This window comes from Pseudorasbora parva, chromosome 11 (assembly GCF_024679245.1).
Source record: "Pseudorasbora parva isolate DD20220531a chromosome 11, ASM2467924v1, whole genome shotgun sequence".
Classification (NCBI taxonomy): domain Eukaryota; kingdom Metazoa; phylum Chordata; class Actinopteri; order Cypriniformes; family Gobionidae; genus Pseudorasbora; species Pseudorasbora parva.
The window spans coordinates 288,205-400,000 of record NC_090182.1 but is presented as its reverse complement, the minus strand read 5'-3'; the positions used below and the strand labels follow the sequence as shown (position 1 = coordinate 400,000).

The following is a 111,796-nucleotide window of genomic DNA, read 5'->3' as shown; positions in this document are numbered from 1 at the left end:
CGAAACGCCCATCTTTTATATTTTCAACATCTCCTTTTATACCATCAACTGGTTGCGCGATGTGTTGGGCGGACTGAAATGTCAACCTTTGATATGAGATATAAACCCAGAGAACGCGTGCATGTGCTCGGCTCCACTTGACTGATATAAATCAGGCCGGTCCTAACCGAAGCCCTATTCGAGCAGCCACCCGTAAAACTGTAGCTATTAGTGATTAAGAGAGCGATAATGGTTTAATTTGGGATTTAATGACCTCTAAAGAGCAGCGTCCGTATGGCTTCACTTAAATAAATCACGGAGGCGCGGGCCTGGGTCCGGGCTGGAAGTGTCCGACAATGGGGCGCTGAGCTCGGCCTCGGAGGAGACGCGCTGCTGCAGGAATGCGGAGCACAAAAGGCCCAACGAAATGCCTTTGTGCGCGGATGGATAAGACGGATCAGTCGCGGGGAAAGAATGGAGAAGAGAGGAGTGAATGAGAGGGGAGGACAGAGGGGTGGGACTGCTGTCAGATCCGACACAACGGCTCACTTAATGTGCAGAAATCCGCGCGTTATCACAGCGCAAATTAATATGAGCGTTCAGGGGTTACGCGGCGCGCGCTCGGGTGCGCGTCACTTTAGCCGTTTCCTCCAGATTTATTTCACTTGCATTTTTTTTTTCTTCGAATATTTTTATAAATCTAGTTTATTCCTGACTCGTCATTTATTTGCATTAATTACGTGTCCATCTTTGCTTTTTAGATTGAAAAGAAAATGCATTTATTTTTTATTTATTTTCAGATTTATTCCAGCATCAAAATGTAAATGATTTGCGCATCTAAGCTTAGAGTTTACATTTATTTACAGTAACTTTTAGATTTTTCAAAAGAAAAAAAAATGCATTTATTTTTATTTTTTCAAATATATTAAAAAATATTAGTTCATACATGCATCGAAATTTAAATTATTTATAGGTTGAGTTTTGCATTGAATTTTATGGAACTTATATATATATATTATTTAATTTTTTTAAAGTAATTTATTTTGATTTCTTTTTATTAATAGATCTCTCCTGGATCAAACACTTTATTTAGTTTAATTAATTACGCATCTAGCCTAAGCTTTGAGTTTAATATTAATTACAGTAGCTTTTAGATTAAAGAAAATGCATTTATTTTGTATTAATAAATCTAGTTTATTCCTGGATTCAACTCTTTATTTATTTATAATTAATTACGCATCTGAGTTTTGTGTTGAATGTGATTGAACTTTTAGATTTAAAAGAAAAAGCATTTATTTTCAGATATATTAATAAATCTAGGTTTATACTTGCATCAAAATCTAAATAATTTAATCTAGGCTAAGATTTCCATTGAATTTTATGGAACTTTTAGATAAAAAATAAAAATAATTTTGCAAAAATGCATTATGTGCTAAATGCATTTATAAATTAATGACGCATTTTGCGTTGAATTCTGTCTAACATTTGGATTAAAAACGTGCATTGATTGTGATTTCTTTACAAATATATTAATACAAATCTTGTTTTATTTCTCAAACGCTGTATTTATTTAAATCAATTACGCACATTGGCCAAACACCTGTGGTTTAAATAAACTGCAACAGGCTACTTTCCAACAGCTTTATTAGGTCGGTAATATTCTAGCGCACCTGTAAACGCGTGGCAGTGTCGTGAAATAGAGAGCATTGCGCCAGGGGTTGACACATTGAATCACGCTTCGCATCGAAGACAGATTAATGGTGAGTTGCCATTCATTTAACCGCAGTGATATACATATCTCCCCAAAACATTTATTTTAAAGATAGTGTATAGACAAGCATGCATACTCGATGACTTGCCTTTTCTGGGGCCGGTTGTGTGTGTTGTGTCTGCGGTCCTTATAGCCCACCCGGGCGGCGTGTGTCCGCGATGGCGATGCCTCTCCCCGTCCCGAGTGACCAGGAGGACGCCAGGCTTCAGAGCAGCGGATTAGCATAGAAATCTTATTCTGCGGGGACAGTATTAGCAAACATATTACCCTCTAACGCGCTCTGGCCCCGCAGAGATCCGGTGCTCGGAATCAATTACGAAATTACTCCAACCTCTAAGTCGACATTAACGGGAGAAGAAATGCCATCGACCGGACCCAAATAAGATTCTGAAAAGATGTGATTATTTAATCTCTTGCCAGTGTTTAAGAATCTGATTCATAAAATCGCCTAAAATGAGATGGAATTAAATTCTTATCGGAGTCCCCTGTCATCGTTTCATCCCGTGCTGTAGGACCGGTTTAACAGCGACCCTCATTAGATGGAGAGCCCGGGACTGAGGCCGTCTGAGCCCGGGACTGAGGCCGTCTGAGCCCGGGACGGCGGTCCTCTGAGCCCGGGACGGCGGTCCTCTGCTCGGCCTCACCTGCGCTCACCTGCCGCCTTATTTCATGAGTCGCTGCTTTATTTGTCAGATTTATCTTAAGTGACTCTACGGCTGTTTATCTTAGCTTGGCTTGAGAAGGCCGGCGGGGTCATTCGTACAAACGAGGCCAAACGAGTGAGAGGGGGCATATTTTATTTAACACACTGGCATTGTTGTCCACATTAAGCAATTGACAATTATTATCCTGGCTGTCATAAATCAGGCGTGCGGGTGAATAGCGTGTCCGCTGGAGCTCGGGTCAGTGTCATTAAGCCAGCCCGTCTCCATGAGGCGTCTCGGGCATGTGTCGGCCCCCTGAAGGCATCTGGGGCTCCGCGGGACCTGCTGGCTTCATATCGCCCGATAAATGCTCAATCACACACGCATTAGCGACAGACAGCGGCCTATTGTGCCGAGCGGAGCTTTACTGGAATTAAGCGATTAATGACCAGCACATCGAGAATGATTGAGTGTTTTTTAATGTTTAAAACATCTCTCTGGGGCTCCTCAAGTTGAACCGCAATTACTGTAGGCCAATCTAGGCCTGTTATCGTTATCAAACGCTAAATGCGCGCTTTCTCTCTCCATCCAAATTATGATGGGTTGTTTTAACCCAAATTTGGGTCAAATATGGACTAACCCAACATTTGGGTTAAAAATGTAATGTAAAAATGTAACCCAACGACTGTGTTTGTCTATATGTGACCCAAAATTGGGATAAAATAATGGACAAACGTGTTACATCTTTGTTTGTTAACGTGCTGGGCAGTTTTATTTTTTTATTTTATTTGACACAACTGTTGTTTAACATTACAATAGTTGTAAACATTACAACATATACAACATTACATGGCTGGCATAAAATTAACCCAAAATTGGAATTAAAAAGTCAGACACATAATAGTAATTAACTCCAAAAAAAAAAAAAAAAAAAAACACTGGGTTAAAACAACCCAACCAGTGGGCTATAACAAACCAACCAGTGGGCTAAAACAACCCAACCAGTGGGCTATAACAAACCAACCAGTGGGCTATAACAACCCAACCAGTGGGCTATAACAACCCAACCAGTGGGCTATAAAAAACCAACCATGGGGCTATAACAACCCAACCAGTGGGCTATAACAAACCAACCACTGGGTTAAAACAACCCAACCAGTGGGCTATAACAACCCAACCAGTGGGCTAAAACAACCCAACCAGTGGGCTATAACAACCCAACCAGTGGGCTAAAACAACCCAACCAGTGGGCTAAAACAAACCAACCAGTGGGCTAAAACAAACCAACCAGTGGGCTAAAACAACCCAACCAGTGGGCTATAACAACCCAACCAGTGGGCTATAACAACCCAACCAGTGGGCTATAACAACCCAACCAGTGGGCTAAAACAACCCAACCAGTGGGCTAAAACAACCCAACCAGTGGGCTAAAACAAACCAACCAGTGGGCTAAAACAACCCAACCAGTGGGCTATAACAACCCAACCAGTGGGCTATAACAACCCAACCAGTGGGCTATAACAACCCAACCAGTGGGCTATAACAACCCAACCAGTGGGCTAAAACAGCCCAACCAGTGGGCTATAACAACCCAACCATGGGGCTATAACAACCCAACCAGTAGGCTATAACAAACCAACCACTGGGTTAAAACAACCCAACCAGTGGGCTATAACAACCCAACCAGTGGGCTAAAACAACCCAACCAGTGGGCTATAACAACCCAACCAGTGGGCTAAAACAACCCAACCAGTGGGCTAAAACAACCCAACCAGTGGGCTATAACAACCCAACCAGTGGGCTATAACAACCCAACCAGTGGGCTATAACAAACCAACCAGTGGGCTAAAACAAACGCAACCGCTGGGCTAAAACAGCCCAACCAGTGGGCTAAAACAAACCCAACCACTGGGTTAAAACAACCCAACCGCTTGGCTAAAACAGCCCAATCACTGGGTTAAAACAGCCCAGTTGTGTCCATTTTTTCCAACTCAAATTGGGTTGTTTTTAACCCAATATTTTGACAAGTGTATATTCTCATGTATTTCTTGACGCAGAATATTCTGAGTGACAATAATATAGCACATTTGTAAATATGTTATACATATAATATATTGCTGTGTGTGTGTGTGTGTGTGTGTGTGTATGTGTGTGTGTGTGTGTGGCTCTGTGTGTGGCTCTATGTCCTCTCGCTAGCCTTGATGCACACTGTCTCTCTCATTGGGACTACAATGGCCGGCATTCTTCCGTCTCCGTACGTGTCTATAAATCATATGTGACCCGCGTCATATTTTTCAGAGTTTTGCATTTGTCTTGTAATGAGCGAAATCGTTTTGATGAATGAAAACGGATATTACGGGTCACAGAAGCAGCGATGGTGAACATTTGAACCCAGCGACGGTCTGGCAGAGCTGCTGTCCTCCTCCTCCTTCTCTCTGTTATTAAATATTTATTGCATTTGACCGTGATCTCCAGACATTACACGGCTCCAGATTCCACAAGTGTTCGGGAACTGCACAGTCCACCTGTTGTAATAATGTCCTGAGGTGCCCTTACTTTGGTAAGTGTGTTAGAGGAACAGGAGCGCTGTGAGGAAGATGATGAGGAGGAGGATTGAAGGAAGACCTCAGATGATGATGGTGATGATGAGGAGGATGGTGATGATGATGATGATGATGATGATGATGATGGTGATGAGGAGGATGGTGATGATGGTGATGATGAGGATGAGGATTGCACGAAGACCTCAGATGATGATGATGATGGTGATGATGGTGATGATGAGGAGGATGGTGATGATGATGATGATGGTGATGATGAGGAGGATGGGGATAATGATGATGGTGATAATGAGGATGAGGATTGCACGAATACCTCAGATGATGATGATGATGATGATGGTGATGATGATGATGAGGAGGATGGTGATGATGATGGTGATGATGAGGATTGCACGAAGACCTCAGATGATGATGATGATGATGGAGATGATGATGGTGATGATGGTGATGATGAGGAGGATGCTGATGATGATGATGGTGATGATGAGGATGAGGATTGCACGAAGACCTCAGATGATGATGATGATGATGATGATGATGGTGATGGTGATGATGAGGATAAGGATTGCACGAAGACCTCAGATGATGATGATGATGATGGTGATGATGATGATGATGGTGATGATGAGGAGGATGGTGATGATGGTGATGATGAGGAGGATGATGATGATGATGATGATGATGTGATGATGATGATGATGAGGAGGAGGAGGAGGAGGAGGAGGAGGAGGAGGAGGATGATGATGAGGATTGCACGAAGACCTCAGATGATGATGATGAAGATAAAGATGATGAAGATAAAGAAGATGATGGTGATGATGAAGTTAAAGAATATGATGATGATGTTTATGAAGATGAGGATGATGATGATGATGAATGATGATGATGAAGACAAAGAATATAATGATAATGATGATGATGATAATGATGATGAAGATGATGATATGGACTACGAAGATAAAGATAGTGATGGTGGTGATGATGAAGATGATGATTGCAGGAAGACCTCAGATGATGATGCTGAAGATAAAGAATATGATGATGATGATGATGATGATGATGATGATGATGATGATGATATGGACTATGAAGATGAAGATAGTGATGGTGGTGATGATGAAGATGAAGATGATGATATGGACTATGAAGATGAAGATAGTGATGGTGGTGATGATGAAGATGAAGATGATGATTGCAGGAAGACCTCAGATGAGGATGATGATTGTGATGAAGGTGATGATGATGAAATGGACTATGAAGATGAAGATAGTGGTGATTATGATGATGATGATGATGATGATGATTATGATGATTGCAGGAAGGAAAAGATGTGGTAGAAAAAAGTGTACAAGCAATAGAGATAACTGCACCCTGGAGAGGAGTGTGAAACAAAACCCATTCAAAAATGTGGAGGAGATTCACAAAGAGTGGACTGCAGCTGGAGTCAGCGCTTTAAGAACCACTGCGCACAGACGTATGCAGGACACGGGTTTCAGCTTCACATTCCTTGAGTCAAGCCACTCTTGATCAACAGGCAGCATCAGAAGCGTCTCGCCTGGACTAAAGACAAAAAGGGCTGCTGAGTGGCCCAAAGTTATGTTCTCTGATGAGAGTAAATTTAGCATTTCCTTTGGAAATCAGGGTCCCAGAGTCTGGAGGAAGAGAGGAGAGGCACACAATCCACGCTTCTTGAGCTCCAGTGTAAAGTTTCCACAGTCAGTGATGGTTTGGGGAGCCATGGCATCTGCTGGTGTTGGTCACTGTGTTTTCTGAGGTCAAAGGAAAAGGCAGCCGTATACCAGGACCTTTTAGAGCACTTCATGCTTCCTGCTGCTGACCAACTTTATGGAGATGCAGATTTCATTTTCCAACAGGACTGGGCACCTGCACACAGTGCCAAAGCAGCCAGTGCCTGGTTTAAGGACCATGGTATCCCTGTTCTTAATTGGCCAGCAAACTCGCCTGACCTTAACCCTATAGATAATCTCTGGGCTATTATGAAGAGGAAGAGGTGATATGCCAAACCCACGAAGAAGAGCTGAAGGCCTATCAGAGCAACCTGGGCTCTCATAACACCTGAGCCGAGCCACAGCCTGATCGACTCCACGCCACGCCGCATCGCTGCAGTAATTCAGGATAAAGGAGACACAACTGAGCACTGAGTGCTGGACATGCTCAGACTGTTCAGTTGGCCGAGATTTCTAAAAATCCTTTCTTTGTGTTTCTTTGTATTGGTCTTAAGTCATATTCAAATTTTAGATTTTCTTTAGTTTTCAGTTATAATCATCAAAATTAAAAGAAATAAACATTTGAAACATATCACTCAGTGCTTCGGATCATTGTCATTTTGGAAGACCCAGCCTCGACCCATCTTCAATGCTCTAACTGAGGAAAGGAGGTTGTCCCCCAAAATCTATACAATACATGGCCCTGGTCATCCTCTCCTTAATACAGTGTAGTCTCCCTGTCCCATGTGCAGAAAAACACCCCCACAGCATGATGCTGCCGCCCCCATGCTTCACAGTAGGGATGCTGTTCTTGGGATGGTACTCATCATTCTTCTTCCACCAAACACGTTTATGACCAAAAAGTTCTATTTTGGTCTCATCTGACCACATGACTTTCTCCCATGACTCCTCTGGATCATCCAAATGGTCATTGCGTCTTTGCACAAACCATGACGTCTTTGTGCATTGCCAAAAGTAACCTTGGAAACGGTGGTCCCAGCTCTTTTCAGGTCATTGGCCAGCTCCTCCGTGTAGTTCTGGGCTGATTTCTCACCTTAGGATCATTGAGACCCACGAGGTGAGATCTGGCACGGAGCCCCAGTCCGAGGGAGACTGACAGTCATGTTTAGCTTCTTCCATTTTCTAATGATTGCTCCATCAGTGGACCTTTCTTCACAGAGCTGCTTGGCCATTTCCCCGTAGCCCTTTCCAGCCTTGTGGAGTTGTTTGGGATGGCAGCTGCATCATACAAATAAATAGTTATAAAAAATCATACATTGTGATTTCTTGATTTTTGTTTATTTTTTAGATTGTTTCACAGTGGACATGCCCCTACGATGACAATTTCAGACCCCTCCATAATTTCCAAGTGGGAGAACTTGCAAAATAGCAGAGTGTTCAAATACTTATTTTCCTCAAGGTATATATATATAGTGCTGCAGTATTGTAATAATCCCCGTTGCATTAGCCCACTGCCTCGAGTTCAGAGACTCATATAGAGTGAGTGTTTAAATGGAGGTTGATCTTCAGGGGTAAAGCACAGCTTTCAGTTTTCAGGTGTTGAGTTCCGGCCAGACTCATATCTTGGAAACAGAAGCTACAGGCCTGAGGTAAGATATTGAGCTGCAGAGTCAGAACAACGCCCGAGAGTGGCAATAACGCTAATGTGATAAAAGAAAGTGGTTTTCTGAATATAGGTGGGTTGGAAGCAATAGCCAGAAATATCTATTTTCAGACCTGGGCTAAAATGAAAGAGTTATGGAAAGCGAAACCCATGCCAGACTTGTTTCTCTCAGAGAAACTTTAGTTCATGTTTTGAATGTATGCTGAGGTTCAGATCAGGCAGATGTCTGTTAATAGATTATATGGCAGCGTATGAATTATGAAAAGCGTGTTTTTTTTTTTTGTGTGTGTGTTTGACACGTCTGTCATTAATCAAGAAATGGCTTTGTTCCTGTTTGGAAAAAATAAAAATGCATCCATTAATAAAACAAATGACTTCAGCTCTCATTTTATTACCCATCGTTTTATATTAAAGTTTTTTTTCTGTGGAATTGGGTGGAAAAGAAGAGAGTTTTTGTAAGCCACGTGCAGGGCAGATTGATGTCATTGTCTCGGCACACTGACCTTTGCTGTAGAACCCACGGCAGACATCACAAACTCTCACATCAATTTAGCCCAATTGGATGTGGCATGTCTTGGCTAACTCGATTTGTGCAGAAATGCACCTGTCTCTGCCTTCTCTCCCTATAGATTTACTCTGGGGGAGGAGGGGTAGCGCTCTCTCTCTCTCTCTCTCTCTCTCTCTCTCTCTCTCTCTCTCTCTCTCTCTCTCTCTCTCTCTCTCTCTCTCTCTCTCTCTCTCTCTCTCTCTCTCTCTCTTTCGCTCTCTCTCTCTCTTTGCAGAAGGCCTGGTGTGCCTTCCAAGGTCTGGGCAGAATGTCTCCAAGCACCAGAAGGAGAGGCCATTAGCCGCACACTAATCATATTACTGCACGTTAAAGGGGGAAGTGAAGGCAAGCGGGGAGGAGGGAGAGGAAGGGAGAAAAGTTTAAGGTGTTATTAAGGTTGTTCATCTCTCATACAGCTTGTGCAATTTTGTGTTGTCTGGGTGTGTGTGTCCTTGTGTGTGCGTGACTGTTGTTTAGTATATCGCTTATGGTAATTTATGATTGTGCCTTGTTTTTTCACGAACTCTAACTGCACATTAAGTATTTTGTATGTGCATGTGAGTGCGATTGTATAAACTAGTTGTGTTGTTAACTGTGTGTGCACATCGCATTTTGTGTTTGCCAGAACACGTGTTAGTTTGTGTGTGTGTGTGCATCAGTGTGTGTGTGTGAGTGCGAAGGATTTGTTTAGGTTATGCAGAGCAGGCTGGCTGTCAGAGATGAATAATATGAGTGGCTTTATGAGCATTAGGTAATGAGAGGCATGCTGGGAACTGAACGATCAGCACCAGCTCTCTGCATCGAGTCTTCCATCTGTGCTGACACAGTGATTACAGCACACACACACACACACACACACACACACACACACACACACACACACACACACACACACACACACACACACACACACGCACGCACGCACATGCACACACACACACACACACACTCACACACACACACACACACATTCACTATGCACATGCACACACACGGATTAATGCTACCTATGGTTACTTATACTAGACAGGTCAAGCTGAAATTCTGTAAATGTATCAATACACACTCAAACACAACATTTTTCACAGTAGATACGCAATTTTATTAAGCCTTTTTCACAAATCAAATGTAATATTCTGGGTTCAATACAAGTTAAATTCAATCAACAGTATTTATAGGACAGTCTGCGCCACAGAAACATTTAGACTCGTCCCTTATCTTAAAAAATGCAAAATTCAAGGTTATGGTGAGAGAAATGTTGGAGTATTATCGTGAAAGCAGGAGTGTGAAGCATGTAATTGTATAAAAGCGTTTGATGTGAACACAATTCTTCTGATGAAACAAGACACACTTCTTCATGGCAACACATTTGTGAAATGTAATATAATTGTATTGGTATGCATGTTTCTCACACTAATATCGATAGATAGATAGATAGATAGATAGATAGATAGATAGATAGATAGATAGATAGATAGATAGATAGATAGATAGGGTTTAATATGGAGTCGGCCCACTCTTTGCAGCTCTATCATCTTTAGCTGGGACAGGAAGGGGCCGTCCCTAAACTTTTCCCACAAAGATGGGAGCATGAAATTGTCCAAAATGTCTTGGTGAAGCATTAAGAGTTAATTTCACTGGAACTAAGACCCCTAAAAAAGGGGCGAGTCCCGTTCTCCAGGCGACGGCCAAACCCAGACTCGTCCATGGGATTGTCAGACTGAAGCGTGATTGGTCGCTCAGAGAACACGTCTCACTGCTCTAGAGTCCAGTGGCGGCTGCTTTACTCCACTGCATCCCACGCTTTGCATTGCTCTTGGTGATGTAAGGCTTGGATGAGCTGCTCGGCCATGGAAACCCATTCCATGAAGCTCTCTCCGCTGTTCTTGAGCTCATCTGAAGGCCACAGAAGTCTGGAGGTCTGGAGATGTTGACTCTGCAGAAAGTTGGAGACTTCTGCGCACTGTGACCCTCAGCATGTGCTGACCCCGCTCTGGGATTGAACACTTCGTGGCTGAGTTGCTGTTGTCCCCAATGGCTTCCTCTTTGTTCTAATCCCACTAACAGTTGAGCGTGGAATATTTAGTAGTGAGGAAATGTCAGGAATGGACTTATTGCACAGGTGTCAGCCTATCACGGCCCCACGCTTGAGTTCACTGAGCTCCTGAGAGCGACCCATTCTTACACTAATGTGTGTAGAAGCGTCTGCAGGCCGAGAGCTCATGAAGAGATAGATAGATAGATAGATAGATAGATAGATAGATAGATAGATAGATAGATAGATAGATAGATAGATAGATAGATAGATAGATAGATAGATAGATAGATAGATAGATAGATAGATAGAATGTGACAGATCATGTTTTAATTCCAGTCTTGTTTGGCTGGTCTGACTGGGGTCAATGTCTTGCCCCATTGTGCCCCAAGGCACACAACCCGTCAGGGCAGAAGACTGACCAGCCCTCTGGGTGGGTTTGTGTGTTCTTACTGCACCCCTTCCTTTGTCTTTTGTGGGGTCACAGTTAGTGACCTGGTGTTACCAGCAGTCCCAAACAATGCCTCTCACTGATAGAAAGAGCAACATGCCCCCCCACCACCACCACCACAAGACCACTAGTGCTGAGGCATCACAACACAAAATGACCAGCTTCCCCCTTCCCCTCGGATACTGACCCCACATTGCCTCCCCATTATAGAGGATTCAGAAAGCTTTTAGGGGTCCGGTAACGCTGAGAGATTGATGGTGTAAAACGCATGGTGGTGGGGGAAGAGCAGGTGGTTAAGAAGAAAATGTCCCCCTTTTAATGGGAGCCGCAGAGCCTAATTTAATAATTATGAAAAGTGAGAGAGTGGGGAGAGGGGAGAGGCAAACATGGCGGGATGGATGGATGACTCCGGGTCTGTCTGGAGCGGAGGAGAGCGGAGGAGACGGATAATCTCTTCAGAACAGGTGAGGACCAGAAGTCTGAGACCACTCGTGAGAAGGACTTTTCTAATCGAACTAACATTTAATCATGTGATGAAAAGAAACGTGAATTTAGCTTGAATTTCAGAATGTCTGATTACCAGCAGCAGGCAAGAAAACTGTGCTCAAATGTGCTCTAAGAAGCATTTGATATATTATTAATTTTATTACGATCACGGAAATCTCTAAGTGTTCATTTCAGGTTGGAATAAATAAATATGAATGTGAAAATATATATTTTTTAAATCCCAGCCAAAGTAAATGTAATGTTGTAGTATATTTGAGTCCTTTCATGGATGTAAACAGGATTTATGCTACTGTAATTATGTGTGACTCCTAGATGCTTTCCAGAGGTGTGTAATGTTTTTTTTATTATTATTATTGGAAAAGAAATTGTCCTTCTCTTTGTGTGTGTTTTGTCCTGCAGCGTTCCGCAAACGTCTCTCCTCAGACACCAGCCGTTCCCATGCCTGTCCCTTTCCATCATCTCTTCATCCTCCTCTCCACAAGCGCTGCTTTATCTATGTGTCTCCTCGAGTTCCCAGGGAAAGATGTATTGATAATTTCCTGCAAAAATATGATTCCAGTTTATTCTACAGAGAAAAATCCAATAGCGCAGCCTCCAATTGGATTGGGTTTTTCAGTGGAGTGGAGAACAATAGAGAGAGAGAAGAGACCTGGCCCCAGACATTCTACATGAGGTTATTGTTAAACAGAGACCTGATAGAATTACAGGGCTACAATAGATGATAATTGCATCACAACATGATTTCTCTTCGCCGTACAACAGCGCATATTCATCTACCTTATCTATCCACTGATGTGGCATGAGGGAGGCAAGGCTGGGCCAGAAGGAAGGTGAAGACAGCGAGGCCATGAGATGAAGTTATAGATAGGCTAGCCGTGAGAAAAGAAGAATATGGCTCAGCTATACTAGTGCAGAGGTGACACGCCATGACAGGGAGCAGTTATTGTTATATAATAACTATAGATTATTCATACTTAAAAAAATCGGCTATCCTCTACACAGAAATCCATTTGAATGTCAATAGACAATATACTGCACGGCAGCAGAGATTAAATTAAATGAGGTCTGAATCAGGGGCTTTCAGATAATGTTGGCACACGTGGTATTGTCAATGGTTGATTCTGAAATTATTAGGTTTGGTAACCTTTAATTTTGAATATGAGGCTGCGTAGATTTTCAGAATAATCCATTACTTTATAACAGATTATACTTGTCGTTGCTTTTTCAGTAGAATAGTTGTGTGTGTATATATAATATATATATTTGCATGTATATGCATATTTATATGTAAAGGGATATTGTTAGCAATGTGCAGACAGACAGATGATGTTCAAGTCAAGTCAACTTTATTAATATCGCGCTTTTACAATGACGATTGTGTTAAAGCAGCTTCACAGTGTTAAACAGGACAATACTGCAGCAGAATTAGATTTGGCTGTACAGTCGTTCTGGAGTAAACAGTGATGTTATCAGATTATTTTAATTTATCATATAGTGTCAGTGTGGGCAGATCAGTGATACAGTCGATGCAGTTAATTTAGTAATTAATTTTCTTTGTATATTTAGTTGAATAACTTGGATCATAATGTTAGTGTCAACAACTGAGCAAGCTAAGCCAAAGGTGACCAAAGGAACCGAAACTCCATCAGGATGTTCAGGAATAAAGTTAAAATGCTGAGTTTAATAAACATATAACAGGTAATACAGACAATCGCTAACACAATACGAGACCAACACTGACTGAACATGGGGAACCCGAGTCGAGGGAAGCTCAAACAAAGGACTAAGGAAAACAAACTAAAAGTCCATGAAAATGAAACGAAGAATAAACACAACTGAATAATTATAACCGAACGCCCCCTCCTAGAAGGCATAGAGAGGAGAAGGAGGATGTTTAGAAGAGAGGGAGGCGGTGGACAAGGAGGCGGCGGAGGAATGGTGTTAGCCCATGGTGCAGTCAAGAGAGGAGCCAAAGTGTTGCTGTAGCTGACGACATTCTGGTGAAAACCAACGGATGCAAAGCTGATGGATCCCAGGGGGAAGATGGAGAGCCAATGGGACTGAGCGATATCACTGGCACGGAAGACTTTGCCAAAACCGATTGGATGAGGGAATCGGGTGGAGCCGTAAGGTCGAGGGAATTGGGTGGAGCCGTAAGGTTGGAGGAGCCAAAGCGAAGCCGACAGGTCGATAGGCCGAGGTGGAGTGAAGGGATCAGAGGCCAGAGGTGGAGCCACAGGATCCTCTCGCTCAGGCCAGGCTGAGGCTCCATGTCACAGCAAGGGAAGGTGAAGGGCTGGAGGAATGGAGGAATGGCTGAGCTCTGCGGTGATGGTGACAGAGGTAAGCTTGATGAGATCAATCATGGTAATTCCAATTCCATACAGGTAACAGAACAGTCTCAGTGCTGTCTTGAAAAAGCATTGATTCAGAAAAAATAATACGGGTTGGGATATGGTGGGAGGAAGTAACTCCTTATCCAAATCTATCAGCCAGTCACCCGTGTCCAAATCCACCAGTGTTCCCTCTGTTACTGTAGTCACTGGCTCAAACTTCTGGTCAGACTCATTCTGGGGCACTGGCTCCTGGAGGATGGTCGGCGCAGACCCTTCCTGTTTAGCTCCGGCTCAGCATCGCGGCGGGTGGTCACTTTCTGTCTTCTAGGGGCTCATGTCAAGTCTCCGCGGTGGAGGGCTGGGCTCTGGGTCTGGCTGTGTCCTGGATCTGGGCAGATGCTCTCCAGAAAGGGAGGTCTACAGGGTGGCGGTAGTTGGCTCCGATCCAGGTGACGGCAAGATGACACCCTTTTGGGCAGTTTCCCCAAACTTTGCTGCATAATCCATACTATAGGTCCAGTCTTCTGTTAACAAGGTGAAGACAGACAGATGTTGATCAAGGAGAAAGTTAAAATACTGAGTTTAATAAACATCCAACAGGTAAGACAGAAAAACGCTAACGCAAAACGGGAACGTGATGAACTAAATGAGGAGCATTTACTCGTCTCAGTTGCACAAAAACAGATTCAGTAATCATCAAAATTCATAAAAACAGTGAAATGCAAACTCAGAATATGACACAAACAGTAAATATGTTAAATAACACAAATGTACTTTATGTATGTAATATCACTTTATTAACCAATTTCTTTGCTGCAGACCTTCTATGATCCAATCAACCATACCAATGTGCAAAAAGGACTTTAGATAAACATTACACTTGTGTTTCTTTTATTTGTTTTCATTGCTGAAGTAAGAGTGCTGGGCGTTCTTCTTCTGTGGTCTGGAATGGCAGCGCAGGTGAAAGTTTGTTTGAGCGGCGCCCTCTAATGTACAGGCGTGGGTTTCCTTCAGCCTGAGACTTATGGTGTAGAAGGGCCTTTACATTTGCCAAAAATATAACTTTTTTATTATAAAAAAAAAAAACCTAAACCAGCAAGCCCAGACCAGGAGAGAAAATGTTTTCCCGCAGAATTGGGCTACTTTAACACTGTTGCTGCTGGCTATTTTTCCTGTCCTCGGGTTGAAGTGACCCCAATAATGTGATATTTAGTCTCACAAAGCATGATTGGGCTTGTCTCGGTCTAGTTTTGAGTAGCAATTTGTTGTGCAAACCTGGCAACCCTAAAAATATAATGCAAAAGTAACAAAATACATTATTTTACATAAAAAAGCCCCAAGTAATAATAATAATAATACATTTTATTTGTAATGTGCCTTTCTCAAACTCAAAGCGGTACAACATATACATAACAAAATAAGAAATCAAACAAGGAAAATACAGAGTAAAAGAAATAAAACAATATAATTTATAAGCTTTTATGTCTTCTTTAGACATGAACACAATTTTAAAACAAGCCAAAGACAGCATTCCTAATCGATGCAGATAATGCATAGATTCGCTTTATTTTTTTTTTTTTATTTTTTTTTTGAGAGTTACATTAAGCTATATTGTAATGCATTTCCTTCAATGGTAACTTTCACCAGCACTGAAAGCAAACTATATTATCGCCCAGCTGTAATCCGCCGATCAGGCATGAAGATATTTTATAAAGATGAGTTATAAACATTAACATCAAGGTTTTCTGAAAAGCTCTACACAATAAACCTGAGTTGATTACTTGATTTGCCCTAGTCTATTGTTATACAGTAAATGACTGAAGACGCATTACACATGTACACACAAACACAGTCCTGACTGAACAGCAGACTAACTGACTGTAGATTGGCCAGCAGTATTTACTCTGGAGTGGGGGGTTCCAGTGGAAGGACCTGGCGGTGAAAGATCGCCTCTTTTACAAGGAGCGACAAAGAGAAAGAAAAATCACAAAAGCGCCCAACTCTGATGCTCTAAAAGTATAGGGGCACTCCGCCTGGCTGGCTGCTCGGCACGGTGTGTGTCGGCCGCTGTGGGTGTGTGTGTAGTGGGGTGGGCCAGAGGGGTTAAGTAGGATGGAAGGCACCCATACTTCAGATTGGCAGCAAGCTGCCGCAAGGCTAATCTAATCAAGGGCCTCGCAATTCAATTAGAGCCATCTCAGGGGCCCCACAGCCAGCTTGCCAAACGCTCAGCTCTCCTCTCTGACGCCCTGTTGCCCCCTCCTCCTCCATCAGCCCTGCCCAGTGCCACCCAGCTGCGCTAGATGAATGTAGATGAAATCTGAAATATGAAATTCTCCAATAATTTATGGGAGCTGTGAGGGATGGGGCAAGGGGGAAGCGTTGGCTGGTGGTGGGTAATTCTCCCCTCAGGAGAGGAAGAGTCATCTCACCGGCAGAGAGACTGAGTGCGGCTGCTTATGTTGCAGAAATATATACGGTCGAGGAGCCCGCACACACACACACACACACACACACATGTTGACTGTATCATCATTCCCGCCAGCAGCACAACTCATACTTCACCAGACAACTCCATCTATTGCTCTCTGTTGCAACATCCACCTGAAATGGATGAGCCTGGGTTTAGAGCACACACACAGAGAGAGCTGGTGCGTACTTCCAGGCGAGTCGAACTCTTGCGGGAGGAAGACGAGAGCGAGTGAATGATGGGCAGTCCGTGAAATGAACTCTGATTCTTAAGTAGAATACGGTGGCTGGGAGGAGGCGAGCGGGGGGGAGGATGCTCTTAGACAAATTACACCTCATTATATCCTGGCTCTCACCGGCACATCATGTCAGGAGGAATCTTTTTTTATTTGCACAAATTTGCCTGGAATTCCTCTTCGTTTTCCCGCCGTCCATTATCAAACAGGGCAATTTGATTACATTGTGATTATTCTCTTGCTTGCGGACACTCCCACATGTAGCCGAGGCTTCTCTCTCTCTCTCTCTCTCTCTCTCTCTCTCTCTCTCTCTCTCTCTCTCTCTCTCTCTCTCTCTCTCTCTCTCTCTCTCTCTCTCTCTCTCTCTCTCTCTCTCTCTCTTTCCCGTCTGTCTTGCGTTTCATATCCCAGAAGTGATATCTCTGGCAAAGATTCTCCACCAGTATATAGCCTTTGCATTCTTTCTGAATGTATTCTGCTATCAAAATATCAAAAATAAGGGGAGTCAGGTTTCTAGCATTAAATTACGTGTTGCTTTTAGGCACGATTGACAAGTTATAAATATGAATATTGTACATCAGTTACATTAGATGCAAGGTGCAATTCTTTCAACGAAGATTGCGTGATAGTCCTATGAGTCCTGATTACGGCATTTCAGCTCGAGTTCTTTACAATCCACACACTCGTAATTGATGGCATTGATGAATCTTTCCCTTCCACTAAAGGTGCTTCAGATTATTATTAAAAAAGGCGTTTGGAACCTTTAGTTTTTGGGCACATGAATTTATTTGCATGTCTGTTTTTAAGGTTGTGTGATTTCTGGAGGTAGCTGAAATAGGGTGGCTTTAAAACACTCCATCGAGCTGGAGATGGATGCCACAGCACTGCATCAACCCTAACCCTCTATAAGTCGAACGGACAGCTTAAGAAACTCTAACCATGACAGAATCAAATCTTGGAGAACAGGTGAAAGGGATTCCTATGGTTAAATTATGACTTCAATTGAGCAATTAAAACCCAAGTTGGAATTGAATTAACAAGATCCTGTGGCTCGAAATATGGCTTCCCACCCTTGCTCTAATCACAGATACACGGAGACGCTCTCAAGCCGCCTCATTTCCACCTGCTAACCGCCCTGCCTTAGGGGTTTGACAGGATTGAGAGGGGGAACAAGTCTTTTTTGAATAATTTTGAATACTTTATTTAAAAATAATTTATTTCAAAAGCTGTCTAAAATTAGATATAGTAAAATAAAAAATATTTTCCCAATACATTTCAACAATCAAACGATGTTCCAAAATCAAAACATATCCGTCTGGCTTACACTGCGTAAAAAACAGTAATGCACGATGACAAACGATCGTGATTTAAACAGTAATAGACTGTAAAAATGCTACGGTTAAAAACAGCTAAGTTTCTGTACTATGTAGGGTGAATGCAGCTAACTGTACATTTACAGTAAAATACAGTTTGTGGAAGTGAAAAGTAATGAAAGTGAAAAACCGTAAACATTACCGTAAACATTCCCAGAATTCCCGGAGTGACACTTCACATCTGATGTACATGTTTCCTCTTAGTTTTTCTGATGTTATGTACGTTAGGGTTTTATGTCATGTCTAATGCTGTTAAATGAATGTTTGTTGGATTTTTCAAATGTCATGTGTGTTATGATGGCGTTTACAAGCTTTGATTCGTCATGTGACTCTCATCTCCACTGTGATTGGTAGTTGTCAGTAAAGGCACATCACAGATATTTCCTACTGTCCTCCCAAAAAATATATTCTAAAGGTCGTTTTTCCAGCACCTTATTACGACCTTAATTTATGTTTTAAAGTCATGCACGTGTTCATTTTAATGTAATGTGTGGACTTTTTACCACCATTTGTCATTTTCCATGTAGTAAAAAAAATATATATATATATATATTTTTATTTTATTTACAACTCCACCCACCCCATCCCTCATACAGACTTTATGAGCATGTGTTCCCCGGGATCGTGTTGTATTGCAATGCTTTACCAACTGAGCTCTGCAAAACCTGAAATATTACGCAGATAAAGGGAAACAATGCTTTAGAATGAAAGTGTCCCGCTGTCGGTTCCAGCACAACTTTAGTAAACGCTCCTATGGGTCGTAGTTAGTGTGTAAATGACCTATAGGTGTACTGGTTGGAGAACATGTTGGATATTAGTATTTCAATAGGTTGGTAATGTAATATTATTTCATTTAATGAAATGTTTTTACTGTAAATTTAACTGAAATCTGTAAAACTGTTGTTGCCGTATTATTCACGTTTAATTTAAGTTCACTGTTTGAGTCTCTGTGCTTTACTGGAGTATTATTCTTTCTGTAATCTTCTGACTTTAACTTCACTCCATCTGAAAGACAAATATCGTCCTCTTTACTCCACTACATTTCTATCAAGGTCCTCGAAGTGGAAAGTCGTTTCTGTCGCAGCTTTGAAAGTCAGTGATGATTTTTTTCTTCTTTAAAAGGTGTTTGGGTTTTTGCAGAAAGCCTTTCAGGAATCACTCTTGTAGAGTCTCGTGAAGTTCAATGATTTCACAGCATTTATTAAACACTGATTTATAGTTTAGAGCAAAATGGAAGAAGACGGATGTCCAAATGCTCATTTAGTGGAGGATTCACATAAACAAAGTTGATTCTGTCTTCAGTGAAGGTGAACAGTGTGAGAATATCAGATGTGTATCAGTGTATTGGATCCGTGCATTCGGCCTTAAAGTGACAGCAGCTTTGTAACTTTTCTACAAGTATTTAAATGAGTTTAAGTTAGTCGTCTGCTAGTGTGTCAGATGGAGCGTCACTGACTGGCTTAAACCATGATGGCATAATGTGCATTTATACAACTATAATACAATAATGCGGCGACATAAAGAAGGACATTTACTTCTGATACTTCTGAAATCAAATACTTCTGTACATTTACTGCAGTAAAAATCTGTTTCTACAGCTTTCACTCGTACCGGAGTAATATTTGACCAGCAGTGCTGTTACTCTTACTCCAGTAATGAGGTTGTGTAGTTTGGCCACCTCTGGAGTCCCTCTCTCCATCCCTCCGCTTCCCTCAGTCTCTCCATCTCTCTCTCCATCCTTCCATCTCTCTCCTCATCTCTCCCTCTCTCTCCTCCTCCCTCCATCTCTCTCCTCCTCCCTCCTCCCTCCATCTCTCTCTCTCCTCATCTCTCCATCCATTTCTCCTCCCTCCATCTCTCTCCTCATCTCTCCCTCTCTCTCCTCCTCCATCTCTCTCCTCCTCCCTCTATCTCTCTCCTCCATCCATCTCTCTCCTCCTCACTCCATCTCTCTATCCTCATCTCTCCATCTCTCCCTCCTCCTCCCTCCATCTCTCTCCCCCCTTCCCTCTCTCTCCTCATCTCTCCCTCTCTCTCCTCCTCCCTCCATCTCTCTCCTCCATCCATCTCTCTCCTCCTCCCTCCATCTCTCTCCTCCTCACTCCATCTCTCTCTCCTCATCTCTCCATCTCTCTCTCCTCCCTCCATCTCTCTCTCTCTCATCTTCCCTCTCTCTCTCTCCTCCATCTCTCTCTCTCCTCCATCTCTCTCCTCCATCCATCTCTCTCCTCCTCCCTCCATCTCTCTCCTCCTCACTCCATCTCTCTCTCCTCATCTCTCCATCTCTCTCTCCTCCCTCCATCTCTCTCCTCCTCCCTCCTCCATCTCTCTCTCTCTCCTCCATCTCTCTCTCTCTCCTCCATCTCTCTCTCCTCATCTCTCCATCTCTCTCTCTCCTCCATCTCTCTCTCTCTCATCTTCCCTCTCTCTCTCTCCTCCATCTCTCTCTCTCTCTCCTCCATCTCTCTCCTCCCTCCATCTCTCTCTCCTCCTCCCTCCTCCATCTCTCTCTCCTCTCTCAATCTCTCCCTCCATCTCTCGCTCCTCTCTCTCTCCTCCATCTCTCTCTCTCTCCTCCATCTCTCTCTCTCTCTCCTCCATCTCTCTCTCTCTCTCCTCCATCTCTCTCTCTCTCTCCTCTTCCCTCCTCATCTCTCCTCCATCTCTCGTGTCCGTTCTGCAGGATATCCCGTCGGTGGCCCTGTCCTGATGAAAGGCCGTCCTGCAGGAGATTGGAGATGGCTAATTGTGTCTTTGACTGCTGCTGTGTGTGTAAATGATGAGGTGGAGGCCATGTTGTGCAGAGCACGTATGACGGATCCGGATGGCTCGTGTATACAGCAAACCAACGCCCAGGACGAGTCCCATCAGACAGCGTTATCATCGGTCCACAGGTTGGGCTGCAGTGTGTGCAGTTATATAACACATGCATCTTCATCCGTGCGTCAGATCCGACCCAATATATTTATAAAAGTCCTTTAGTTCCCCTTCTCTTTGAGTGGGCCGGCTTTCTTTGGCTCTTTCAGGCTCTCTCTCAGCAGGGGCGAGCGGTGGCTCCTCTCCTCACCCCCCAGTTCTCCATCGGCTGCAGACGGACGGCTGGTGGCTCAATGGATAACCAGATTAGGGACAACAGAGCCCGTCTCTCCGCCGCGGCCTCGGCCTGTCCGCCAGCCTCCGCCATTGAGCCGTGTATGGGGCTCTATGGGGCTCTATGGGGCTCTGTGATGAGCGTGCTCGGCCTTGCCCTCACTGCTCATCAATCATCCAGCTCCGGGCTCAGACAGCCTTCAGCAGCTCTATAGGAGAAAGGAGAGACGGGGGAATGTTTACTGGGAGGCCGATCACTCAAATCAATCGCGCGTTTGTTCTCAAACTACAAACATTTAGGAAAATTAAGATAGTTCCGCGATCCTGGTGCATGCTGCAGATTGCGCTATTTTTAGTCTCTAACTTCCCCAGACTTTCGAAAAAGAACCAGAAGTGTTTTCTTTTGTTTAACTGCTGCCTTAAATGCCACTTTTAAACCCCTTTGAGCTCCTTTTATATAATCTATATTTATGGTAGAAGCCCGACTATTTTAATGGCGTTTATTATATAATGTGAACATACTGACCACACTGAGATGGCCACTGTAAAATACGCCGAATCCCCGGATTAGCTCAGTCACTCTCAGAATAAAGGCTCTCTGTCTGTGGTGCAACACTTTCACTTTACAGTGGCAAATGTTCTTCACTCTGGGAGAATGTTTCTGCAGCACCTCGATGGGAAACTCTTGGGTTTATAATAATAATAATAATAATAATAATAATAATAATAATAATAATAATAATAATAATAATAATAATAACAACAACAAAGATGAACCCACACGAAGGCAAAGCATCATCAATATAAAATAATGTCATGAACTAAATATAAACACTCCAGCCTAGCATTAAAAAAATAAACTACTTAACGAAATAAAATGCTATTTATTTTTAAAGAAATCTAATATATATATATATATGTGTGTGTGTGCCGTGCATTTCCCCCCATAAGGCCAGATATTAAAACACTTTATGTTGGTATCACGTTACATGTAATTACTAAATTATACAAAATGTGGTTACACTTTAATTTAAGATGTCTTTGTTACACTGCAATTATACATGTAATACTGGTTATATTAATTATCTTTACTATTAAACTCTTAGCGTTTGGTTTAGGATTATTCTCGAGTAATTCGGCATAATGTATAGTTATTACTACAGTAACTGCATTTAACAACAACACTGCAAAATAAAGTGGATGTACCGAGTGATATTAATGAACGAAATAGGGTTTGGTTTGGGGTTAGCTGCATGTAATTATGCATAATTTATTGCTGTTATTATTATGGTATGTAACGGCAAAATAAAGCGAACCCTAATCCTACAGTTCATTATCATTACTCAGGAAATTACAGAGTAACGAGGACACCTTAACGCAAATATAGGCTGTACCAATAACATGCTTAAATGTAAAATGTTGTACAGTTATAGATGTGCTGCTGCTGTTATGATTTACAGTGAACCCGGGAATAGGTTTTACTGCAGCATTTTTTCTCCGTTAAAATAGCAAACACACTTTGAAGTGTACCGGATGGAGAATGATATCGCGTCAGCTCTGTCGATGACACACACACACACACACACACACACACACACACACACACACACACACACACACACACACACACCATGTGGAACTGAACTTAACTTTTTTAATAGCGATCGCGGCCGCGGGCGCGTCTCCGGCAGGAATGGCGAATGCGATTATGGCTCGACTCTACAGCAATAAGAGCACACACACACTCCGCCATCAATAAGAGCACACACACACACACACACACACACACACACACACACCGCTGCGCCATCAATTAGAGCTCTATTAGCATCACTGCCCACCCGAACACAGCCAGCCGAGATTAAACAATTCTTCAAGTCGACAAGGTCAGTCCAGACCGAAGATGCCTTTCTCTCGCGACTAATGATTCGACTTAACGCGTTATTTCTCCAAAAGAGTTAATGATCAATATAAGGCCTGGGCTACCTCACTCATGACTATTCCAACTACTGTCTGTCTGTCTGTCTAGGCCTATCTATCTATCTATCTATCTATCTATCTATCTATCTATCTATCTATCTATCTATCTATCTATCTATCTATCTATCTATCTATCTATCTATCTATCTATCTATCTATCTATCTATCTATCTATCTATCTATCTGTCTGTCTGTCTGTCTGTCAATGCTGGGTAAAAAACAACACAAGTTGGGTTGAAAATGAACAAACCCAGTGACTGGGTTAAACGTTTGCCCTGCTGGGCGATTTCAACCCAACTATTGTTTAAAAAGTACTATATATCTGGCTTAAAATGAACCCCAAATAGACTGGATATTATTTGACACATAATCACTATAGAGGCAATAATAATAATACAAATGTGAACATTTATTAATAAGCAATTTAATAAATGTTTGCTAATTATAAATTATTGCTAATCATTATTCATTAAACATATTAATAAATGCTAATTTCAAACATACTTTGGGTTCATTTTATGCAAGCAATACAGTCATTTTTAAACAATAGCTAAATAAAATAACCCAGTATTGGGCAAACCATTTAATCCAACTGCTGGGTAAAACAACCCAACCACTGGGTTAAAACAATCAATTTACTGGGCTAAAACAACCCAATCACTGCATGGGCTAAAAAACAATCACTGGGATAAAACAACCCATTCACTAGGCTAAAACAACCCAATCACTGCATGGGCTAAAAAACAATCACTAGGCTAAAACAACCCAATCACTGGGGGGGAAAAATCCAACCTCTGAGCTAAAACAACCCAATCACTGGGCTAAAACAACCCAATCACTGGGCTAAAACAACCCAATCACTGGTCTAAAACAACCCAATCACTGGGCTAAAACAACCCAATCACTGGTCTAAAACAACCCATTCACTAGGCTAAAACAACCCAATCACTGGGATAAAACAACCCATTCACTGGGGAAAAAAAATCCAACCTCTGAGCTAAAACAACCCAATCACTTGTCTAAAACAACCCAACCTCTGGTCTAAAAAACAACCCATTCACTGGCCTAAAACAACCCAATCACTGGTCTAAAACAACCCAATCACTGGTCTAAAACAACCCAATCACTGGTCTAAAAAACAACCCAATCACTGGTCTAAAACAACCCAATCACTGGTCTAAAAAACAACCCAATCACTGGCCTAAAACAACCCAATCATTGGGCTAAAACTACCCAACCATTAGGTTAAAACAACCCAATTACTGTTTTTTTTTTATTTTATTTTTTTTTTTATTTTTTTTTACAATGGATTAAAACAACCCAACCACTGGGTTACACTGTAAAAAATTATATGATCAATAAGTTATAACAACATATGTTTTTACATTGTTTTAACTCATCAAAATAAGTTAAGAAATGTTTAACTTTTTTTTATTTGTTATATAAGATGTAACTCATTTTTTAAAGTCAGTTTAACATAATTTAAGTTGAAATAACTTAAACATCCAAGTCGATTGTACTGCAAAAGTTCAAAATTTGCCTTTTTTACAGTGTAGGCAAGTTTGTCAAGTTTATTTGTATGGCACATTTCATACCCAATGGCAATTCAAAGTGCTTAACATAGAAATGAATTAAAACAGTGGTAACAAAAGCATGAGAAAAAAGAATACCATATATAAAACAACCCAATCACTGTATTATTTTTTTTTTATTTTTTATTTTTTTACATTTTTTTACAATGGGTTAAAACAACACATTTACTGGGTTCGCGGGGTTTGTCCATTTTCAACCCAGCTTGGGTTGTTTTTTAACCCAGTATTCGTTTAGAGTGTGTCTTCATTTTAAAGAATGGCCTTATTTACATCAGAGCTCTGGATTCCTGCAGCCGCCGATCTAACATGAGCAGGTGAATTAAGATAAGATAAGATGATGATGGTCTGATGAGCGCCAGTCCAGCAGCATGTACAGTATTTCCACATGCTCCACATGCTATAGCGCATCATTATAACACCAGAGGCATTCGGCCCTGTTCACTCGGCTGTTTTCGGGACTTCACTTCCTGATTATTATCCACATTTTTCAGCGAGTCTGGGGAAGTGTTATTTTCTCTGGAAATGCATTAAAGCAAATATTAGACTTCGAACTATACCATGAATTTGAAGACTTAAAAAAACAAAAACAAAAATGTAATCCAAACGAGCTCCTATGTCACTGTCAACCCTTTTTATTCATAAAAAAATAAAACCTGCAGGACAAGTGAGTGGAGCACGTCTTTCTCGGAGTCAAAGGATGGCCATTTATCATCGATCGAGACAGCGGCGCATTTTCTACCTAGCTCTCTCAGACCTTGTCCTAAATTCAGCATTTTTATGGAAAACTGCAGTCATTTTGATTGATGAAATCTAAAGATGTCTAAAACAATCCCGGAGCTCCCCAACTGTGGCGCTCCTACGGGGTGCTTCACTGCGGGCATTGTGCTCTGACATTAGGGAGCTTCGGGAGAATACACGAGAAAACATCGCGATTTCAGCGGAGAAAGAGGAAAACAGAAAGGGTTTCTTTACATTCAGCCGGCAGTGGGAAAGAGGCAGAAACTCTCCACTTTATACAAGCAGACAATACCAGCTCAGTGTCTGCTCCAGCAGCCCTAAAGTATAGCGCACATCTCAAGGCCTTTCTCAGGCGAAGCTTTAGAGTCCGCGCTTAAAATTCAGCTCACTATAGAGCCGGCCTATGGCGCATTAATGCGCTCATATCGCGGAGATGATGATCACAGCCAATCGGGACCTAGGCCTGCTTTATCTGGACGAATATATGCTTCAAACAAAACACTGCAGCATTTGGCTTTCAGAGATATATATATAATATTTTTTTTTTCTGTTGCTTTTTAAATAAAAGTTTGTGTAAACATTATATAAGTGTGTGAGAGCTCTGTATAATTATTATGTGTACACACACACACATACACACACACACACACACACACACACACACACACACACACACACACACCTACACACACACACACACACACACACACACACACACACACACACACACACACACACACACACGCATGTATACCAATGTTAGCAACACTATCTCACGACCATTTCATACAAACTCGTACCTGAATTAATTCTTGCGTTTGTGTAAACCACGGCGTGTTGGTTTAGGGCGGAGTTTGAGATTAGGTCATTCATTAGAATTCGGGAACTCGTCAAATACTTTAGATTTAGCAAACATAGGACTGAGGTCGAACAGATTCTAGCCATAAAACACATGCGAAATGCATGAGATAAGAAAGCTTTTTATATATAAAATATTTAATAGCACGTATATCGATGCAGTGTATGCATGCACATGTTTCGTATATATATTCGTGTATAATTATGATGTACACTCTAAAAAATGCTGGGTTAAAAACAACCCAAGTTGGGTTAAAATGGACAAATCCATCGGTTGGGTTAAATCTTTTTTAACTCAACTATTGTTTAAACATGATTAGGCGAAAATTGTTGGAAATTAATATTAATTAATATATTTAATAAATAATAATTAGCAATACACATTTATTAAATTCCTTATTAATAAATATTTTAAATATTATTATTGCCTGTCTGATTTGTAATTTTCAACCTATTTTGGGTTCATTTTAAACCAGCCATAGTCAATGTAAACAATAGTTGCGTTATAAATAAAACCTCCCAGCACATCGTGCAAACATTTAACAACCAAATCGCTGGCTTTGTCTATTTTTAACCCAACTTGGGTTGTTTTGATCCCAGCATTATAATCATCACACACAGGTTAACTCATTTAGCACTCGTTTGTTTTCTTCAGTCATAGTTTCGGGCTTGTTTGGCCATCACAGCAGAAATGTCACCTGCTTAAATTAGCTGCCCTCCGTTATTAGCAAGGCTTGGAAATATCTTACTCCGCGATCGACACCCAAAGGGAGTTTTAATAAATCTTCCTCTATTTAACTGCGCTTTTCCTCAGACTCCTCCGGGCGAATGTAGAGGCCGTGTCAAGATTGCGTTTGTGTGCCAGTGTTTAGGAGCAGCTGCTCTCAAAAACAGACAAGCCCTTGTCAATTAGCCTGACGAGCAGGTCTGGGATCGCCCGGGGCCGTGTGTTTCAGGCCCGCAATTAGGCTCCATTTCTGGCCAGACCTCCTCGGAGCGCACAGGCAAAGACAACTCAATGGAGGCCATGTTTACGCCTGGTTCTGGACGACAAATTAGGCTATGGCGTGCGTCAGCCTGTGCACGTTTAATGGAACTAAAATAGCAAATGCTGTAGGATATTCTAGGTTTCGCTCGCTGCTTTGTCGAGAGTGTCACAGCTGGTAGCCGGTGGCCTTTGGCCTGGGGGGGATGGCCCTTCGGACAGCGGTCCTGGAGCTTTAACAGCCCGCAGTTAGTGTGGGTCAGAGAGGCCAAACCTCCAGCAGACCGGAGCCAGCGGAAGCCAAGCCGAACAAAACGACCCCAGCCCGGCCGGCGCAGGGAATCATTAGCGGCCGCGTTTGTTTAACTAATTAGCAAGCTGGGCAGCCAGAGGGAGACTTGTAGGACAAGCCAATTTACCCAGGAAGATCTGGAGTTCAAAGTAGGCTACGGGAGGCTAGCTGTGTAGAGCACTGAAGTTCAAGAACTGAGCAAACAGAAATAACCCCGAGAAAACACGAGCAGGAGGACCGCGTTAAATATGGGAAAGTTTGGGGAACGGGTCGACGGGTCAAGAAAAGTCAACAAGAGAGCAGTGTTAATGACAGGCGGAATTTAATATCAAAAACACATAAATCTTCAACCACAATGCACACAATAGGGCCGAGTGTTCAAGTCAACAGAGGAATTGATTGATCCGAGCGGGTAACGTTTTAAAAACCAAAACGCGCTTGAAATATAAGGTTTGGTTGGTTATAAACAGGTGAGTCCACCTGTCTCACAGCAGCAGGTTTATGAAGCCTCACCTGAGCCTAAAAGCGTCCAAATGACCACACATTAGGTCAAAGCATCATGAGATGGACCTCTGCGTGACCTTCACTGCCCCTCCCACCCTAACCCTAGTTAGTCCCAGAAACGCCACATTCCATAACTCTTCATAAAAACCATTATTAGGGAAATCCGTTCTTTTTGACAATTTAATAGCGCAAACCCATCATGTGTGTGACACTGAGCATTAATCTGGCTGAGAGACAAAGAGCAGCCTCTTCGCCATGCCGACGCTATTTTCAGAAATACTCCACAATGCCGGCATTGTAGCTCCGACATCGTTATGCTTAGGAAACCAATCGCTTTTTTATTTATAATTCTCGGAATGCCGAGTAAACAGGACTACCAGTCCTGGTTTGATCATTTTAAGGCCACAAAAGGAAAAGTAGCCCAGTTTGAACGCACTTGATTGCTCATTAAAAAAAAAAAAAAAAAAGAAAAAAAACGATGTTTGGTTTTTTCACGCATGCTATATTTTCTGAATCAATTTAGCAGATTCGACGCAATTTCGCGACATTCTCCAGCGGGACTAACTAGACAGGGAAAAAATGTTCCCTCGGAGGATTCACCTTTAGGAGCGCCTCAATAAAAGAGACACGAGCTCCCAGCACCAGCCTATAATTTTTAATATATATGCAATAAATGTTCAATTTGTTTTCTGCAATGACGGGAAATAATTTCGTCATATTTTAAAGCCATTATTACACCCGTACTCCCACTCGAGCTGCTTGTGTTTGATTAAGTCGTGGCGAGATTGTAGCTGATAGTTAATAACGATACAGTTATGGTCCTCTTGACATTAAATCCTCCACGGGCCGGTTATAAAAGCGCCGCTTTGTGCGCAGACCTCGGCCTCAACCTGTCAATAACTCATTTTTAATTTGATGTCTCTATTTCGCCTCGGAAAACGCCTCATAAAATACCAAGTTTATCCAAAATGTGAACACATTAGGTTAAACGGTTCGTGGAGAATCATTACCAATACCTGAATAATTAACATGGCCTACACACACGCACGCACACACACACACACGCATGGTTTGCTAGTTCTCTCGCGTATTTGTCATGTTTTAATATTTGGTGTTTTCTGCGCATTAGTCCACTGGCTTATTTTCGGCTTATTGCAGATCTGGCACTCAGCACATCTCCTGATCTGGAGCAGCTGTTATTTGGTCATTTCTGTGCATTTAGCATGAATGTATTGTGGTGTTGCCATTAGTGGTTTATCAAACGAAATCAGACAATTTATAACGTTATCAGAGACAAAAATATATATTTTTTACTTGACTAAAGAGTATGCATTTTTGTCATATAGCCTACATTGCAAACATTATTAATACGTCGAGAGAACGCGTAGCCTTAGTTTTGCTTTAACTTATCAAAACAAGTTAAGCCATGTTCAGTAGTAATAGCAAGATACATTTTTTAGTCGGTTTAATGTCATTTAAGTTTCAATTACTTATTGTCAGGCCTTTAACATTAAAGTGAATAAAAAAAAATGTATAAAGTGTGGCTAATGCATCTACATGTGTATCTCCCCTTGTTTTACTCTGTCCCTATAGCATTATAATGACGCTTGGGTTAAAAAAGTCGTGTCTAGTTTAAAATAAGCCCATATTTATGAATATAGACCAACTGCAGACAGGGTTATATGGGTGTCGATCTCAGAAAATCATCAGAAATAGAGGCGCAAGTTAAGAGGGTCAACATCAAAAAGATGATTGTAGGATACTTGATAAGATTTAAGGCAGAAACTTTTTTAAAATTATTATTATTATTTTATATATATATATATATATATATATATATATATATATATATATATATATATATATATATATATATATATATATATATATATATCCTTATATATGGGTAAATTAAACAAAAACGAGAGAATGTCTGTGCATAGAAACTCTTCGGCGAAATTAAAGCCATTTTGGTTTTAACTTCAGAACATCCTCTGATGTATTATAGGCTACTTTAGTATTTTGGGATATGTCCTGACTCCCAGCCGCTGGAGATCAGCTCGGGGACAATAGATCAGGTCATCCTTAAATCTGCGAAACGCCTCGCCAATTTGGGCTGCCAGTCGCGATCCTGAGCTCCAGAAAGAGCGCGTCCCCGTTTGCTCCTGCTCCGACACAAACGCTCGGAGACATTTAACCGCCAGTTTTTATTTTATTTTTAATCATGTTTAGGTTGAAAAAGCTCGCGATTAACCCTTATAAATTTCCCAAACAATCGTTAGTTAATGTGCATTGCGAATGATCATGAAGCATGCGTGTGTGGATGTTTTAAAGGCATCCGATCATATTTATGCGATGTTTGATCGATAACTCTAGCGCGTTTGTCCAGAGTCAGCTCGGTCTCGCCGTGTTGGTTTAATCCCTTTATGCCGAGCTCCATCCCGTCGTCTCCTTCCTCTCCTCCTCTGCGATAACAGCGCATTCCTCCTCTAATTTGGGCTCTTTGATTATAGCTCAGGCTTTGACTCGGAGCTGTCAGTCCGGCTCTTTTGTTCAGATCTGGGGCTCAATGCAGCCCATCGGCCGGTGTGATGGATCCGTTTCCAAACAGGGAAAGGTTAAGGGTGGAAAAGTGAAAGGGTTTCCCTGGTAATTTCTCCGCTTTTACGAAAATGCTTTAGTTGTCGCTTTCTTTTTTTCTTCAGCTTTATTTATATTAATCAAAAATGCATGGACTTGAGATAAACTGGAAATATATTGACCATTGAGTTCAAATGGCGATGAAATATGGCTAATTAAAAAACGACATAATAAAAAAGGCGAATAAAGCAAAATATTGTGTGCAATAAATTCAAAGACAAAGTGATGCATTGCACTAAAATCTGCCTGCTAAGTTTGTCTTTTTCTCCTTTTTGCAGATCGCTGCAGCATATCTATATTCGCTCTTTATGAACATGAGCTAAAGGTTCCTCTGAGAATAAGCGCTGTTTGCAGCTGCTCCGACACGTAGGCTGATCTCAGAGGACAAAACACGCCAAAACATTCAGCATTGCACAAAATATCCCACAGATTGCACTATATAAAGCCGAGTATCCCGCCTCGGAGAGCTGAGAAGGATAAAGCCGCTACTTACAGAGCCGCAGTGCTGTCAGATCCTAACAGAAGAGTTTACAAGTCTTGTCTTTTTCTGGGAGATTCACTTTAACAAGTGGAAAGTTTGTGTCCTTCTGCGCCATTTTATACATGATGAGCCGTCAGTAATGGGATTATTAAACAAAAACGGTTTCAGGCGCTGGCGTTAACCTTTTTTAATGCCTAATTAGGTTTTGCAAAGAAATAATTAGATTTTGCATCGCTTACATTGCCTATTTTTTTCAACTGACGTAGAAACAATTTCATCATTATTCGACCCTCTCTTGTCGATCAGCTTAACAATATACATTTAGCCTGACTGTATACAAGATGATTTAAAAATATGCTGTGATCAAATATTGTACATAAATTAATTAGGCTGCACATTTGGCGGTGATGTAATGAAGAGAGCGCCCTCTGTGTGTCAACAGCATTTACGGCACATTTCTCTCTTCATGCTTAACATGGCAAAGCTTACACACACACACACACACAGAGAGAGAGAGAGAGAGAGAGAGAGAGAGAGAGAGAGAGAGAGAGAGAGAGAGAGAGAGAGAGAGAGAGAGAGAGAGATAAAACACACAACATGCGCTTTATTTAACAGTCATGAGAGTCTCAGGAATAAAGACCGGTTTGCTTATCGACGGATCTTTCCCAGATCAAGCCCGAGAAATGTCCATTAAGTGCTTGTTCATGCGGTGTTAACATCGCGTTTTGTTGAATAAGTCCTGCAGAAATCCCCCTCCTCGTCCAGTGTGTGTGTGTGTGTGTGTGTGTGTGTGTCTTCATTTGCAGAAAGCAAGCATGGGCGTGTCGGGAAAACGAGAGGGAAGAGATTTCTCGCAGATCCTCATAACTATCCTTTATTTTGCATGATAAAACAGGTTTCTTCTGAAGAGAGTAATCGGTGAATATAAAGCGTGTGTGTGATAAAACAGGTATCTTCTGAAGAGAGTAATCGGTGAATATAAAGCGTGTGTGTTGTCGTTTGATCGGCAAGTATCGCCATTTTGAGTTGTGATTGTGAAGGCCAGTGCTGCTGCTGAAGTCATGTGTCTGACCGATTGTTCGGCTACTTTATGTGATCGCCTCTTTATGATTGTGCATTAGACTCAGGCTAATCCCAGCAAACATTTGGACGTTTAATGACCGTTGAAAAGACGTCAATCCTACACGTCCCGTCCCGGTTGAAAAATAGTTCCAAAATGAAAGTTGAACCGACGTCTTTGACGTCATCTGGCCGTGAACTGCACGTCTCTTCTGCGCGTCCCTGGACGTCTAAATGCGACGTCTTCTGGCTGTTTAAATGCGTTGCTACATAATTTACGTGTATTTATAAGCCTGCATATATAAAATAATTACACACCCATTGTGTAACATCGTGAAAGGCAATCAGTTATGACGTGAGGTTTAACACATCTTGACAAAGGTTCAAAAAAGGTCCAGTCAGACCTGAACCTCCATACAACGTTTTAATCACGTGCATCACAAACAAGAACACATTGTGGACATAAGCAAAAAAAACAGCATGTTCTGATTTACCACAACATTTTATTGTTTTGAACAGCCACAACTTTTCCTCTTTTTTTATTTTTCATCATTGTTTAACATCTGTTAACCAAACTAAAACACCAAATTCAAAATACTGAATTATTAGCCTTTAAGATAACATTTAACAATAAGGTTCAAAGTTAACATTAACTAATAATGAACTGCACTTATAAAGCATTTCTTTATTTTTGTTAATTTCAACATTTACTAATGCATTATTAAAATCTTGTTAACATTAGTTAATGCACTGTGAACTAACATGAACAGCTGTATTTTTATTAACTAACGTTAACAAAGATGAACAAATACACAGTAACAAATGCATTGCTCGTTTCATGTTAACTAATGCATTAACTAATGTTAACTGATACAACCTTATTGTAAAGTGTTACTGCCTATATAAAGGGATAGTTCACCCAAAAATGAAAATTCTGTCATGTTTCAAATCTGTTTACCTTTCTATGTTCTGCTGAACACAAAGATATTTAGAAGAACGTTTGTAACCGAACAGATCTCAACACATTAACTACTAAAGTTGGCAAATAATATAATGTTAGTTAATGGGAGGTTATATCTGCTTGGTTACAAACTGGCTTCCAAATATAGTTGTGTACAGCAGAACATTGAAAGGGATAACAATGAATTTTCATTTTTGGGAGAACTATCCCTGGCTTAAACACATTAAAGTGTTTTGGCTCATTTTTGTAAGCACCACCCCAGCTCTTCCTGTATAGGCCTTCAGGTGTTCCTCCATCACTGCATCAATCTCAGAGTCTGGAGCATTTGGGTTCCGCCTCTTCACAGCATCTGAGGGAAGAGAATATATATCTTATTTTTAATAAATAAAAGGGAAAATGTGAGGTAAATTACATGCATGTATTTTCTCAAAATAGCTTAATGGAGTACAGCAAAATAAAAAAACAATGGAACAACATGTATAATAAAAATAATAATAATACATTTTATTTATAACGCACTTCATTCCAAAGAATCTCAAAAGTGCTACATGGGAAAATGACAAAAATCAATAAAAATAAGTAAAATGATATAATAATAAAAACAATCAACACATAAAAGCATTACATTTTATTTTATTGTATAAAAGATGTTCTGCTTTAAATGGGTGTTAGATGGATCCATCAGTTGGGGGATCAGCATCTGTCCGCTCCCTCTTCAATACCACTGTGCTGCCCTAAAAAAAAACTTAAGTGTGTGTCTGTGAGAAGGACCCTTAACTAGGTGTGTGTCTGTGAGAAGGACCCTTAACTAGGTTTGTGTCTGTGAGAAAGACCCTTAACTAGGTGTGTGTCTGTGAGAAGGACCCTTAACTAGGTTTGTGTCTGTGAGAAAGTGAAAGACAGGTGGGCTGAGATGTCCCCTAAATAGATAAATGGTACCAATAAAAATTATATTAAGGAAAAAAATATTTTTTTGATTGGCATATGGCCCATCAATATAAGTACATCATATAAAGTACATCATATAAAGGATACATTAATAAGTTACAGTAATAACTTTGACTGTATCATTTAACATACTTATACAACGGTATTCTATGTATACGTTCAATGTAGCATCATTTCTTCCATTTCATTCGTGTAAAAAAAAGTAAAACTCAAGCATGTTAATCAAATAACACAAAATGTACTTACCCAACAGTAGATTTTTAATAATATATCGATACAACTCCTCAATTCCTCTCCTCGTGGTTGTTCAACGGTCCCGTCCGGTTTCCGGGAGAGCATATCTCGCGAGATAATATCCTATCGCGGGATTTTGTAATATCGCAAGATGTATTAATAATAATAGATTTTATTTATAACGCACTATTACTATATATTGTTACTACATCTTGGCAGCACAGTTTTGGCTATCTTCATCCAACTCAGACCTAAATGGTGAATGGAAATGTATCTGTTTTACATAAAAATAAAAACGAATAGCCTAAAACTGATTGGAAAAAAATTACTAAAATGCAGCTTTCCAATCACTTAACCACATGGGCACGTTGTGATTATAATTAATTAAATGAGATAAAGTAAATATATTTATTTTGCATGCAAAGTGTGTATTTCATAAAGATAATTTCTGTTTTTTTCCTGCTATCTCGCTTGACGTCAGTGGACGTCTTATTCACAACCTCTTAAAAACTACTTGGTGCACTTAAATTAATTATTGCAGTATTAACCAATGTGTAAGGTAAGCACAGCTTTTGCATATTTCACAAGGATTTCATAACGGGTCAGGATGGACTATAATTGCACGTGTAAAAGACGTCGCCAGGTGACGTCCTCTCACAACCGAATCACAACAGGGTATATATTGAACTACGCGGAGCTAAAAGTCAAAGTAATAATTATACATACAACTACAGAGAACTGTAGACATGAACAAACGTATCTGAATACATTTTTAAGAAATGTTTCTGTATTACACATTTTTACTGATTCATGCCGTCCTACCGCGACTATTTTTGGCCAGGGACACGACGTTGCCGTCGGACCAATGTTTGCTGGGATATAACAGATAATGTGCTGTAGGCTATCCTAAAGGCTAATAATAATTAAACACTCCAGCAGAACAAGCTCAGGTCAGAGAGGCTGACCAGTTTATAGCTGCACTGAAGAAAAACAAAAAAAAAACAAGTTGGTTTTTGTTGGTTTAACTTAATAAAGTAAGTAACCTGGTTGCCTTAAAATTTTGAGTTTATTGAAATTAAAAATGTGAGTTGATACAATGAAGGAAATTGGTTTAATAAATAGAAACTCAAAATATTATTGTATCTGAACCACATAAAACATTTGATAAATCATGAAAATAGCACAATTTGGCTGCGTCATCACAAATAAAACACACACAATCACCCAATATGCTTACACAATCATTTAATAGTATTTTAATAGAGGATGTCGAATCTCAGAAAATGTTCGTTGTATTAACTTAAAATTTTAATTTCAAGTAACTCAATTTTAAGGCAACCTGGTAACTTTTTTTCTAAATATTGTTTTACAGTGTGTGTGTGTGTGTGTAATGTTGACTTTGCTTTCCTCGCATCATAAATGACCTCTAGTGTCCTCTACTGTTTTTGACGGTGTTCAAACTCAGACATGTTTATTGATGATATGCAATATACGATAAGTACGATAATTAACCGTTTCAGTGGAATGGGTCATGACACAGCACACTGTACAGAACTATAAGCTCCATAAGTCCTGACAACGTGTGTTTTTACAGGGTTTTAACTCTTCAAAATAAGTTAAGAAATGTTAATTTTTTTATAACTTGTACAAGATGCAGCTCATATTTAAAGTCAGTTTAATATAATCAAATATGAAATAACAGAAACAAGTCGACTGTACTTCAAAGGTTCAGGCTGTGACTGTTTGTACATGTACAGTTTGCTTTAATGTTTATTTATTTATTTTGTACAGTGTATCAGTGTGAATATGTTTGTTTTCCCCACAAACCTAAAATGATGATCAATTAAATATATGGCCTAACACAGCCGGGGTTTCAAACTTTATGATTGTACTTTTCTGAGGGACCCTTTCCTAAAATCCATCTAATATATCTACGCTGTTAGATGAATATTAAGTGTGGCATTATAAACACAACGTTGTTTCCCAGCTTAAATCGGCTATAATGATGGCTGGTTGTGTAAACCTGAAGAACATTTCCATTAACAGTTATTTAAGCAACTTTCACATTAAATAAGCAGCTCGCGTACTGCATTAAGATGACTGTCTGAGAGCGAGATAAAGGGACTAAAGTAGACCATTATAGACAGATTAATCATGATTGAGATATGATGTTTCTGTGAGCTAACACTAGGCTATAGTTCGGTTCTGATGAGTGAGGAGAGCAGAGTAAAGCCAACTGAGACACCCATAACCACCTCGAGCACATGGGGATGCGTATCAGTACTCCTGGGTACGGGGATCGTGTGTGTAATAGTTCGTACCATATGCATGTCAAAACTCATGTTGGCGTATGCATTGCTGGAGATTGCGCTTCTGAACTGGTCATAAAGAGCCTGTCAGATGATTCCTTCGCTTTGAGCTGAGCAGGGTTTGCTGAAGGCTTTAACTGCTGATGTAAATTTTTGACCCCACAGACTGAAGGAAATGAAGCATCGCTTGCTCATTGGTCGAGCTAAGCTGGTATTATCAGATTGTGTTCTTCGATCTAACATCTGATTGGCTGATATTTCAAAGCCCATAAATATGCAGTGTTTAGTTCCAGACAGGAATATTTCCAAATAAAATGAAGATTGCAAAAGTAATAGCACCTTATATAATGGAAACATCTTCTCAAACTATAGACCTGTCTCTCTGCTGCCTCAAACTATGTTTTAGAGAAACTATTAGAACCATTTATAGACAAATATGATAAATAAACTGAAAATCAGTATGGGATCGCAGATCAGATTCACACAACGTAAACTATCTTAAAGTCTTTATGTAATTAATAAAGTTAAATATGCATATATATATAATCATTATATCCTTATATATGGGTAAATGAAATAAAAACGAGAGAATGTCTGTGCATAGAAACTCTTCGGCGAAATTAAAGCCATTTTGGTTTTAACTTCAGAACATCATCTGATGTATTATGGGCTACTTTAGTATTTTGGGATATGTCCTGACTCCGAGTCTGGGGCAATAACTATAAAACTTTTCTTCATCCCCTCTTCCTTTACTCCTAAAACGTGCCGTTAGAATTATACACAAGGTGGGATATTTTGAACACACAAATATATTAAATATTCAAATATAATATATAACTTGTATCATTATTTTCCATACTGTGTAGTGAATAAACTGAGATCCCGTGAGGAAGTGTTGGCGGTGTCTGAATAGGGTTAGAAATGTGAGAAGTATTCAGAAATTAAACAAAACATTTTCATCCTCTGGGATCTTCTGGAGGACTCCGGTTTGAGGACCCCTGACCTGACACAACACATATTTAGCCTTCCCTTTCTTCTTTATTCCCTTTCTCCAAAGAGGGTCAGTTATTAAACTCATCATCGTTGAAGATCATAGCAGCTGTCGTATTATCATAACTAAACGTGTTCATGTTTTAAACTGGGGATGGGTTATTAGGTTTGACCTGGTGCTCATCATCTAACTGGGCCTTTATTAAGACTCGTTACATTTCTATGATTTAAGCTGAATATTGCCCTTGATTATTTAGTGTTTGTAAAGTATCTTCATATAATCGAGTCCACAGGAGTGAAAGGACACACCGCAGTGTAATGTATATTAACAGAGAGATGGAGTCATCTGTTATTGGCCATCCCCACGTCAGATCGGTGTAAATAACCCCAAGACTCACGGTAAGAACTCTTTATCCTGGAAACCAGTCCGCCTGAAAGCTGACAGTAACTGCGTTATACAGCAGTGCAAGATCTTACAGTAAAACACCGCCTTTCAAACGCATGCACTCATATCTGCAATGAAGGATGTGTAGGATAAAAGCTTCTGCAGACGTGTGTGTGTGTGTGTGTGTGTGTGTGTGTGTGTGTGTGTGTGTGTGTGTGTGTGTGTGTGTGTGTGTGTGTGTGTGTGTGTGTGTGTGTGTGTGTGTGTGTGTGTGTGTGTGTGTGTGTGTGTGTGTGTGTGTAATGCAGTGCTGGAAACATATGGCTTCCAGTGTACAACGGGCAAAAGCTGGAGAACAATACTGATAAAATAAATCAATAATCAATCTCTTCTGCTCACCACGGCTGCGTTTATTCGTTCCAAAATACAGCAAAAACTGTTTTACTGTGAAAAAATGTTTACAATTTAAAATATTATTTTTTTCTATTTTAATATATTTAAAAATGCTATTTATTCCTGTGATTCGAAGCTGAATTTATCATCTTTACTCCAGTCTCAATAATCACACGATCCTTCACTAATCATTCTCATTTGAGGATCTGATGATCAGAACACATTTATGATTATCATGTTTTTCAGGATTCTTTGATGAATGGAAAGTTCGAAAGAACAGCATTTATCTGAAATATAAAGCGTTTGCAACATTATATGTGTGTATACTGCCATTCTGAGTGTGTAGAGAAGTGTTTTAACGGCAGTAAAACATTCTCAGTCCGGCTGCTGAACTACAGCCCTATCAGCTCAGTGTTAAACTCACACACACACACACACACACACACACACACACACACACACACACACACACACACACACACACACACACACACACACACACACACACACACACACACACACACACACACACACACACCTGTGATGTTCTGATGTGTGTTTAATGTCACACTCATCCTCCATTAGTCTTCATCTTCCCCATCTGAGATCATGTGACCACAGAAACCGCTCTTCTTACTCAGTATTTCTGTCTTGTTTCTGGTCAAAATATCTAACAATTCTCATAATAAGAAACAATTACTAGACATTTAAAAATTATTGTCTTGTTTTGGGGGAAAAATAACTCAAAATGAAGAGAGTTTGTGCTTAAAATAAGATAAATAATCTGCCAATGGAGTGAGATAATAATCTTGTTTTCTGTTTGAATTAAGATTATTTTTCTCACCCCATTGGCAGATTATTTATCTTATTTTAAGCAAAAACTCTCTTCATTTAGAGTTATTTTCCCCAAAACAAGACAAAACCTTTTGCTCGTCTAGTAAATGTTTCTTAATGTGAGAATATTTTGATATTTTGACCAGAAACGACAGAAACACTGAGTAAGAAGAGCGGTTTCTGCGTGTGTAACGCGGACAGGCGCGCCCCCTGCTGGGTAGATGACGTCAATCCCCTGACCTGCTTCATAAAGGTCATCACCATGACTTCACCCGGAAATACTCGTCATCGCTCAAACACTCTCTAAGGTGTAATGATAAAGCATCGCAAGTGGACTAAAGTCATCAAGGCAAGATATTATTAATGAGACTCTTACAGGTTTTCTTATGAGCAATGTAAGCTTAATAAAGTGTTTAAGGGTTCCTGCACATGTGGGAGCTAGCTTTAAAACATTCAGAGATTGAAATACAACTGACACAATGAAATAATTGATGAATAACTAATGGCAATAAATGAGCTGTGATGGTGAGGGCAGACGTGTGTAATATACAGAAGCTAAGCTAGGACATGCGTTAGTGTTTCCAGGAATAAGAGGATACGGTTATTTCTCTGATCAGAGGAGGACACACTAGACTAAACCCCTCTGTGTTTAAAACAGGAGAACACCACTCAGGCTGATGTAGTATTGTGATAAGGCAAACACAATAGAGCTTGTTTTCATAAACTGTAAAAAATATGAAAGAGAAAAGTCAGAATTAATTAAGGAATTAAGAATGGACAGAGATTTATTTAATCTGCAGAGCCTTTTGAAGGTCAAGCAGAGATTGGAAGAGTAAATGTTGCTGGTATAAATATATATTAAAGAAGTAGGAATAGAATAGGAATTTAGAGGGTTGTTGTTTGTGTGTGTGTGTGTGTGTGTGTGTGTGTGTGTGTGTGTGTGTTCTCTGATTATTGGGTGTGGATGTGTTTTTTAACTTTCCCCTAAGTGGGGACAAAATCCGTGTCCCCATAAGGATGAGCATTGGAACTGATAGAAAATAGCATGCTATATAGCCTGTGCAAAGTGTGTGTGTGTGTGTGTGTGTGTTCTCTGATTATTAGTGCTTCACACTCCAGTCCAGTTGGTGGCGGTAATACACCGTGACTTGGTTTGCCAACCGCCATTAGAAGAGGAAGAAGAAGAAGAGGAAGAAGAAGAGGAAGAAGAAGAGGAAGAAGAAGTAATTATTATTTTTTTTTATTAATTTACATGTATTATTTTTTGTCATTTAGCAATAAACGCTTGTAATTGTGTTATCAAAAGTGTTATTTGCTGAATTATGTTGTTAAGCGTGCGTGCGGAGTGTGTGAGGCAGGCAGGTGTTCTGTGTGTGTTTGCCTTTCCTGGCGCTGTGCAGATTTATGTCTTTATCTCTTTTATTGTATATGAGTGTAAACAGCTCAATAGCTCTTATTTAAAGGCTTTATTTATGGCCTTATGGCAGTTTTCCACACCCTGATATTCAGACAAATCAGGTGAAATACACAGCTCCGTTTGGCTTTTGGCAGACCTCAGAGCCCATTCACAGCTAAAGCAGTCAAACCCCACAGCCAATCAGAAGCGCATGTGGGCGGAGCCTCCGCTAGCGTAATGGGACAGGTTTCATCACATCCCCAAATCTTACACCGCTTTACCTTCATTAGGAATACAGCTGAGGGACTGAAGACATGTATCTGATATCACAGAATGCTCTTGTCTGTTCACATTGAGAGGATCGGTTGTGTGAACGTTGTTTGCTTTAATTTATTGTCAGGATCTGAGGTGATTAGCCTGTCCATTGTTACTTTCAGTAAACTATAAATGTCTATAAAGGCCAAAATCATCCGTATTAAAACAATAAAAGACCTGAAATATTTCAGTTGGTGTGCAATGAATCTAAAATATATGAAAGTTAAATTTTTATCATTACATTATGGGAAATAATGATCACAGGTGTGTGTGATGGTTGTGTAGTCTAGCTGAGATTAACTACAGCTCGCCAGGTTTAGCTGCGCCTCACGATTAGCTGCGCCTCACGATTAGCTGCGCCTCACGATTAGCTGCGCCTCACGATTAGCTGCGCCTCACGATTAGCTGCGCCTCACGATTAGCTGCGCCTCACGATTAGCTGCGCCTCACGATTAGCTGCGCCTCACGTTTAGCTGCGCCTCACGATTAGCTGCGCCTCACGATTAGCTGCGCCTCACGATTAGCTGCGCCTCACGTTTAGCTGCGCCTCACGTTTAGCTGCGCCTCACGGTTAGCTGCGCCTCACGTTTAGCTGCGCCTCACGATTAGCTGCGCCTCACGATTAGCTGCGCCTCACGATTAGCTGCGCCTCACGTTTAGCTGCGCCTCACGATTAGCTGCGCCTCACGATTAGCTGCGCCTCACGTTTAGCTGCGCCTCACGATTAGCTGCGCCTCACGTTTAGCTGCGCCTCACGTTTAGCTGCGCCTCACGATTAGCTGCGCCTCACGTTTAGCTGCGCCTCACGTTTAGCTGCGCCTCACGATTAGCTGCGCCTCACGTTTAGCTGCGCCTCACGATTAGCTGCGCCTCACGATTAGCTGCGCCTCACGATTAGCTGCGCCTCACGTTTAGCTGCGCCTCACGATTAGCTGCGCCTCACGTTTAGCTGCGCCTCACGATTAGCTGCGCCTCACGATTAGCTGCGCCTCACGTTTAGCTGCGCCTCACGATTAGCTGCGCCTCACGATTAGCTGCGCCTCACGTTTAGCTGCGCCTCACGATTAGCTGCGCCTCACGTTTAGCTGCGCCTCACGATTAGCTGCGCCTCACGTTTAGCTGCGCCTCACGTTTAGCTGCGCCTCACGATTAGCTGCGCCTCACGTTTAGCTGCGCCTCACGTTTAGCTGCGCCTCACGTTTAGCTGCGCCTCACGATTAGCTGCGCCTCACGTTTAGCTGCGCCTCACGATTAGCTGCGCCTCACGATTAGCTGCGCCTCACGATTAGCTGCGCCTCACGATTAGCTGCGCCTCACGTTTAGCTGCGCCTCACGATTAGCTGCGCCTCACGTTTAGCTGCGCCTCACGTTTAGCTGCGCCTCACGATTAGCTGCGCCTCACGATTAGCTGCGCCTCACGATTAGCTGCGCCTCACGTTTAGCTGCGCCTCACGTTTAGCTGCGCCTCACGATTAGCTGCGCCTCACGATTAGCTGCGCCTCACGATTAGCTGCGCCTCACGATTAGCTGCGCCTCACGATTAGCTGCGCCTCACGATTAGCTGCGCCTCACGATTAGCTGCGCCTCACGATTAGCTGCGCCTCACGATTAGCTGCGCCTCACGATTAGCTGCGCCTCACGATTAGCTGCGCCTCACGTTTAGCTGCGCCTCACGATTAGCTGCGCCTCACGATTAGCTGCGCCTCACGATTAGCTGCGCCTCACGTTTAGCTGCGCCTCACGTTTAGCTGCGCCTCACGGTTAGCTGCGCCTCACGGTTAGCTGCGCCTCACGGTTAGCTGCGCCTCACGGTTAGCTGCGCCTCACGGTTAGCTGCGCCTCACGGTTAGCTGCGCCTCACGGTTAGCTGCGCCTCACGGTTAGCTGCGCCTCACGATTAGCTGCGCCTCATGTTTAGCTGCGCCTCACGATTAGCTGCGCCTCATGTTTAGCTGTGCCTCATGTTTAGCTGTGCCTCATGTTTAGCTGCGCCTCATGTTTAGCTGCGCCTCACGTTTAGCTGCGCCTCACGATTAGCTGCGCCTCACGTTTAGCTGCGCCTCACGATTAGCTGCGCCTCACGTTTAGCTGCGCCTCACGATTAGCTGCGCCTCACGTTTAGCTGCGCCTCACGATTAGCTGCGCCTCATGTTTAGCTGTGCCTCATGATTAGCTGTGCCTCATGATTAGCTGCGCCTCACGATTAGCTGCGCCTCACGTTTAGCTGTGCCTCATGATTAGCTGTGCCTCATGATTAGCTGTGCCTCATGTTTAGCTGCGCCTCATGTTTAGCTGTGCCTTATGTTTAGCATTACCTTTACCTGGTGTCCACAGAGAAGAGATCGCTCCTGCAGTCCCACATCATTTACTGTTACTACTATAATAATTAGACCTACATGTAACAAGGGCAGAATAAAGGGCTACTGACCGGATAGAGATGGCAACCATTTCATGATAAACGTTCTAGAAATCTTCTAGTTAATAAATCATCCAGAAAATAAGAGAAAAGCAACACCAGAGGAAGGTTGTGTTGAAATCCCTTTATTACAATCACAGACAGGAACACTGGACACACAAGCACAGGTACTGTCCTGTAAACTACAGCAGCTAGCAGAGCTACACAGACACCATTTCATTAATTCTGAACTGAAGTAAGTTTACTGTGGCCGTCCATGAGGAACTACAGCTGTGGGAGAAATGTGAACAACACAGAGAGAATATACATCAAACTATACATCAAACTAATATAATCTTTATATTAACCCATTACTATAATACACACACGGGCACGTTATATAAGTGGCCGGCAGTCAGTCCAGCAGTTTTAGAGGAAGCGTCTGCGAGTATCACAGTTACACAGGTCAGGGGTTATTCATAGTTTCAGTCACATGACTGTCCCCTCGGGCAGCTGTTCAGATATTAACCCTAAACATGTCCACACGAGGCCACGCCGCGACCCTAACGCTCAGGATAATGAGGAGAGACAACTCCAATTATACACATGAGTTCAGTCTAATTCACTTCTATTTAGAGCTTACTTTCTTTTGAGTTCTCAACACTGACACTTTTTAAGTTACGCTTTCATTGTTTTAAGGTTTATGAGCTTGGTAATTTAGACAAACTTAAATTTAACTGAAACTGGGTTAACTCAAAAGGAGAGAAAATGCCTGAATTAAGTTGTTATATAATGTTTATATATATATATATATATATATATAGTAGCGTTTAATGTGTAGTTCTGCTAGTTTTAAAAAGTTTTTGATGTGACGAGTGGAGCGTTTATATTGCTGTCCTCATTCAGCGAGTGCTATGCTAACGCTAATGCTACCAAAGCATCACCAATTAGCAAGGGGAACTGAATACCTCTTTTTTTGCCAATTTATTGGGTTTTACAGCGAATCTAAAATGCCTAACGTGAAAAGCACGTGGGGTGGGTTGCACTGGTACAGAATAAATGAAGACTTGAGGATTTGTTGATATGGTTTTGTTTTAGTCGAGTTGAGTTGTGTTGAACCATTTCATTTTCAACAGTTTAACTGCACAGCGGTAAACCGACGTCAGATGCTTCACACCGCCCACCCTTAAAGTGCCGTAATGTACTAATACAGCGATATTAAAATTAATTTCTGCATACACTGCAAAACATGCTCTTCTTACTCAGCCATTCTGTCTCGTTTCCAGTCTAAATATAACAATTCCTAAATCAAGATGCATTTACTAGATCAGTACAACGACATGATATTTGTTCTTGTTTTATTGAAAATCAAATCAAAATGAAGTGTTCTTGCTTAAAATAATCTTATTTCTGATTGAAATCTTGTTTCTTGTTTCCGTCTCAATCAAATCAGATTATTTTTCTCACCCCAATGGCAGATCATTTTGCCTGTTTTAGGCAAAAACTCTCTTCATTTAGATATTTTTCCCCAGAAAACAAGCAAAAATATCTTATGTCGTTTCACTGATCTAGTAAATGCCTCTTGATTTAAGAATATTTAGATATTTGGACTGAAAACAGGAAAAAATACTAAATAAGAAGAGCATGTTTTGCAGTGTGGTATAAACAGGTGAGCAGATGAGGCCTGAATCCACAGAATTCATCATCCATGAGGTGTGTATTGAATTTGGTCTTTTAATATCTAATTAATACTACATTAATAAGAACAAACCTGGCAGACATGACTGGCGGCCAATGGAGGAAAGCCTTTTAGACCAGCAGCTTAGGGATGGTAAAGAGGAAACCAATCTTAGCCTAAAACGTCCTCAGTTCTCGGTTTATGTCAATGGAGGAAAGCCTTCCTATAAGGGTGTGGATTTAGACCAGCAGTTTATGGGATGTAGAGATGAACCCAGTCTTAGCCAATCCTCAGTTCCCGGTTTATGTCAATGGAGGCTTCGCTTTGACCCTTTCCCTCACAGCTTCCAGAATAAAGGACAGGAAAGCCTCCTCCACAGGTCAGTCTCAGGCTCGTCTCCTGAGCTCCCGGGGGTTAGTGGTTTGGGATCTCAGGAGGATCCGCGTTCGGACTCTGCGGCGGTCGGCTTCTGGTCCGGCGGGGGCCATCGCTGGTCAAACTTGCTGAAGAACAGGGGGTCGGTGAAGGGTCCTCCGTACACGATGCTCTGAAGAAGGTAAACCAGGACCACCACCAGGCTGGAGATTAGGAAGAAGGGAATGAAGGGGCGGAGATGCGTCCACACGACCCCCACGCCGTAACTCAGACCTCCGTGGTCTCGGTAGTGCGTCGTCTTACGGGACGTCGAGGAGGGGGACGTGTTGGACGTGAAGTCTTGGTCGTTGTAATTGGAGGACTCTGGATCAGTGGAATCCATGGCAAACTTATATTGATGTTCGTCCCAGAAAATCCAAATGAGCAATGATTAGAGCCTCCAACGACGGACGTGTTGCAAAAAGCTCTGAGTCTCGAGGCGATCAATCGATCTTGACGGATGAACTCGAAGCTCTCCTTTTCGCCCAGATTGGGCAGTTTCCTCATGCGCTCCGGTGTGTGTTTGCTTGTGTTCTGCTGGGACCTCATCGGATCACCCATGCCAGGGAAATATAATACTCTGAGAGAGATACTCGGAGAGAGTGCAAACGAGTCCTGAGCGTAAATATAGCACCGAATGACTGGAACATGTGGAGTCATTTACTTCACTGTGTCAACAGCCGTACATTCATGCCGGTTGAAGAGCGTGCACCAAGCCTAATCGTTTTCCTCTCTTCATTCTGTACCTTCCTCTCGCTCGCTCCAGCCTAAACACACACCAAGGTCTGGGATTGACAGCTTCGCCTCAATGGGTTTCATGTTCCCAAAGCCTTCAAAACAAAAACTGCTGACAAAGTTTGCCGTGGAAGTCAGAGATTAGACGGTCCGTCTGTTCTTTAGGCTTCAGCCTCTCTGAATCAGTTTACATTTGCCATATGCTTGAAGATATTGTTTCTTGTTTTGTTGAAAATAAAATCAAAATTAGGTGAGTTTTTGCTTAAAACAGGCAAAATGATCTGCCAATGGGGTGAGAAAAATAATCTTATTTCTGACTGGGACGGAAACAAGAAACAAGATTATTTTTCTCACCCCATTGGCAGATCATTTTGCCTGTTTTAAGCAAAAACTCACCTAATTTTGATTTTAAAAATATCCTATATAATTTTATTTATATAGTAAATACATCTTGATTTAGGAATTGTTAGATATTTAGACTGGAAACAAGACTAAATTACTGGGTACGAAGAGCATTTTTTGCAGTGTAAGTTAACTTTATATTAAGTGGTAGACCTCTCCAGGGTTGGCACTCTTTTCCAGGACATTTTCAGTTTGACTCCAGCGAGGATTAAAGACTAGAGTAATGTACAGCTCTCTACGTCTTTAACAGGCGTTCGGTTTATTGGCATGACCTAACTGTAAATCAGTGTTTAATACGAGCTCTTCATCACACATTAGGACTGGAAGCTTGTTTACGCCACAGAATAAAGAATAAAAAAGGTCACTTTTTATCTCACTATTCTGCATTTTTTCCTCGCAATTGCGATTTTCTTGCAACATTTTTCCCCCTCAAGTGGACTTTTAACTCACTTTTTTTTGAGAAAAGAAGTAATAATTGCAAGATACAAACTCACAAATGCAAGTTTATATCTCAATTATGTAAACTCACAAAATGTGAGAAATGTTTTTACAATTGAGAGATAAAAAGTTTGGTTACACTTTATTTTGATAGTCCACTTTAGACATTCTACTAACTATAAGTAACTTTGCAACTATATGTCAGCTAATTCTCATTAGAGTATTAGTAGACTGTCAGTAGACTGGTAGGTTATGGTTAGGTGTTAGGGTTTGGGTTAGTAGAATAAGTTGAATTGTAGTAGCCAAGTTGCGGGAGGGACCGAAAAAATAAAGTTTTAGTAAATATTAATCAGACAGTCTACTAATACTCTAATGAGAGTTAGTTGACATGTAGTTGCAAAGTTACTTATAGTTAGTAGAATGTCTAAAGTGGACTATCAAAATAAAGTGTTACCAAAAGTTTCTGCAACCAACGGTTATTGTTTTGAGCCTGTGATAAACTCTTTGTTTTTAACTTTAAATCTTATTACAAATGTTCCAGGACACAACATTTTCTCAAATTTTCCATGTGTTTTCCAGGACTTTAAAATGGATCATCAATTTTCCAGGTTTTAAATGTTTTCTTGGACAAGTGGGAACCCAGCTATCTTATAACTCGCCATAAGTTATGAACACTATGCACACTTATGTTCATAATGATTGTCGATTTGTGAAATTATCAGTATACATCCCTTACTTAAAAGTGTGCTATTGACATTTACATTTACATTGACATTTACAATTATGCATTTAGCAGACGCTTTTGTCCAAAGCAAATTAGAGCTGAGGAGTACAGGAAGCGATCCGTCATGAAGAGGCGAAGAACGCAAAAAGTGCCTTAAACACCGAGTTTCGGTCATTACTCAGAGTAGCATAAGCTAGAATAGAGAGGGAATAGAGTACACTTTGCTATACGTACTAAACTGTTAGTCAACTGTTTATGTACTTCCCAGAAAAGTATATTTGTACTCAATATTTTGATTGAGATCTACTTAAAAGCATAAGTAGGCCTTCTAAGTACACTTGGCTTGTTTGATTGAGTAGCCTATTAAATACTTCTTCAGAGTTTTACATACTGTCTTATAAACTTACATTGCTTGAAAATATTGATTTATAAAGAAAACCGATTCATATGTGAAATGGCACTGGTAATGTACATAGGAATTAATTTCAAATCTACTTAAAGTACAGTATATTACAATCAATACCCAATTAGGAATAGAAGTATACTTATAGTTTACTATTTATATATTATTTTTGCACTTAAAATATGTTATGTTCACCTAAAGATCATACAAGTATGCGTGCGGTATAGTTTACTGAGAGTATACTTCATAAATGAAAAAATGTCATAGAAGTATTTACCTAGTAAACTATTAGTATTCCTATAAGTTCACTTGTAGTACAGATGCAGTACAGACAAAACACTTAGTTGTAAGCTAGTTGTGTAGTCAATATAAAGTCTACTTTTATACACTAAAAAGTGGGCCAATTTAGCAGTGTTAAAACAAAGTGTGCTTTCAGAATATACTTGAAGTTTACTTATTTTTGTAAGGAAATGGAACACACTGCATAGAAGTATTTTATTTTTTACTTTGATGAAAAGTGAAAAGAAAAAATGTCAGTGTATTTTCAGATTGTAAAGAAAAAGCTGCTTAAGATTATAAGTCATCCCGTTGTAGAACAACTTAAGGTTCTTTACAACTATTTTTAAAGAAAATATATATTTTTGTTCATTTGAATAGAGAAGAACGAGCCTATCGACAAACCTTCATGCTCTCAAATAATTAAACCGCAAATAAATTATTATCTGTCCTTTAAAACATTTCACTTTAATAGTTTGCCTATTTAAAAATCCCCCTTATACACTAAACTAGATTAAAATGCTAAATGTATTTTGATGATAACGACAGTAGATGTACAGTTCCTAGTGCAGTTATGAATGCTGTAATTTCAGTCGGGTCTGTAGATGTGTAAGGGTCTTAAGAACATGGACAGCAGGTTTATTATTATTGTGATGTGCTTAAACTGTTTATTACACAAATAAAGTGTTGTTAAAGTCAAACGTGCGCCGCATGCCTTCTGGACTATAGTTGTCAGAAACCGATTGCATGTAGTTTTTAAAGCCCCCGTTGCTTAAAATTAAAGTTAAATCCATCTTATTTAGGAAGTCAAATGGAAGTATTAAACTTACCTTATATTATTATTAGTTGACTGACTTAACTTAGAGTTGCTTATTACTTATTTAACTTCAATCTTTAAGTTTACTTTGCAATCGGTTTCCAAACTCTTAAATAAACTGAACTTGTTATAATTTAAACCGTTTGCTATAAACAAAAACATCAGCAATGAGTCAGAATATGAGGAATCACACCAAACTAAATGCACATTTTAAAACAGGCCAAAAAAGGATAAAACTATAAAGCACAAAACTATTAAACAAAGAATCTGATTCTGATCTCGTCACTATTCCTTCAGTTTCTCCTCCACAACATTTATAACGTTCTCATTCTGGTCTGTCTTCATGCCCTCCGTGTCCTGGTCTTGTGGACTCTCATCCCTCTCTCCCTCTTCTCCTCCGCCCTTCTCCTTCCTCTCCTTCTCTATCTTGGAGAGGTGATGGCAGAGAGCCTGAACATAGGTGAAGACACACAGAGGGTCTGGCCTGTTGCCCATCAGGAGCATATCAGACACCTCCAGAAGAGGGCAGCAGTCAGCCAGAGACCTGCAGCAGATATAAGAGAGAGAGAGAGAGAGAGAGAGAGAGAGAGAGAGAGAGGGGGGGGGGGGGGTAGAGAGGGAGAGAGAGAATTCAGATTTGTCTATTTACAAAACTTCACCTTCAATAATACAATCAAATACAAACACATACTAATACTTCATATATATATTTACACAGATCTTTAAAATTTCAACACAAGCACATCATTGTTCATAATCCTCACACAACACTCCTCCAACAGACACTATTTCAGAAAACATTTGAATATCATTAATCAATTTAAAATATGTATATTCAATTTTCATATTTCTAATTCTTGAAATCACCATTCCTTTACACGCTTCATCTGCATCTACTGTACCTATACCTAATAACTTACTTTTTCAAGTCTTTCATATTGTCATTTTAGGTCTCTGTTGATATTGACGTTATCTTGCCAAGCTTTCAGCATTAGTTGATAAAACAGGGCTAGATTCATTAAGTCCAGTTCATTTAGTCTCAGTAAAATTGCTTATCATAACCGAGACCACATACTGTCCTTAAACGAGCTCAAGCAACACGAACCCATCCCAGATCCTCTTCATATAGTCTTCTCTGTGCCGTTTGCACTCTAAAAGAATCAATCCTGCTTCTCATACCAATCAAAGCTTGTCCTCCTTCATAAAGGCAGATATAATGCAGGTCCAGGAACCCAGAGTTGCCCCGACCAAACTAAATCCACATATTTTCCCTGTATAAGTTTTAGCACTTCCTTTGGTGGATCCAAAACATCAAGTCTATGCCATAGCATGGATGCGGCCAGATTGTTTGTAACCAAGACTCTCCCCCTGTAGGATAGTTCAGGTAATAGCCTTGGCCATTTAGACAGCTTAGCTGACACCTTCTCCAGCATTCCCTCACAGGTTCTTCCCTATAACTTTCTTTGCCAAGAAACACTCCAAGAATTGGTATTCCCACTGTACCTCATTGCAGTCCCCCTGGAAACTAAAGTGGTCCGCCATTTCCCTAGGGACCTACAACCAAACCCTCCCTCTTCACCCATTTCACTTTAGCGGAAGAAGCATTTTCATATAAATCTAAACTACTACACAGTATCTAAATATCCTTCTGTTCAGTAATAAAAACGGTTACGTCATCAGCGTAAGCTGAAACGGAGATATGTGACCCATTAAGATCTCCTGGTATATAGCAAAGGCTCAATCGCCAAACTGTAGAGCTGTGCAGAAAGTGGACAGCCCTGCCTAATGCCCCTGCTAACCGGTACTGGGCAACTCGGTCCCCTCATACCTTAAGCATTACTGAAGCGTCTCTATACTGTAACGCCATCCAGGAAATGAGTTTTTCTTCAAACCCAAATGCTTTCAAATCATTTAAAAGGTAATCATGACCCACACGAGCACATGATTTTTCTTAAACAATCGAAAGGAAACCAATATTAAAATTATTACTCATAGAAAGGTCAATTATACATCTCTTATTAGAAATAAATGATCCATTATGTCCTGGAACACAGTATGTTTGCTGATTTTGCACAAAAATACTCAATATCTTCTTTAATCTATTTGCTAAACACTTAGACAATATTTTGTGATCTTGAACATTAAAGACACTGGACGCCATTTTTGAACAACCCTAAATCGCCAGTTTTAGGCTAAAGCAATAATACTGCTCTTTGACAGCTGCTGGGCATAATACGTTTTTTATATCATATTATGAAAATCCTCTCCTAAAACATGTTATTATTATCGTTTTCTAAATATCCAATATTTCTCTTAACAATCGCAGTGTTATTATAAGAAAATTGTTGACAAAAAAATCTTGATTTGGACTTTTCCTCCCACCATTGAATCATATTTTCAAAATGTTCCTTTTTCAATTTCCAACTTTCCCAAAACCATTGATATTTTTCACAAAATGACTTATCATGTAACACTGTCCCATTAAAATGCCAATAGGATTTGGAGTGAGATATTCTTTTGGTATTGAAATCAATAGTCACTATATGATTATCAGAAAACCCAAAAGGAAATATACGAGCATTCATAACACTGTTGTTGTCTGATTTATTAACATGTTCTCTGTCCAGCCGTGCTCGTTTAATCATATAATCTAGTATGTTAACCCATGTGTATTGTTTCATTAATTGATTCCTATCCCTCCACACATCATACAGTTCTAAATCTTGAGTAATCTTAAGAAGCATATTACTAGACTGTAAATGAGGTTCTTCCCCATTCCTATCCAATACAGAATACCTTAGCAACCACCTAGCATCCACCCAGATCACCCTGGCAACCACCCAAAACACCCAACCCACCACCCAGGTTACCATAGCAGCTGACGAGAAAACACCCTAGCAACCACCTTGGATACCTTGGCAACTACTTTGAAACACCATATCAATTATGCAGAACACCAAACACACTATCAACCACTTAGCAACCACCCAAGATACCCTAGCAACCACCTAGCAACTCCATACCAACAATGTGGAAAACCCTAGCAACCACCCAGAACATCTTAGTATCTGCCTAGCAACACCATAGCAACCACCTAGCAAACCACCCAAAATAGCAACTTAGAAACTGCCAAGCTGAACCATAGCAAACACCTAGCAACCAACCAGAATACCTTAGCAACCACCTAGCATCTGCCCAGAACACCCTAGCAACCACATATTAACCGCTCAAAACACCCTATCAACAGCCTAGCCACCACCCAGGTTATCATAGTAACCAACTAGAAATACCCTAACAAACCATCCAGAATACCTTAGCAGCCACCTAGCAACACCATACCAACCACGCAGAACCCTCTAGCAACCACCCTGAACAGCCTAGCAAAGCCCTAGCAACCACCTGGAACAGCCTAGCAACGCCCTAGCAACCACCCCAGTCCCTCTTTGTTCTTCACACACCCCTGCGCCTTTGTCTGATGCCTCTCCCACTGAAGTGTCACTTACTCTGCGGTGCTGAAGGCCAGGCTGAAGTTCTTCTCTCGTTCGCTGGATTTGAGGGAGGAGAAGTCAAAAGCAGAGGGAAAGAAGCGATGAACGAGTGCACAGAACGCCAGGCCGTCGCTCCAAGAGGAAGAGAAGTTCTCTATGCAGACACCCTTGGAGATAGAAGACACTGTCATTGAAACGGCATGTTCCTCATACCATCTGTGAGAGATAACCATGAGCAGCAGAAGAGAAACACATCTTCATAAGAGTGAGTGTGTCTCGCTATAGAGGAAGTCTGAGCTTCAGCTGACCTCATATCTCTGTGTTTAAGAGTGAACGTGTCGCTATAGAGGAAGCCTGAGCTCCAGCTGACCTCATATCTCTGTGTTTAAGAGTGAGTGTGTCTCGCTATAGAGGAAGTCTGAGCTTCAGCTGACCTCATATCTCTGTGTTTAAGAGTGAGTGTGTCTCGCTATAGAGGAAGTCTGAGCTTCAGCTCACCTCATATCTCTGTGTTTAAGAGTGAGTGTGTCTCGCTATAGAGGAAGTCTGAGCTTCAGCTCACCTCATATCTCTGTGTTTAAGAGTGAGTGTGTCTCGCTATAGAGGAAGTCTGAGCTCCAGCTGACCTCATATCTCTGTGTTTAAGAGTGAGTGTGTCTCGCTATAGAGGAAGCCTGATCTTCAGCTCACCTCATATCTCTGTGTTTAAGAGTGAGTGTGTCTTGCTATAGAGGAAGTCTGAGCTTCAGCTTACCTCATATCTCTGTGTTTAAGAGTGAGTGTGTATCGCTATAGAGGAAGTCTGAGCTCCAGCTTACCTCATATCTCTGTGTTTAAGAGTGAGTGTGTCTCGCTATAGAGGAAGTCTGAGCTTCAGCTGACCTCATATCTCTGTGTTTAAGAGTGAGTGTGTCTCGCTATAGAGGAAGTCTGAGCTTCAGCTGACCTCATATCTCTGTGTTTAAGAGTGAACGTGTCGCTATAGAGGAAGCCTGAGCTCCAGCTGACCTCATATCTCTGTGTTTAAGAGTGAGTGTGTCTCGCTATAGAGGAAGTCTGAGCTTCAGCTGACCTCATATCTCTGTGTTTAAGAGTGAGTGTGTCTCGCTATAGAGGAAGTCTGAGCTTCAGCTCACCTCATATCTCTGTGTTTAAGAGTGAGTGTGTCTCGCTATAGAGGAAGTCTGAGCTTCAGCTCACCTCATATCTCTGTGTTTAAGAGTGAGTGTGTCTCGCTATAGAGGAAGTCTGAGCTCCAGCTGACCTCATATCTCTGTGTTTAAGAGTGAGTGTGTCTCGCTATAGAGGAAGCCTGATCTTCAGCTCACCTCATATCTCTGTGTTTAAGAGTGAGTGTGTCTTGCTATAGAGGAAGTCTGAGCTTCAGCTTACCTCATATCTCTGTGTTTAAGAGTGAGTGTGTATCGCTATAGAGGAAGTCTGAGCTCCAGCTTACCTCATATCTCTGTGTTTAAGAGTGAGTGTGTCTCGCTATAGAGGAAGTCTGAGCTTCAGCTCACCTCATATCTCTGTGTTTAAGAGTGAGTGTGTCTCGCTATAGAGGAAGTCTGAGCTCCAGCTTACCTCATATCTCTGTGTTTAAGAGTGAGTGTGTCTCGCTATAGAGGAAGCCTGAGCTTCAGCTGACCTCATATCTCTGTGTTTAAGAGTGAGTGTGTCTCGCTATAGAGGAAGTCTGAGCTTCAGCTCACCTCATATCTCTGTGTTTAAGAGTGAGTGTGTCTCGCTATAGAGGAAGTCTGAGCTTCAGCTCACCTCATATCTCTGTGTTTAAGAGTGAGTGTGTCTCGCTATAGAGGAAGTCTGAGCTTCAGCTGACCTCATATATCTGTGTTTAAGAGTGAGTGTGTCTCGCTATAGAGGAAGTCTGAGCTCCAGCTTACCTCATATCTCTGTGTTTAAGAGTGAGTGTGTCTCGCTATAGAGGAAGTCTGAGCTTCAGCTCACCTCATATCTCTGTGTTTAAGAGTGAGTGTGTCTCGCTATAGAGGAAGCCTGAGCTTCAGCTCACCTCATATCTCTGTGTTAAAGAGTGAGTGTGTCTCGCTATAGAGGAAGTCTGAGCTTCAGCTGACCTCATATCTCTGTGTTTAAGAGTGAGTGTGTCTCGCTATAGAGGAAGTCTGAGCTTCAGCTGACCTCATATCTCTGTGTTTAAGAGTGAATGTGTCTCGCTATAGAGGAAGTCTGAGCTTCAGCTGACCTCATATCTCTGTGTTTAAGAGTGAGTGTGTCTCGCTATAGAGGAAGTCTGAGCTTCAGCTCACCTCATATCTCTGTGTTTAAGAGTGAGTGTGTCTCGCTATAGAGGAAGTCTGAGCTTCAGCTCACCTCATATCTCTGTGTTTAAGAGTGAGTGTGTCTCGCTATAGAGGAAGTCTGAGCTTCAGCTTACCTCATATCTCTGTGTTTAAGAGTGAATGTGTCTCGCTATAGAGGAAGTCTGAGCTTCAGCTGACCTCATATCTCTGTGTTTAAGAGTGAGTGTGTCTCGCTATAGAGGAAGCCTGAGCTTCAGCTTACCTCATATCTCTTTGTTTAAGAGTGAATGTGTCTCGCTATAGAGGAAGTCTGAGCTTCAGCTTACCTCATATCTCTGTGTTTAAGAGTGAGTGTGTCTCGCTATAGAGGAAGTCTGAGCTTCAGCTGACCTCATATCTCTGTGTTTAAGAGTGAGTGTGTCTCGCTATAGAGGAAGCCTGAGCTTCAGCTGACCTCATATCTCTGTGTTTAAGAGTGAGTGTGTCTCGCTATAGAGGAAGTCTGAGCTTCAGCTTACCTCATATCTCTGTGTTTAAGAGTGAATGTGTCTCGCTATAGAGGAAGTCTGAGCTTCAGCTTACCTCATATCTCTGTGTTTAAGAGTGAGTGTGTCTCGCTATAGAGGAAGTCTGAGCTTCAGCTGACCTCATATCTCTGTGTTTAAGAGTGAGTGTGTCTCGCTATAGAGGAAGTCTGAGCTCCAGCTTACCTCATATCTCTGTGTTTAAGAGTGAGTGTGTATCGCTATAGAGGAAGCCTGAGCTTCAGCTCACCTCATATCTCTGTGTTTAAGAGTGAACGTGTCTCACTATAGAGGAAGTCTGAGCTTCAGCTCACCTCATATCTCTGTGTTTAAGAGTGAACGTGTCTCGCTATAGAGGAAGTCTGAGCTTCAGCTCACCTCATATCTCTGTGTTTAAGAGTGAGTGTGTCTCGCTATAGAGGAAGTCTGAGCTTCAGCTGACCTCATATCTCTGTGTTTAAGAGTGAGTGTGTCTCGCTATAGAGGAAGTCTGAGCTTCAGCTGACCTCATATCTCTGTGTTTAAGAGTGAGTGTGTCTCGCTATAGAGGAAGCCTGAGCTTCAGCTGACCTCATATCTCTGTGTTTAAGAGTGAGTGTGTCTCGCTATAGAGGAAGTCTGAGCTTCAGCTTACCTCATATCTCTGTGTTTAAGAGTGAACGTGTCTCGCTATAGAGGAAGTCTGAGCTTCAGCTTATCTCATATCTCTGTGTTTAAGAGTGAGTGTGTCTCGCTATAGAGGAAGCCTGAGCTTCAGCTCACCTCATATCTCTGTGTTTAAGAGTGAGTGTGTCTCGCTATAGAGGAAGTCTGAGCTTCAGCTTACCTCATATCTCTGTGTTTAAGAGTGAGTGTGTCTCGCTATAGAGGAAGTCTGAGCTTCAGCTCACCTCATATCTCTGTGTTTAAGAGTGAGTGTGTCTCGCTATAGAGGAAGCCTGAGCTTCAGCTGACCTCATATCTTCTGTGTTTAAGAGTGAGTGTGTCTCGCTATAGAGGAAGTCTGAGCTTCAGCTTACCTCATATCTCTGTGTTTAAGAGTGAATGTGTCTCGCTATAGAGGAAGTCTGAGCTTCAGCTTACCTCATATCTCTGTGTTTAAGAGTGAGTGTGTCTCGCTATAGAGGAAGTCTGAGCTTCAGCTGACCTCATATCTCTGTGTTTAAGAGTGAGTGTGTCTCGCTATAGAGGAAGTCTGAGCTCCAGCTTACCTCATATCTCTGTGTTTAAGAGTGAGTGTGTATCGCTATAGAGGAAGCCTGAGCTTCAGCTCACCTCATATCTCTGTGTTTAAGAGTGAACGTGTCTCACTATAGAGGAAGTCTGAGCTTCAGCTCACCTCATATCTCTGTGTTTAAGAGTGAACGTGTCTCGCTATAGAGGAAGTCTGAGCTTCAGCTCACCTCATATCTCTGTGTTTAAGAGTGAGTGTGTCTCGCTATAGAGGAAGTCTGAGCTTCAGCTGACCTCATATCTCTGTGTTTAAGAGTGAGTGTGTCTCGCTATAGAGGAAGTCTGAGCTTCAGCTCACCTCATATCTCTGTGTTTAAGAGTGAGTGTGTCTAGCTATAGAGGAAGTCTGAGCTTCAGCTCACCTCATATCTCTGTGTTTAAGAGTGAGTGTGTCTCGCTATAGAGGAAGTCTGAGCTTCAGCTCACCTCATATCTCTGTGTTTAAGAGTGAGTGTGTCTCGCTATAGAGGAAGTCTGAGCTTCAGCTTACCTCATATCTCTGTGTTTAAGAGTGAACGTGTCTCGCTATAGAGGAAGTCTGAGCTTCAGCTTATCTCATATCTCTGTGTTTAAGAGTGAGTGTGTCTCGCTATAGAGGAAGCCTGAGCTTCAGCTCACCTCATATCTCTTTGTTTAAGAGTGAGTGTGTCTCGCTATAGAGGAAGTCTGAGCTTCAGCTTACCTCATATCTCTGTGTTTAAGAGTGAGTGTGTCTCGCTATAGAGGAAGTCTGAGCTTCAGCTCACCTCATATCTCTGTGTTTAAGAGTGAGTGTGTCTCGCTATAGAGGAAGTCTGAGCTTCAGCTGACCTCATATCTCTGTGTTTAAGAGTGAATGTGTCTCGCTATAGAGGAAGTCTGAGCTCCAGCTCACCTCATATCTCTGTGTTTAAGAGTGAGTGTGTCTCGCTATAGAGGAAGTCTGAGCTTCAGCTCACCTCATATCTCTGTGTTTAAGAGTGAACGTGTCTCGCTATAGAGGAAGCCTGAGCTTCAGCTCACTATAGAGGAAGTCTGAGCTTCAGCTCACCTCATATCTCTGTGTTTAAGAGTGAGTGTGTCTCGCTATAGAGGAAGTCTGAGCTTCAGCTGACCTCATATCTCTGTGTTTAAGAGTGAGTGTGTCTCGCTATAGAGGAAGTCTGAGCTTCAGCTCACCTCATATCTCTGTGTTTAAGAGTGAACGTGTCTCGCTATAGAGGAAGTCTGAGCTTCAGCTCACCTCATATCTCTGTGTTTAAGAGTGAGTGTGTCTCGCTATAGAGGAAGTCTGAGCTTCAGCTCACCTCATATCTCTGTGTTTAAGAGTGAGTGTGTCCTGCTATAGAGGAAGTCTGAGCTTCAGCTCACCTCATATCTCTGTGTTTAAGAGTGAGTGTGTCTCGCTATAGAGGAAGCCTGAGCTTCAGCTCACCTCATATCTCTGTGTTTAAGAGTGAGTGTGTCTCGCTATAGAGGAAGTCTGAGCTTCAGCTCACCTCATATCTCTGTGTTTAAGAGTGAGTGTGTCTAGCTATAGAGGAAGTCTGAGCTTCAGCTCACCTCATATCTCTGGGTTTAAGAGTGAGTGTGTCTCGCTATAGAGGAAGTCTGAGCTTCAGCTCACCTCATATCTCTGTGTTTAAGAGTGAGTGTGTCTCGCTATAGAGGAAGCCTGAGCTTCAGCTCACCTCATATCTCTGTGTTTAAGAGTGAGTGTGTCTCGCTATAGAGGAAGTCTGAGCTTCAGCTCACCTCATATCTCTGTGTTTAAGAGTGAGTGTGTCTAGCTATAGAGGAAGTCTGAGCTTCAGCTCACCTCATATCTCTGTGTTTAAGAGTGAGTGTGTCTCGCTATAGAGGAAGTCTGAGCTTCAGCTCACCTCATATCTCTGTGTTTAAGAGTGAGTGTGTCTCGCTATAGAGGAAGTCTGAGCTTCAGCTTACCTCATATCTCTGTGTTTAAGAGTGAGTGTGTCTCGCTATAGAGGAAGTCTGAGCTTCAGCTGACCTCATATCTCTGTGTTTAAGAGTGAGTGTGTCTCGCTATAGAGGAAGCCTGAGCTTCAGCTTACCTCATATCTCTGTGTTTAAGAGTGAGTGTGTCTCGCTATAGAGGAAGTCTGAGCTTCAGCTCACCTCATATCTCTGTGTTTAAGAGTGAGTGTGTCTCGCTATAGAGGAAGCCTGAGCTTCAGCTCACCTCATATCTCTGTGTTTAAGAGTGAGTGTGTCTCGCTATAGAGGAAGTCTGAGCTCCAGCTCACCTCATATCTCTGTGTTTAAGAGTGAGTGTGTCTCGCTATAGAGGAAGTCTGAGCTTCAGCTCACCTCATATCTCTGTGTTTAAGAGTGAGTGTGTCTCGCTATAGAGGAAGTCTGAGCTTCAGCTCACCTCATATCTCTGTGTTTAAGAGTGAGTGTGTCTCGCTATAGAGGAAGTCTGAGCTTCAGCTGACCTCATATCTCTGTGTTTAAGAGTGAGTGTGTCTCGCTATAGAGGAAGTCTGAGCTTCAGCTGACCTCATATCTCTGTGTTTAAGAGTGAACGTGTCTCGCTATAGAGGAAGTCTGAGCTCCAGCTCACCTCATATCTCTGTGTTTAAGAGTGAGTGTGTCTCACTATAGAGGAAGTCTGAGCTTCAGCTCACCTCATATCTCTGTGTTTAAGAGTGAGTGTGTCTCGCTATAGAGGAAGTCTGAGCTCCAGCTCACCTCATATCTCTGTGTTTAAGAGTGAGTGTGTATCGCTATAGAGGAAGTCTGAGCTTCAGCTGACCTCATATCTCTGTGTTTAAGAGTGAACGTGTCTCGCTATAGAGGAAGCCTGAGCTCCAGCTGACCTCATATCTCTGTGTTTAAGAGTGAATGTGTCTCGCTATAGAGGAAGTCTGAGCTTCAGCTGACCTCATATATCTGTGTTTAAGAGTGAGTGTGTCTCGCTATAGAGGAAGTCTGAGCTTCAGCTGACCTCATATCTCTGTGTTTAAGAGTGAATGTGTCTCGCTATAGAGGAAGTCTGAGCTTCAGCTGACCTCATATCTCTGTGTTTAAGAGTGAGTGTGTCTCGCTATAGAGGAAGTCTGAGCTTCAGCTGACCTCATATCTCTGTGTTTAAGAGTGAGTGTGTCTAGCTATAGAGGAAGTCTGAGCTTCAGCTCACCTCATATCTCTGTGTTTAAGAGTGAGTGTGTCTCGCTATAGAGGAAGTCTGAGCTTCAGCTCACCTCATATCTCTGTGTTTAAGAGTGAGTGTGTCTCGCTATAGAGGAAGCCTGAGCTTCAGCTCACCTCATATCTCTGTGTTTAAGAGTGAGTGTGTCTAGCTATAGAGGAAGTCTGAGCTTCAGCTTACCTCATATCTCTGTGTTTAAGAGTGAGTGTGTCTCGCTATAGAGGAAGTCTGAGCTTCAGCTCACCTCATATCTCTGGGTTTAAGAGTGAGTGTGTCTCGCTATAGAGGAAGTCTGAGCTTCAGCTTACCTCATATCTCTGTGTTTAAGAGTGAGTGTGTCTCGCTATAGAGGAAGTCTGAGCTTCAGCTTACCTCATATCTCTGTGTTTAAGAGTGAGTGTGTCTCGCTATAGAGGAAGTCTGAGCTTCAGCTCACCTCATATCTCTGGGTTTAAGAGTGAGTGTGTCTCGCTATAGAGGAAGTCTGAGCTTCAGCTGACCTCATATCTCTGTGTTTAAGAGTGAGTGTGTCTCGCTATAGAGGAAGTCTGAGCTTCAGCTCACCTCATATCTCTGTGTTTAAGAGTGAGTGTGTCTAGCTATAGAGGAAGTCTGAGCTTCAGCTTACCTCATATCTCTGTGTTTAAGAGTGAGTGTGTCTCGCTATAGAGGAAGTCTGAGCTTCAGCTTACCTCATATCTCTGTGTTTAAGAGTGAGTGTGTCTCGCTATAGAGGAAGTCTGAGCTTCAGCTCACCTCATATCTCTGTGTTTAAGAGTGAGTGTGTCTCGCTATAGAGGAAGCCTGAGCTCCAGCTCACCTCATATCTCTGTGTTTAAGAGTGAGTGTGTCTCGCTATAGAGGAAGTCTGAGCTTCAGCTCACCTCATATCTCTGTGTTTAAGAGTGAGTGTGTCTCGCTATAGAGGAAGTCTGAGCTTCAGCTTACCTCATATCTCTGTGTTTAAGAGTGAGTGTGTCTCGCTATAGAGGAAGTCTGAGCTTCAGCTGACCTCATATCTCTGTGTTTAAGAGTGAGTGTGTCTCGCTATAGAGGAAGTCTGAGCTTCAGCTGACCTCATATCTCTGTGTTTAAGAGTGAGTGTGTCTCGCTATAGAGGAAGTCTGAGCTTCAGCTCACCTCATATCTCTGTGTTTAAGAGTGAGTGTGTCTCGCTATAGAGGAAGTCTGAGCTTCAGCTCACCTCATATCTCTGGGTTTAAGAGTGAGTGTGTCTCGCTATAGAGGAAGTCTGAGCTTCAGCTCACCTCATATCTCTGTGTTTAAGAGTGAGTGTGTCTCGCTATAGAGGAAGTCTGAGCTTCAGCTGACCTCATATCTCTGTGTTTAAGAGTGAGTGTGTCTCGCTATAGAGGAAGTCTGAGCTTCAGCTGACCTCATATCTCTGTGTTTAAGAGTGAGTGTGTCTCGCTATAGAGGAAGTCTGAGCTTCAGCTGACCTCATATCTCTGTGTTTAAGAGTGAGTGTGTCTCGCTATAGAGGAAGTCTGAGCTTCAGCTTACCTCATATCTCTGTGTTTAAGAGTGAGTGTGTCTCGCTATAGAGGAAGTCTGAGCTTCAGCTCACCTCATATCTCTGTGTTTAAGAGTGAGTGTGTCTCGCTATAGAGGAAGTCTGAGCTTCAGCTCACCTCATATCTCTGTGTTTAAGAGTGAGTGTGTCTCGCTATAGAGGAAGTCTGAGCTTCAGCTCACCTCATATCTCTGTGTTTAAGAGTGAGTGTGTCTCGCTATAGAGGAAGTCTGAGCTTCAGCTGACCTCATATCTCTGTGTTTAAGAGTGAGTGTGTCTCGCTATAGAGGAAGTCTGAGCTCCAGCTCACCTCATATCTCTGTGTTTAAGAGTGAATGTGTCTCGCTATAGAGGAAGTCTGAGCTTCAGCTCACCTCATATCTCTGTGTTTAAGAGTGAGTGTGTCTCGCTATAGAGGAAGTCTGAGCTTCAGCTCACCTCATATCTCTGTGTTTAAGAGTGAGTGTGTCTCGCTATAGAGGAAGTCTGAGCTCCAGCTCACCTCATATCTCTGTGTTTAAGAGTGAGTGTGTCTCGCTATAGAGGAAGTCTGTGCTTCAGCTTACCTCATATCTCTGTGTTTAAGAGTGAGTGTGTCTCGCTATAGAGGAAGTCTGAGCTTCAGCTTACCTCATATCTCTGTGTTTAAGAGTGAGTGTGTCTCGCTATAGAGGAAGTCTGAGCTTCAGCTCACCTCATATCTCTGTGTTTAAGAGTGAACGTGTCTCGCTATAGAGGAAGTCTGAGCTTCAGCTCACCTCATATCTCTGTGTTTAAGAGTGAGTGTGTCTCGCTATAGAGGAAGTCTGAGCTTCAGCTCACCTCATATCTCTGTGTTTAAGAGTGAACGTGTCTCGCTATAGAGGAAGCCTGAGCTTCAGCTCACCTCATATCTCTGTGTTTAAGAGTGAGTGTGTCTCGCTATAGAGGAAGTCTGAGCTTCAGCTCACCTCATATCTCTGTGTTTAAGAGTGAACGTGTCTCGCTATAGAGGAAGTCTGAGCTTCAGCTCACCTCATATCTCTGTGTTTAAGAGTGAGTGTGTCTCGCTATAGAGGAAGTCTGAGCTTCAGCTCACCTCATATCTCTGTGTTTAAGAGTGAGTGTGTCTCGCTATAGAGGAAGTCTGAGCTTCAGCTTACCTCATATCTCTGTGTTTTGTTCCTGCACCAGTTGAGAATCTTCTGTTTGATTGAAGCTCCTCCTGCCATTCCTATAGATGTCCGCTGAACTTTGAAGTTTCGGACAGCCGGAGTCCTGAAACATGCCAATATTGTTCAGACTAAAGAGACTTCAGCTCAGCAATCACACTTCTGTACAGACAAACTCAACATGAAAACATGCGCTTACTGAACAAATGCTCCAGTTTAAGGCCAAACAGACTAACGCCAAGAAGATGACTAACAGATATTACCAATGACCTCCAATAAACAAGATGGCCGCTGGATTTAGCATTATTTGAAAAATAACTGCCCCGACAAACTCTGCACCCACGGAAAAACAGGAGATATTCTATATTCATTTAAAACCAATAAAAGAAAAGAATAATTATTCTCGTTTTATAGTTCATCTGAGGCCGTTTCTATGGTGTTAAATAGGGGTGTAACACTAAATTGATCTAATGTCGGACGATTCAATGTGTTAAAAAGCATTTTCAAGACACATTCGCTTTAACGCTCTCCACATGTTCACACAGTCTCAGTCTGTGCATTATGGCCACGTGAATGTGTCTATAAAAGCTGTTTTTTTGACTAACAAGGAAGTTTTCAGCTCTGAAACATACAGGATATTATTATATTACCATGGCCTTTTTTATATCAAAGGCTCAAGGTAAAGTTGATTTCTCAATCCATCACCCTTTTAAAGCGACACATCTCAAACAGCACAAATAGACCACTGAACTGAGCCTTTATTTACTTATTTCTGAAGTACTTTGTGTTGGAGCCTTTCAAATTATAATGCTTTTCCACAATGAAAGAATATTAATAACCTATCTTTTTCTGTCTTATATATACACCGTAAAAACGAAGTTGTTCAGTTTACAAACCACATTCAGTTGTGCAAACTCATTGCCTTGAGTAAGCATAACTTAATTGCATCAAGTTGTTCTTACCTAAAATATTTGAGTGATCAAGCGCATCTCGGCATAAATAAATTGCTTCGTTTGACTATTTTTGGCTTTATTTTACCATTTTATTTGCTTTTGTGTCAGTATAACCCAATAGCGACATCAAATACGATTGTAATGGTCTTATTAATAATAATAATAATAAAAATAAATAAATAAAATAAAATAATAATAAATAAAAAAATACCATTGAAGTTAGCATTGTTGTGTTTTGATGCTGTATGCTAAAGTGTGTGTGACACAGGAATAGTCAATTACAAGATATTGTCACAAAAGTAGAACGATTATATCAACCCAATTAAGAGTTAATGCCAGCGGTTAGCAATAAAATGTTAAAAGATAATTTTTTGAGATGAAATATAATTATATATCATTCATTCATTCACAAATATGATTGTGTGTGTGTGTGTGTGTGTGTGTGTGTGTGTGTGTGTGTGTGTGTGTGTGTGTGTGTGTGTGTGAAATCAAGCAACTGTGCATCACTGCAAAGAGAATCATATAAATATAGATTAAGTTCCAATCGCCCAACCAAAGGGAACACTGATCTCCATAATGGCGAGCAATTTTAGAAAATCAGCATGAATTAAAAAAATCAACTTATGATGTTTTCCCAAAATATGTATTTGTATTGTCAATAAAATTTAAGATGACTTTGGAAAAATGAGTGAATGCACCTAAGGAGAATAGTTGCATTCGAACATTTTATGACATTTTGAAATAAATGTTGTTTATATATTTTGGTTGCAGTTGTGAGTTGATAAAAATGTAACTGGTTGTGTAAAATAGGCACATAGTATCATAATGTCATAATATCGAACTATTGATCGATATACTCCTGAATCGGATCGGACTGTAATCTTATCTAAGAACTTTTTGATGTATCTGAAAATATCGTATCGACCAATGGTGACAGACGCCAGCTGGGGAACACCCGGACCTGACAGACGTGTGTGTGCGTGTGTGTGTGTGTGTTATACTCACTGGTCCTTCTGAAACTTCGCCATGGCGTCTCTCCTGGCCGAGGGTCGAGCCGATCGGGAACTGACCGATGGTTTAGCCGGAGGTGCTCTACTTTTACTCCCCAGATTTTCTGGTTTGCTCTTGACGTCATCTTTGCTCTCTTTTTTCTCTTCGCCTTCCTTCGTTTTAGTTTTGCCTTCAGTGTGTTTTGTCCTCTTCTTCTCCTCCTCTTTGTGTTTTTCCTCCGCTTGTCCATCTCTGTCGCAGGAATCTTTCTCATTGCGCTCCTTTCCTTCTTCTTCTACCGCACTTTCTTTGTTTTCACTCACCCTTGTCTCTTTGTCTTGTTCTCCTTCTTTATGTTGTGTAATGTCTATCTCCGTGTTGTTCTCTGTGACTCCGCCTTCAGGCTCACATGCCTCACTGTCATTGGCTGCAGCTTCTGTGTTCTGGTTGTCCTTGTTAGCTCCACCCCCTGGCGTATCAGTCTTGCCCCCTGTTGTATCAGTCTTGCCCCCTGTTGTATCAGCTCCGCCTCCTGGTGTATCAGTCTTGCCCCCTGTTGTATCAGCTCCGCCCCCTGGTGTATCAGTCCCACCCCCTGTTGTATCAGCTCCGCCTCCTGGTGTATCAGTCTTGCCCCCTGTTGTATCAGCTCCGCCCTGTGGTGTATCAGCCCCGCCCCCTGGTGTATCAGTCTTGCCCCCTGTTGTATCAGCTCCGCCCCCTAGTGTATCAGTCCCACCACCTGTTGTATCAGCCCCGCCCCCTGCTGTATCAGCCCTGCCCCCTGCTGTATCAGTCTTGCCCCCTGTTGTATCAGCTCCGCCCCCTAGTGTATCAGTCCCACCACCTGTTGTATCAGCCCCGCCCCCTGTTGTATCAGTCTTGCCCTCTGTTGTATCAGCCCCGCCCCCTGGTGTATCAGTCCCACCACCTGTTGTATCAGCCCCGCCCCCTGTTGTATCAGTCTTGCCCTCTGTTGTATCAGCCCTGCCCCCTGTATCAGGTTCATTAGCTCCGCCCCCTGGCTCTGCGTCAGCTGGAACACACTTCGGCTCCGGCGGCTCCATGTGTTCTCCATCCTGTGAAGGGCCGGACACATAAATACTGCTCTCAGTGTATCCTACACACCAGCCAGCTTTATTACAAGAACAATCCCTGCATTTATATTTTATATCTGGGTACTCCAAACACAAGTAACAACATTTACAAGAATTTGAGTACTTATGCACTATTCTAAGCCGTTTTGTAGTGTAAGTGTGAGTCAGTCCACTTTTGAAGGTGTGTGTGTGTGGTGTGTGTGGTGTGTGTGGTGTGTGTGGTGTGTGTGTGTGTGTGTGTGTGTGTGTGTGTTTAGCTGTCCCAGGTGTCACATGAGGTCATGACTCACCGGTCTTAAAAAGAGCTGACGGATTCCTCTGAATGAGCAGGTGTGTGTGTGTGTGTGTGTGTGAGGGAGGGAGAGTGTGAGTAAATGTGGTCATATTGAATTACCACATGACAATAATTAAATAATATTGCCATTAATATACGTCTGTGGAAACACTGAACACATACCGTTAGACTTGTGTGTGTGTGTGTGTGTGTGTGTGTGTGTGTGTGACACAGAGAGAATAAGTGTAATAGATCAGCTCAAGCAGAGATGTGAGGCACACACTGTACTGTGAGTTTATTGTGTTTGGTGAGCGAGTGCAGACGGTTTCATTTTTTAAGAGGAATATATTGTAGTACATCCAAAATTACCTCTTTCAGATTAGTTCAATATGTTCGGCTGAATTATTCCAAATTAATCTGACAGATATGAAAGTTTTAACGCTCTGCTGTGAGGATGTGTGCTCCAGAAATCTGACGTATGTTCTGTTAATGTTTCTGAAGTTTGCTCTACAGCTAAAGCTCACATCTCTGCCGGAGAGCATTCATTGGGTTTATCATGTTTTATATCTGACAGCCTAACGTAAATGAACACATCTTATTATCTGTGTGGTTATTATGATACGTGTGCAGACACACACACACACACACACACACACACACACACACACACACACACACACACACACACACACACACACACACACACACACACACACACACACACTGTTACCTGCTCATTCATCACCTCCGTCTCTCCGGTCGCTGGGATGTTCTCTGAATCCTCCATTTGTCCAGTCGTCAGTTCAAACCCAAAAAATCTCCAGTAATCGCTGAACTGACACACACACATACACACACTGTCCTCTCACTCCTTTACCCTTCTGTCTTTCTTCTGGTTTTCTTGCTCTACCTCCCTTCTTCCTTTCCTCTCTCTCTCTACACCCCCTCTCTCCTTCTGTCTCTATCTGACCTTTTAAACAACTTGTGCTCCAGAAATAGTGTAACACTGAGCAGCTGTTAGTGCTGCTGAGATACACACACACACACACACACACACACACACACACACACACACACACACACACACACACAGTGTCAAATATTGATGACAGAAATAATCTTTGCAATACACTGTTTTGCCAGAAGTATTGGGACACTCCTCCAAGTCACTGGGTTGTTTTTCAGGGGTTGGCCCCTTAGTTCCAGTGAAAGGAACTCTTAATGCTTCACCAAGACATTTTGGACAATTTCATGCTCCTGACTTTGTGGGATCAGTTTGTGGACGGCCCCTTCCTGCCCCCACGGGTTAACAACGGGGAGCTCGTGAGTTCCTTATTTATTAGCGTACCCTCGTATGTTTTGCTCATGCACACACACACCACGCTTTGGATTAGTGAGTGTGTGTGAGTGTTGTGAGCATTATCTCCTGCTTCACTTTGTCCTCATCTTTATCAGAGCCGACCGCGGCTGGTTATCTCAGTGGAGCTGCGGAGGAGCATCTCTTCCCTCAACACACACCAGATGCGTTTAAAAATAACCCGCTATCTTTGCTCGCATTCACTCGCCGCTCATGATTATCTGTCGGTCCAGCGCCATCTCCATTCCTCCCTCATGAACTCACGCCACACAAATATATAAATAAATATAATTTGCTCGATTGCTTGACTCTGATCAGTCTTATTGCCTCTCCTTCCTCTTGTTCTGGTTCAGGTAAACTCACCTGTGCGCTCCTGGGCCTCCGCTCACCTGATGCCGTGTCTCCTCAGATGGTTCAGGTAAACTCACCTGTGAGCTCCTGGGCCTCCGCTCACCTGATGCCGTGTCTCCTCAGATGGTTCAGGTAAACTCACCTGTGAGCTCCTGGGCCTCCGCTCACCTGATGCCGTGTCTCCTCAGATGGTTCTGGTAAACTCACCTGTGCGCTCCTGGGCCTCCGCTCACCTGATGCCGTGTCTCCTCAGATGGTTCAGGTAAACTCACCTGTGAGCTCCTGGGCCTCCGCTCACCTGATGCCGTGTCTCCTCAGATGGTTCAGGTAAACTCACCTGTGCGCTCCTCGGCCTCCGCTCACCTGATGCCGTGTCTCCTCAGATGGTTCAGGTAAACTCACCTGTGTGCTCCTGGGCCTCCGCTCACCTGATGCCGTGTCTCCTCAGATGGTTCAGGTAAACTCACCTGTGCGCTCCTGGGCCTCTGCTCACCTGATGCCGTGTCTCCTCAGATGGTTCAGGTAAACTCACCTGTGCGCTCCTCGGCCTCCGCTCACCTAAAGCCGTGTCTCCTCAGATGGTTCAGGTAAACTCACCTGTGCGTTTCTGGGCCTCCGCTCACCTGATGCCGTGTCTCCTCAGATGGTTCTGGTAAACTCACCTGTGCGCTCCTCGGCCTCCGCTCACCTGATGCCGTGTCTCCTCAGATGGTTCAGGTAAACTCACCTGTGCGCTCCTCGGCCTCCGCTCACCTGATGCCGTGTCTCCTCAGATGGTTCAGGTAAACTCACCTGTGCGCTCCTCGGCCTCCGCTCACCTGATGCCGTGTCTCCTCAGATGGTTCTGGTAAACTCACCTGTGCGCTCCTCGGCCTCCGCTCACCTGATGCCGTGTCTCCTCAGATGGTTCAGGTAAACTCACCTGTGCGCTCCTCGGCCTCCGCTCACCTGATGCCGTGTCTCCTCAGATGGTTCAGGTAAACTCACCTGTGCGCTCCTGGGCCTCCGCTCACCTGATGCCGTGTCTCCTCAGATGGTTCAGGTAAACTCACCTGTGCGCTCCTCGGCCTCCGCTCACCTGATGCCGTGTCTCCTCAGATGGTTCAGGTAAACTCACCTGTGCGTTTCTGGGCCTCCGCTCACCTGATGCCGTGTCTCCTCAGATGGTTCAGGTAAACTCACCTGTGCGCTCCTCGGCCTCCGCTCACATGATGCCGTGTCTCCTCAGATGGTTCAGGTAAACTCACCTGTGCGCTCCTCGGCCTCCGCTCACCTGATGCCGTGTCTCCTCAGATGGTTCAGGTAAACTCACCTGTGCGCTCCTGGGCCTCCGCTCACCTGATGCCGTGTCTCCTCAGATGGTTCAGGTAAACTCACCTGTGCGCTCCTCGGCCTCCGCTCACATGATGCCGTGTCTCCTCAGATGGTTCAGGTAAACTCACCTGTGCGCTCCTCGGCCTCCGCTCACCTGATGCCGTGTCTCCTCAGATGGTTCAGGTAAACTCACCTGTGCGCTCCTGGGCCTCCGCTCACCTGATGCCGTGTCTCCTCAGATGGTTCAGGTAAACTCACCTGTGCGCTCCTCGGCCTCCGCTCACCTGATGCCGTGTCTCCTCAGATGGTTCTGGTAAACTCACCTGTGCGCTCCTCGGCCTCCGCTCACCTGATGCCGTGTCTCCTCAGATGGTTCAGGTAAACTCACCTGTGTGCTCCTGGGCCTCCGCTCACCTGATGCCGTGTCTCCTCAGATGGTTCAGGTAAACTCACCTGTGCGCTCCTCGGCCTCCGCTCACCTGATGCCGTGTCTCCTCAGATGGTTCAGGTAAACTCACCTGTGCGCTCCTCGGCCTCCGCTCACCTGATGCCGTGTCTCCTCAGATGGTTCTGGTAAACTCACCTGTGCGCTCCTCGGCCTCCGCTCACCTGATGCCGTGTCTCCTCAGATGGTTCAGGTGTTCAGCCTCCTGACTGCGTGGAGAGCAGAGAGTGCTCATCTGGAGGAAGCATGATGAGCCACATCAGAAGGTTGGTGGTCAGTGTGTGTGTAAATGTACATTGTTGACCAACGTTTTCCACTTTTGATGTCATTTCTAGTGAGAAATTACTATTGCAGCCCCTGCCTAAGTTTCCACACGCAGCCCATGTTATATTTCTGTCGGATGTAGAGAAGTGTCAATATATTATTCCATATATTTACAATACAATATATTTAAATATATTTAAAGTAATATATTGGTAAATATATTTTCCTTTTGTAAGGGTCATTACACGTTATATTACACATAGAAGTTTAGAAAGTAAACGTACCATTTTTTATTTATTTATTTTTATTTTTTATGTATACACAATACTATAAAGCCCATTCTGCCACTAAATAAAAAATAAAATAAAAAGCGTAATTGCAACTTAGAATTCTGACTTTATATCACTCAATTGTGAGGAAAAAGTCAGAATTCTGAGTTGCAATTACGCTTTTTATTTTATTTTTTATTTAGTGGCGGAACGGGCTTTATAGTATTGTGTATAGTACACACAAAATAAAAATAAATAAATAAAAATGGTACATTTACTTACTAAACTTCTATGTGTAATATAAGGTGTAATGCGATGGGGGTGTTTGTGGGTCCTGATAAAGTGTGTTTTGCCAACAGAGGCCTACTTTATTTTAAAAGTATTCAACAGTTTTTCAGAATTAGATTCTAGAATGTACAATTCCTGTAGAACCGTTTCGGAGAACATTTAAAAGCAACGTCACACACACACACACACACACACACACACACACACACACACACACACACACACACACACACACACACACACACACACATACCAACCCATTCTCACTCCCAAGGCGTCAAAAACCGAAGCATGGTCAACTGCCTTCCGCGTCACAATAAAGACGCTAAAGGTGCCCCAAGGCGTCATGTTTCGACGCGCTGGGTGTTCCATTCATTTCAGTGAGAAACCTTTGGCGTCATACACAGACGCGCTGGGTATTAGTAATGTTACAACCCATTCTCACTGTCTCACTGAATGACATTAATGGAATGGTCCCTTTTTTTAAAGTTTGACACTTAACATTAGCAAAACATTCTTAGAACATGTTTTTGTTAGCAGAGCAATGTAGCTTATTATTATTTTAATGTTTTTATTGTATCCAGATTTTTTTTTTTTTTTAACCCTTATTTAACCAGGGAAATCCTTTGAGAACAAGTCTCTTTTGCGAAGGAGCCCTGGCCAAAAAAGCCACAATCAAAGTTCCACATAAAATACAAAATATAATAAATACAATAAACATACAAGAAATAACAAATATATATATATATATATATATATATATATATATATATATATATATATATATATATATATATATATATATATATATATATATATATATATATATATATATATATACAGTATATATATCTCTGTGTATTGGATACGGTGTGTGTTTTCTGACCTGTCAAGGGTTGGAGTTCATTGTGTCAGTAAAACATCACGTGAGGGTGAAGAATAGTTGACTCAATGATAAAAAAATAAATGCAAAATGGAAATGCAAATAAGAAAAGTGTGATTTGATTATTGAGTCATCAGCAGAACAGAATTAGAGAAGTCGATGTGTGTGTTCACTAAAGGACAGGAGAGGCCGCCAAAACATGCTTATCAACAAACTCTCCAAAAAGAACCGACATAATGTTTTCATTTAATCAGGACATGAGCACACACTGATCCGGCATTACATCATTCCTAATATTGTGTTGGTCCCCCATAGTGCATCCTGGGGCCATGTGTTCCCCAGGTAAGCCACACACACACACACACACACACACACACACACACACACACACGGCCATTCACGTGATGTAGAAGAACACGCGATTCCTCAGACCAGGCCACCTTCTTCCATTGCTCCGTGGTCCAGTTCTGATGCTCACGTGCCACTGTTGGTGCTTTCGGCGGGGTCAGGGGTCAGAGGTCACCCTGACTGGTCCATACGCCTCAAACTGAGCTGCTCTGTGTATTCTGACAGCTTTCTATCAGAACCAGCATTAACTTCTGGAGCAGTTTGAGCTCCAGTAGCTCGTCTGTTTGATCGGACCCCACGGGCCAGCCTTCGCTCCCCACGGTCATCAATGAGCCTTGGCCGCCCATGACCCTGTGGCCGGTTCTCCACTGGTCCTTCCTTGGAGCACTTTTGATAGATACTGACCACTGCAGACCGGGAACAGCCCACAAGAGCTGCAGTTTTGGAGATGCTCTGACCCAGTCGTCTAGCCGTCACAATCTGGCCAAACTCGCTCAAATCCTTACGCTTGCCCATTTCTCCTGCTTCACACACATCAACTCTGAGGACGAAATGTTCACTTGCTGCCTAATATATCCCACCCACTAACAGGAGAGATCATCAGTGTTATTCACTGGTCATAATGTTATGCCTGATCCGTGTATATAAGCAATATATTAACACTGACAGTCATTTGCAGAGACTAAGCAATTGTAAACATGCTTGTCAAAAAAAAAAAAAAGTTCCTCATTGTAATTCACAGGTCATAATGTTATGCCTGGTAATGTGAATGTTTTAAGTGTTACTGTGTGTCAGTAAAACACAAGCTCACACAAGTGGATGCGTGTTCACTAGAGGGCGCCAAACCCAGGTCAGTCAACACACACCATCCAGAACCCACTGCGGGGTGTGTGTGTGTGTGTGTGTGTGTGTGTGTGTGTGTGAGTGTGTGTGTGTGTGTGTGTGTGTGTGTGTGTGTGTGTGTGTGTGTGTGTGTGTGTGTGTGTGTGTGTGTAACCCATCGCATTATATGTTTGTTCAAGATCACTATAATTCAGAATATTATTCAAAGCTTTTAGAGTTGCTCAGCTCGATGAGAACTGATCTGTGTTCTCCTCCAGAGCGACACACACACACACACACACACACACACACACACACACACACACACACACACACACTGCTGCTTTATCCCCTGATCTCTCTGAGCTGTAACGCGCTGATGAAGAGCCTCGGCTGATGAGGAGCTGAGAGTAACGCGACTGCGGCGTCGGATCGCCTTCTCCCGGTGAGTGAGAGCATCTGATCACGGTCAGACAGAGGAAGCTCTGTTCATATCACCGATGGGTTTAATGTCGCAGTCTGATCGGATCTGCAGTGGTTGTATAATAACCACCCGCGAGCTGTCGTTGTGTGTCGTTAGCTAACATTATTCTGTTTCTACTCATGATATTCGCGATCTGCAAAACTGATCATGATCGCCAACAGTCAGATCATTTCACATTTATTTGTTTCTCCACAACACATCGCTTCAGATGCATGTGTTTCAGTGACACACAGTGATTGATTATCAGACTGCAGACCTCAGTGAGTTGGCCAAACTAAATCAGTTGCTGTAAAGTCGACGAGCAGGATTTGTAGATGTTTATTTAGTAATCATGTATTTTAATGGAGTTGGCTCCGTTATTCTGAGGGTTCACAGTGCCTGACAGAAATCTACACACTAACAGACATTGTTTTAAAATAAGGCAGAAACAATAGGCTCATTAAAGTGATTATTACACGTTGTGAAATAATGAAACGGTCATAAGATAAACCAAAAAAGCAATATTTGAAGAATGAGGATTAGGGCTTTTATTCACCAGAAAGCAGAAGTGTGTGTTACAGATGTTGGCACACTTCTGCTTAAACATTTCCTTCTCATGAGATGGGCTCAGTCTGAGATCGATGTGAGCTTTAATGTACTCACACACACACACACACACACACACACACACACACACACACACACACACACACTGCAAGTGTCTACTCATGAACAGGTCTGGACCGAGAAGAGTCAGTAATCTGTGTGTGCGTTCGTCTCTTTTGTCCTTTGCCCCTGTAATGTTGAGTTTAGGGAAAGTGTGTTTCGTTGCCCCTTTTTGAGGAAGTGTCAGCAGAAATCTTATGATTCTGACATATTAATCTGCTCACGAGCTCCTTTGACACGTCGTGACCACATGATGCTATGTATAGTTGAACATGGAAAAAAGATATAATGCTCAGGAAAATAGTAATTCGCACGAACATCCATGCTTTAAATCTGCAGGCTTTGCTGGACACTACTTTCATTATCTGCTCTGTAGTCTCCTCTCGGCTGGATATGTTCATTAACACAATGCTTTTGTCAGTAGAAGTACATTAGTTGCTCATAGATCACACCACTCGTTTTCCGCTTTTATGCTAAGCTAAACCTGGCTTAGTCTAAACCCGGTCTGTGGAACCAGGCCTACATGTGTAGTGATCTTATTTTCTGGATGAACCATCTCATCCCAGATGTTCATGTCTTTGTTTCTTCAGTGGAAAAAAGAAATTAAGTTCCAGGATTTTTCTGCTCATATGGGCTTCAATGGGAACCAGCGGTTGAAGGTCCATCAGTGCAGGTCAGAGGAAGAGCTTCAGAGGCTCTGATGATCCCTGAGGAATAGAGTCTGATCCTGACAAACCAAAAAATAAACATTTATACATTTAACCACTAATGCTTGACTTCAGTGTTGTTCTTCTTCATGACGTATGACATCACGTCGGAAAGGTCACATGACGCAGTTGGATCAATGATGACGGGCCATTTTAAAGTTGAAGGAGGCGATGAGATGGAGTTTTCTGGCACTTCCACCTGCGTCACATGACCTTTCTGACGTGATGACATCACGCCGTGAAGAAGAACAGCACAGAAGTCGAGCATTTGAGTGTAAAAAGTATATACATTTTCATTTGTTTAGTAGATGTGCAATGGTTAGTCTGGATCAGACTATTCCTCTGGGAACGTGCAGAGTTTCTGAAGCCCTTCCTCTGGAACTGCATTGATTTGGACCTTCAGCCGCTGGTTCCATCATGAGGAGAAACACCTGAAGGACTTCAAGATGGTGAGGAATAAGATTCTCTGGTCCTATGATAGAAGATAGAACTTTCTGGCCTTAATTCTGAGCGGTATGTGTGGAGAAAAATATCACCTCTCCAATACAGTCCCAGCAGTGAAGCGTGGTGGCGGCAGCATAATGCTGTGGGGTGTTTTTCAGCTGCAGGGACAGGACGACTGGCTGCAATCGAGGGAAAGATGAATGTGGCCTAGAACAGGGATATCCTGGAAGAAAACCTTCATTTGTTTTTTCACTGAAGATAGAAAGACATGAATATCTGGAATGAAATGGAGCTGAGTGATCATGAGATGATCCTCTTGTGGACTGATCCTAAGATGTCAGGGTGGCACATCTGTCCTGATTCCTGATTCCTGGTCTGACTGAGTCGTCGGGTAGGATCTCGTATTATGGTCTGTTACTAAACATGTGAACAGAACCGAGTGTGTGAGGGAAATGCAGATACTGTGGTCAGTGATGTACGCGTTCAGAGCATGGCTGTGGTGTTTAATTAAAGAGAAAGTGTTTCTTTAAGGGATTATGACACACATCACCGCAGGAAAACCCTCTGACGGAAGAGCTTAGTTAATAAATGATAAGGTTACTCACTTAATGTGAAGAAATAGTATTACATTTAACAGGAAATGCAATGCAAAGAATGAAATGTTTCAAAACCATTTTTTAAAATATTTTAGTTAAATATTGCTGGCCCACTTTGGCTGAACGTGTTTGATAAAGTGGGCCAGGGGGATTCAGGTAAAGTGGGCGACCTTTAACCTTCATTCACATTCGTTAGATAAACTGACATTAACTGGCTGTTGTTTTATAGATGACGTGTATAATATTCTAATTTTAGAAAACAGAAGTGAGTGTGCTTTTAGGGAAATTAAGTCAGAGATAGCAGAACATAAAGAAAGAGCGGATGAAGTGAGTGAGGAAAAGATGAGAGGAGCAGAATATAAAGCTTTGAAAAGGTTTCAGTGTTGTTTCATATCCTCCCATCTTTAATGTTGTAGAGTTGGTTTTCATCCATATTCTGATGTCACAGCATCTCCTCAGTCGTTTGCCTTTTACTCGTGCGCTGACTGAACAGATGGTGGGTTTGTTTGTTTGATAATATAAAAATGCATGTTATTTTTTAATTAGTGCTTTCCTGGATAAGATATTTTACATAACAGATGCTTACATATAACCCACAAGTCAAAAAGAGAGAGAGAGTGTGTGTGTGTGTGTGTGTGTGTGTGTGTGCGTGCGTGCGTGCGTGCGTGCGTGCGTGCGTGCGTGCGTGCGTGCGTGCGTGCGTGCGTGCGTGCGTGCGTGTGTATGATATCAGGACACAAATGCATGTAATGCCATGGGTATGACACACAGTGGGTACGGAAAGTATTCAGACCCCTTTACATTTTGCACTCTTTGTTATATTGCAGGCATTTGCTAAGATCATTTAAGTTCATTTTGTTTCTCATTAATGTACACACAGCACCTCATATTGACAGGAAAACACAGAATTGTTGACATTTTTGCAGACTTATTAAAAAAGGAAAACTGTAATATCCCATGGCCCTCAGTATTCAGCCCCTTCGCTGTGACACTCATATATTTAACTCAGGTGCTGTCCATTTCTTCTGCTCATCCTTGAGATGGTTCTACACCTTCATCTGAGTCCAGCTGTGTTTGATTATACGGATTGGACTTGGTTCGGAAAGCCACACACCTGTCTATATCAGACCTTACAGTGCAGGTCAGAGCCAATGAGAGTCATGAGGTCAGAGGAACCGCCTGAGGAGCTCAGAGACAGAACTATGGCACGGCAGAGATCTGGCCACGGTTACACAAACAGTTCTGCTGCTCTTACAGTTTTTGCCCGTTGCTTGAACACATTCTGCAAAACTTCGCTCGTTGTGCCAAATCTCTACACACAGGTAAACATGACAGGACACTGGGAAATATACCGTTCACATCGGTGTCAGACTGAAGCTCTGCTACCAAATCCTAACATTCCTTTGTCAAAATGTAACTCTTAGGACAAAATGATACACACTTGCATCTTATGAATCCACTTTCAGATCAGGGGGAACACACTCGTCTACTTTATATAAAACACTGCAGTTTTTAGTTTCCACTGTTTTTATTCAGTTCATCGTTCTCTGAAGCAATGCAACACTTATAGTTTCTTTTTTTCCAACAAAGGTTTTCACAACAACCAAAAATGAAATGACTGAAATGTTACAAATGACATAATACTGTCCATCTCAGGACTATACTTCACACTACAGTACAGTCTCAGTGGTGCAGTGCTGTGTGCTGTACTGTATGTTACACAACACTAAAAAGATGTTTGTTAGTAAAGGAGCACTAGCCAACTTGCGATACAGTAGTGTGACGGTACAGTGTGGATAGATTCAGTCTGGAATGGAGAGTTGCGGTTTTCAGTCTGAATGTCCTTATGATGGATGAGCTGTGATCCGGCTTAGATGTGGAGGACTCTCTGCCCGGCGTCCCTCACTGTCAGGCCATGACTTACCACAGGATCCACCACTGCTCTAATATCATCTGAAATATTAGATACAACTTTATGGCCTTAATTCTGAGCGGTATGTGTGGAGAAAAAATATCACCTGTCCAATACAGTCCCAGCAGTGAAGTTTTCTGTCAATATGGGGTAGCCTGGTCTTACCAGACTCTCGTACATTTCATTTGTACATAGAGTCTGGCCACTCTCCATTGACGAGGCTTTATTTCTGCGAAGGCGGGCACCCTGTTGAGGTTTAAAACTATTGGATCTGCCCTGAGCCGCTCTGGATCTGCCGTAACCAATCGCTAACGTTTGGTCGTGACGTATGTCATGCGCCCTTCGCATGTTTCACTCATGGAAATCCGACAAAATAAAAGTGCACATGTGCATGTCACCTCAGTGATAAAACTATAGGATAAACCTAAAACTCGTGCATTCGGATTGGGATTTATTCACGCCACGGTGAAGAGAACGCAGCGCTCACGTGGTCTGTAACATCACTGTATGCTGTAAATAAAATGTCAAATGCTTGGTATGATAATAAATGCTGCTATAAATAACGGACCAATTCAAATGTTTAAGTGCTTTTATTTTAATTTGTTTGAGTGGTGATGAAATATATTGCTCTTCTAAATACTTGCCAGCATTTTAAGGAAATACAAGTCTATAAAAGCATCCTAATAACAGCAAAGCCACCGTACGGTGTTCTGCAGGGGTCAAAAATGATTACAAACAGTGAATTTTGAAGTGATATATTGTTGAAAACTCAGAGATGTGGACTCGGACAGCTGTTACATCAACACGACCTTGTGTTTGTCAAAAGCAGTCGGTAACTCGGCCGGGGATTTTCACGCGGGTGGTGAGAGACGGACGGCAATAAAATCACGGACCAGTCCCTGTAACTTAAATGATGGCAATACCTTCCGACCCCACGAGGAACAGTTACCGTCCGACTAGCTTCAGCAACTCCTTCATCACTAACGGAGCGATCTGGGAAATCAAACTTTTCCCGAGTTTACCCTGTTGGAGGGCCACAACATCATGGCCACCAACAAACCCCAGCAAAGACTGTTATTGCTCCGGCTTTAACTTCTGGATATTCGGCAGCGCTGCCACAATGCAATGAATGGTTTAGTTTGCCTCTTTCTCCGCCGCCATTACTGAACTACATCTCGAACTGGCGCTCGACATACACCTCATCGTTCTCAGCCACTCCCTCTGTTCACTGATTGGACCGGTAAAAATGTGTTCAGAGAAACCCTAAGACTACACCGCAGTCCCAGACGGAGAACTGAAGGAAAATGAAAATTGAGCGGAAGTACGTAGGAGGGCAGAGCCAGGCTAAATATGGGGTGCTGTGTGCACACTAATGAGAGAAAAAAAGAAGTTACATGATTTTTGCAAATGGCTGCAATATAACAAACAGTGAAACATTTAAGGGGGTCTGAATACTTTCTGTACCCACTGTAGGTATTACAGGAGAGGGTGAAATATGAGGACATTACCCACGGCCCCACTCTTCAAAAGGCTTATAAATCACACAGGAGGAGTTTTTATGAGAAAGTAAAAATGCAGAATGTGTGTGTGTGTGTGTGTGTGTGTGGTTCCCTGATGATGATTCCTGCTCATGCTCTTCTGAGGACGGTCACAGTGCAGAGGAATCTCTGAGGTCTTGTGATCTGGAGTGTGAAAGTGCGATTAGGACTCGTTTATTCTGAACACTTGCATCACTCAGGGCCTCAGACCGGCAGGGAAGCCTCGGACAGCCGTCTTGTGCCAATCACACGTTTAACTTCTGCTTTCATTAATTTTAGCCTCCTGGGGTGTCATAGTCACGAATCTCAGCATTTCACAATCGACTACGTCACTCAGACAGGCTCAGCGGCATTCACACATCTCACGCTTTAACCTGGAGCACACACACACACACACATCTCACGCTTTAACCCGGAGCACACACACACATCTCAGGCCTTCAGGTCGAGTGTAAAGAGCATGTGTGTGTGAGACCGGTTGGACAGGAACAGGGGACATCAGAAGCCATCCTCTTATTTGCATGCTTTCTCTGCGGTGAAAGAGAGAGAGAGTGTGTGTGTGTGTGTGTGTGTCAGAGAGAGAGAGAGAGAGAGTGTGTGTGTGTGTGTCAGAGAGAGAGAGAGAGAGAGGAGGGATTTGTGTGAATGGGAGGGAAAGCAGCGCAGACATCCATATAAAGAGCCAGCGAGTGTGTGTGTGAGAGAGAGGAGGAGAAGTGTGAGGACTCAGAAGTAAACAGTGCACTCATGTCTTGGCTCATGCAGTGTGCTTGCGGCTCTGAGTGTTGACTGTGTGTGTGTGTGTGTGTGTGTTCCAGGATCAGACATGTTGGGCTGTCAGGACGGAGGGCGGAGGGTTCGCTCCTGGCTCACACTGATCTCAGGCCTGCTGGAGTGTGTGTGTTTCGCCGGGGCCGTGTTCGGATGGGCCACGCTGGTGTTCGTGCTGAAGACTGAGGGATACTTCAGCAGTGTGTGTGTGAACACCACCATCAACGGAACCGCCACTGAAGGTGTGTGTATGTATGTGTGTGTGTGTGTTTGGAGGTGGGCGGAGTACACTACTCCATTATTTCCGGTGAGTAAAGTCAAATTACCGGCGCGATCATAAATATATTTATATAGATGCCTCATTCGACCGATCCCGCTAATAATATATCTATGATCGCGCCGGTATTTTGACCGTCCTCACCGTAAGTAATGGCGTCGGAAACACTAGATGAGATTCGTCTGAAATTAGGTGAATAATAACTCAAATACTGTTGTGTTTCTGTCAGAAAGCGATCGTTTCGGGTAGGGGTGTCCATGGTTAACCGATTGACCGATTAACCGTTAAAAGTTGCGTAACCGAGTGAAACATTTTGCTCGGTTAAGTGGCGTCAATGACGTGCCTTGAATTTAGTTGTAATATATGTTTGCACCCCTAGAGACCGCCAGAGCGCTGCCAGACATTTGTAATATCCACAAGAAGAAGTCATGACCAGCTTTCTAAGCGGGCAAAGAAAGCGTGGGAGCACTTTAAAAATGAGAGTGACGGGGCAAAATGCAAGTATTGCGATGCAGTGCTTACCGCATTCTTCAGGCTATAAGTCGCTCCGGAGTATGAGTCGCATCAGTCAAAATATGAGTCATGAAGAGGAAAATAACAAACATCGCACTGGACTATAAGTCGCATTAGGGCAGAAGCAGAGCGGGAGCGGTACGCGCTGGGCATAACGGAGCAGAAGAAAGAAAGTTTGAAGTGAGAAACTTGTGAATGACTAGAGAAAAGCAGACGTTACTTTAACTGTAATGAAGAAAACAACAAAAGCTAATCGCGGACTGAAAGCAAGATGGCCAGAGCTGAAGGAACGAGTCCACAGATGCTTGAACTCTCTGCCGGCAGAGGCTCATCAGCCGCGAGTCAAACGCTGTGGGAATCGCTCTCCGCTGCGCGAGTCAAACGCTGTGGGAATCGCTCTCCGCCGCGCGAGTCAAACGCTGTGGGAATCGCTCTCCGCTGCATATTTTACTGCATGCCCTAATCATGACGGCGCCCTCGCGGCCACTCGCATCGCTCGTGAACTGGAGCGCATCTCATCCTAATTTAACGAAACTCAGCGTACGCCTCACAGACATGAAATAGACCTTAAGAAACTTGAAATGTCTTTTAACAATTTAAAACTAAAAGAAATAGGATACTCTCTGATTGTGTAATCCATGATGTGCATTTCTCTCTATAGGCGCGTTCACTACGGAGATGGTGGTCGTCAAATTAATAAACTAAAAATAACCCTGACACACACTATGGCTAACCGAGTATTAACCGCTAAGGGCCTCGGCTAACGGTTAATGAAAAACTTAAAAACGTGCAGCCCTAGTTTCGGGTCTTAAGACATCAGTGTGTCTCCACGAGCCTCAGGGTTTAATATGGATTCGTGTGTGTGTGTGTTTTACTCTTATAGAAATACACCCCATTGACATGCATTATACGAGCAACAGCTGAGTTAGACATCTTCATTTGTGTTCTCCTGAAGAAACACACACACCTATGATGCCCTGAGGGGTCAGCAGGTCAACATCAGGCTCATTTATGGTGAACTATCCCTTTAAGATGGGTAGGGAAAAAATACACAGTGTGTCTGAAACAGGCGTCCGAGGTGTATTGCCACTTTCATGCGGCGTTCTCGTGCCACGCGGCCTTCATACTGTCAGTTTTATCCGCTCTTCTTCCTTCATCATCATCATTATATTTTACGGGGAAGCCAAAACGTTCTCATTCAGCTCTTCTGCTCCTCCGCTAGCCGTTGCTGTGTGTCGTTCCACTGAAACTCGCCATCGGGTTTAAAGGAACATCTTTCATTAAAGCAATATCGGCTTTAATTCATGTCTTCTTTTACTCTGCGATCGCTAAACAATTAATTAACGATTAATCCGCAAGTTTAATAAATGCACAACACTGCGACCCATTACGGCCCTGAATACCTCCGTGACCCTGGAGCCCAACGCCAGTCAAAATCTCACGGGTATATCTGACGATAGCCAACACTACATTATAACGGTCAGAAATATCCATATTTCTGTTATGACAAGATCATTATGATATCAAGATCATGCTCCATGAAGATATGTAGTACATATCCTACTGTAAATATATCATAAATGTATTATAAGTAGTAATATGCATTGCTGAGGACCTCATCTGGACAACTTTAAAGGAGAGTTCCTCAATATTTCGAGTTTTTTACACCCTCAGGTTTTCTAATAGTGGTATCTCTAAACTATCAGATGATATCAGACCTCAGACACTCCAGGGTCAGAGATGTGCACATCTACAGCACGGGACATCAGTTCTCTTCCCAAATCATCCCTCACTAACATTTCTGCCTCATTTTTATCTGTTCAATATGTGTTCAAAATTCAAAAAGTCATCATGACGGAAATGAACCCTTTCTCACACAGAAACTTTACTCTAACAGCCGAGCGTTCCCATGTCAAGCGTTCAGCAGAAGTGAAAGTTCAGCCCTCTCGACACGGCTCACTTTAGGCAACCACGGCAAACACTTCAAATGAAACCAATATTTATCTTTTGAGTGCATGCAATTTAGTTGCTGTCCACCTGTGTGTGTGTGTGTGTGTGTGTGTGTGTGTGTGTGTGTGTGTGTGTGTGTGTGTGTGTGTGTGTGTGTGTGTGTGTGTGTGTGTTTAACACTGGCTTCATGTGCTAGATTGCAGGCAACAAGATGAGCAGTTCTCTCTGGTCTTCACCATCGCATCCTTCATGAACAACTTCCTCACGCTGCCAAATGGCTTCCTGTTTGACCGCTTCGGGACCACAGTGGCCAGGCTGCTGGGAATGTGAGTCAGATTTATGTGTGTTTGTGTGTGTGTGTGTTCCCATTATTGTCTCTCTTGTTTCGACCTCAAAAGCATTAGGAGAGAAGTGCATGGAAACAGCGGTGTGATGTCAGAGATTTGGCAGGACAGCGGGATCTGCGGGCTTTGGGGAATGCTTTCAGTCTCCAGGGATGACCTATAGTGAGCTCTGAATGAGTGTGGCTACGAGCCCGACGCATTACATTAGAGGAACAAAAACAAGAGGAATTTAGAAAGAGAGCCAAAGCACTTTACCAAAACACAAGATTAGTTGTTTTTTCTTAGTTTAGTTTTGACAGTGCACATTAATAAGCTTTTCAGTCAATGTGCCAGACATTATCATCTGTACTCTAAAGTCATCCTAAAACATGATTTATGATCTAATAATACACAATCAATAAAACTAATACGGAAATATTAATAATAATCGTTGCACTTGCCTGAAATCAGGTTGTTAGACAGTAAATAATATGCGAAATAAAGATATATAATCCTTAAAGGGGTACTTCAGCGCTGGGAAGATGAATCTGTATTTAAACTGGGTCATTAAGGAAGTAGAAATGTGAAATTATTTTTGAATTTGGTGCCTTCAAGACTGAGAAAAGACAGAACATGTATTTTTGTCTCATGGGGATTAAAGACTACAATTCCCAGAATGCTTCACTGCCCTGTGAGGCCACGCCCACAGCCACCGCTCCTGGATTACTGTGACTGAGTTGGAGAAGACACTACAGTTAAAAACTGAACGTGTGTGTTCAATATAACGATCGAGTCGCCGCGTGAGTCTCACAGCACTGAGCACTAACTGCAGGAGTGAGATAAATGAGCTGATGAGCTCTCGTGATGAGAGCTGAGGTAATCGCGACTACACTCGCGGCAAACATTCACAACACGTGTTCAGTCTGGAGCGCTTCAGTTCATGCCTTTACAAGCTTAACTTCCATAGGAATTAATTTGAGAAGTTAAGACTTCCATTGCTCACCATAGCTCCGTTTAAATGAGTGCCTGAGCTGAGCTGAGCTGTGAGTGTGATCTCCATCCTCATGAGCGAGTGTTAAACATGAGGAAACGGCTCCCTCTGCTGGCTGGAGTCTTTAGCCTTTGGCCAAACATTCCTCCGATGATGCAAATATCGCCAATTTGCATCATAGGAAGAATTTTTCCAGAAATAAAATGCAAATCTCACCTCACAATCATTTGAATATACTCCAGGGTTTCTACTGATATAAAGCCATATGCTAATCGCTGAAGTAACCCTTTAATAAACCTGAAATTAGAACAATTCAATCTAGCCTACAATCCTTCTTAACCTGAGCCTCAAACGTAAGATTAGAATCGTTTATATTGAGAAAGAACCGCAGCCTCTCTCCTGACACATTTAGTTTCGCTTTAGTTAGATCCCAGCAAACATTTGGATGTTTAATGGCGTCCCTTCGACACGTCCAGCATCTCTGAACTGAATGCATCTTTAGGAAATGTTCTGTGTTGCATATTCTTACCAATTAATGCCATGACTGTTTTTGGCCAAGGACATGACACTGCCGTTAGATCAGTGTTTGCCGGATCGACTATAGTGATGGTTGATAGATCATATGATGTGAACTTCATTCATACACTTCAAAAGTAAAAAGTTATAATGTTTCTGAAAGAGTCTCATCTGCTCATTTTTTGATCAAACTCCCGTTTATTGCTCCCGTGTAAACCAGCGGTTTTCTATGTGAATATACAGTAAAGTGTGATTTATTCCTGTGATCTGAGCTGAGTTTATCATCATTCCTCCAGTCTTCAGAGTCACATGACCCTTCACTAATCATTCTCAGATGAGGATCTGATCATCAACAAACATTTATGATTATTATCAGCTTTGAAATGATTTTTTATGACCTTATTTTTCAGGATTTGATGAATTGGACAGCGTTTATTTGACATAGAAATGTAAAAATCTTCACTGTCACTATTAAATGTCATGCATTCTTGCTGGTAAAACTTTATTGTCTTTAAAAACAAGACTGACCCCAAGCTTTCAATATACGAGGCTTAAGTGTCCAAATAGTTTTCTCAGATCATAAATCTCAGTCTGTAATAACACAATCCACATGCTCCACACACAGAAACCTACTCTCATATTCTCATATTCTGTGTTATGATTTACTTTCCAGATCGGTTTACACTGCAGGAATGTTGTTAATAGCCTTTTCCACTCCTGGTAAGGAGCGTTTTTATCTTTATTTGACCTTCTGTGTATTGATAGAGCTGAGTGTGTTTGTAGTCATGAGTGCTGTTCCCTCTTGCAGCGACGTCAATCCTCCTCTTCCCTGCGCTGTCCTTCATCTCTGTGGGAGGAATCCTCTTCCTCATGACCAACATACAGGTACTGGACATCCCAGAACACGCGTCAAATCATTAGTGATGGCTGGAATATAGAGTATGAATGAATGAATATGAGTGTGCTTCTCCTTTAACCTTCATGTTCTTTTAGTGGTACGATGCCAAATTAACTATAGACCTGATATAGTCTGGGTTAAATATAGACCATATATAGTCTGGGTTAACTATAGACCTGATATAGTCTGGGTTAAATATAGACCTGATATAGTCTGGGTTAAATATAGACCATATATAGTCTGGGTTAACTATAGACCCGATATAGTCTGGGTTAACTATAGACCTGATATAGTCTGGGTTAACTATAGACCTGATATAGCCTGGGTTAACTATAGACACGATATAGTCTGGGTTAACTATAGACCTGATATAGCCTGGGTTAACTATAGACCTGATATAGCCTGGGTTAACTATAGACACGATATAGTCTGGGTTAACTATAGACCCGATATAGTCTGGGTTAACTATAGACCTGATATAGTCTGGGTTAACTATAGACCTGATATAGTCTGGGTTAACTATAGACCTGATATAGTCTGGGTTAACTATAGACCTGATATAGCCTGGGTTAACTATAGACACGATATAGTCTGGGTTAACTATAGACCTGATATAGTCTTGGTTAACTATAGACCCGATATAGTCTGGGTTAACTATAGACCCGATATAGTCTGGGTTAACTATAGACCTGATATAGCCTGGGTTAACTATAGACACGATATAGTCTGGGTTAACTATAGACCTGATATAGCCTGGGTTAACTATAGACACGATATAGTCTGGGTTAACTATAGACCTGATATAGTCTGGGTTAACTATAGACCTGATATAGTCTGGGTTAACTATAGACCTGAAATAGTCTGGGTTAACTATAGACCTGATATAGTCTTGGTTAACTATAGACCTGATATAGTCTGGCTTAACTATAGAGCCAATATAGTCTGGGTTAACTATAGACCTGATATAGTCTGGGTTAACTATGGACCTGATTGTAGGTCTATAGTTAGATTGGAGATTGTAGATTGGAGAGCTCTCTGAACCAGCCATAGGCAGCAACGTCATTGTTACTTTCAAGGTCCAGAAAGGCAGTAAAGACATCAATAAAACAGTCCATGTGACTCCAGTGGGTCAACCTTAATGTTATGAAGCCACAAGAATACTTTTGTGTGCAACACCGAGACGTAGAAGTCAAAAAAACAAGGTAGTCAAAACGTACAACCCGGACATTTGAACATTATTGGCCGAAGCTGTTCACTTGAGCACCATGACATATACGCCAATGGTGAGCCGCCGTTCTGACGTAGAACTCGGAAGCTTTGCACAGTTTACTTTTTATTTTTGGGTGAACTAACCCTTTAATTATGGAACAGTGGAATCCGCTATAAAGCATCTCTGAAGAAGACAGTGATGTCATCATCATTCAGTGGTGTCAATCAGTCAAGAATATTACTGAACATTAAGTGTGGTTTTCATGTTTTCCATTATATGACCCTCTAACATTAACTATAAACCCATAATAGTGTCCTCTTTAAGATGTAAAGAACCGTCATGTCCTCTGCTGTCTCCAGGTGGCGAATCTCTTCGGCGCGCACCGCTCCACTATAATCACGCTGTATAATGGAGCCTTTGACTCTTCCTCTGCGGTTTTCCTCATCGTCAAAGTAAGAGGCCAATAAAAGCCCTCCCTTCAGATCGTGTTAAGATGAGTCCTGACGGTCCGGTCTTTGTCCCGCAGTTGCTGTTTGAGGATGGAGTATCCATGCGAGCCTCTTTCCTCTTCCTGGCCAGCTGCAGTGTCTTCCATCTGTTGAGAACGTTTGTCCTGATGCCTCGAACGCACATCCCGTACCCGCTGCCGGAGAACTACAGCTACGGGTAAAGCACACGCTCAATCCTTCAGAAACATGCCGAGCGTCTCAAACCCAGGCCTGGAGAACATCTGGAGCTTTATAGAAGCTGAGAATAACACAAGAACTTGGCCTGTAGGAAAAGGGTCTCCGTTTATTTGGGCTTTTGCAGAATGCTTGTTCTGCACAGATTCACGTCACCGTATATACAGTATGTTTCACAGAACAATGCTTTGCCTGTGACTGTTTTTTATTCATGCCAATAGGGTGAGCTGTGGAGTAACTCAGGATTATACCATTGCAAAGACTGATGAGAAGAACATCCAGACTTCTAAGTCTGAGGAGGAAATGCCAGTTAAAGAGACTTCTGCCCAAGGCCAAAACACAGACACCACGGGTAGGCCAGCTCATTAAACACACATGCTTCTGTAGTTCATACGCCGTTTCTGCTGTACGCCGGTGCCGTATAAAGGGCAGCGCAGAATTAGCCCACACTTTTGTAGCACACAAGTCACTGTACACTTTTAACTACACTTTAATAATGTCTGATTGGTAACCGGTAATCCTGTATGATTTGTGGTGAAGCTAGTGAAAAGGCATTCCCAGAAGTCCCTGTGTGACACATCACATGATTATATTTGATGTCATTAATTTGGTTTCTGGACGGGCCACTTATGATGAATTATCATGGTGCATTTTAATGTAAAACTCTTTAAGATTTTGGCACAGCATGTTGTGTTTAATACGTTCAGATTAGATCATTCCCAGAAAGACTGGAACAGAAGCACAGTTTCTGGCCTCAGTGCCTCTTATGGTCTGGATGAAGACTCACGGTTGGCTTTACTGAAGACAGGTTCATCATCTGAGACAGTTTTTGAGGAACTTTTTCAAATGTCCACTACTGCGATGGACGCTTTTGAACTGGTGGTGGCGCTATAGAGTTGGTCCTAGAGACCCCAAAGTTGGTCAGATTACTGTTCATTACCATCACTACATGTGTGCCAGTTTTCAACATTTTCCTACTTACAGTTCATAGACATGCCATAGAAGAGAAATACGAAAACTATCACTTACAATCACAGTAGGGTCTACAGCAGCTTCAGTGCTTGGCCCCTCAACACACAGCCACCTAAATGCCATCCCATAATACAGTACATCAAACACTGTCACATTGTTTTATATCTGTTTATTCGAGAACAATCATGTAATGTGTTAGTTTTAGTAATAACACTTTTGGTAACATTTGGCTTTAGATTTGAAATGTCACTTCCTGTGTCATTGGGCAGGTCTCCATTAGAATAAACTGCAGTGTGTAACAGTCAAAGGTCTCGTTCCAGATCCTCATCGGGCCACAGTATTGTCCTGAATTATTTTAACTTCTGCACTGCAAAAAAACACTTACTTCGTATTTTTGTCTTGTTTCTAGTCAACATATCTAAACATTCTTACATTAAGAAACATTTACTAGAAAAATAAAAAACTATTGTCTTGACTATTGGTTTTGCTTAAAATAAGATCAATAATCTGCCAATGGGGTGAGAGAAATAATCTTGTTTTCTGTTTGAATTAAGATTATTTTTCTCACCCCATTGGCAGATTATTTATCTTATTTTAAGCAAAAACTTGAGATTGTGAAGTGTGAAGTGTATTAACTCTATGATTGTGTGTGTGTTTTGTCAGAGCGTAGTTTTAAGAGCTGTCTGTTCTCCTGGTCCTTCCTCTGGCATCTGCTGTGGCTTTCTGTGATGCAGCTGAGACACTACCTGTTCATCGGGACCTTGAACCCCATGCTGAATCATCTGGCCGCTGGTGACCCAGTCCTCGGTACACACACACACACACACACACACACACTGCATTATCCTCATGTCCAGCTGTTTATGTGGATCAGGTGAATGCCTGCCTTAAGCAGTATGTATAGATATAGACTCGTGTGCATCATGAGTTCATCATGAGCTTGACTCCTGTTCTTAATCAGTCGTATTGTTTCCTCAGTCGGCAGATACACGAATGCGTTTGCGTTCACTCAGCTGTGTGGGATCCTGTGCGCTCCCTGGAACGGCCTCATCATGGACCGCCACAAGGGGAAGCAGCGAGAGCCAGGTCAACACGTTTACTTCATTTTCCTTCATCTCTTTTGTCCTCATGTGTTGACTACTCTAATGGTCTTCTAGTCGGAGGATCCAAATCCTCAATTGACAAACTCCAATATTTATAAAATTCAGCTGCTAGAGTTCTGTCTGGGGTCAGGCGTCTGGGGTCAGGCGTCTGGGGTCAGGCGTCTAGGGTCAGGCGTCTGGGGTCAGGTGTCTGGGGTCAGGCGTCTGGGGTCAGGCGTCTGGGGTCAGGTGTCTGGGGTCAGGTGTCTGGGGTCAGGTGTCTGGGGTCAGGTGTCTGGGGTCAGGCATCTGGGGTCAGGTGTCTGGGGTCAGGTGTCTGGGGTCAGGCGTCTGGGGTCAGGCATCTGGGGTCAGGTGTCTGGGGTCAGGCGTCTGGGGTCAGGCGTCTGGGGTCAGGCGTCTCTGCACTGGCTCCCTGCGTATTCATTTAAAAAAACGTATGTTAGCATATACACTGCTCTTCTTATTTAGTATTTTTTTCTTGTTTCCAATTCAAATATCTAACAATTCTTAAATCAAGATGCATTTACTAGATCAGTAAAATGACGTAAGATATTTTTGCTTGTTTTTTGGGGGGAGAAAATCTAAATGAAGTGAGTTTTTGCTTAAAACGGGCAAAATGATCTGCCAATGGGGTGAGGAGAATAATCTTATTTCTGATTGAAATCTTGTTTCTTGTTTCCGTCCCAAACAGAAATAAGATTATTCTTCTCACCCCAGTGGCAGATCATTTTGCCTGTTTTAAGCAAAAACTCTCTTCATTTAGATTTTGTTTTCAATAAAACAAGAGAAAATATCTTATGTTGTTGTACTGATCTAGTAAATGCATCTTGATTTAAGAATATTCAGATATTTAGACTGGAAACGAGACAGAATGACTGAGTCAGAAGAGCTTTTTTTCGGTGTAGGGCTTTGCTTTACTGGCTCCTCAGAGCGGGACTGATCTCCTGACGTAACACACTCCGTCGTAATCTGCGTTCCTCTCTCAGCGTCTCTTGGTTGTTCCCAAGGCTTCGTTCCGGGGGTGACGGAGCCTTCTCTTCCTATGCTCCTAAACTCTGGAATTCTCTCCCGGCTGATATCAGGGAAGCTCATACATTAGCTTGGGTGTATGCTACGTTGATTTTATTTTAATGTTGTCTGTTATTTTATCTCTGTAAGGCACTTTGGGGCAACGGCTGTTGTTTAAAAATGTGCTATATAAATAAAGTTGCTTGCTTGCTAGTGACTTTTAAATCTCTTCGTAAAAGATTGTTTTAGGATTGCTTTTATATTTTGTATTTAAAGTGTGTTGTTTTTCTCTCTTGTTGTGTGAGCGTGTAAAGCTCTTTGAGAAATCCACTTTTAAAGGCACTATATAAAATAAATGTATTATTAGGGGCCAAGCACCAAAGGTAGGCACCTTTTGTAGTTGATGGCGTTCCTGTTTTTACGGGCCAACCGCCGAAGGTGTGGAGCCGCTGTTGAAATCGTTAGATTTATTATTAATATTATTCCGCCATTGAAGTCTATGGCAGCCCATAGAACCGCTTGTGGGAAAGTTATGTAATTTGGTACACTGGTAGAGGTCAGTACCAATAGTAACCACACCAAATTTGGAGTCTCTAACTCAATCCCTCTAGCGCCACCAACTGTCCAAAATTTCACTCATGTTTATGCTAATAACTTTTGAACCATAAGGGCTAGAAACAAAATTATTTGTTTCTCTGATTCCTTGGCTGAAGTCCCGCCATTTTTAATTAACAGAAAACTAACTTTTTCAAACTCCTCCTAGGCCCTTGGTCCAATTTAGACAAAAATAGAACCAGATCATCTTCAGACCATGCTGACAAAAAGTGGAATTCAAGTTGATTCGTCAAATCATTTCACGAATCAAGTTTACGTAGCGGTTGCCAAAACACACTTAAGGCTGTATCTCCGCAACGCTTTATCGTATTCAAACCAAACTTGGTACATGTCATCACAATCATGACCTGAAGTGACCTGCAGTTTCGTCGCAGTGCCACCTACTGGTCCGGAGAAACGAAAAATGGCTATTTTGGCTTATAACTTCTGATGGGTTTGTCCAAAGATCATAAATGAGGTCTTGTTTGATTCATGCTGACATGCAGAGTCAACTAATAACAATTTTACCATATCAGCCATTTTGGCAGTCAGCTTTTTTAAATTTTGTGCTAAAATTCTGTATTTTATGAACCCATGAGCAGATTGTTACAAAACTTGTTATGGGTCATCACCACGGTGGCCGAAGGAACCAGAGAAGTTTTGAAACAGCGCCAATTAGTGGAGGTTTTTCGTATCATTACCAAACTCTGTATTTGTCTTTGACATCATGCTTTGAAGGGATTTAAAAGGTTTTGAGTCAGCACCACCTTGTGGTTAAAAGTTAAATCAAACTTCTTTTTTATTTTTTATAAAAGATGATTTAAATTAAAGTTATAATTAGTTTTTACAAATGTCTGATTTCTCTTAGACCGATTTAAGAGATAGTTCACCTAACCTCTGTCAGTGACAACATCGTCATATTCATTTCAATACCAAACGCTCATGACATTAATTTTGTGGCAAATAAAAAGCAGAAATAAAGTTTGACTGACTCCCTGTTCCTCATTCTCGAACCCAACCCTCTTCCCTTGACTACAGGAGAGAGTGAGCGAGAAGCAGACCTGAAGGCGGCCATCTTGTCCCTGGCTCTGACGGCTCTGCAGTGTGTGCTGTTCTCTGTGTGTGCCGCCACACCTGTCCTTCCTCTGCAGTACCTCACCTTCATCCTGCAGGTGCTCAACAGGTCCTTCCTGTACGGAGGAAACGCGGCCTTCATCAGTGTGGCGTGAGTCTCCACCATTACACAAAGGCCTTCGTTGACACCAATGTCCTTTCCTCTCTCAAGACCCAGGAAGGCAAATGGGCCGATTTCAATACAAAGCTTTGAACCGTTATGAGTCAGTGAATCGACTCATGATTTGAACAGTTATGAGTTAGTGAATCGACTCATGATTTGAACTGTTATGAGTCAGTGAATCGACTCATGATTCGAACCGTTATGAGTCAGCGAATCAACTCATGATTCGAACCGTTATGAGTCAGTGAATCGACTCATGATTCGAACCGTTATGAGTCAGTGAATCGACTCATGATTCGAACCGTTATGAGTTAGTGAATTGACTCCTGATTCGAACCGTTATGAGTCAGTGAATCGACTCATGATACGGATCATGTATCAAAATTTGAAATCACGAGACTTTGGCGATCCGAATCATGAATCGATTCACTGACTCATAACGGTTCGAAGCTTTGTTCTGAAATCGGCCATCACTATATAAGTCGTTATTTAGTGTTTTCCCGCACTAACTCTATTCTGGCCTCTTCATAAATGATTGTAGAGCCGCTGTAGTGAGATGGGCTTTGTAGCGACGTCTTTAGTGCCTTTATGGGTCTTGAGAGAGGAAATGACATTGGTGTCAATGAAGGCCTTTCTGAGCCATCGGATTTCAACACTAATATCTTCATCTGTGTCTGAAGATGAGCGGAGGTCTGACGGCTGGCCAACCACAGGAGGAATTAATCACACAATGCACATTACTGGCTGAACTAACCCTTTAAGATGCAGGGATATCACTAAATAGCTGGAGCATTGTCTGATTGAACATCATTAATGTGATTTGATGTAAAAACTTCTTTGTGATGTGATTTTGTTACTGTGCTGCCGGGTCTAAAATCAATGCAGCACTGTCTCAAACATGACCAAAACTTCTATAAATGAACAAAAAATTCTGAGATGTAGTTTTTTATATAACATGGAATATGATTAAGCAATATCACAAGAGCAAGACAAGAAAATATATTATTATATTGATTCATACAAACGTTCAATAATCAAGAAGTTAACATTAAACGACACATTTTAAACCGTCTTTGCTAATTCGCCAACGTTTCGTTATTAAATGAATCGGCTGCTTTGAACAAATCGGTTGAATAAATGATTCTGTGAATGTTAAATTATGTTAATGTTTTAATGGTAAATTTATCTTAACATTATTTATGAAGGTGTTATTGTACCAATTCAGATGCAACTTCTGTGTCTTTGATTTTATTGTCAATGATTTGATTGGTGTCAGTGCTATAGTATCTTAATATTCTAATTACACATATTAACTAAATATACGCAAGTCATTTCTCAGATAGGAGATAAGGATGTTTTTGATGAATTTAAGGAGTGCTGGTTCGGTCTTGGTCTCGGTTTAGGTGGTCTTGACTACAACACTAATGTGTAGAACACTAAAGGTCAAACTTGGAAAAAATGGCCGATTGTAGAAACCGACACACACAGGTTTGGAGCCGGATTGAGGGCAAGTCAACAGATTCCCTTGTGAAAGAGAAGACTTTAGCACACGTCAATGCTTCCATAAGGTGAAGAGAATAGTTCACTGAGCATGAATGTGTTTGCAGGTTTCCGTCCGCACACTTTGGGAAGCTGTATGGGACGGTGATGGCTCTGTCGGCCGTGTTCTCGGTGCTCCAGTATCCCTGCTTCGCCCTCATTAAAGGACCGCTGGCTGGAGACCCTCTTTACGTAAGCTTCTCCAGAACTTCCTCACGGGTTGGGTTAAGGGACACACATATTAACAGGAGGTCTGTTGGCAGTAGGATAGATGAATGAAGCACAGCTCACACAGAAGTCACTGTTAAACACATCAGCCCGTTGTGAAATATTTCACCCTTATGCAAACATTTGAGTCGATTGCTGTTGAAACGACTGGGACAACATTACATTTGACCGCAGTAAACATATACATGTTCAGACTACCCGACTGTTCTTATAGCCCTCCAGGGGCGATGGCGAACACACAGTATGTTGACCAGAGGGAGGGTTTATTTTGTTTCAGTGGCTTAATGCTTTGGAACGTGTTTTCCCAGCTCAGCCTAATCGCGTCTGCCAAACATTTCCCAGGAAGAGACAGGAGGGAGGCCGCTTCAGGATAAGACACAGATGTTGAACTTCTGGAAATAGGGCGAAGTCATTAAATGTCAGCGCTTGTTTGCCAGATATAGACTCAGCATATTTGTCATTTTTCTGAGATTTTGAAACTGTTCTTGATAAAGAAGAACTGTAGGGTTGAGCAGAAGTTCTTCTCTCTATCAGTGCCAGAGTCTCTGAGCTCCTGAAACGCCTCCATCTTGAGATTCTTCTGGGAACCAACACGTCACAATATTCCTCATTATAATAATTAATGCAGAATAAAGAGGCGGGGCCTGGTTGAGTTAGTTATTGGTGTGTTGAAACTTCTGGTTAATGTAAGGGGCGGGGCATTTCCCAAACACCAATCACAGCACACTGCTCCAGTCGACCAATCAGAGCACTGACTAGACACTGACACTGACAGACTGGGAAGAAAAGAGCCATAATAATGGAGAATATGGGGAATAATTAACATCCAAACAGGAAAACCTGCTGTAGTAGAGCCAGATAGACGATAATAGATCCTCTTTAAAGCATTTCCAGAAGCTGTGGTTTGAGAACTGTTCTTTATTCCTCTAGGTGAACATTGGCCTGACCGCTCTGAGTCTGCTGGCCTTCACCAGCCCGCTGTATGTTTACCTGCAGTGCCGGCGTCAGGCGGCCCACAGAGCCGCTTCATGAGTGCCTTCATCAGCATGACCTCTGACCTTTCTGTTTGTCTTTACAAAACAAGTATAGTGGAAAGCAATATGTGACTAACCTCTCAGTGGCCTGTCCTGCAGAGGTCGACCCTTGACCCCTGTGTATGATCTGTGCTGAACACAGCAGGAAACGCTCTTTACTAATCTACGAATGGATCTTGACGTGCCATCATGCTCATTCACTCAGAACATTATACGCTGCAAGAAAAAATCATCTGTGGAGACACTGAAGAGATACTGGTCATTTCTGCCCGGTGATGATTAGTTCAGTTTACTGACCTTAACTAACCCTAACACACAGTGATGTGCAGTTCAAAATTATGAAACATTCCTTCATTCTAACATTCCAGATAACACAAATATAGTCTAAAAACATTCGGCTAACATTCCCGTTAAGTTATGAAATATTATTTCAAACCTTTTGGTTGTGTGAACGTTATGGGAACGTTACATTGTATCATTCTTCAAACGTTATGGGAACGTTACATTGTATCATTCTTCAAACGTTAAGGGAACGTTACATTGTGTCATTCTTCAAACGTTAAGAGAACGTTACATTGTATCATTCTTCAAACGTTAAGGGAACGTTACATTGTATCATTCTTCAAACGTTAAGAGAACGTTACATTGTATCATTCTTCAAACGTTAAGAGAACGTTACATTGTATCATTCTTCAAACGTTAAGAGAACGTTACATTGTATCATTCTTCAAACGTTAAGAGAACGTTACATTCTTCAATCATTATGGTAACATTACTAAATACATCAGACTTTAACTTTAATTAAACATGAACTGTTATTGAGTCATATAACCGCTCCTGATGAAGAATGAACTCCGCATGCCTTCTCAGCTAACACACGACCAGTTACGAGATCTACTGGTGCTCTGCTTTTATTTCATGACTTACTAACTGACAGTGTAACGTTGCTCATAATGCTCGTAGTTTCTCCTGCGCTGATATGAAGTGATATTGAAGAGCACAGGACAGGAAAGTTCTCTTTTCTGAGGTGAGAGTCTTTTTTTCATAAGCTACGATGATAACGTTAGACAGAGATCTCATCTGACCGCAGACACTGAATCAGGACGGTTTTCTCCAGCGCTCAGAAACACGCCACTCACACACTTCATGAACGCTCTATGATGGCTGTGTGAAGGATGTTTATCATCTTATCGAAGACCGGATAACTCATTCCATTACCGTTACTGGAGGAACGTTTGTTCATAACGTTCCGCTTGCTGGAATAGAACACTGTGACCTATTTTATCTGTTGAATAAAAAAAATGTAGTTTGTTAAAAAAAAAAGAAGAAGAAGAAAAAAACGATAAATATATCAATGATAGTGATAATCATAAAGGGAACTATGACATGGGTGTTTTTGGGGGAGGACATGTCTGCAAATAAATGTGACAGTAACACACACACACACACACACACCATTCGGTGTCTTCATGCTGGCTGTGGGATCCTCTGCTGGACGCTGCATGAAACACATCCTCAATGCCTCTAACACTTCTGTAAATATAACAGCATTACGCCAAATAAAGGGAATTTTTATAAGAAGATTATTTTTGTCTGTGTGAGTGATTCCTGCCCGGCTAACAAAAATGTTTAAAATCTTTAAAATCTAAACCTTTCTCTTTAAATCTGGTGTTGTTGATTTACCAAAAAAAAAAAAAAAAAAACGACCTGACCTGAGTGCACATGAGCAAAGATGGCCTGCATCCAAACCCAGACTTCCCTATAGTAGGCGAACGACAGTATGACAAAAGGAAAAACCTCTCAGTTCTCCTAAACGTGCAGGAAACAGGGTGAGGTACTACCGGAGAGGTCCTGAAGAGAGCATACGATGGACACTTTACTATCCCACGAGGCCACAGGAGAGGATCTGGGTCATTGGATGATGTGTAGATCTCATGATAATGACAACAGCGCATGTAGATACACATTCATACTACACACACACACACTGCGTCCCAGTGTCCATCCCAAAGCGTTGTATGTTGAAAAGAGCATGTCAGAAGTCCTCGAATGCTCTACTATCTCCTGTGGTGTTTCTAAGTGTGGATCCGCGCACACTATAAAGGCTGATACTGCTCAAACCCATCGCACTTTGGAGGAGGATTCGGTTCTGAGCTACACACACGAGTAAAAGTAGGCTATCAAAAAACGACATTACATTACAGTGACCAGCCGACGCTGAGAGGTTTAGATAAACGTTTGAGTGACTCATGATCAGCTCTCTCTGAAACCGCAGGAAATGACATGTGGAGGGTTTTAACACGATGATTGACAGGGAGTCATCATTAAGGACGTCATGTCCCAAAGCTTGTGTGCTCTTTCGCTGCTCCCTCAAACGTATGCACTTTATCTTCACAAAAGAGCCCGTTTAGAGCGTAGTATAAGTAGGCGACGTGTGACGCAGCACCAGTGATTTCTCTTACAGATGACTAAACGAACTGGATTCAGCTAAAGTGAAGGAAAATATAAAAGACGTGCCTTAAAAAGCTTAGTGAATCATGTGGTGTAAAGCCGGCTCGCCCCAGTGTTCACCAGCAGATGGCAGTGTTTAAAACGCTTTCACACACACTTCAGTCTTCTGCCTGCCGGACGAGTGGCCATGAGCCGGTCCTGTGCATCATCTGTTCAGTTATCATGAGCTGATTTCATTCAGATCAGATTATTTCAGGTGATTCTCAGCCTTCAGGACTCCAGGGCTCCTCGTGTCTAAGAGGATCTGACGGCTTCAGGAACGCTCCCTCAAAGGTACGATCACAGTCACCATAGCAGAACATTCATTCACAGTTAGGGTCATGTTCTCAAAACGTCAAGGAACAAAAAGGGTTTTAGTTCGACGTCTATCCAACGTTTTCTAAATATAATTGCACAAAAACATGTTGGGTTAAAGACAACCCAAGCTGGGTTGAAAATGGACGAGCCCAGTGGTTGGGTTGTTTTAGCCCAACATTCAAAAGTAACAAAGAAAAAAAATGCTCTGAGAACATTTTCATAACCCGATGGGAATACCTGTTGGCCATCTGTGTACGGGTGAAGGAGCCATGGTGTGGTTTTATTTGCTTTAGTGTTGACCTGTCTGCCGTGTCCTCCAGACAGCTGTCGTTTACTGCGCTCTGATGGCTCGTCTGACGCGTGAGGCCTTATTGATTTGGTCTCAGCGGGACATTCGTCATTCGACATCTGAGGAGAGTTTGATTAAACAGACCTCATCCAAAAAGACCAGTCCTCTTGAAGAAGAAGTGATTCTGCTCTTACGAGAGGAGCGATGGTTTACTGGGAGTCAGTATCATTCTAAAACATATTCCCAATCCTGGATTAGACTTCCACGGTTTGAGCTTTTGGTCTCAGTAATGCTTATACTCTACCGTTCAAACATCCGAGCACATTCAAGAATACATTAAACTGATCAAAAGTGGCATTCATAATCTTACAAAAGAGTCTGTTTCAGGTAAATGCTGTTCTTTTGAACTTCACGTTCATCAAAGAATCATGGAAAATAAAATCTAACGCGTTTCCCACTGAAATCTGAGGTGGGTTTAACACTGATTATAATCATAAATGTGTGTTAAGGATCAAATCCTCATATGAGAATGATCATGTGACACTGAAGACTAGAGTAATGATGATAAATTCAGGAATAAATGACTGTATTATATATTCCCACAGTATTTTGGTTGTATTTTCCTCTCCATCTGTCTCTCTGAACTTCCACTCGGTGTGATCACTGTTTGGGACATGACATGGTCTGACGGCGCCACTAAAATTACCAATGAACAGAAAAGACTCGCAGAAATAGACAGACGAGGGCGGCTGTGTAAAATGACGAGAGAGAGGTTTAGTCAGTGAGATGAAGGATGAGGCTCTATTAATTACTATAAATGGAAGTGGCAGGACGTAAGCAGACACTACACAAACATCAGCTGAAATGAGTGTGCTGACGGATATCAGACTGTTATTAAGCAAAACGTGCACAAGTAAGAGAATCTAGGAGAGTTTTTAGTGATGATGTGCTGTACACTCCGTGGTGGCAAACGATCCCTGATGAAATGTGCTGTGAACTCGCACTGGTTCTCCCTTTTGAGGTGGATTTGTTCACCTAGTCTTGCCTTTATACCAGAGCTGTCCAAACTCAGTCCGACTCGCCTCAGCTCACCTGTCTGGAAGTGTGTAGTCTGCCGAGTAAGAGCTTGATTAGCTGGTTCAGGTGTGTTTACCTGGGGTTGGAGCTAAACTCTGCAGGACAATGAGCCTTCTTAAAGCCCTAACGGTAGGGTCAAAGCCATGTGTCACCTGCGTCAAGGCCCAAAGGTTGAGCTGGAACGCCACAAAGACTGCAGGCAACGGCCAACTAACACATATATCAGGAGTGGGCCTCCAGATCCACTGACCTGCAGAGTTCAGCTCCAGCCCTGATCTAACTCACCTGACGCTTTATAAGAGGACTCGGAGAGCTGGATTAGCCTGTTCAGGTGTTTCATTAGGGTTGGAAAGTGGAGCTCGAAGGTTAGCATGACACACCGTGGCCATTTCTCAATACCAAGACTGCAAGGATAGGATGTGCTTAACTCTCATACATTACACTCAAACAGGAACATTTTTAACGCTTCCATTGACTATGCTGGTTGGTGCAAATTGGTTGAAAAGGTGCCAACAGGTTCCATAAACCAACATAGACTCCAACAAGATGGACGACGTAACTTCACTCTATTTCATTGTAGTAAGTGAAGCCACCGGTGTCCAAATATGGAGCTGACATCTTGGGGTGGAGTCAGCGCGAACTGGAGCCGCAATATCAAGGTCCCGCCCACACTCACCCCTGATCAACAGCTCTCTGTCAAATAAACTGTAGAGGTTAAAGCTCCAATCTCCTCCCGAAATTCCAGAAATGTCCCCTAGTGCATCAGTGAATACTTCACTCAGAGCTGTCAATCACGAATCATGTTTTTACAGCATCAATAACTAACTAAAACCAAACTTATTTAAAGAATGAACATTTGAACTTACATCGGCATGATAAAAACTGCCTTAAATGACAGAAAACATCTTCAGAATAAACGTATTTGAAGTGTAATTTGTTTGTCTGTGTCCCATTGCATTCCATAAAGAGGGCGAGGTTTATGAGCTATACTTCATCCAGCCACCAGGGGGCGGTCGAGGCGCTTTCGCTTCCCTTTTCAGGACAGGCTCGGGTCTAGAGCCAATGCTGAAGAACACACTGCAAAACTTCAGACAGACCGACCGTCAGCTCATACTCTAAATAATCAGCTAGTCTGAGTGGAGCCAACTCAAATTCAACAAATTAGTTTAAGTAAATGAACTTCTATGAGTATTTAGAACTTTCTATTTCTTTTGACCACATCATGTTTATGTTAGGTTCCAGACATTTAAATGCACAGAAATACCTTCAAAACACACACACTGATGTCTATAGAAGCTGAGGTAATAATCCATACAGACAGTTATGATTTGACTGTTTTATTGACATCAGATATAGATATAGATATAGTCCCCTATATCTATATCTAAATCTATGTAAATCTATGTAAATCCAACAGATCCGATTCGCTGAAGCGCAAACTAATCACACTTTATAGATCAAATAACAATCAATGACAAACACATTCACTTACACATGTTTGAAAATCAGAACACCACCATGTCCCATCCATCATATCTACTGTGGCTGCTGTGTGTGATGAAGAGGTGTGATGAGGAGCACGACGCACCGCCATGGAAACAATAAGGTGAGTTCTTAAATATTTGGCCATATATCTGCAAAATAAAGCTGAACCTTGAAGATGGTACATTTTTAATAAAATGCTATTCTTTAATGTCATCCATCGTTGTTTTGTGGCTCTTTTTCATTTTTTTGAAATACCCTATATAGTGAAGTACACTGAAGTACACTATATAGTGAAGCACACTGAAATGCACTATATAGTGAAGCACACTGAAATGCACTATATAGTGAAGTACACTGAAATACACTAAATAGTGAAGCACACTGAAATAGACTATATAGTGAAGTACACTGAAATAGACTATATAGTGAAGTACACTGAAGAAAACTGTATAGTGAAGTACTAAGTACTGTACACTAGGTAGTGTACACTAGGTATTGCACACTAGGTAGTACACTAGGTAGTGTACACTAGGTAGTACACTAGGTAGTGTACACTAGGTAGTGCACACTACGTAGTGTACACTAGGTAGTGCACACTAGGTAGTGTACACTAGGTAGTGCACACTAGGTAGTACACACTAGGTAGTGTACACTAGGTAGTACACACTAGGTAGTGCACACTAGGTAGTGCACACTAGGTAGTGCACTAGAAATTGAAGAACACTGAAATAGACTACATAGTGAAGTAATCTAAAAAATAACTATATAGTGAAGTACACTGAGATGCGCTACATAGTGAAGTACAATGCAATAGACTATATAGTGAAGTACACTGAAATACACTTTATAGTGAAGCACACTGAAATGCACTATATAGTGAAGTACACTGAGATGCGCTACATAGTGAAGTACAATGCAATAGACTATATAGTGAAGTACACTAAAATACACTACATAGTGAAGTACACTGAAATACACTATATAGTGAAGCACACTGAAATGCACTATATAGTGAAGTACACTGAAATGCACTATATAGTGAAGTACACTGAGATGCGCTACATAGTGAAGTACAATGCAATAGACTATATAGTGAAGTACACTGAAATACACTATATAGTGAAGCACACTGAAATAGACTATATAGTGAAGTACACTGAAATACACTATATAGTAAAGCAAACTGAAATGCACTACATAGTGAAGTACACTGAAATACACTAAATAGTGAAGCACACTGAAATACACTATATAGTGAAGTACACTGAAATACACTATATAGTGAAGCACACTGAAATGCACTACATAGTGAAGTACACTGAAATACACTAAATAGTGAAGCACACTGAAATAGACTATATAGTGAAGTACACTGAAATGCACTATATAGTGAAGTACACTGAAATGCACAATATGTAGTGAAGTACACTGAAATAAGTCTATAGTGAAGTACACTGAAATGCACTATATAGTGAAGTACACTGAAATGCACAATATAGTGAAGTACACTGAAATAAGTCTATAGTGAAGTACACTGAAATGCACTACATAGGGAAGTACACTGAAATAGACTAAATAGTGAAGTACAATGCAATACACTATATAGTAAAGCACACTGAAATGCACTATATAGTGAAGTACACTGAAAAACACTATATATTGAAGCACACTGAAATGCACTATATAGTGAAGCACACTGAAATGCACTATATAGTGAAGTACACTGAAATACACTATATAGTGAAGCACACTGAAATGCACTATATAGTGAAGCACACTGAAATGCACTACATAGGGAAGTACACTGAAATAGACTAAATAGTGAAGTACAATGCAATACACTATATAGTAAAGCACACTGAAATGCACTATATAGTGAAGTACACTGAAAAACACTATATATTGAAGCACACTGAAATGCACTATATAGTGAAGCACACTGAAATGCACTATATAGTGAAGTACACTGAAATACACTATATAGTGAAGCACACTGAAATACACTATATAGTGAAGCACACTGAAATGCACTATATAGTGAAGCACACTGAAATGCACTATATAGTGAAGCACACTGAAATGCACTATATAGTGAAGTACACTGAAATGCACTATATAGTGAAGTACACTGAAATGCACTATATAGTAAAGCACACTGAAATGCACTATATAGTAAATCACACTGAAATGGACTATATAGTGAAGTACACTGAAATACACTATATAGTGAAGTACACTGAAATACACTATATAGTGAAGTACAATGAAATGCACTATATAGTGAAGTACACTGAAATGCACAATATGTAGTGAAATACACTGAAATACACTATATAGTGAAGTACAATGAAATGCACTATATAGTGAAGTACACTGAAATGCACAATATGTAGTGAAATACACTGAAATACACTATATAGTGAAGTACAATGAAATGCACTATATAGTGAAGTACACTGAAATGCACAATATGTAGTGAAGTACACTGAAATACACTATATAGTGAAGTACAATGAAATGCACTATATAGTGAAGTACACTGAAATGCACAATATGTAGTGAAATACACTGAAATACACTATATAGTGAAGTACAATGAAATGCACTATATAGTGAAGTACACTGAAATGCACAATATGTAGTGAAATACACTGAAATACACTATATAGTGAAACACACTGAAATGCACTATATAGTGAAGAACACTGAAATGCACTATATAGTGAAGTACACTGAAATGCACTATATAGTGAAGTACACTGAAATGCACAATATGTAGTGAAGTACACTGAAATACACTATAAAGTGAAGCACACTGAAATGCACTGTGTAGTGAAGCACACTGAAATGCACTGTATAGTGAAGTACACTGAAATGCACTATATAGGGAAGTACACTGAAATGCACTATATAGTGAAGCACACTGAAATGCACTATATAGTGAAGTACACTGAAATGCACTATATAGTGAAGTACACTGAAAATGCACTATATAGTAAAGCACACTGAAATGCACTATATAGTGAAGCACACTGAAATACACTATATAGTGAAGTAAACTGAAATGCACTATATAGGGAAGCACACTGAAATACACTATATAGTGAAGTAAACTGAAATGCACTATATAGTGAAGTACACTGAAATGTACTATATAGTGAAGCACACTGAAATACACTATATAGTGAAGTAAACTGAAATGCACTATATAGTGAAGTACACTGAAATGCACTATATAGTGAAGTACACTGAAATGCACTATATAGTGAAGTACACTGAAATGCACTATATAGTGAAGCACACTGAAATACACTATATAGTGAAGTAAACTGAAATGCACTATATAGGGAAGCACACTGAAATACACTATATAGTGAAGTAAACTGAAATGCACTATATAGTGAAGTACACTGAAATGCACTATATAGTGAAGTAAACTGAAATGCACTATATAGGGAAGCACACTGAAATACACTCTATAGTGAAGTACACTGAAATGCACTATATAGTGAAGTACACTGAAATGCACTATATAGTGAAGCACACTGAAATACACTATATAGTGAAGTAAACTGAAATGCACTAAATAGGGAAGTACACTGAAATGCACTATATAGTGAAGCACACTGAAATACACTATATAGTGAAGTACACTGAAATGCACTATATAGTGAAGTAAACTGAAATGCACTATATAGGGAAGCACACTGAAATACACTATATAGTGAAGTACACTGAAATGCACTATATAGTGAAGTACACTGAAATGCACTAAATAGGGAAGTACACTGAAATGCACTATATAGTGAAGCACACTGAAATACACTATATAGTGAAGTACACTGAAATGCACTATATAGTGAAGTACACTGAAATGCACTATATAGTGAAGCACACTGAAATACACTATATAGTGAAGTAAACTGAAATGCACTAAATAGGGAAGTACACTGAAATGCACTATATAGTGAAGCACACTGAAATACACTATATAGTGAAGTACACTGAAATGCACTATATAGTGAAGTAAACTGAAATGCACTATATAGGGAAGCACACTGAAATACACTATATAGTGAAGTACACTGAAATGCACTATATAGGGAAGCACACTGAAATGCACTAAATAGGGAAGTACACTGAAATGCACTATATAGTGAAGCACACTGAAATACACTATATAGTGAAGTACACTGAAATGCACTATATAGTGAAGTAAACTGAAATGCACTATATAGGGAAGCACACTGAAATGCACTATATAGTGAAGTACACTGAAATGCACTATATAGTGAAGTACACTGAAATGCACTATATAGTGAAGTACACTGAAATGCACTATATAGTGAAGTACACTGAAATGCACTATATAGTGAAGCACACTGAAATACACTATATAGTGAAGTAAACTGAAATGCACTATATAGGGAAGTACACTGAAATGCACTACATAGTGAAGTACACTGAAATACACTATATAGGGAAGTACAATGCAATACACTATATAGTGAAGTACACTGAAATACACTACATAGTAAAGTACACTGAAATACACTACATAGTAAAGTACACTGAAATACACTATATAGTGAATTACACTGAAATGCACTATATAGTGAAGTACACTGAAATGCACTATATAGTAAATATCATTTTTGATGATGTATACATGGTCGTTTTTTGATGATGTATAGATGGTCGTTTTTTGATGATGTATAGATGGTCGTTTTTTGATGATGTATAGATGGTCGTTTTTTGATGATGTATACATGGTCGTTGTTTGATGATGTATACATGGTCGTTTTTTGATGATGTATAGATAGTCGTTTTTTGATGATGTATACATGGTCGTTTTTTGATGATGTATAGATGGTCGTTTTTTGATGATGTATAGATGGTCGTTTTTTGATGATGTATAGATGGTCGTTTTTTGATGATGTATAGATGGTCGTTTTTTTGATGATGTATAGATGGTCGTTTTTTTGATGATGTATAGATGGTCGTTTTTTGATGATGTATAGATGGTCGTTTTTTGATGATGTATAGATGGTCGTTTTTTGATGATGTATACATGGTCGTTTTTTGATGATGTATACATGGTCGTTTTTTGATGATGTATAGATGGTCGTTTTTTGATGATGTATACATGGTCGTTTTTTGATGATGTATACATGGTCGTTTTTTTTTGATGATGTATAGATGGTCGTTTTTTGATGATGTATACATGGTCGTTTTTTTTTGATGATGTATACATGGTCGTTTTTTTTTGATGATGTATAGATGGTCGTTTTTTGATGATGTATACATGGTCGTTTTTTGATGATGTATAGATGGTCGTTTTTTGATGATGTATACATGGTCGTTTTTTGATGATGTATACATGGTCGTTTTTTGATGATGTATAGATGGTCGTTTTTTGATGACGTATACATGGTCGTTTTTTGATGACGTATACATGGTCGTTTTTTGATGACGTATACATGGTCGTTTTTTGATGATGTATAGATGGTCGTTTTTTGATGATGTATACATGGTCGTTTTTTTGATGATGTATACATGGTCGTTTTTTGATGACGTATAGATGGTCGTTTTTTGATGACGTATAGATGGTCGTTTTTTGATGATGTATACATGGTCGTTTTTTGATGACGTATACATGGTCGTTTTTTGATGACGTATAGATGGTCGTTTTTTGATGACGTATAGATGGTCGTTTTTTGATGATGTATACATGGTCGTTTTTTGATGATGTATACATGGTCGTTTTTTTGATGATGTATACATGGTCGTTTTTTGATGATGTATACATGGTCGTTTTTTGATGATGTATACATGGTCGTTTTTTGATGATGTATAGATGGTCGTTTTTTTGATGATGTATAGATGGTCGTTTTTTTGATGATGTATACATGGTCGTTTTTTGATGATGTATACATGGTCGTTTTTTGATGATGTATAGATGGTCGTTTTTTGATGATGTATAGATGGTCGTTTTTTGATGATGTATAGATGGTCGTTTTTTGATGATGTATAGATGGTCGTTTTTTGATGATGTATAGATGGTCGTTTTTTGATGATGTATAGATGGTCGTTTTTTGATGATGTATAGATGGTCGTTTTTTTGATGATGTATAGATGGTCGTTTTTTGATGATGTATACATGGTCGTTTTTTGATGATGTATAGATGGTCGTTTTTTGATGATGTATAGATGGTCGTTTTTTTGATGATGTATAGATGGTCGTTTTTTGATGATGTATACATGGTCGTTTTTTGATGATGTATAGATGGTCGTTTTTTGATGATGTATACATGGTCGTTTTTTGATGATGTATACATGGTCGTTTTTTGATGATGTATAGATGGTCGTTTTTTGATGATGTATAGATGGTCGTTTTTTGATGATGTATAGATGGTCGTTTTTTTGATGATGTATAGATGGTCGTTTTTTTGATGACGTATACATGGTCGTTTTTTGATGACGTATAGATGGTCGTTTTTTGATGACGTATAGATGGTCGTTTTTTGATGACGTATACATGGTCGTTTTTTGATGACGTATACATGGTCGTTTTTTGATGACGTATAGATGGTCGTTTTTTGATGACGTATAGATGGTCGTTTTTTGATGATGTATACATGGTCGTTTTTTGATGATGTATACATGGTCGTTTTTTTGATGATGTATACATGGTCGTTTTTTGATGATGTATACATGGTCGTTTTTTTGATGATGTATACATGGTCGTTTTTTGATGACGTATAGATGGTCGTTTTTTGATGACGTATAGATGGTCGTTTTTTGATGATGTATACATGGTCGTTTTTTGATGACGTATACATGGTCGTTTTTTGATGACGTATAGATGGTCGTTTTTTGATGACGTATAGATGGTCGTTTTTTGATGATGTATACATGGTCGTTTTTTGATGATGTATACATGGTCGTTTTTTTGATGATGTATACATGGTCGTTTTTTGATGATGTATACATGGTCGTTTTTTGATGATGTATACATGGTCGTTTTTTGATGATGTATAGATGGTCGTTTTTTTGATGATGTATAGATGGTCGTTTTTTTGATGATGTATACATGGTCGTTTTTTGATGATGTATACATGGTCGTTTTTTGATGATGTATAGATGGTCGTTTTTTGATGATGTATAGATGGTCGTTTTTTGATGATGTATAGATGGTCGTTTTTTGATGATGTATAGATGGTCGTTTTTTGATGATGTATAGATGGTCGTTTTTTGATGATGTATAGATGGTCGTTTTTTGATGATGTATAGATGGTCGTTTTTTTGATGATGTATAGATGGTCGTTTTTTGATGATGTATACATGGTCGTTTTTTGATGATGTATAGATGGTCGTTTTTTGATGATGTATAGATGGTCGTTTTTTTGATGATGTATAGATGGTCGTTTTTTGATGATGTATACATGGTCGTTTTTTGATGATGTATAGATGGTCGTTTTTTGATGATGTATACATGGTCGTTTTTTGATGATGTATACATGGTCGTTTTTTGATGATGTATAGATGGTCGTTTTTTGATGATGTATAGATGGTCGTTTTTTGATGATGTATAGATGGTCGTTTTTTTGATGATGTATAGATGGTCGTTTTTTGATGATGTATACATGGTCGTTTTTTGATGATGTATACATGGTCGTTTTTTGATGATGTATAGATGGTCGTTTTTTGATGATGTATACATGGTCGTTTTTTTGATAATGTATAGATGGTCGTTTTTTGATGATGTATGGATGGCCGTTTTTTGATGATGTATAGATGGTCGTTTTTTGATGATGTATAGATGGTCGTTTTTTGATGATGTATAGATGGTCGTTTTTTGATGATGTATAGATGGTCGTGTTTTGATGATGTATACATGGTCGTTTTTTGATGATGTATACATGGTCGTTTTTTTGATGATGTATACATGGTCATTTTTTGATGATGTATAGATGGTCGTTTTTGATGATGTATAGATGGTCGTTTTTTGATGATGTATAGATGGTCGTTTTTTTGATGATGTACACATGGTCGTTTTTTGATGATGTACAGATGGTCGTTTTTTGATGATGTATAGATGGTCGTTTTTTGATGATGTATAGATGGTCGTTTTTTGATGATGTATAGATGGTCGTTTTTTGATGATGTATAGATGGTCGTTTTTTGATGATGTATACATGGTCGTTTTTTGATGATGTATAGATGGTCGTTTTTTGATGATGTATAGATGGTCGTTTTTTGATGATGTATAGATGGTCGTTTTTTGATGATGTATAGATGGTCGTTTTTTTGATGATGTATAGATGGTCGTTTTTTTGATGATGTATAGATGGTCGTGTTTTGATGATGTATAGATGGTCGTTTTTTGATGATGTATGCATGGTCGTTTTTTGATGATGTATAGATGGTCGTTTTTTGATGATGTATAGATGGTCGTTTTTTGATGATGTATACATGGTCGTTTTTTGATGATGTATAGATGGTCGTTTTTTGATGATGTATACATGGTCGTTTTTTGATGATGTATAGATGGTCGTTTTTTGATGATGTATAGATGGTCGTTTTTTGATGATGTATAGATGGTCGTTTTTTGATGATGTATAGATGGTCGTGTTTTGATGATGTATAGATGGTCGTTTTTTGATGATGTATGCATGGTCGTTTTTTGATGATGTATAGATGGTCGTTTTTTGATGATGTATAGATGGTCGTTTTTTGATGATGTATAGATGGTCGTTTTTTGATGATGTATAGATGGTCGTTTTTTGATGATGTATAGATGGTCGTTTTTTGATGATGTATAGATGGTCGTTTTTTGATGATGTATAGATGGTCATTTTTTGATGATGTATAGATGGTCGTGTTTTGATGATGTATAGATGGTCATTTTTTGATGATGTATAGATGGTCGTTTTTTGATGATGTATAGATGGTCGTTTTTTGATGATGTATAGATGGTCATTTTTTGATGATGTATAGATGGTCGTTTTTTGATTATGTATAGATGGTCGTTTTTTGATGATGTATACATGGTCGTTTTTTGATGATGTATACATGGTCGTTTTTTGATGATGTATACATGGTCGTTTTTTGATGATGTATACATGGTCGTTTTTTGATGATGTATACATGGTCGTTTTTTGATGATGTATAGATGGTCGTTTTTTGATGATGTATAGATGGTCGTTTTTTGATGATGTATAGATGGTCGTTTTTTGATGATGTATAGATGGTCGTTTTTTGATGATGTATAGATGGTCGTTTTTTGATGATGTATAGATGGTCGTTTTTTGATGATGTATACATGGTCGTTTTTTGATGATGTATAGATGGTCGTTTTTTTGATGATGTACACATGGTCATTTTTTTGATGATGTATAGATGGTCGTTTTTTTGATGATGTATAGATGGTCGTTTTTTGATGATGTATAGATGGTCGTGTTTTGATGATGTATACATGGTCATTTTTTGATGATGTATAGATGGTCGTTTTTTTGATGATGTACACATGGTCGTTTTTTTGATGATGTATAGATGGTCGTTTTTTGATGATGTATAGATGGTCGTTTTTTGATGATGTATACATGGTCGTTTTTTGATGATGTATAGATGGTCGTTTTTTTGATGATGTATAGATGGTCGTTTTTTTGATGATGTATAGATGGTCGTTTTTTGATGATGTATAGATGGTCGTGTTTTGATGATGTATACATGGTCATTTTTTGATGATGTATAGATGGTCGTTTTTTTGATGATGTACACATGGTCGTTTTTTTGATGATGTATAGATGGTCGTTTTTTTGATGATGTATAGATGGTCGTTTTTTGATGATGTATAGATGGTCGTTTTTTTGATGATGTATAGATGGTCGTTTTTTGATGATGTATACATGGTCGTTTTTTGATGATGTATACATGGTCGTTTTTTGATGATGTATAGATGGTCGTTTTTTGATGATGTATACATGGTCGTTTTTTTGATAATGTATAGATGGTCGTTTTTTGATGATGTATGGATGGCCGTTTTTTGATGATGTATAGATGGTCGTTTTTTGATGATGTATAGATGGTCGTTTTTTGATGATGTATAGATGGTCGTTTTTTGATGATGTATAGATGGTCGTGTTTTGATGATGTATACATGGTCGTTTTTTGATGATGTATACATGGTCGTTTTTTTGATGATGTATACATGGTCATTTTTTGATGATGTATAGATGGTCGTTTTTGATGATGTATAGATGGTCGTTTTTTGATGATGTATAGATGGTCGTTTTTTTGATGATGTACACATGGTCGTTTTTTGATGATGTACAGATGGTCGTTTTTTGATGATGTATAGATGGTCGTTTTTTGATGATGTATAGATGGTCGTTTTTTGATGATGTATAGATGGTCGTTTTTTGATGATGTATAGATGGTCGTTTTTTGATGATGTATACATGGTCGTTTTTTGATGATGTATAGATGGTCGTTTTTTGATGATGTATAGATGGTCGTTTTTTGATGATGTATAGATGGTCGTTTTTTGATGATGTATAGATGGTCGTTTTTTGATGATGTATAGATGGTCATTTTTTGATGATGTATAGATGGTCGTTTTTTGATGATGTATAGATGGTCGTTTTTTGATGATGTATACATGGTCGTTTTTTGATGATGTATAGATGGTCGTTTTTTGATGATGTATAGATGGTCGTTTTTTGATGATGTATAGATGGTCGTTTTTTGATGATGTATAGATGGTCGTGTTTTGATGATGTATAGATGGTCGTTTTTTGATGATGTATGCATGGTCGTTTTTTGATGATGTATAGATGGTCGTTTTTTGATGATGTATAGATGGTCGTTTTTTGATGATGTATAGATGGTCGTTTTTTGATGATGTATAGATGGTCGTTTTTTGATGATGTATAGATGGTCGTTTTTTGATGATGTATAGATGGTCGTTTTTTGATGATGTATAGATGGTCGTTTTTTGATGATGTATAGATGGTCGTTTTTTGATGATGTATAGATGGTCGTTTTTTGATGATGTATAGATGGTCGTGTTTTGATGATGTATAGATGGTCATTTTTTGATGATGTATAGATGGTCGTTTTTTGATGATGTATAGATGGTCGTTTTTTGATGATGTATAGATGGTCGTTTTTTGATGATGTATAGATGGTCGTTTTTTGATGATGTATAGATGGTCGTTTTTTGATGATGTATACATGGTCGTTTTTTGATGATGTATACATGGTCGTTTTTTGATGATGTATACATGGTCGTTTTTTGATGATGTATACATGGTCGTTTTTTGATGATGTATACATGGTCGTTTTTTGATGATGTATAGATGGTCGTTTTTTGATGATGTATAGATGGTCGTTTCTTTGATGATGTATAG

General features: G+C 41.2%; 2 protein-coding genes across 3 annotated transcripts; one reads left to right on the top strand and one right to left on the bottom strand.

Moving 5' to 3' along the window:
• Positions 1-48,987: 48,987 nt before the first annotated feature.
• Positions 48,988-65,521, bottom strand: smtnl1 (smoothelin-like 1; the record flags this gene model as incomplete). Its single annotated transcript, XM_067457443.1, has 4 exons — positions 48,988-50,070; positions 53,030-53,181; positions 62,884-62,998; positions 64,851-65,521. Coding segments are annotated over 4 exons (1,197 nt in total), but the record flags the coding sequence as incomplete, so codon positions are not given.
• A 7,318-nt stretch (positions 65,522-72,839) lies between these two features.
• On the top strand, positions 72,840-96,306 carry slc43a3b (solute carrier family 43 member 3b). 2 transcript variants are annotated; one of them, XM_067456737.1, is made up of 13 exons: positions 72,840-72,992; positions 79,692-79,886; positions 82,581-82,710; positions 84,888-84,934; positions 85,023-85,099; positions 86,682-86,774; positions 86,849-86,988; positions 87,227-87,357; positions 88,641-88,784; positions 88,956-89,063; positions 91,724-91,910; positions 93,530-93,653; positions 94,620-96,306. In XM_067456737.1, exons 2-13 carry the CDS (start codon positions 79,700-79,702, stop codon positions 94,719-94,721), a joined length of 1,470 nt encoding a protein of 489 aa, XP_067312838.1. In that variant the 5' UTR covers positions 72,840-72,992; positions 79,692-79,699; the 3' UTR covers positions 94,722-96,306. The 2 variants fall into 2 exon arrangements, with proteins under 2 accessions (XP_067312838.1, XP_067312839.1); XM_067456738.1 differs by lacking the exon at positions 72,840-72,992 and adding an exon at positions 79,558-79,605.
• The last annotated feature ends 15,490 nt before the right edge of the window (positions 96,307-111,796 follow it).

Bases quoted from the DNA above. Each gene is read 5' to 3' on its own strand.
- slc43a3b (XM_067456737.1), top strand. From the start codon at position 79,700: ATGTTGGGCTGTCAGGACGGAGGGCGGAGGGTTCGCTCCTGGCTCACA. The intron at 88,785-88,955 runs GTACACACACAC...TTGTTTCCTCAG, and splicing joins CGCTGGTGACCCAGTCCTCG to TCGGCAGATACACGAATGCG. The intron at 89,064-91,723 runs GTCAACACGTTT...CCTTGACTACAG, and splicing joins GGGGAAGCAGCGAGAGCCAG to GAGAGAGTGAGCGAGAAGCA.